The sequence below is a fragment of the Nerophis ophidion genome, linkage group LG25 (assembly GCF_033978795.1).
Source record: "Nerophis ophidion isolate RoL-2023_Sa linkage group LG25, RoL_Noph_v1.0, whole genome shotgun sequence".
Classification (NCBI taxonomy): Eukaryota; Metazoa; Chordata; class Actinopteri; order Syngnathiformes; family Syngnathidae; genus Nerophis; species Nerophis ophidion.
The window spans coordinates 12,402,042-12,530,524 of record NC_084635.1 but is presented as its reverse complement, the minus strand read 5'-3'; the positions used below and the strand labels follow the sequence as shown (position 1 = coordinate 12,530,524).

General features: G+C 40.1%; 1 protein-coding gene and 1 long non-coding RNA gene across 8 annotated transcripts; both read right to left on the bottom strand.

Moving 5' to 3' along the window:
• Positions 1-16,242: 16,242 nt before the first annotated feature.
• On the bottom strand, positions 16,243-35,546 carry rbpms2a (RNA binding protein, mRNA processing factor 2a). Of its 6 annotated transcripts, none has more exons than XM_061887630.1 (9): positions 35,160-35,374; positions 29,383-29,460; positions 25,614-25,652; positions 25,404-25,466; positions 24,366-24,516; positions 23,860-24,023; positions 21,436-21,508; positions 19,761-19,817; positions 16,243-16,898 (listed from the first exon to the last, which is right to left on the bottom strand). In XM_061887630.1, the coding sequence occupies exons 1-7, from the start codon at positions 35,217-35,219 to the stop codon at positions 21,443-21,445; spliced, it is 621 nt and encodes a 206-aa protein (XP_061743614.1). In that variant the 5' UTR covers positions 35,220-35,374; the 3' UTR covers positions 16,243-16,898; positions 19,761-19,817; positions 21,436-21,442. The 6 variants fall into 6 exon arrangements, with proteins under 6 accessions (XP_061743614.1, XP_061743616.1, XP_061743618.1 ...); XM_061887632.1 differs by having other exon boundaries at positions 23,875-24,023; XM_061887634.1 differs by lacking the exon at positions 19,761-19,817 and having other exon boundaries at positions 35,160-35,546.
• A 6,517-nt stretch (positions 35,547-42,063) lies between these two features.
• On the bottom strand, positions 42,064-127,528 carry LOC133543112 (uncharacterized). 2 transcript variants are annotated; one of them, XR_009804302.1, is made up of 4 exons: positions 127,453-127,528; positions 105,480-105,582; positions 102,129-102,204; positions 42,064-42,516 (listed from the first exon to the last, which is right to left on the bottom strand). It is a non-coding gene; the product is annotated as an uncharacterized LOC133543112 (long non-coding RNA). The 2 variants fall into 2 exon arrangements; XR_009804303.1 differs by lacking the exon at positions 42,064-42,516 and adding an exon at positions 42,927-43,210.
• Positions 127,529-128,483: the final 955 nt, after the last annotated feature.

The following is a 128,483-nucleotide window of genomic DNA, read 5'->3' as shown; positions in this document are numbered from 1 at the left end:
CTTGCTACTTTTTTTTATATGAGGTTTTTTATCGGTGTAAAACAATTTCCATCCATCCATCCATCTATTTTCTACCGCTTATTCCCTTTAGGGTTGAGAGGGCGCTGGTGCCTATCTCAGCTACAATCGGGCGGAAGGCGTGTACACCCTGGACAAGTTGCAACCTCATCGCAGGGCCAACACAGATAGACAGACAACATTCACACTCACATTCACACACTTGGGCCAATTTAGTAATTGACTCAAACATAAATTTATTTGGATGTATGTTTTAAAATGTTAGGAATTTGTGATAAAGAATTTATTTCGAGAACAAAATAATACAAGGATCAGTCTTTTTGTAGACTAGGGGCCACATGGAGTAAAAATCTACTCCCAAGTGGGCCGGACTGGTCAAATCACGGCACGATAACTTTAAAATGAAGACAACTTTAGATTGTTTTCTTTGTTTGAAAATACAAAAAGCACATTGATGAGGTAGCGACTTGTCCAGGGTGTACCCCGCCTTCTGCCCGATTCTAGCTGAGATTGGCACCAGCGCCCCCGCGACCCCAAAGGGAGTAAGCGGTAGAAGATGGATGGATGGGCATTCTGAAAATGTACAAATCATAATGTTGTTGTGGTTTTACACTAACATGTTGCGGTTAATAGTATTCCGCCTTTAATTCTTGTTATTTATACTTTCTGAAGAATTTATGTGATAATGTCATTGGTGTTCATTTTTAATCCATCAAGATAAAAAAATAATACCAAAATCAAATTAAAGGATGTTATTTATTTATGTAGTTTGCTAATTTTCCTCGACTGGTGCACTATCATCAGGTGGTGTATTATTTTTACATACGTAGCATCATCTACAACATGGGTGTAAAACTCTGGCCCGCGGGCCAAATTTGGCCCGCCGTGTAATTTCATTTGGCCCTTGAGGCAATATCACATTAAACATTAGAGCTGGCCTGCCGGTATTATACAGCGGCGGTGCCGCTCTAACACCGTTAATACTCATACTTGCCAACCCTCCCGAGACTCCCGAAGTTCAGTGCCCCTCCCAAAAATCTCCCGGGGGAACCATTCTCCCAAATTTCTCCCGATTTCCACCCTGACGACAAAATTGGTGGCGTGTTTTAATGGCACTTCCTTTAGCGTTCTCTACAACCTTGCATCACGTCCGCTTTTCCTACATACAAACATTGTGCTGTGCTACTCCCACAATGTAAGCGGATTTTACACACACATAAGTTAATGCAAGGATACTTGATTAGGTCACACTCAGGGTGGCTGAATAAACAACTTTAACGCTGTTACAAATATGCGCCACACCGTGAACCCACACCAAACAAGACTGACAAACACATTTCGGGAGAACATCCGCACCGTAACATGACATAAACACAACAGAAAAAATACTTAGAACCCCTTGCAGCACTAACACTTCTAGGACACTATATTATATAATTTGATATGCCATTGATATTTTTTAATTATTATTATTATGTTTATTTGAAACTCTATTTTGCATGTCACTATACAGTTATATAAACCTTGCTTGTTCAATATTCAATGCAAAACTTGTTTGGGTCCCTATTAAAAGGTTGATTTGTTCAACCTTGATTGTTCAGTTGAAAATTTTGGCCCTCTCTGTATTTGTGTTTGACACCCCTGATCTACAAAGACACAAATAATTGCTATGGTGACACCCAGTGGACACATTTAGAACAGCAGTTTTTTTCATTCCACAATTTCAGGTTCATTTTTATACTTGGCAAACTCATCCCGCTAGCCCGATAACACCTGTTTGTGGGCCTGATCCGGCCCACGGACCGCACGGTTGACACCCCTGCTCTACCCACTAGTGCGGGGTCAGCAACCCGCGGCTCTTTAGCGGCCTCTTAGTGGTTCCCTGGACCTCTTTCTCCATGGAAAAAGATGAAGAAAAAAAAACATATTTTTTGTTTTGGTATATTTTTTGTAGGAGAACAAACATGACACAAACCTTCCGAATTGCTAGACCTCTCACTGTTTATGATATACATGCTTCACTGATAAGAGTATTTGGCAAGCATCGTTTTTTCCTACTAATTTCAGCGATCCTTGAACTCATCACAGTTTGTTTACATGTACAATTTTCTCCAATGCTGCCACAGAAAGACATGTTTTATGCCACTCGTTCTTTGTCTCGTTTTGTCCACCAAACATGTTATGTTGTGCCCAAATGCCCAAAGATGAGCTTTGTAGATGTTATTGACTTTTTGGAGTGCTAATCAGGCACATTTGGTCAAGAAGCTAATCGATGTTAACATGCTATTTTGGCTAGCATTGTGTACATATTGCATCATCATGCCTCGAGCTCATTTAATTTCCTTTACTTATGTCATCTGTGTAGTTACCGTATTTCCTTGAATTACCGCCGGGCGTATAGTATGCGCCTGCCTTGAATTACTGCCAGGTCAAATTCGCTTTGCGAAATAATTAGCGCATGCCTAGTATTACCGCCTGGTCAAACTCTTGACGTCACGAGTGACACTTCCCCTGTCATCATTTTCAAAATGGAGGAGGTTGATTTCAATACCGGTAATTTGAAATCGCTTAAAGGGAAGAAGACTAAGAGCTATTCAGTAGGATTTAAGGTCCAAGCTATTGAATACCGGTATGCTAAAAGGAACAGTAAGCAGCTATGTTTTATTAGTATACCTGCGGAGCCGACGGTCCGACAGACAGGCAGGGCACGCTGGAGCCCGGCCTAAGATGGCGGCAAGGAGACGGCGAGCGAGTGGAGAGGAGGAGCGGAAAGGCGACCTGGACTGAGGTTGTAATGAAAAATAAACAAAGTCAAACTGCTCAAGCCATGTCCTTCCTTGGTGGTCCTGGGAACCCGCAAGACGACGGCTTGAGACCATCACAATATTGTAGCTGCGTCTGTCAAATATGAGTCATTAAATGACTCCCGCCTCCTGGTGGTAGAGGGCGCTAGTGATCCTTCTTGCGACTACTCGGCTGCAGAAGAAGTGAAATGAGTGACGTGATATGTGCTGGAGGAGGTAATAAAGGAAGAACTCAATCGAGACAGAGAGACTTTTAAAACTGAAGAAAGATAAGGAAGACTTTTATAAACAAGTTAACGATGCTTTTGATCAGAAGGAGCTGGCATGGACTATATTTATAAGTAAAGATAAGACCATAAAAACGTTTTGTTTTTTTTAATCAAATGTGCTTTTCATGATGGTATCCTTACATCACACACAATTTTTTACTGCATGCCTTTGGTAAGTGACGGAGTGAGAAGAGGTTTTAAAATAATTAGCGCATGCTTACTTTTACGGCATGCCTTTGGTAAGCGCAGGAGTGAGAAGAGGTTTTCAATTAATTAGTGCCCCAGCGGCAATTCAAGGAAATACGGTAATTTACATATTCATGTCTCATGACACATTGAATGTAATATTGGCTGCATTTCTGATAGTTGTTTGCGTGCCATGTTGTTGTTCCAGACCACAGCAAACGTTACCCAGCTTGCAAAGATTGTAGTGAATCCGTTAGAAGAAGACAGCCTGCCGTTACCTTAAACTTGGACACACACATCTATACCTTTGACCGTTATAAGCCAGTAATTTCCAGGAGTGATCTCATTCTGTGAGAAGTCTCCATTTTACTAATGATTTCCAATGTTGCAAAAATGTGTAGAATAAGAATATAAATACAACATTTCTGTCAACGAAGATTTGCATCAACTTTTGATAATAGGTTTATATAGCTATTATAGACACTTAGATGTGTTGCCTTCATTATAACACTTATATAAGGCTTTTAATTTTTTGCCGGGCCAGACAGTTTTTCTTTTTTTTTTTTAAGTCCAATATTGTCAGAGTTATTTGTTGACGAACCCCAAGATGCAGGGATGGAGGCAGGCATTGAATATGAAGACATTATTTAATATAAATAATAGAACAAGAACAAACAAAAAGCACGCCTGTGGGCGGAATAACAAACTAAGGGAGCTAGCACTGGTAGCTAGAAAACAAAAAGGAAGTTTAGCATGGAAGCTAGTGGATAGCAAACAGAAAAACTGGAGATAACTAACGGCTAACATGAACAGCTTACCGCTACGACGACCAGGACAAAATGTAGCATGACAGGTAATAGCTGAAACAAAACGACACGACAGATAGCACGACAAGAGTGATATGTGGCAACGACAATTCAGTACAATACAATGATCCAGCCACTGACACAAGACAAAGGAGGTACAAATAGGAGCCGGCTGATTGGCAACAGGTGTGGCCAGATGGCAATCAGCCGCAGCTGAATGGGAACACAGCACTCAGGGAACAAGACAGGAAGCTGACAAAATAAGAGCATTAGACAGGAACTAAGGACAGGAAATACTAAACACACTGAGGAAACAAAGACAAATGCAGAGGAAAAAACTAAAACATGGACAAACATAGACAACATAGACATAGACAACATAGACAACATAGACAAGGTTCTCATAGTCATCATTGTCACCGACGTCCCACTGGGTGTGAGTTTTCCTTGCCCTTATGTGGGCCTAACGAGGATGTCGTAGTGGTTTGTGTTGTGGTTTGTGCAGCCCTTTGAGACACTAGTGATTTAGGGCTATACAAGTAAACATTGATTGACAAACAAATATGGCTCTTTTAACATTTTGGGTTGCCAACCCCTGCATTAGTGCTATGCCAGTGTTGCTTAACCATAGGGGTGGGGCCCATTGTTGGTTTTGGAGCGCCCCCTTTTGGGGAGTCGCCAAAAATATCTTTGTTTCTCAACTGTGGTCTCCGCAACAGAGTAATGTGGCACTAATGACAATACCAAATAAACAGAAGAAGACTGGAGCTGAAGTGGTATACATTTCATCCATCCATCTATCTTCTACTGCTTGTTCTCGGGGTCGCGTGGGGGGAGCCTATCCCAGGGTACACTCTCGACAAGTCGCCACCTCATCATAGGGTCAACACAATTCACACTTACATTTACACTCTTAAGCGCAAAAAATATGACTGAAGTGGTGAAGCTGTATTTTCATTTGCATTTTAACTTTGACAGTTTACTTAAAAGACACAGCCAATATTATTAAAGTGGATTTATTTGAACACAACATATTGGTATGTGAATTTATTTTCCGACAGTTATTTAAGTCCCTTCCTATACAGTTTATTTAGTTAGTGATTATATTTCACATCAGCCTGATCTAAGGCCAAGGTTTATGTGTTTAATAAATACTAATATTTGTGATTAACACATGATTTAATATCATTTGACAAGGTTTTAAACTGTAAGTAGGTTTGATATAATTATTGAATATGATAAAAATCAAGAGTAGGATTACTAATTCTGTGTTAATATTTGAGTGGGTCCTGGGCCCCTCTGTAGTGGAAAAATTGGACCCCGAGGTTCAATCAATGAATCAATGTTTATTTATATAGCCCTAAATCACAAATGTCTCAAAGGACTGCACAAACCATTACGACTACAACATCCTCGGAAGAACCCAAATAAGGGCAAGGAAAACTCACACCCAGTGGGCAGGGAGAATTCACACCCAGTGGGACGCCAGTGACAATGCTGACTATGAGAAACCTTGGAGAGGACCTCAAATGTGAGCAACCCCCCCCCCCCCTCTAGGGGACCGAAAGCAATGGATGTCGAGCGGGTTTAACATGACCCCGAGGTTCTATGATAAATTCCTGACTAAATTTATAAATACTCGGGGCAGGTATCTCTGGTAAAGTGAGTGGGTTTGGTATTACCGTAAATTTCAAATAAAGCACCCTGCCCTTAATCAATTGACCTTTCACAAGTTGTCTCACTCGTTGGCATGTAGAGTTAAAAAAAACTCTGGATAATTACGATGACTTGCTCTCTTCAATGGTCCGACGTATGTTCATGTAAAAAGCTTTTGAAAAAGTTTATGTTCTCACTCTCCATTTTAACAGCAACCATTTTCAAAATCATTTTTTTCTCATAAATATCTCTCTCCTGTGATTGATTGTGACTCTCTCTTACTTACATCTGACTGCGCATTGGTAAACTGGCAAGGAGGCAGCCCTAGAAAGCCAATCATTGAGCTTGTGGGCGGTCTGAAGGTGAACTTCTGAGCAATGGTTTCGCACCTGGTACAAGTGTTTGACTTGCTTCCATTGAATGGCGTTACTTTATTTTTGAACTTTAAAATGTGCAGGGGACAAAAACTGCCTTTTGAAAAATTCAAGTCAATATGTCAGAATAATTCCAACCAAAGGAGCGTAAATTGGTGTAAATGATAATGTTTCTGATCCACATTATTTTCTAAAACTGCTACCAGTGATTGTTTCTCTAATAAACCACAAAACAAATAAAGAACTATAAAAATGAGCAACTCTTTTGAACAGCTCTTTGAAAGGAATGGTGCTACGCAGTAGGGGGCCACTCAAATATTAACACGGAATCTTACTCTTGATTTTACTCGTAATCAATAATTCTATCTAACCTACTTACAGTTTAACAGGTGTAAACCTTGTCGAATGATGTAAACCCAAGTGTTAATCACAAAAATTATACATTATTTTAAACATAAACCAGCACATACAATAACATGCCAAATCTTTTTTATTTTATCCTGGATGAATAAAGGTAAAAAAAAAAAATAAAAAAAAAATATATATATATATATATATATATATATATATATATATATATATACAGTATATACAATATATATATATACATACATAAACACATACATTTTCTACCGCTTATTCCCTTTTGGGGTTGCGGGGGGCGCTGGCGCCTATCTCAGCCACAATCGGGCGGAAGGCGGTGTACACCCTTGACAAGTTGCCACCTCATCGCAGGGCCAACACAGATGGACAGACAACATTCACACTCACACTCACACTCACACACTAGGGCCAATTTAGTGTTGCCATTCAAACTATCCCCAGATGCATGTCTTTGGAAGTGGGAGTACCCGGAGGGAACCCACGCATTCACGGGGAGAACATGCAAACTCCACACAGAAAGATCCCGAGCCTGGGATTGAACCCAAGACTGCAGGACCTTCATATTGTGAGGCAGACGCACTAACCCCTCTGCCACATATATATATATGTTGTGACACTCTTAAACAGGACAATACTGCCATCTACTGTACATGCATATGGTTAGAAAAACAAGGATGGACTATTCAACCCTTAACTCAACAATGAGTAGATGAGTGTTATGTGTGTGTAAATGTGTAAATAAATGAACCCTGAAATTCAAGTATTTATTATATATATATATATACATATATATATATATATATATATATGTATATATATATATATATATACATATATATATATATATATATATATATATATATATATATATATATATATATATATATATATATGAATATATAAATATATATACACACAAGAACTCGGAAACACTGGTGTTTTTCTAAATATTATTAGAAGGCTTAGCGTGTCAAACTCATTTTAGCTCAGGGGCCAAATGGAGGAAAATCTGTGCACACGCGTGCCGGATTATAAAAATCATGGCATTAAAAATTAAAAAATAAAGACAACTTTAGATTGTTTTCTTTGTCTAACTTTGGCCAAAAATAGAACAAACACATTCTGAAAATAGTACAATAAAAATATATAAAAAAAATACCGGCAGCGGTAAAGTTTAGATCCATGAAGGAAAGAAGAAAGTGAATGAACGTTTATAACCGAATACATTGAAATAAACATAAAAATGTTTTCTTTTGCATTATTTTTTTAAATGAATTAAGTAACATTTATGACAACCTTTTTTCCAAAACACAATATGGAATGTGAGACATAACAGGATAATGCATACATTTATCATTTGTTTCAAAAACGTGGGACAACAAAAATTTACTGTGGGACCCCATTTTTAGGACTTAATGGGGTACCTGGGACCCCATTTTGAAAATTCCTAGCGCCAACACTGATGGCGTATTGATGCGTGGAAAATAGAAGAAGGGGGCTGTGGCCTGCGGGCCGTTTCTAATACTAATCAAATATGATCCCAGGGGCCATAGATAATTTATTTGCGGGCCAAATCTGACCAACGGGCCTTGACTTTGACACTTAGGGTTTAGCAGGAACAGGAAGAAGGTCTGCGCTACTTGGGAGTATGACAATTGTGCTGTTTGATCCATAAAGAGTTGTTCCACATTGTTGTCCCCACTTCTTCTACATAAGAAACAAACGCAAGTTTGGATTAGACAGTTGACGTGAGCGTTTGAGTGAGCAGACACAAATTCGATTGGCAAAACTGACGCCGAATGGCTAAAATGTGCGGGGAAGTTGCAGCAATTGGACAAAGTTGTATGGCAGTGCATAATTTGCCTGAACTGGTTGAATTTGCGTAAGGGACTGGTCATTTACATTGGCTTATATATAGGCAATTTTTAAACATAGCTTATTACCATATTAACAAACTTTTTTTTAATACAATTTTTATTTAATTTTTTCTGCTTGCATTTCTTTTATTTGTTTTTATCAATGTTTTTATTCGGTGATATGGATCCCCCTCGGTCTGAAATAAATAAATACAAAATAAATACAAATAAATCAATAAATACAAAAAAAATATAGATATATTTTTATATATATTAGGGGTGTGGGAAAAAATCGATTCGAATACAAATCAAATCGTTTATGTTGTGCAATCCAGAATCAATTCTAATTTTCAAAAAAAAGATTTATTTTTTAATTAAAAAAAAAAAAAAAAAATTAAAAAAAAAAAATATATATATATATGTATATATATATATATATATATATATATATTTGTAAATCAATCCAACAAACCACTACACAGCAATTCCATAACAATGCAATCCAATTCCAAAACCAAACCTGACCCAGCAACACTCAGAACTGCAATAAACAGAGCAATTGAGAGGAGACACAAACATGACACAGAACAAACCAAAAGTATTGAAACAAAAATTAATATTATCAACAACAGTATCAATATTAGTTATAATTTCAGCATAGCAGTGATTAAAAATCCCTCATTGACATTATCATTAGACATTTATAAATATTAAAAAAAAGTGTCACAGCGGCTTACAATTGCATCGCATCTCATAAGCTTGACAACACATATATATATAGGATTCTTAGGATTCTGGGACCATCCCAGTATCCTAAGATTTTTTATTTTTTTTGTATATTATGTTGCACTCAGTGGAAACATTTTGGACACGCCATACTTTAGAACAGGGGTGCCCACACTTTTTCTGCAGGCGAGCTACTTTTCAATTGACCAACTCGAGGGGATCTACCTCATTTATATATATCATTTATATTTATTTATTTATGAAGGAGACATTTTTGTAAACAAGTTAAATGTGTTTAATGATAATACAAGCATGTGTAACACATATAGATGTCTTTCTTTCACAAAGACAAGAATATAAGTTGGTGTATTACCTGATTCTGATGACTTGCATTGATTGGAATCAGACAGTAATGATGATAACGCCCACATTTTCAAATGGAGGAGAAAAAAAGTTGTCCTTTCTGTACAATACCACATGAAAGTGGTTGGTTTTTGGCATCTAATTCATCCAGCTTCCATACACTTTACAAGAAAAACATTGGCGGCAAATTCCGTAGCTTGCTTGATTGACATTCACGGCACCCGAGGGTCTTGTGAGATGACGCTGGCTGCTGCCAGTTCATTATTATGAAAAAATGACAGAGAGGAAGGCGAGAAACACTTTTTATTTCAACAGACTTTCGCGCCGTCCCTTCCGTCAAAACTCTAAAGGCCGACTGCACATTTCCTATCTTCACAATAAAAGCCCTGCTTCATGCTGCCTGCGCTAACAAAATAAGAGTCTCGGAAAGCTGGCGTGCACAAGTGATGTGCACGCCAGCTTTCTGAGGGATCGCTTGCGCACGCCAGTTTTCCGAGACTCTGTATTTAGTTAGCGCAGGCAGCATGAAGCAGGGCTTTTATTGTGAAGATAGGAAATGTGCAGTCGGCCTTTAGAGTTTTGACGGAAGGTACGGCGCAAGAGTCTGTTGAAATAAAAAGTGTTTTTCGCCTTCCTCTCGGTCATATTTTCATAATAATGATCTTGCAGCAGCCAGCGTCATCTCACAAGACCCTCCGGTACCGTGAATGTCATTTAAGTGACGTCTTGGTGAAGATTGATGATCACTAATTTTTAGGTCTATTTTTTTTAAAAGCCTGGCTGGAGATCGACTGACACACCCCCCGCGGTCGACTGGTAGCTCGCGATCGACGTAATGGGCACCCCTGATTTAGAATGTACATTTTGATATGATTAGCACAAGAGAAACCCTGAACAATGTAACTTTTTAATAATATATTTGCATGGTTACCTCATTCTAATCTCCATGCTCATCCAATAAAGTCCAGCAGGAGTCCTTCCAGTCCCTCCAAAAATATGACCCCTGATGGTCATGCAAGGATTATTCCAAGAGAGGGCAACAGTGTTCCACACTCAAACATGGACAACAAATTTCCAGCAAACAATTGCATTATTTTCCCTGTAACGTTTACAGTATTTATTTTTTCTTTTTTCTTTTACAGTTAAATAATTGTATAATAATAGTTTGATTGCTGTGACTTATAAGGGTATTGCCGTTGCAACAGTTATTTTTTCATTGTGGAGTACATTTTGAGTACAGTATTGTACTGTGAAAAATACATTGTTATATGTTGGGAAATCCACTCACATTTTATTTAATGTATTCCAATTTGTTTTTAAACCATTTCACACGCAGCTGTTGCAAATCACCATTATGTTCCTTGAAACACTGTGTATGTTTTGTTTTAAATGTATTTACTTTGATGTACTCTTACTTTGCTGTTTATTAAAAATAACCTTCCAAACTATAACTTTTTTTTTTTTTTTTTTTAAATACCAAGGAGCGCAATATAGTTCATACTTGCCAACCTTGAGACCTCCGATTTCGGGAGGTGGGGTGGGGTGTGTGGTCGGGGGCGGGGCGGGGCGTGGTTGGGAGCGTGGTTAAGAGGGGAGGAGTACATTTATATAATTCATATATTATATATATTATATATCATGTAGGTGTGGGAAAAATCACAAGACTACTTAATCTCTATAGAACTGTTTCATGAGGGGTTCCCTCAATCATTAAGGAGATATTATATATTATATTATTTATTATTATCGTTGTTTATTGTGAGCGAACTGTGGTGCTGAATATCCCCCGGGATCAATAAAGTAAATTCTATTCTATTCTATTCTATTCTATGTTTACCGCTAGATTCACCAAGTCAAGTATATATATATATATATATACTTGACTTTCAGTGAATTCTAGGTATATATATATATATATATATATATATATATATATATATATATATCTACATATATGTACATATATATATATATATGTATATACATCCATCCATCCATCCATTTTCTACCGCTTATTCCCTTTCGGGGTCGCGGGGGGCGCTGGCGCCTATCCCAGCTACAATCGGGCGGAAGGCGGGGTACACCCTGGACAAGTCGCCACCTCATCGCAGGGCCAACACAGATTGACGGACAACATTCACATAAAATAAGTACTTGAATTTCAGTGTTCATTTATTTACACACACATAACACTCATCTACTCATTGTTGAGTTAAGGGTTGAATTGTCCATCCTTGTTTTTCTAACCATATCCATGTACAGTAGATGGGAGTATTGTCCTTTTTAAGAGTGTCACAACATTGCTGTTAATGGCAGACAAACTGCTTTACGGTAGACGAAAACGGACTGCTGTTGTTGTGTGTTGTTGCCGCGCTGGGAGGACGGTAATGAAACTGCCTAACAATAAACCCACATAAGAAACCAAGAACTCGCCCTCGATCATTCCACACTTATAACGTCATTGGGCAGATACGCTCTTTATACACGTCACTCAGGTGACGTGTATAAAGAGGCATGGAGCTGGAGGGGGTGTGGCGTCCAGCTCCGCCTGAATTTCGGGAGATTTTCGGGAGAAAATTTGTTCCGGGAGGTTTTCGGGAGAGGCGCTGAATTTCGTGAGTCTCACAGAAAATCCGGGAGGGTTGGCAAGTATGCGTGAGTTCAAATCCCGGCCGAGTCATACCAAAGACTATAAAAATGGGACACGTTACCTTCCTGCTTGGCACTCAGCATCAAGGGTTGGAATTTGGGGTTAAATCACCAAATAGATACCCGAACGCGGCCACCACTGCTGCTCACTGCTCCCCTCACCTCCAAGGGGGTGAGGGTGATGGGTCAAATGCAGAGGATAATCTCACCACACCAAGTGTGTGTGTGACAATCCTTGGTACTTTAACTTGAACTTAATATGCATTTGTTGGATGTACATGAATGAAATGTATTGCATTATTTCAGAATGAATGAAAACAGAGACCATTTTTATTGTATTCAAAATAACAATGCAAGGAAATACACTATATTGCTAACTATCTTTTCAAATTCAAATGTGATTCAAAGGGCTGGACTATTTTCTCCTATTTACCTGGATTTAGGTTTAAATATGATACTACAGGTTGTATTGGCAAAATAGAAATGGTCTTCATAGTCTTTCCCGTCTTTACACGCTGTATTGATTTTGAGTCAATCCACATATGTGTCAAAGTTAAATGAACCACTTCTCCGTCAACCGGCAGCACACACACCGTGTTTCTCTGTTGGGGACAAATGCTTTCTTGGCACTGCCTGATGTTCATTTTGTTTTCAAATATTTTCATTTCAAATCCAGCCCAGTTATAGCAGTGGATCTCACTGCATCGGGTCTAGAGTTCCAAAGCTTGTGCTTGTGTCTTTGAAGATTGCTTGTTCTCTAAGTGCTTGTGTGCATGGCACCTCCAGCTTGCTCCCACTCGCCAAACACATGAATGTTAGTTGTGTTCATATTGGCAGATCCATCCATATTTTGATAAAGGCGCACGTGATGAGCAGTGGCAGTTTAAGACATGGGGCACATAAGCCACCGTTGAAACAACGTTGAGAACTTGTGTCCTGACATTGAGCAAATTAAACTTAACGTAAAAATGCTTTTTGACGTTTAGTCAATGTCGGGTTCTGACGTTGATTAGACCATTGCATTTTTGTAAATAACCCTATACTACTTAAATTGGCCCGTTGTGTAAATGGTAAATAAAAACAGAATACAATGATTTACAAATCCTTTTCAACCTATATTCAATTGAATAGATTGCAAAGACAAGATACTTAACGTTCGAACTGGAAATCTTTGTTATTTTTTGCAAATACTAGCTCATTTGCAATGTGATGCCTGCAATATGTTTAAAAATAGCTGGAACCCCTCCATCCATCCATTTTCTACCGCTTATTCCCTTTCGGGGTCGCGGGGGGCGCTGGCGCCTATCTCAGCTACAATCGGGCGGAAGGCGGGGTGCACCCTGGACAAGTCGCCAGCTCATCGCAGGGCCAACACAGATAGACAGACAACATTCACACTCACATTCACACACTAGGGCCAATTTAGTGTTGCCAATCAACCTATCCCCAGGTGCATGTCTTTGGAAGTGGGAGGAAGCCGGAGTACCCGGAGGGAACCCACGCATTCACGGGGAGAACATGCAAACTCCACACAGAAAGATCCCGAGCCTGGATTTGAACCCAGGACTGCAGGACCTTCGTATTGTGAGGCAGACGCACTAACCCCTCTCCCACCGTGAAGCCCAATAGCTGGAACAAGTGGCAAAAAAGGCTGAGAAAGTTGAGGCATGCTCATCAAACACTTATTTGGAACATACCACAGGTGAACAGGCTAATTGTTAACAGGTGGGTGCCATGATTGGGTATAAAAGCAGCGTCCATGAAATGCTCGGTCATTCACAAGCAAGGATTGGGTTAGAGTCACCACTTTGTGAACAGATGCGTGAGCAAATTGTCAAACAGCTTAAGAACATTTCTCAACGAGTTATTGCAAGACATTTAGGGATTTCACCATCTACGGTCTGTAATATCATCAAAATGTTCTGGAGGAATCACTGTACGTAAGCGATGATATTATGGAAGTTCGATACCTCAGGCAGTACTGCATCAAAAACCGACATCAGTGTGTAAAGGTTATTTACAATCTGGGGAGATGGGATGTGAATGGAGGAGAATATTAGTAAAGGGTTGAAGTTGCCTGGAGGTGTCGTGGTGCATGTAGAGCAGGGGCGCTCACACTTTTTCTGCAGGCGAGCTACTTTTCAATTGACCAAGTCGAGGAGATCTACCTCATTCCTATTTATAATTTATATTCATTTATTTATGAAAGAGACATTTTTGTTAACAAGTTAATGGTGTTTAATGATAATACAAGCATGTTTAACACACATAGATTCCTTTCTTTCATAAAGACAAGAATATAAGTTGGTGTATTTGATTCTGATGACTTGCATTGATTGGAATTAGACAGTGGTGCTGATAACGTCCGCATTTTCAAATGGAGGAAAAAAAAAGTCCTCCTTTCTGTCCAATACCACATGAAAGTGGTTGGATTTGGCATCTCATTTGTCCAACTTGCATACTGGTTTTTAAACACTTTGTTATGAGAGTAGCATATGTGTGTGGCCCTTTAATGTCCGGCAGCAGGTGAGTGACGTCAGTGAGTGTGCGGGTGGGCAAGCAAGTGAGAAAGCGGTCGCTGAGGGCGGGGGAGAAATACATTGGCATCAAACTCCGTAGCTTGCTAGCTTGTGCACGCTAGCTTTCTGAGACTCTTATTTTGTTAGCACAGGCAGGATGAAATAGGTCTTTTATGGTGAAGACAGGAACTGTGCAGTCGGTCTTTAGAGTTTTGACTGTAGGTACGGAGTCTCTAGAAATAAAATGTGTTTCTCTGCGTCCGAACTGTTAGTGTTTTTTTTCTTAAATATGAGCTCGCAGCAGCCAGCTGTCATCTCACAAGATCCTCGGGTGCCGAGAATGTCAAACAACTGACGAAAGTGAAGTCTTGGTATGATTGATGATTGCTCATTTTTATGTATATTTTTTAATGCCTGGCTTGAGATCGACCAGTCGATCGCGATCGACGTAATGCCCACCCCTGATGTAGAGCAAATGACAGTATTGTCCTGTTTAAGAGTGTCACAACATTGCTGTTTACGGCAGACAAAATGTGACTGCCGTTGTGTCTTGTTACCGCGCTGGGAGGACGTTAATGAAACCGCCTAACAATAAACCCTCATAAGAAACCAAGAAGTCGCCCTCGATCATTCTACAGTTATAACGTCATTGGACAGACACGCTGTTTATATTGTGGGAAAGCGGACATGAAAACAGGCTGTCCTCACTCAGGTCCGCATGGAGCTGGAGGGGGCGTGGCCTCCAGCTCCGCCTGAATTTCGGGAGAGGCGCTGATTTTCAGGAGTCTCCTGGATAATCCGGGAGGGCTGGCAAGTATGTCAATACCTAACATGCTCACCCCTAATGTAACCCTCCACCTTCATAGATTGGGCAAGTGTAGCTAATTTTGTGGCCAGTGCTATATGTTGAATGTGGCTTGAGCGTCCCGCCTGTATACGTTACATGGGCACAGCAAGGAAGTGTTTATAGTTGGGGACGACAATTACAGGCAGCTGCCACATTGAGAACGGTCCACAGAGTCCCTCGAGGATCCTTCATGGTTGGTTGAACAGTGCCTTCCTCACCAGCCTAAGAGACCAGAAGTGTGGAGGTCAACTCTACACATGATGCAGAGAGACACTAATGCATCCGTGCATTACAAATGAATAGTTGGGATGCATTATTGACGTGAACATCTGCAGACCATAGACTCCATTTCTTTGTGTTAGTATGCATTCATTTTATTTTTTTAAAAGCTTTTGCTATATTTCAACCAGAGAAGAAACCACAAGAAAAATGCATTCACATTTCTTTTTTTTTTTATTCATAAGATGGGACTTTTGTTTTTACATCTTATGCGCAGCAGATACAAAGACAAACTTGTTTCTAAACCACAAATTAAATTCCTCCATCACTCAAATACTGTTTCCATTTCAAAATGGCACTCAAAAAGCAACCCTTTGTTAGTCCAGTTTCACATTCTGAAAGATCGTTTTACAGCAATCATTTTTAGCAGAATGGCACACGCCACGTTTTTTTTTTTTTTTGACAGACACCTACTTCCCATTTAAACAAATTGCACTTTTCTTCCTCTAAAACTATTTAAACAGGATTATAGGATCAAAACTTAACACCAAAATATGAGACACGACTGAACATCCAACTCATACAAGTTCATTTAATTGCACAAAAAGACAAATACACATTACGCAAAAAAACAAAAGTACAAAAATACTTAAGTACTTTATTTTGCTCAAACATTGATATGAGAGTAGGGATTGTCATGAACATGGCGACACCTTCACAAGGTCCATGCGAGATAAGCCATCGACTGAACAACCAAGCTTTAACAGAAGGTAAGACCAAGGCGCTACAAGAAAAACAAACAAAAAAAACATTTCGCTGTCTTCACCAAAAAGGTTAAGAGGCAACACAGGTACTAGGGGAAAACAAGATACACAGAATTCTGTTCTAAATTCATGCCAGAAAGACTTGAACATGCAACATCACACATCTAAACCTTACGCGGCCACAGACTACAGCTGTACAAGGACTTCTGGGTGTTGGTTTTCCTCAGCAACGACGGTCCAAGGAGCTTTGAAGAGCCTAACACGAGTTTATCGAGTGCTGAGATGGTACCACGATGGGTGATTGTCGACAGCAAGATGGTTTAACTCCCCCCAGACACAATTGGGAAGACATAAATACTGTTCCTAATGCACATTTGTCCATTAAATAAACCTGATTAAATTAACAAAGAGCTTGGCAAACCTCACTTTAACTGGACAAAAGTGTGGTTTCCAGAGACCTGCAGAAAACAAGGAACATCGTTATTCCAATGACAAAGACGACAATCAAACTTATACAAACACACTGATAAGAAATTGATTAGTTTACACTATTTGTATAGCTGGACGATTATGGAAAAAAATCACGATCATTTTGAGGATGAAATTATGATACGATTATTCATTAATTTGAAAACAGTAGCACCAAAACGCAACTTTAAATATAATTCAAAACAAAGATTAAATTTGTAAAGAATAAACCACAACATGTAAAATAACAGTAGCACTATATAAAAACTAAGTTTTTCCTGTTTTAATTTGGAATTACATTTATCTTTTACACTTTCTTCACCACCGTAGTGTGTTTGTGTCATTAACATTAACATTTTAAATGCGAAAATGCCTTTTAATGGTACAATACATTACTGAAATGATATTTTATCTAAAACGGGGAAGTCAGGTCCATTCTATGTGTCATACTTGATCATTTCGCGATATTGCCATATTTTTGCTGAAAGGATTTAGTAGAGAACATAGACAATAAAGTTTGCAACTTTAGGTCAATAATAAAAAAGCCTTGCCTTTACCGGAAGTAGCAGACGATGTGCGCGTGACGTCACTGGTTGTAGGGCTCCTCATATCCTCACATTGTTTACAATCATAGCCAGCAGCTAGAGCTATTCGGACTGAGAAAGCGACAATTTCCCCATTAATTTGAGCGAGGATGAAAGATTCGTGGATGAGGTAATTTAGAGTGAAGGACTAGAGAACAAAAAAAAAAAAGGCGATTGCAGTGAGAGCAATTCAGATGTTCTTAGACATTTCCTAGGATAACTCTGGAAAATCCCTTATCTGCCTATTGCGTTGCTAGTGTTTTAGAGAGTTAAATAGTACCATGAATTGATTAACGTGGACCCCGACTTAAACAAGTTGAAAAACTTATTCGGGTGTTACCATTTAGTGGTCAATTGTACGGAATATGTACTGTACTGTGCAATCTACTAATAAAAGTATCAATCAATCAAAAAACCTTAAAGTCGAAAGGGTGTGGCCACGTGTGTTTTGACGCCAGAGTCTCTGAGATAAGTCACGGCAGCTGAAGGTCGCTGGCTCCGCTGATCTCCGGCAAGAGGAGACTTATTTCCACAATTTTCTCACCAAAAACTGCCGGTTGACATGTAGTCGGGATCCATGTTCGCTTGACCGCTCTGATCCATAGTAAAGCTTCACTTCCGGGAATTTTAAACAAGGAAATACCGTGTGTTTGTGTGGCTAAAGGCTTCCCATCTATATCTTTCTACTTTGACTTCATTATTAATTGAACAAATTGCAAAAGATTCAGCAACACAGATGTCCAAAATACTGTAATTGCACGATGAAAAGAGACGACTTTTAGCCGTAATATGTCCCCTCCAACCAATAACGTCACAAACACACGTCATCATTCTGTGACGTTTTCAACAGGAAACTCCGCTGGAAATTTAAAATTGTAATTTAATAAACTAAACCGACCGTATTGGCATGTGTTGCAATGTTAATATTTCATCATTGATATATAAACTATCAGACTGCGTGGTCGGTAGTAGTGGGTTTCAGTAGGCCTTTAAGTCAAAGCATAACAATTGTGTAAAGGTATCAAGTATTTTAAGTAAATTATGCTTGTGTAAGGTGCTTTATGAAACCTTTTAACAGATGTTTTGTACAGCGCTTTTATTGTGAAGAGGTGTGGGTGCTGTTCTGAGCTTAATGAGTAAATGGTAAATGGGTTATACTTTTATAGCGCTTTTCTACCCTCAAGGTTCTCGAAGCGCTTTATCACTACTTCCACAGTCACACACTGATGGCGGGAGCTGCCTTACAAGGTGCTAATCACAACCCCTCTGGAGCAAGGTCTTGCTCAAACACAACAGATATGATGTGGATGATAGAATGTGGGGATCGAACCAGGAACCCTCAGGTTGCTGGCACGGCCACTCTCCCAACAGCACCACGCCGTCTCCAGTAAGGAGACTACTTGAGGCTGTTTAAAAAAGAGAAACCCTCAAGTTGTGAATACTGTCCGATTTGTACATTGATTGGTTACGATGTCGTTCACCACAGCACAAGCAGATGAGATGTATTGTGAGTATGAATTACTCTTGCTAGCTTTAGCTTCCTGATTTAGTGGTTTCAAGTGGCCATCTCGAGCAGACTGTTTAGGGTGGCGGTTGAGTGTTTCAGGGATGAATGACCGGTGCCGGACACATTTTCCCCAAACAAGTGTTCAATCTGAATGACATTTCACTCACATTTGTACTGACTTATTTATTTTGCGTTTAACAGCGTATTCCATTTTATTGGGCATTTCTGTGATTCTGTCTGCGGTTACGTGAACGCGGAAATCCTACGCTCAGTTTTGTCAAGTTCAGGGATTACTGATTAGGCGCTGTAAGAAAGAGGCAACTGCGGTAATCTCAAACTTTCGGAAAACTTGGTCTTTCCCCATTTCATTGTCACAAGCTCCGAAATTTACATGCGTGGCACAAGAATCGTTTTTTCGATGACCGTGGGAAGCCATCATCGAAGTCAAAATTTGATTAAGTTTTCCAGCTTTATCTGTAAGATATAATCCATCCTATCCGTACTAAAGACGCAAACATCACCGGCCCTACAGAGTGACACCTCTTTTTCGCTGTGACTACAGAGTTTCATTGCCCTTAGTCAAGCACAAGGGGACAAAACAACTCGCTGGCATACAGTAACAGTAAAGTTGGATATTAAAGAATTAGATTAATGTAATTAAAAACTAGCTAAATATGATAATTTGACACCTAATTTAAACAGTCTTGTCCATCATGCTGGTGACATGAGATTAAGATGACACCCAACAATTGATACAGTACCTTGCCATTGTTCAGATTTTAAATAGGATGTTCTCAGAGGTGGCCAATGAGCTTATGCTATCAGCAGGTTTCAGAAGATAGAGAAAAAAAAGTTTTCTGTAAAAATCCAGTCATGTTCTATGACAGCAAATTAGTGGAACATTGAACATCTGCATTTAAAATCTTAGAAAAGTTCAAATCTAGATCACCTATGAAAGTATAATCATCCTGAAATTTCAGTTGAACGTCCAATAGACTTAAAGGCCTACTGAAACCCACTACTATCGATCACGCAGTCTGATAGTTTATATATCAATGATGAAATATTAGCATTGCAACACATGCCAATACGGCCTTTTTAGTTTACTAAATTGCAATTTTAAATTTCCCGCGAAGTGTTGTGTTGAAAACGTCGCGGTATGACGCATGCGTTTCACGTCTCAGGTTGTAGCAGAATTTAATTTCCAGCCCGATCCAAGCTATAATTAGTCTGCTTTAATCGCATAATTACACAGTATTCCGGACATCTGTGTTGCTGAATCTTTTGCAATTTGTTCAATTAATAATGGAGAAGTCAAAGTACAAAGATGGAGGTGGGAAGCTTTAGCCACACAAACACAGCCGGTGTTTCCTTGTTTAAAATTCCCGGAGGTGAAGCTTTACTATGGATCAGAGCAGTCAAGCGAACATGGATCTCGACTACATGTCTACCGGCAGTTTTCGGTGAGAAAATTGTGGTATAAAGTCGCCTCTTACCGGAGATCAGCGGAGCTTGCGCCGTCCATGCAGCTGCGTGACTTCCCTCAGAGACTCTGGCGTCAACACACCCGTGGACACACCCCTCCGACTTCAGGTACTATTTAATCTCACTAAAACACTAACACAATAGCAGATAAGGGATCTTCCACAATTATCTTAGTAAATGTGTCTAAACACATCAAATCACTCTCACTTGCCCTCGCCTGTTTTTTTTTTTTCTTCTAGTCCTTCACTATCAATATCCTCATCCACAAATCTTTCATCCTTGCTCAAATTAACGGGGAAATTGTCGCTTTCTCGGTCCGAATTGCTCTTACTATTGGTGGCTCACATTGTAAACAATGTTCAGATGTGAGGAGCCCTACAACCAATGACTGTCACGAGTACATCGTCTGCGACTTCCGGTAAAGGCAAGGCTTTATTAGCGACCAAAAGTTACGAACTTTATCGTCGATGTTCTCTACTAAATCCTTTCAGCAAAAAATATGGCAATATCGCGAAATGATCAAGTATGACACAAAGAATGGACCTGCTATCGCTGTTTAAATTAGAAAATCTAATTTCAGTAGGCCTTTAAATATTTGTAGCTAGTGTCTTAAACTGTCCTTTGACAGCCTACCTTTTGTTCTTGATGGCATCTACTGTACCATGGGTCAATTGGCCAGAAAGGCATCATTTTTAAATACAATACAAGACTAGCCTTGTGGGAAAACATTCAGTGAGAGACCAAGCTTATGTACAAAAATAAATATAAATGTGATACGGTAGAGACAAATTCTTCAAAGTTCTGCAAATAGTCGCCCTCATTTTGATTTGTGTTGACATTTTTGCAGGTAAACATTGCAATGTTTTATAAAGTTTACATTTTCACAAGATCAAGGTAGGATTGAGCGGGAGGTGGATGATCTAAACACTCATTGGATTAAAGATTACTCACTAAATATTTAACAAAACTGCCGGGACTTCCATCCAGGCTGGGAAGTCTCAGAAGGAGTAGGGTACCAGCGCATCTACAGAAACACAAAGAGTCATGACCAAAATGAGGTTTCAGAGCTTAAACACTTAGTTTTGGGTATTTTCTCTATTTACATCTACTTTGGAACTTCTGCAACAATGTACGAGTTTCCAAACCCATGACAGAATGAGGCCATCTTCCACAAAAAAAAAAACAAAAAAAAAACAAAAAGGCAGAAGCCATGACATAGCCAGACAACTTAATGTAGCCAAAATGTTATCAGCATTTTGGTGGAGGATGTCAGATTCTAATTAAAAAGCCCGTCCCCGCCCAGCACAGTTTTTGGCTACATCAGGCCAGGAGCATTTCTCCGAGCAAATACTTTGCATTCCTGTGCCACAGGTCCCAGGCAAAAAGGCCTATGTCAAAGTGCTTTGTGATCTAGCATTCTTGTGCTCTTACAAGATAATGAACTCAAAATGACCTAATGAGATATTTCCTATGGCCATTGTTCCCTAAAGTCTGCCCATGACTAACGTTTTTAAAAGAATTCACACAGCTCTCTGTACAATTCAGAAGGTTTGTGTTTTTTTTTTTTGGCACAAAGTCATTTTAAAACTGGACTACAGAGTGCACCAGCTATTCCCTAGGATTCTATGCACACAATATTTCTATGTTTAAACTTTAGACCGATTTTTAATTCCGTATATAGGTAATGTTTTGACCCCTGGCATAGGACTTTCAATCTGAATATAGGCTCATGTAAATATGGCATTTGAAAATGCTCGCCACCAGAATATTAAATAGGTATTGTGCAAACTCACTGCCAGGTTACAGTAGTTTTTCGGGAATAGAATAAATGGAAACTAAATAACTGGAAGATAATAGCTTACAAAATGTAAGCACTATTTTTTTTTTTTTTACTGTGCCCTTGTGGATACCAAATTGATTAGTCACAAAAAACTAAATCTGCAAGTTCGTATACAACTATGGTCAAATACAAAATGAACCAAGAGCCAGCATTCCATTCTCAAGGTCTAATTTTTGGTGGACTTTGAGTTTTGATTTAATGAAGTCACCAACACGAAATATTCGAATTGCTTGTGGATGCAAGTTTTCAGGACAGAGTGGATTATTGCAAATTTGGATTTTGTTATTTTTCCTATGAAAATAGATTTTCCTGCAGAAATCTTAATCGCCATAAGTCAGCAATTTATAAATATGTTATGTGATAATTTGCAAGGCGAACCCAAATTAATGATTGTACATCATAATGTTGACATGGATTATATAACATGACCTAGCGTTAAGTGTACCCCCCACTCGCAGCTTTAGAGGGAGATGGAGGCAGGCCCACTACAGATTGATTGTATTGCTTGTTTGCAGGGGGTTGCTTTGCGGTGGCCGTGATCTGGTGACCTAGTGGTGTAGACGCTCTGTGATTGTGTTCCCTCACCTGACTCCTCTGTACTCAGTCATGCATTATTTGTGTGTGTTTGAGCATGTCTGGTGATAGGGTGAAGTGGGTCATTGGGGCATTGTTTGTGAAGCACTGTTCATTTATTTTATGTACGAAAAGTGCTTTATGAATAACACTTGATTTCATTTAGTGCTAACTTGTTGACCAGGAAAAAAGCTAGACAGTTATTTAATAATTTATTGATTAGTGAACATTTATACACTTTTAAAATGTAATTGCATTTAAGATGTTTAATGAATATTAAGGGCTTAAATCGGGATTCTAAGGCATTTTGTTCCCTTCATTACAAGTGAACAATGGCAATTAAAGAGTGTTCTGGAGCTTAATCTAATTATTTTTTTTGCAAGTAATACTAAATTGGATGAAACCGTCAATGTCTAGTTGGTATAATTAAAGTACCACTGATAGTCACACACACACTAGGTGTGGTGAAATTACCCTCTGCATTTGACCCATCCCTTGTTCCACCCACTGGGAGGTGAGGGGAGCAGTGAGCAGCAGCGGTGGCTGCACTCGGGAATAATTTTGGTGATTAAACCCCCAATTCCAACTCTTGATGCTGAGTGCCAAGCAGGGAGGTAATGGGTCCCGTTTTTATAGTCTTCGGTATGACTCGGCCGGGGTTTGAACTCACGACGTAATAGGGTTTGGAAGAGCGAACCGTGATTCAAGACATTTGAGTCTCAATTATTCATGTTTTTCTGCCATTGGTAGTCTCTGAATTGACCCATGTCAATTATGGCTACGTAGTATTCCGCTTATTACAGTAATATTGTGCGCACATAAACTTAGTCATAGTCCAAAACAGAAAAAGCTCAGATCATTAAAAAAACAGATGTGGTTCTATACTGTATGTTCGCCAGTTAGGAAAACAAGCAAACAGTAAATGTAGGAAAAAGGAAACATGTAAGAGAAAAGAGACACACCGGTTGGTCCCTCACCTGGGCGTGGAGGGCTGCGGCAGCGGCTGCAGCCGCCGGATACGTGAAGGCCGCGTGAGGAAGGCCGGGGGTCAACTCGGTTGTGTAGAGTGGGTAAGGGGTCCAGGCATCTGGGGAGGCTGGGATCAGTGCCGCCCCTGTCAGGTCATCTGGGAATTATAGGGCATGTGGAAAGAAAGCTGACCAAGTTCTATTCTTGATGTTTGCACTTTCAATAAGTAATCTTGTTGAATACTTCATGTAAACCCATTTGACCAAATGCATAACCCCTATCATGTAAATGTGTCAACACCAAGTTAAATCCCCCCCTGGAAGGAAGCAAAGCGGCTGAAGAATCGAGATGATGCATGCATGTGCGGGGTGGGTTAGATTTTTGTTAGATACACTTTGACCTCAGTCAGTAAATCCAGAACATACAAAACTGATTTGTTCGGCACTGCCCAAGTGAGGGTGAATGAGAGAGCCTAGAGTGGTGCAGCCGTACAACTTACATGGGTCCCGTGCAATGAAGTGTGCTCCTAGAGCGGGGTGGATATTTGTGGGGTTCGGTGTGGCCATCAGCTTACTCTTTGCCATCTTCGTGTTGGCTTTAGCAAACTCTAAGCGCAGGGTCTGTGGGCTTTCGGGGTCAAAACGGATGCCCTGAAGGAGAGACGGAGGGGAGGACATTGGATGGTAAAAGGAGGTGGGCTAAGTTTAAGGGGATGTACTGCTTAGTCTTGCACCGTGTCCTTTCCTACAGCCATGTTTCAATACTCAGGATGTACCCTTTGAGCCTGTCTGTCTGTCCTGTGGATTGGAAGAATACACCCACTTCCTCTCGACTGCCTCCATTCCAGCAAAACAGTTTGGGGGGGGTGAAAGGATGTATATCTCAAGTATTTCAACATGGCTTCATCTCTTCTTCCTCAATGAAATCATAAGCTCATACGATCGAAGGACTTTATCCTACCGCAACAAGCCAGGAGGAGAGCGAGACGAGGAAAAGGGCCGATGACAAGACTTTAGTAGCATTTTTTTTGGAGTGGTTTTACACTGCTCGTGTTCTTGTGCCCTAAGCGCTGTGCCCACATGCAAGTGAGAAGTATTTCGGAGTCTGTGTATTTGTGTGTGCTGCTGGTGTGTCTACAGAAGTGATGCTCATAAGGAAGTCTAGGCTATAAGAGTGTGTTAGGCCTACTGGTGGAAAAAAATAGGGTTACACTACTGGAGACGTGTCCAAAAACACTAAAACGTGGCTTTAGCACAAGTATCATAGTAAAGCAGTGGTATGCAAAATGAGGAAAGCTACACCAGACTAAAAAAATGGATGTGTATCAAGGTCAAAGTAAACTACCGTAATGCTACAGGATTGTCGTCGTTTTCCAAAAAAGTCCCTGCCATTGAATTATGAGAAGACAGAAAGAGTTGACTTGGTAATTGACGGAAGAGGAATTTTTTCCCGCCCAGAAAACAAACACTTCCAATGTTTGTTAGAGCACACAAAAGGGATAGCAAAACATGTGCGCATCAATCAGAAATGTGCTTACATTTAGAGCATTTTTTGCAGCCTCAGCTCCAGACCGGCTGTCAAAGGTTACAAACCCAACAGGCTGGAAGACAACGGAAAAACCGACAGTCAACCACACATCTTGGAGAGAAAAAAAAAAGTGTGATAATGATATGAAACTACAATGGCATTACGATGAAGAAACAGTGTTTCAGCATCAACAGTTCCTTGCATGGACGGAAGATCTCACCTGTTTTGATGTTAACTTAATCAGTGACCCTTCATAACCCTGTGGAGAAGAAAGACAGCCAATTATATACCGTGGAGTCACATGCAGGAAGTCAGGCATGAACGCTTCTCGCCAAAGGAAGAGAGACCTGCTTCGGTGAGCCATCAGCTGGAGATCAGTCGGCAGCCAGCATGGCTCCTGCTGCATTTGTTACACTAAAATCAAGTAAAAGATTTTCCCCACCCACAAATTACTGTGCCAAAAATGATGCAGGGTCTTAAAGGGGACTTATATAAAACCAACCTTACACATTGGTACCGGTTTGTGTATTTGGGATCTCCATAAGTCCCCAATATTTCAAATGAAACCACAGAGGCATGCCAGAGATATTTATAAAAATTTTTTGTCTTTTTTCATACTTCCTTCAAACGAGCTGTTTGGAATTTGCTTAACTTGACGTTTTTCCACATTAGGGACATCAACGGATATCTCCATAAAAAGGTAAAATTGTAACCAAAAGCTTTTTGCAAGTCTGTCACTGTAGTCTATAAGTTTCTTCTTTTTCCTCTATCCTCTTGTGGGGCGGACTGGCCCGTACGTGCACATGCATTTTATGTTGCCATTTCTAAAACACAGTAGCGTACAGTTTTAACTTATCGGTCAGACTTGATATGGAAAACCAAAAACTACAACATGGATGATGGAGAAAACAGTTGAAGTGGAGCAAAACATAAGACGGCCCCCAAAACAAAAATTCTTGAAGGGAGGGCCAGAAAGCAGTTTGAAGATGTTTGTAAAACAATATATGCAAAATTGACCAGAGGACCACCATTGGTTTTAAATTCAGCTGGAATCAAACAATCCGCCTGTTAAAGAGTCTGAATATTTGCATATGGAAATGAGGCCACATTGCTCATCCAAGGAAGTGTTTTAAATGTAGGAAAAAAAAAAAGTGATACTTTTAGATTTAAGGATCTACCAGATAACGAACCAAATGTATTAGTAAGTTCAGACGACAATTTTTTCCCCCGTATAAATAAAAAGTAATCCGTTTAATATACCTAAATATTTACCATTTTACAGTGAGTTGTTTCACTATCATTTATTTCGAACATGCATTGATTTACAATGCATAACATTTCCAGTTTATCGTGACAAAAGAAAAAAGAAAAAAAGCAGATTTTATTCAATCAGACCCCTTTTCCGGCACATTTTTTTTTACACATTTGTTTACTTCCTGTGCTCAATTTATAACAAATTAAATAATGAAGGTTCATAAATAACAAAATTCTGATTCACATGAGATTGAAACTTAGAAGTACAAAGAAAACAATCCTGATAAACTGAGTTTGAACAGTTTCCTTAACTGAATCATTTTAGAATTTCGACTTCCCTGCTTAATCCATTCCACATACGGATGAAACACTGAAAAGGCTTTTAGTGTTGCCCGTGCATATGCATGCATTTTTTTTTCCAGGGTGAAGTGAATTATATCTATAGCCCTTGTCCTATAGAGACAAAGCGCTTTACATAGTGATAACCATTATCTACAGCTTTACACTACTTTTAAACAAGTGTGGGTGGCACTGAAAGCAGGTGGGTAAAAGGTCTTGCCCAAAAACAGGGACTAAGATGGCAGAAGCTGGAACCCTAATATTGCTGGCATAGCGGTTTTACCAAATGAGCCATACCGCCCTAAGGTTATATTTCTCTTGTTAATAGTCGTACAAACTGTTGGATAGCAGGTTATAGTTCACTTCGTACATAATTTTAGGTGTTTGCAAATGCTCCAAATCATTAAAATTTTATTGCATTAAGGATTTGGATGTTCTGGTATATATTATGCTAGCTCAGTAATTCTTGAACTTTGGTACATTAAAGAATCACTTGATTCAAGTAGTGTTTATTTTCCTATATTCAAACACGTTATTTTACAAACTAATGTAAATGGCAAAAAATATAAAATTTAACTAAAAACTTCTGCCTTATTTTAATGAATACTTAGGCCTACTTAGCAACTGTATTTTAATGTTGGTCATGGTGATACTAAGAGACCCAAGTTTTTCCTGAGGTGGTACTTGGTGAAAAAAAGTTCTCTTCTCACTGCTGTAGCTGACTTTCTGTACCACAGTTAGCGAATGAAGCATACTTTTGCAGTTATATCCCCATATTTCTATACTCAGATACAGTAACGCTAGCGAGCAGTATAGTATATGGACTGATCATATTTAGGTTTGTTCAGGATTTAAATTTCTTGCCACCCTATGTAGTATATTTGAGATATTACACTTTGAAATTAGATTTTTACCTTCTTGATATTTACTTTGCCTGTTTGTGTTTCACCTTCTCTCCTATTTGCATTAACTTGTGTGTGTTCTTTCCTAACAAAATGCTGTTGTGTTATCTGTAAATTCTAACTTTACGTCCTTTGTGACTTCAGATGTCATTTATATAAAGAATGAACAAAATTGGTCCCAGCATTGATGCCTGGGCTACGCCACAAAATACATTTGGATGTGACACAAAAACGAAATGGATATTTGAAATTGGGCTCTTCGCAACCTTTACATTAATATTTAAGGGAGCTAAATCAATGTACTTTAAGCATTATATCGCGCCCTCACGGCTTTCAGCATCTGACTAACTATGCCTGCACTTGACACCTGTATTAGCTTTGTGTGTTAGCCAATAGTGGATTGAATAGCAAAAATTAGCCATTAAAATGACTGCAATTTGTTGCTTTTTTCAGACTGCTTTTGTGAATGTGCACACTCCCTACATGTGTACCAGACAACGATGACACGTTGAAAGCAATTTATTTTGATATAAATGCGGTAGAAAAAATGGATGGATAAGTATTTGAGAAAAATAGACATTAAATATGTTCCATTAAACCCCTACAGGTAACGGAAGCCAGCAAGTGATCTTGTTTGTGCAAAAAAAGGTAACGATCAAGTTGCAAACAGACCATTTCACATTACCTTTACTGCAATTGAAGACTTTTTGGGCCAATGAGTACAAAGTGAAGTTGGTACCGCTTACATATGTTGCTGAAAGTTTTTTTTGTTATTGAGTTCTATAAGTTTCTCACCTTTATTAAGGTGCTGGCACTTACAACTTTCATCTTGCTCCACATGACAGGTTTCCATTAGTTCCGATTCTGTGCTTTTATTAGATGAGTTATGTTTTGTGTTGATAGTGTTAATTTTACTTCTAAGGGCTGTGGTGTGCAAACGTGAAAAAAACAGGCAAGAAACCCGAATAGGTACTTGAAGCACCCTGCACACATCGTTCCTACCAGGCAGCGAGCGCACGGCAACAGTGTCAGCACGGGTAACCAAAAACATTTAAGTCGTTTTACAATGTTTGAACGCTCACTTTAGGAAGGAAAACGATGGGGAAGTTGGGTCACACACACACACACACACACACACACACACACACACACACACACACAGGGTTGGGTGGTCAGTGGCGAGGGCTACTCATTTACACATTCCACACAAGCATCCATGTGCGAGCAATACCACTTCCAATTTGGTTAGTTAGGACACGAGTGGGAGGGGTGTTTATGAACCGTAGAGTCCGCAGCCCTGGACGAACAATGACGTGGCCTCATTTCCATATATGCAAATATTCAGACTCATTAACAGGGGGATTGTTTGATTTCAGCTACAATGTTCAAAAGAGGCTTTATCCTTTGTGGTAGACTTTATGCTGAAATTAAACAGTCAGAAAATGTCTTAGTGCACAAACATTTCCCTTTATGGAGTGCGGTAACATACTATACCTTAAATGGCCTGAAGAGAAGGTACAGCTCCCGTGGTTTGATATCGACTGGTAGGCCACTGACGAACAATGTCCGTACCTGAAATGAACAGTTTACACCGTCAAGCTTTGTTTTCTCCATATGGTGGCGATTTAATATTCACTAGTGACATCTTTTACTAGCCGAATAAGACCTCAATTTTATTTTTGATTACTCTAATTAGAATAAGCACAACATTGGATTTTTCTCACAGCCATTGTAATTTGGTGACCTCTTGGTACTATGTGGGACAAATGGTGATAACCAGGGCCACCCCTGGCTAAAATGGGGCCCCGAGCAGAATTGTGTTTGCATCCACTCCCCCCACCCTCCATTATTAGTTTTCCCACTTTAATAAAGACATGTATCAGAATCTCCGGGAAAATGTGTCATTATATCCCATCAGTGAAGGGTCTAGGAATAAGTTTGCGGTACAATTTTATATGAAGCGCATATTTTACATGCACTTCACACAAAACAGGGCCCACACGATCATCCATGTGCAAGCGATACCACTTAGGGAGGGGCATGGTAACACTATTGTTACAGTAGCAACACAAAAATTATACTGTATGACTTTTTAATATGATTCAAGTCTTATTACCGTCTGTACAATCAACCCGGAATTCAAAAATGAAAAATTTTACTCTGGTGTTTAACATTTTGTGCTTCACTGCTCATTGTGCCATTTTACAATACAAGACTTTAGTCACGTGACGTATGATGAACACTTTAATTCCATTATTGCATTGCCCTATAGTGATTCTTTTGTTGGCAAAACATAACTTTGTAGGTCCCCTCTAATTAGGTACGTCCTGACCTCTAAGTTGGAAAATGTTGAAAAGCAGGTCATCCATTAACAGTAAAGAAAGCCTCCCTAAAATGAGCAAAGAAAAACAAGATCCTGCTGAGGACCCCTGGTTGTGCATGACTCGCTGAATGAGGGCCGACGCCGTGTGCAGCCCAGCGCGGCCGTGGAAACAAACGGAGCAGACCGGGGCCCATTAGTTCTCAGCTGGCGAGGAGGCCGCGGCTACAATGGGGCTGCCAGAGGAACAGCGCTGGACAAGAGCGCACAGCGTGACACTATTTCCTTCCTCTGACAAACGGCCCCGACACTGCCGCCACTAGGCCATTTTTCCTGAACATGGAGAAAAAAAAAAGGCAGAAAAGCTGCAAATACCATACTGCTTCTTTCTTACTATAGCGAGTGATACAATATTCAACCACAAATAAACCATAAACCAGTTAAAAATGTTTTGACAGATTTGCAAAAGCAGCTTAATACCCCCCCCCTTCCTGATCTTTGGCCGAGAGGAAATTAGTCGAGGAGGCGAGCGCGTAGACAAACTTTGATAGAGATAATGAACAAAGGAGCAACAAAAGGGCACAGGACACCCCCCTCACTGGGTCTCCTTCAGGAGTCATCCGTCAGGAAAACTTAACTGGCCACAAAGACAAATTATGGCAGCTGGAAAAAGACAACACTCGAAAAAAAGAGACTTGTCAACATGAAAAAAAAAAAAGGTTTAAAAGTCTTTCAAAACAAATGACCATCCTGAGATGGAAATAGTTGAAAAAAGTCAGTTTTGTTTTATTGTATGTTACTGTTAATATTCTATACCAGGGAGGTTTTTCCGGGACGGGCCCATATCCAGAAATCCAGAAAAACTAAAAGGATATAGTGTGTACATTAAAGATGCAGTTTATCAATATATACTATCTAAACAAAATAACTAAATTGGCATTGTGTAATATGAATTCGGTCTAACCTAGCTCATCAATAAGGAATTTTAAATAAAGGGTTGATGTCCAAAAATGGCCCCTGAGCTGCACTTTGCACACCCCTGTTCTACATATAGCCCTTGTGGAGGGGGTCCGGTCCGATGACCATGGATGAAGTACTGGCTGTCCAGAGTCGAGACCCAGGATGGACCGCTCGTCGGGACCCAGGATGGACCGCTCGCCTGTATCGGTTGGGGACATCTCTACGCTGCTGATCCGCTTGAGATGGTTTCCTGTGGACGGGACTCTCGCTGCTGTCTTGGAGCCACTATGGCTTGAACTTTCACAGTATCATGTTGGACCCACTCGACATCCATTGCTTTCGGTCCCCTAGAGGGGGGGGGTTGCCCACATCTGAGGTCCTCTCCAAGGTTTCTCATAGTCAGCATTGTCACTGGCGTCCCACTGGATGTGATTTCTCCCTGCCCACTGGGTGTGAGTTTTCCTTGCCCTTTTGTGGGTTCTTCCGAGGATGTTGTAGTCGTAATGATTTGTGCAGTCCTTTGAGACATTTGTGATTTGGGGCTATATAAATAAACATTGATTGATTGATTGATTGAAGAACCAGCATCCTCTGCAGTGGACATTTGTGTTTTGAATACCAGTGCTATTTTGCCAACTGACAAATGACATGAACACAAAACGATATGTCCACTGCAGAATCTAAACTCGTCAATAATCCAATTATTTCGTAAAATCAATGTTCCAATGAAAACTATAGTTATCGTGAAACTAGTTTGTGTAGCTAAGAACACTTTATTACTAGTTTATTTTTCTCCCACAGACTGACGCATAAAGGGACTGCTCGGGCCACTTTTGGTACAACAAAGATGCTAAAAACCAATCCAATGTGTGTGAAACATTAGCCATCTGAACATGTTGCCATTTTATTATGGGTAGCATGGGAAATGTGCATAATCTAACTTAGCTCATCGATAATCATTTTTTTAATTAAGGGTTGTCCAAAAATGGCCCCTGGGCTGCACTTTACACACCCCTGTTCTATATATAGCCCTCTAACAACCTCTGCAGTGGACATTTGTGTTTTGAATAACAGTGCTATTTTGCCAACTCTTACGAATGTGAACCAAAAAGAAAAAAAAAAAAAAAAGTCCACCATAGAGGACACAGTTTGTATGAATCTAAACTACTCAATTTCCTAAAATCAATGTTCTACTTAGAAATATAGGTATCATGAAATTTGTTTTATTACAGTATGTGTAGTTAAGAACATTTTTCTATACAGGTTTATTTTTCTCCCACGGACTGAAGAATAAAATGAATGCTGGGGCCACTTGTGGTGCAATAAAGTTGCTAAAAACCAAGCCAATGTATGCAAAATATTAGCAATCTGAACATATTGGCATTTTATTATGGGTAGCAAAAGAAATATGTATTTAACTTAGCTCATTGATAATGAACTTTTTTTAAATACAGGGTTGACGTTCAAAAATGGCCCCTGGGCTGCACTTTGCACACCCTGTTTGTTATATAATATATATATATTATACACACACACATATCCCTTTAAGAACTAGTGTCCTCTGCAGTGGACATTTTTGTTTTGAATAACAGTGCTTTTTTGCCAACTCTGACAAATGATGTGACTAAACAAAATGTCCACTGCAGAGGACACAGTTTGTATGAATCCAAACTAGGCCAACAATTATTTCCTAAAATCAATGTTATAATGAAAACTATGGGTATGATGAAATTAGTTTTATTGCAGTATGTGTAGCTAACAACATTTTTCTCCCACAGAATGATGCACAATGGGAATGCCGGGGCCACTTACAGTACAATAAAGATACTAAAAACTAATCTAATTTATGCAAAATATTAGTCATCTGAACATATCAGCATTTTATTATGAGTGCCATCGGAAATGTCTATTCTCTAACTTAGCTCATCGATAATGAACTCTACTTTTGAAAATAAAAAAAGGCTTGCATTGAAAAATGGCCTTTGTACACCCAACAGTTCTAAAAAACAAAAAAAAACCCTGCATCCTCTGCAGTGGACAATTGTGTTTTGCATTCCGCTCTTGTTTTTGTAACTGACAAATGAAAAAGAAAAAACATCCACTGTCGAGGAAACTGGTACTTAGCAGAATATAGACTACTCAAAAAGTGTGTGGCTATAGGAACATTTTTCCATTCGAGCTTATTTCCCACATACACCCCAGTTCTAGAAAAAAACAACATCATTTGCAGGGGATAATTGTTTTGCATAGTGCTCTTTTTTGTAACAACGTCCACTGTCGAGGACGTTGACTACTCCCAAAAAAAAAAAAAAAAAAAAAAAAAAAAAAGGTGTGGCTATAAGAACATTTTTCTATTAGAGTTTATTTCCCACAGACACCCCCATTCTTGAAAAAACCCAAACAGAGCATCCTTTGCAGTGGACAATTGTTTTGCATACTGCTCTATTACAAATGAAAAATAAACGTCCACTGTAGAAGACGCTGGTACTCAGTAGAATTGGGGTAGGCGTACCCCTGGGAGTACTTGAAGGTATGCCAAGGGGTACGTGAGATCTTTTTTAAAATATTCAAAAATCCTTTATAAATATATTTATTGAATAATACTTCAATAAAATATGAATGTAAGTTCATAAACTGAGAAAAGAAATGCAATAATGCAATATTCAGTGTTGACAGCTAGATTTTTTGTGCACATGTTCCATAAATATTGATGTTAAATATTTCTTTCTTTGTGAAGAAATGTTGAGAATTAAGTTCATGAATCCAGATGGGTCTTTATTACAATCCCCAAAGAGGGCACTTTAAGTTGACGATTACTTTGTGTAGAAATCTTAATTTATAATTGAATCACTTGTTTATTTTTCAACAAGTTTTTGGTTATTTTTATATCTTTTTTGCAAATAGTTCAAGAAAGACCACTACAAATGAGCAATATTTTGCACTGTTTTACAATCTAATAAATCAGAAACTGATGACATAGTGCTGTATTTCACTTTCTTTTTTTCAACCAAAAAGGCTTTGCTCTGATTAGGGGGTACATCGCTGAAAAAAGGTTGAGAACCACTGCCGTAGAACAGTGGTTCTCAACCTATTTTCAGTGATGCAACCCCTGTGAACATGTTTTTAATTCAAGTACTCCCTAATCAGGGCAAAGCATTTTTGGTTGGAAAAAAAGAGATAGAAGTAAAATACAGCAGTATGTCATCAGTTTATGATTCATTAAATTGTATAACAGTGGTGGTCTTTGACCTATTTTGAAAAAAATATATAAAAATAACTAAAAACTTGTTGAAAAATTAACAAGTGATTCAATTATAAATAAAGATTTCTACACGGAAGTAATCATCAACTTAAAGTGCCCTTTTTGGGGATTGTAATAAAGATCCATCTGGATTTATCAACTTAATTCCAAACATTTCTTCACTAAAAAAATAAATCTTTAGCATCAATATTTATGGAACACGTCCACAAAAATGTAGCTGTCAACACTGAATATTGCATTGTTGCGTTTCTTTTCACAGTTTATGAACTTATTCATATTTTGTTGAGATAAATATATTTATAAAGGATGTTTGAATTGTTGCTATTTTTAGAATATTTTAAAAAAGCTCACATACCCCTTGGCATACCTTCAAGTACCCCCAGGGATACGCGTACCCCCATTTGAGAACCACTGCTATAATATAGACTAGTCAAAAAAAAAAAAAAAAAGTGTGGATATTGAAACTTTGCTATTAGAGTTTATTTCCCAAAAACATAAAAATAAAAGAATGCTGTGGCCACTTTTGATATATTTTGCACATTGACAAGGCTAATAAAATTGTGTAATATTATACTGTAAAATATATTACATTTAAATTTTCAGTATATTTCCAAGGGCCAACAAAAAACAAAATGGAACCCTGGGATAAATTGACACTAAAGCAACAATTGTTTGAATTAGAGTTGAAACCTTATTTAAATAATATTTAATGAAAGGGGTGAAGCTGACCTCCTCTTCCATGGAGACGTTGTTGTTGTTGTTGGGCTCCGTGTCCGCTTTGAGGCTCATGTTGACGATGCCGTTTCTGCCGCGGCGCCGAGTGCTTGCGAGCCGGGTGAGAGTGCCCCAAAGTGGGCTGCGGCTGCGGTGACAGTCCGGTGGGGAACCGTTCAACTTGAGGTGGCGAGGTGAGGCGGTGACGGCTTCTCTTTTACTATTTCGGAAGACAATTGGTGCCTCCGGAGAGGAAATGTTTCCCCCCAAAAAAAGAAGGGGCCGTGAGAGAGAAAAAGGAAACGCGGCAAAGGTGAAAAAGTGGATTTGTGCTCCGTGTGTGAGGGTGAAAGATGGGGGGGAAGAAGTGCGAGTAAAACGCTGGACGCCTCTGCGATCACATCAATGCCCTCAGCTGTGGAAGTGTGCGCAGGAGGAACAAGTTAACTTTTCTCCTCCTCTTCTGCTCCTCCTCCCACTCTTCAATTAGGTCATCAATTATGTGGACGTAATCAGGCTGGAGATCCGCCTCAGCTGTGCCAGGAAGACCCGGGCCCTCCCCCGGCCTCACTGCGCACTCGCTGTCCCGATTCGCACACTTCCGCACTTACACTTCTTGTTAGTGCGTAAGTCAACGTGATTGTACTCTACGCACTAACCCTTAGTATGAGTGCGCAAAATGTGTTTTCACGGTCACCTTTGCTTATATTAGTAAAAACAACAAGAATAAATCACTTTTAAGTAAGTTAGGTAAAAACAATGCATTTACGTTCAGTTCAGTTCAGTTCCAGTTTATTTCGAACATGCATACAATACAATTGTATTTTTTGTATATTTTTTTGTATATATATTTGTATAGTATTTTTTTAAATTTTTATTAAATCAATGTGTGAATGTGAGTGTGAATGTTGTCTATCTGTGTTGACCCTGCGATGAGGTGGCGACTTGTCCAGGGTGTACCCTGCCTTCCGCCCGATTGTAGCTGAGATAGGCGCCAGCGCCCCCCGCGACCCCGAAAGGGAATAAGCGGTAGAAAATGGATGGATGGATGGATAAATCAACATAAAAAAACACAAGCTCCACTTACAGTTAGTGCAGTGGTTCTCAAATGGGGGTTTGCGTACCCCTGGGGGTACTTGAAGGTATGCCAAGGGGTACGTGACATTTTTTTTTTAATATTCTGAAAATAGCAACAATTCAAAAAGCCTTTATAAATATATTTATCGAATAATACTTCAACAAAATATGAATGTAAGTTCATAAACTGTGAAAAGAAATGCAACAATGCAATATTTAGTGTTGACAGCTAGATTTTTTGTGGACATGTTCCATTAATAAAGATTTTTTTGTGAAGAAATGTTCAGAATTAAGTTCATGAATCCAGATGGATCTCTATTACAATCCCCAAAGAGGGCACTTTAGGTTGATGATAACTTCTATGTGTAGAAATCTTTATTTATAAATGAGTCAACAAGTTTTTAGTTATTTTTCTATTTATTTTTTTCAAATAGTTCAAGAAAGACCACTACAAATGAGCATTATTTTGCACTGTTATACAATTTATTAAATCAGAAACTGATGACATAGTGCTGTATTTTACTTCTTCTCTTTTTTCAACCAAAAATGATTTGCTCTGATTCAATGTTTATTTATATAGCCCTAAATCACAAATGTCTCAAAGGACTGTACAAACCATTACGACTACGACATCCTCGGAAGAACCCACAAAAGGGCAAGGAAAACTCACACCCAGTGGGCAGGGAGAATTCACATCCAGTGGGACGCCAGCGACAATGCTGACTATGAGAAACCTTGGAGAGGACCTCAGATGTGGGCAATCCCCCCACCCCCATATTTTTGCTGAAAGGATTTAGTAGAGAACATGGATGATAAAGTTCGCAACTTTTGGTCGCTAATAAAAAAGCCATGCCTTTACCGGAAGTAGAAGCCGATGAGCGTGTGACGTCACCGGTGTGAGGGCTCCTCACATCCTCACATTGTTTACAATCATAGCCACCCGCAGCTAGAGCGATTCGGACCCAGAAAGCGACGATTTACCTAATAATTTGAGCGAGGATTAAAGATTCGTGGATGAGGATAGTGAGACTGAAGGAATAGAAGAAAAAAAAAGGCAAAGGCAGTGAGAGCGATTCAGATATTATTAGACACATTTACTAGGACAATTCTGCAAAATCCCTTATCTGCTTATAGTGTTACTAGTGTTGTAGTGAGATTATAAAGTCATACCTGAAAGTCGGAGGGGTGTGGTGACCGCCAGTGTCTCTGATGGAAGCCATGGAGGAGCAAAGAAAGTCGCAGCTGCCTCTTTGACAGCTGCAGGAGGACGCATGCTCCGCTCATGTCTCTGGCAAGAGCGGACTTATTACCACAATTTTCTCACCGAAACCTGCCGGTTGACATGTGGTAGAGGACCATGTTCGCTTTACCGCTCTGTTCCATATTAAAGCTTCACAAGAAACAAAGAAACACCGGCTGTGTTTGTGTTGCAATTTAGTGAACTAAAAAGGCCGTATTGGCATGTGTTGCAATGTTAATATTTCATCATTGATATATAAACTATCAGACTGCGTGGTCGGTAGTAGTGGGTTTCAGTAGGCCTTAAAGTTCAGTTCAGTTCAGTTACAGTTTATTTTGAACATGCATTCAATACAATTGTATTTTTGTATTTTTTGTATATTTTTGTATATTTTTGTATATTTTTTGTATATATATTTGTATTGTATTTTTTAAATTTATTTTTTATTTAGTTTATTATTTTTTTTGGATTGAATCAACATAAAAAACACAAGCTCCACTTACAGTTAGTGCAGTGGTTCTCAAATGGGGGTACTTGAAGGTATGCCAAGGGGTACGTGAGATTTTTAAAAAATATTCTAAAAATAGCAACAATTCAAAAATCCTTTATAAATATATTTATTGAATAATATTTCAACAAAATATGAATGTATGTTCATAAACTGTGAAAAGATACGCAACAATGCAATATTCAGTGTTGACAGCTAGATTTTTTTGTGGACATGTTCCATAAATATTGATGTTAAAGATTTCTTTTTTTGTGAAGAAATGTTTAGAATGAAGTTGATGAATCCAGATGGATCTCTATTACAATCCTCAAAGAGGGCACTTTAAGTTGATGATTACTTCTATGTGTAGAAATCTTTATCTGTAATTGAATCACTTGTTTATTTTTCAACAAGTTTTTAGTTATTTTCTATATCTTTTTTTTCCAAATAGTACAAGAAAGACCACTATAAATGAGCAATATTTTGCACTGTTACACGATTTAATACATCAGAAACTGATGACACAGTGCTGTAATTTACGGGGGGTGCTGGAGACTATCTCAGCTGCATCCGGGCGGAACCTTAACAGTTAGTTTTACTAATTTGCATAAATTACTAGTTTCTATGTAACTGTTTTTATTTTATTTTAATTTATTTTTTGTTCAATATATATATTTTTTATTTATCCATCCATCCATTTACTACTGCTTGTCCCGTTCGGGGTCGCGGGGGTGCTGGTGCCTATCCCAGATACAATCAGGCGGAAGGCGGTGTACACCTTGGACAAATTGCCACCTCATCGCAGATTTTTTATTTTATTTTATTTATTTATTTATTTTTTTTTTTTAAATAAAGGACATTATCTTCACCCGAGCAGGTTGTCAATGAAATTACATTGTTTAAAGAGTTCTTAAAACCAGGTTCAGTCCAGATTATGTCCAGGTCGGGCTCAGCAACACACACCTTCATTTATGTACAGTCAAATTAGGGAACACAACAAAAGATTGCATATAATCTATAAACAAAATTACATTTTCTGAGTTCATTTATTCCTCCCCCATTTTTATACAATAGCAATTTTCCTTTCCTTGTTCACTGTAACATAACAGTGAACAAATAAATAATAAACAAATAATATACCATAGTAAGAAAATAAATATTAAATACATAAATTATCTTTGTGTGTGTAAAGTGTTTGAGAAAAATGGTGGATTGCTTCCCATTGTAAAGTCACGGGTGAAACGTCATCGCTCCGACAGAGAACAATTGAAAGGCGTTTAAATCGCCAAATTCCCCCTTTTAGAGTTTGGAAATCGGTTAAAAAAACATATGGTCTTTTTCCTGCAACATCAAGGTATATATTGACGCTTACATAGGTCTGGTAATAATGTTCCCCTTTAAAGGCACTGCATTTGCGTGCCGGCCCAATCACATAATATGTACGGCTTTTCACACACACAAGTGGATGCAAGCATACTTGGTCAACAGCCATACAGGTCACACTGAGGGTGGCCGTTTAAACAACTTTAACACTGTTACAAATATGCGCCACACTGTGATAACACACCAAACAAGAATGACAAACACATTTCGGAAGAACATCCGCACCGTAACACGATATAAATACAACAGAAAAAATACCCAGAACCCCTTTCAGCACTCACTACAATATACACCTCCGCTACCCCCTACCCCGCCCATCTCAACCTCCTCATGCTCTCTCAGGGAGAGCATGTGCCAAATTCCAAGCTGTTGTTTTGTGGCATGTTAAAAAAATATAATGCACTTTGCGACTTCAATAATAAATATGGCAGTGCCATGTTGGCATTTTTTCCATAACTTGAGTTGATTTCTTTTGGAACATTTTTACATTGTTTAATGCATCCAGCGAAGCATCACAACAAAATTAGGCATAATTCCACGACTGTATATATCGGTATCGGTTGATATCGGAATCGGTAATTAAGAGTTGGACAATATCGGAATATCGGAGATCGGCAAAAAAGCCATTAACGAACATCTCTACATTTAATAATGAGAAAATATATAAAAGTATTATTCTCTCATGTGTGATTATGAATGTTTATTATTGTGTAAACGACAATAATCAACAACAAATGCAAAAAATGGCAATGATAACATCAGACACAGCATAATAATACATATATATTCTCTCTCTCTCTAGATATATGTGAGTATGTAGCCCAGTTAATAATGAGAAAATATAATGTTATTCTATTATGTGTGATTATGAAAGTTTATTATTGTGTAAACAACACTCAACAACAAATGCAAAAAATGGCAATGATAACATCAGACACAGCAGAATAATACATATATATTCTCTCTCTCTCTAGATATGTGTGAGTATGTAGCCCAGTTAATAATGAGAAAATATAATGTTATTCTATTATGTGTGATTATGAAAGTTTATTATTGTGTAAACAACACTCAACAACAAATGCAAAAAATGGACCCAATTAAAAGCGAGTATTAATTTTCCTGAATGAACATTGGACATATTGCACATTATGAACCGTTCTCAAAATCAAAATACATTTAAATAAATTAAAATGATAAAATACATATGTGGCGATTTTGACCAGGGTGTGGGGGCCTTCCGCTCGAATGCAGCTGGGATAGGCTCCAGCCACCCCTGCGACCCAGAGAGGGACAAGCCGAAAAAATGGATGGACGGAAAATAATAAACAAATATAAATAAAGATTATTTAATATTTTATATTCTTGGCAGAAAAAAATATTTAAAAAGTTATTTGCTAAAATTTTGTGTCAACGTCAAGATGAAATATTCTTATAAGATAATTAATTCTCGTTCTCATACATACCATTCATTCATTGCTTATAATGCACTATTATTCGGATTGAGATGCCAGTATTTCACACTGGCACGATAACAATGCTGCCAGTCGTTATGTGTTTTACAGAATGGATGGAGAGCAGGGCCTAAAAGTGAAGTGTGCAGAGTCCCAGGACTTACTGGACGTGTGCCCGGCATGCATGTGTGTTTCCTCACAACAAGCACCTCTCAAAGGCCAGACAGCTTCCTGACTTTGTATAGAAACACAATCAGACGTGCAGGACGAGGAGGGGCTGCAGAAGGGTCCCACATAAAGTCGCAAGCCCTCTGCAGTCATCTTCTCTAAAAATAGGCAAGTCGTCTGTTGAATGTGGAGGAGTGCATATCCACTTCAGTGCAGACAGATCCACTCAGTCTCTCAAGAGATGTGTGCATGTGTCTGGTTCTGTATGATTGAAAATCAAATTGCCTCTTAATCATGTGATTCACATATGGTTTGGGAATGTACCTTAACGAAAAAAAAGAAAAAAATCCCTGAAAATGTCCATTAACCCTCTGCATATTGTAAAGATGAAATTCATTTCATTCATATATTACACCAATTTGCTTTGTCATTGTGACAGTTCCTTGCTGTCGTCGTGCGGGTTCCATGGACCACTCAGGAAGGACATGGCTTTGAGCAGGTTTGACTCTTTTTATTTTTTCCAAATAAAGCTCTCTTGCTGAGTTGCTTTTCAGCTCCTCCTCTGCTGCTCGCTCTTCGGTCGCTTTCGTCGTCGCCGTCTTCTCTCTGTCGCTCTTGCGCTGCATCAGCTGCGGACTCTCCTCTTTCTGCTTCGATCTCTCCTCCTTCTCCCCTTTTATACAGTGTGAGGAGATAAGTTAATCGTCTGCCGGTGAGTGATCCAAGCACCTGAATTAGATTGCGGCATCGCTCCCGGCACGCCCCGCCTCTCCGCTCAGCCGCATTCTCCGCCTCCTTGCCGCCATCTTGGGCAGGGCTTTAGCATGCCCTGCCCCGCCGTCTGACTGTCGGCTCCACCTCTCCACAGTCATCTATAACACAAAGCTAAAATGTTAATATTTTGTTGAGATAATTTAGTATATACTCACCTTAGGGATGGGTACTGAATCCTGTACTTTTTTTTTTTAATTTGATTGAAAATCAAATTGCCTCGTAATCATGTGATTCACATATGGTTTGGGAATGTACCTTAACGAAAAAAAAAAAAAATACCTGAAAATGTCGATTAACCCTCTGCATATTGTAAAGATGAAATTAATTTCATTCATGTATTACACCAATTTGCTTTGTCATTGTGACAGTTCCTTGCTGTCGTCGTGCGGGTTCCATGGACCACTCAGGAAGGACATGGCTTTGAGCAGGTTTGACTCTTTTTATTTTTTCCAAATTAAGCTCTCTTGCCGGGTTGCTTTTCAGCTCCTCCTCTGCTGCTCGCTCTTCGGTCGCTTTTGTCTTCTCTCTGTCGCTCTTGCGCTGCATCAGCTGCGGACTCTCCTCTTTCTGCCTCGATCTCTCCTCCTTCTCCCCTTTTATACAGTGTGAGGAGATAAGTTAATCGTCTGCCGGCGCGTAATCGACGCACCTGAATTAGATTGCGGCGTCGCTCCCGGCACGCCCCGCCTCTCCGCTCAGCCGCATTCTCCGCCTCCTTGCCGCCACCTTGGGCAGGGCTTTAGCATGCCCTGCCCCGCCGTCGGACCGTCGGCTCCACCTCTCCACAGTCATCTATAACACAAAGCTAAAATGTTAATATTTTGTTTGGATAATTTAGAATATACTGACCTTAGGGATGGGTACTGAATCCTGTACTTTTTTTTGTAATTTGATTGAAAATCAAATTGCCTCGTAATCATGTGATTCACATATGGTTTGGGGATGTACCTTAAGGTAAAAAAAAAAAAAATACCTGAAAATTTCGATTAACCCTCTGCATATTGTAAAGATGAAATTAATTTCATTCATGTATTGCACCAATTTGCTTTGTCATTGTGACAGTTCCTTGCTGTCGTTGTGCGGGTTCCATGGACCACTCAGGAAGGACATGGCTTTGAGCAGGTTTGACTCTTTTTATTTTTTCCAAATTAAGCTCTCTTGCCGGGTTGCTTTTCAGCTCCTCCTCTGCTGCTCGCTCTTCGGTCGCTTTTGTCTTCTCTCTGTCGCTCTTGCGCTGCATCAGCTGCGGACTCTCCTCTTTCTGCCTCGATCTCTCCTCCTTCTCCCCTTTTATACAGTGTGAGGAGATAAGTTAATCGTCTGCCGGCGCGTGATCCACACACCTGAATTAGATTGCGGCGTCGCTCCCGGCACGCCCCGCCTCTCCGCTCAGCCGCATTCTCCGCCTCCTTGCCGCCATCTTGGGCAGGGCTCTAGCATGCCCTGCCCCGCCGTCGGACCGTCGGCTCTGCCTCTCCACAGTCATCTATAACACAAAGCTAAAATGTTAATATTTTGTTTAGCTAATTTAGTATATACTGACCTTAGAGATGGGTACTGAATCCTCTACTTTTTTTTGTCACCGACCGAATCCCGCCGGTCCTACCGGGCATCGATTTATGTAAAATCCAACAGGGCCATTTTGCAGTATCTGGGTTGCATGTGACGTCGGACTCGGCTGCCGACTTCGCACGTAGGCACTTGACGATCACTCCAGCAGCACTGAGAGTGGACCAAGCCAAACTACCTCCAGGTAATGTTGCAATTTCAGAGGTATATTACTGTTATTGCTAATTATCAACAGCGCTGTTTCTATTGGTATTTGTAGTGCTCCATTTGTAGTGTAAATATGCTCATTGTCATTTCTGTATTATTATTTATTTCGCTAACTGCTTCTTTGCTATCACTTTTACCATCATTTGTACATATCGCATGTGCTGATGTTGCTCTATTGTTGTTGTTGTTTTTGTCTCTGTCTAATCCGACTTTTGTCCCCACAATTACCCCCTCTGTCTTCCTTTTTTTTTTTGTCTTTCTATCCCCTCCTGCTCCGGCCTGGCTGCACCAAATGATAATATAAATACATTCAATAAAGTCAAATACAAATAAGGCAACAAGAGAAGTATCCTACACTTCTCTTTTGTAAAGTAAATCTGAACAGCCGATATGGGCATCGACATCAACTTTATGATTTGCCTGAGAAACTGGACAAGACCCCCCAAAAAAAATAAAAGTTGCGATTTTCAATGCCAACAAAGTACTTGACTCAAAAACATTGCAATTTAGTAAAGTAAGGCTCAACTTTTCCAAACATGCACTAGGTTGATGCGAATATACATTGGCTTTGCTATTGACATGCTACTCATTAGCATTGGTGACATCCTGTTCTGTCTCGCTGTAATGTTTGTCTGATCTTGAATGGGATTGTGCTGAAAATTTTAATTTCCCCTCGGGGATTAATAAAGTATGTCTGATTCTGCTTCTGATTACATGGCGATTGTATTACCTCAGACTGCAGAGAGTGGCCGGATCAGCCGAACGCAACATAGGAGGTGTGCTCCCTACCATCTGCAACATCTACACCAGGCGGGGTGGATCCAAGGCCAAAAGGATTGTGAGGGACTCTAGCCACTAGAGATGCGTGGATAGGCAATTATATCATCCGCAACCGCATCACCAAAGTCGTCATCCACCCGCCGTCCACCCGAACCAACATTTTATCAGAACCGCAACCGCCCGCTGAAATACATCAGAGGTCGGCCACCTTTACCACTCAGAGAGCTATTTAAATCCGTTTCACAAAGTAATGAAGACAATGGGAGCCGCTAACGTTCTCGCGAACATCGAATGGCGTTCATCCTGATGACAAGAATATGGGCGTGCTGTGAAACCATTGCCTTTGACACCTTCAACAACATGTACTGACCTATTGTTAGTCCGGCAACATGTTGTGTGCAGCTTCCGCAATCACACGTACAAGATTGAAAGGCATACTGGGTAATACAGAGTACACTGATGGTTGTGATATAAACAACTTTAACACTTACTAATATGCGCCACGCTGTGAAGCCACACCAAACAAGATTGACAAACACATTTCGGGAGAACATCCTCACAGTAACACAACATAAACGCAACACAACAAATACCCAGAATTCTTTGTATCCGTGACAAATCCTGAATATATTTTACACCCCCGCACCCCAACTCCGCCCACCTTACCGAAGCACGGGGGTGGGGGGTTTGCTGCTAGCGGGGTGTATAAAATAGTCAGGATGTGTCATGGATACAAAGGATTCTGGGTATTTGTTGTGTTGCGTTTATGTTGTGTTACTGGGAGGATGTTCTCCCGAAATGTGTTTGTCAATCTTGTTTGGTGTGGCTTCACAGCCTGGCGCATATTACTAAGAGTGTTAAAATTGTTTATATCACAACCATTAGTGTACTCTGTGTCACTCAGTATGCCTTGCAGTCGTGTGCGTGTTGCTGAGGAAGCCTCACACAACATGTTGCTGGACTGACAAGCAGATCATAAATGCTTTAGAAGGCGACAAAGCCAATGGCTTCATAGCACGCCCTAATACTTATTAACTGGGTGACTGCCGGCAGACATTTTAGAGAATATTAGCGTCTCCTATTGTCTTCTTCGCTTTGTGACACGGGTCTTAAATGGCTCTTTGAATGGTAAAGGATACCGATCCCAGAAGCATGTATATCAAATATTTCCGAATGGTTCAACCGCCACCCGCCCGAATCTAATTAAAATCAATTTTTTCGTCATGTCACCTGCCCGACCCGCGGTTTATCCGCGGACTCCGTGGATGAGACCGCAAACCGCGCATCTCTACTAGCCACCCAAGCAGCTGCCTCTTCTCACTGCTGCAGTCAGGCAAGCGCTACCGGAATCTCAAGGCCAACACGGAGAGACTTAGGAGGAGCTTCTATCCCCAAGCCATCAGACCGCTCAACTGCATCGCTGATTAACACTTATCACAATTGCACAAACCGCACGCACAAGATCACTTTACTTACCACTGTAATTACCGGACTACAATATTCTTCATTCAATTCAATGACTGTAAATAATAATGTAAAAACACTTTACTTACCACTGTAATTACCGGACTACAATACTTTTCATTCAATGATTGTATCCATCCATCCATCCATTCATTGTGTATCGCTTATTCCCTTTTGGGGTCGCGGGGGGCGCTGGCGCCTAGCTCAGCTACAATCAGGCGGAAGGCGGGGTACACCCTGGACAAGTCGCCACCTCATCGCAGGGCTAACACAGATAGACAGACAACATTCACACTCACATTCACACACTGGGGCCAATTTAGTGTTGCCAATCAACTTATCCCCAGGTGCATGTCTTTGGAAGTGGGAGGAAGCCGGTGTACTTGGAGAAAACCCACGCATTCACGGGGAGAACATGCAAACTCCACACAGAAAGATCCCGAGCTTGGGATTGAACCCAGGACTGCAGGACCTTCGTATTGTGAGGCAGACGCACTAACCCCCAATGATTGTAAATAATGTAAAAATAATGTAAAAACAAGAGTATAAAGAAGTCATACTGTTCCATTACCTTTGTTCATACTACTGTCACTACTCAACTGCTAAAGAACTGTAGACACCTTCATATTTGTTGAAGTGAATTAGTGAAGTGAATTATATTTATATAGCGCTTTTCTCAAGTGACTCAAAGCACTTTACATAGTGACACCCAATATCTAAGTTACATTTAAACCAGTGTGGGTGGCACTGGGAGCAGGTGGGTAAAGTGTCTTGCCCAAGGACACAACGGCAGTGACTAGGATGGCACAAGCGGGAATCGAACCTGCAACCCTCAAGTTGCTGGCACGGCCACTCTACCAACCGAGCTATGCCGCTTGTTCTTTCCTATACTGTATATACTGTTACACTATTTAATCTTGCACTGGTACTGTATTTGACTACTGTACTTCTACTTGTACTGATACTTCTACCATAACTTCTGTGACTTATTGTGCAACTTAATTGTCTTGTAATTAATGTACATCAGAGCTATTCAACTTTTTGTATTTTTTTGTATTTAGTGTATTACATTCTGCAACTAGTGTTTGGATCCCACTGTACGCAATATCTGAAGAGCATGGAAAAAAGCATTTCACTGTGGTATAGTCTGCATGTGACAAATAAACTTCAACCTCCAAATTTGTTAATTAAAACTACAACTAAGATGCATGTTACAATCAAAAAGCTGGTGCATAATAAGTACAACACTTATAGTATTAACACTTTTTAGAGCGCAACAAAAACAAAATGCATACCATAAACTATATACTACTGCCATTAAACTTAACTGCAAATTAATATTAAATAAATGAAACTCAGAAATGTTACAAGTAAACAAGATATACCAACTGGACAGCAACTACCGTAACTAACTAATGTTTTAATGTTTCAATTAAAAAAATATATTTTTTTTACTCACACATAAGTACCAAAAATGGTACAGTTGAGTATTGTAATTGATTACTAGGTACTGGTTCAAATGGTAACGGTACAGCTGGATAAGTAGACGTACTATGATACTATGATGATTAACCTGTGTGATGACTGTATTATGCTGATAGTATATATTCGTACCATGAATTGATTAACGTGGACCCCGACTTAAACAAGTTGAAAAACGTATTTGGGTGTTACCATTTGTCAATTGTACGGAATAATGTACTGAACTGTGCAATCTACTAAAAAAAGTATCAATCAATCAATCAATCAATCAGGGAGACAGTGACGCCGTTAGCTGTCAGCGTGTTTATTGACAGACGAGAATGTACGTGAGGTGTGTGCGTAATCCAAATGAATGAAGTGTGACTATGTGTGGACGGTATATGTGAGTTGTTACCAGAGGGTGTAGAGGGTGCGTGTTGCAATCGAGGCGGAAGTCCAAAGACAGGCGAAATGTCAAGAGCTGGAGCGAGATTTTGTGGTCAAAGGGCAGGCTTGAGGTCAAGAACCAGAGAAGCAGCAGAAAGTCCAAAGGGGGTCCGGGAAGACGAGACACACATCTCGACAACGGGGAAGGAAGACGGGAAGCTGCATGACGACACAACACAGGACAAAATGACGCGGAGAGCGATAAGGCACATGCAAAGACGCTGGAGACGTAATGGGCTTACTGTACTGGTATGAGTAGCTACGTTCGTACGTGGCACTGGACCTTAGGATGCGCTGGCTTATGAAGGCAGGTCTCTCATCAATGGCAGGTGTGTTGATTCTTGATTGTCTGCAGCTGCGCGTAGGCTATACTTGCCAACCCTCCCGATTTTCCCGGCAGACTCCCGAATTTCAGTGCCCCTCCCGAAAATCTCCCCGGGCAACCATTATCCCGATTTTCTCCCAATTTTCCACCCGGACAACAATATTGGGGGCGTGCCTTAAAGGCACTGCCTTTAGCGTCCTCTCTCACCTGAAAAGGAGAATATTATATATGTCTCCGTTATCCATAGCTTTATCTATAACCCATAAAGTAGGCAGGCACGGAGCTATTTCTCAGCCTGTGTTTATTCCAGCCGGCACGTTAATACACTGACACACAACATCCGGATTCCCATCATGCGTTTCTTCAAAACTACGGCAAGTCGTAATGTCCAAAAACATAACAGAGACGAAGCAGAAGAAGGAAGAAGAGACATGGCGACGACGAGTAAGAAGAAGTACGCTTTCAAGTTCTAAAGTGATTGGAAAAAATAATTTCAGTTCAGCCAGGACAGCTCGAAGGGGAAGGGGTATGCTGCCTGCAAATTTTGTAGATCAGACTTCTCCATTGAACATGGTGGCCGAATGGATATACTCATTCATATAGAAAAAATACTTCAAAATATATACACCCCCCCATTTCCAGAATCTGGAGGTCTCAAGGTTGGCAAGCGACTGTAGAGCACACAGCAGACAGAGAGGTGGCAGGAGTGTGATCCGTACCACAAATCTCCCGTCCAAAGGCAAAACCTAGTAACTCACTTCTAGCTGATTTTGAGAAAACAAAGGAAAACCAATCTATCTTGATGCTGTCTTACAAAGATCTACAAAGTCATCAAACGTATAGATGTTTTCTTGAGCTTTCATTTTCTTGCCGATTGAGCCACGGATTGAATCTGCTCTCATGAACGTGTGCCCTTTCTCCAGATATTTTTTATCACAATCTCGGGTGGGCCCCATTCTGCGTTTGCACATTGGGCAAGAGCCGTGTACAGCGTCCAGTTTTTTATTTTAAACCTCCACAGTTATCTGCCCAAAACAGTATGCAAGGGGAAGAATCAAGAACAATATATTTAATGAAGGTGCTTGCAACGTCCTGGGCCAATCTTCCAAATATCCCCTCGTGCCATAATATCACATAATCAGGTTGACCGTCGGCCCCCATTCGTGCAAATGTCTCAATAAGGCGACTGAAAAAGAAGCTCCGATTGGTCCCTCGAGATACTAGGTTTTTCTGTTGTAGCTACGCGGTTATGTGGTAGTTGCTAGGTCCTGCCATGCGCGTAACAGCTTACTTACGGAACAAATTACAATATCGCATACACTAATGTAAAGCATATGACCTAGGAACTCCAAAATTATTATCAGCTCAGTTTTGACCAAAATTGAGTTACTGGGTTTTGCCTTTGGACGGGAGAAATGTGAACAATACCCATCCCTAATCGACCTAAAGTGGCTTGGCTTATAGCATTTTAGTGTCATGCTGTCTCATGACAATTATATTAGTTTGTAGTATTTTATTTCATTTTCTGTGCAGCACTCCTATTTGTGTTTCCATTTCGTGTTTGACTCCATTTGCCACCAACTCCCCTCTGTTCTGAGCGCTGGCTCCCTCCCCTGTCTCTGATTGGCAGTCAGCACCCACCTGTTATTGGTTGCCATTCAGAAAGCCTCCTACTGACGGGGGTGGATCATTTTTGCTTTGTTCCGAAACGTGCAAGGCTTTCCCTATGCTTCCCGTGCCTTCTCTCCAACACCATCCCTGTTTTGTTTCTCCTAATCGAATGATTTGTACTTGCACTTTGCCGTCTGTCTCTGCATCCTGGGGTCTAGACCAACAGTGATCAACACAGAGCATGTGGTTAACAACAGCTGTCTTTGACTGGAGGTACAGCAGGGGGGTCATGACTGATTATACTTTTTTATTGGGTTATCCTTCCTGACTGGTCTGGGACAATACAGTATCGTAGGAAGGTGGAAACCCCTGAAAGATAAACACAGGACTGAAAGTAAATGTAATAACCAAGGACTCTCTTCTTTCATATATTTGATTAAAAATTAATTATGAGTATATATTATTTATTTCAATGCAATCAGGCAGAAAGTAGTGTGAAGCACTTTTTTATTGTAAGTTTGTCTGCTTTTAATCATTGTTTCATTTATTTCTTGTTTATAATATTTTTAGTTTTTTATCTACTTTGGCAAAATAAAGACAAGCCTTTTCTATTATTTTAGGACATCAGTGATATTCGCCTTAGAACTCTGGCATACAGCCAATGTCATTTTTGTCCAGTGTCTTTTTCTATGGTTAAGCATGAACTGAACTTACCTGAGGTTGCCAATCAAGGACAGGTGTGGGAGCCAGTGCACAACGGCAAGACAGAGGAAGTGATTTGAGTGATTGATTGATTGAAACTTTTATTATTAGATTGCACAGTACAGTACATATTCCGTACAATTGACCACTAAATGGTAACACCCGAATAAGTTTTTCAAATTGTTTAAGTCGGGGTCCACGTTAATCAATTCATGGTACCAGGTGATTGTACGGCCTTCAGTATAAGGTTGTATTTTTTTTTTAAATGCATAATTTCAATATTTTTGAGTCAATAAACTAAGTGTTTGAATTTTTTAAAAATCATTATTAATGTATTTTTTTCCTATGTTGTATACTTTTATATGAGATTTTCAGTTCATTTTATCATCAATTATTACACCCAAAAATTGGATTTCATTTACCGTATTTTTCAGATTATAAACTTTCATTTTCTCAAAACTCGACTGTACGACTTTTAACCCGGTGCGCTTAATGTACGGAATCATTTTGGTTGTGCTTACCGACCTCGAAGCCATTTTATTTGGTAATGGTGAAATGATAAGTGTGACCAGTAGATGGGAGTCACATATGCGAGATATGTTTAGACTGCAATATGACTCAACACCCATCCATTCATCCATTTTCTACCGCTTATTCCCTTTGGGATTGCGGGGGACGCTGGTGCCTATCTCAGCTACAATCGGGCGGAAGGCGGCGTACACCCTGGACAAGTTCCCTACTCATCACAGTATGTGTAGAAATCTTTATTTATAATTGAATCACTTGTTTATTTTTCAACAAGGTTTTAGTTATTTTTATATCTTTTTTTCCAAATAGTTCAGGAAAAAACACTACAAATGAGCAATATTTTGCACTGTTATACAATTTAATAAATCAAAAACTGAGGACATAGTGCTGTATTTTCTTGTTTATCTTTTTTTTTCAACCAAAAATGCTTTGCTCTGAATAGGGGGTACTTGAATTAAAAAAAATGTTCACAGGGTGTACATCTCTGAAAAAAGGTTGAGAACCACTGCTCTAAAAAGCCGTAGATGTTATTGTCACATATGCATGCACAGTAGATGACAGTATTTTCCTGTTTAAGAGTGTCACAACATTGCTGTTTACGGCAGACGAACTGCTTTACGGTACCGGGCTGGGAGGACGTTAATAAAACTGCCTAACAATAAACCCACATAAGAAACCAAGAACTCGCCCTCAATCATTCTACAGTTAACGTCATTGGACAGACACTCTGTTTATATTGTGGGAAAGCGAACGTGAAAACAGGCTGTCGACACGTCACTCAGGTCCGCATGGAGCTGGAGGGGGCGTGGCCTCCAGCTACGCCTGAATTTCGGGAGATTTTCGGGAAAAAATTTGTCCCGGGATGTTTTCGGGAGAGGTGCTGAATTTCGGGAGTCTCCCGGAAAATCCGGCAGGGTTGGAAAGTATGACGTAAGAATTTAGGAAGGGGAAAGTACGTTTTTTGCAAAACTTGTTCCTTTACAAAAAACTGTTAAAACACCCAGAAAACCTTTCACAGAGTGGATTAGTAAGGATCAAATAACTTACTTCTTTTCAGAACTTTAGCTTCACATTCCAAACTACTCCAGTCTGAATCCAATTTGAGTTGATATTTGAGAAATAGGAAGAAAATGTAAGGTATGTCTGCGTGCACATGAGAAAACCCAGAGACGACTTGCAGCCGGCCGCTGCTTTATCGGTGAACGAGGGGGAGCGACATATATTACGCTCTGTTTGTCATTTTTGCAACACTTGCGGTGCATGAAAAATTAACTCCGCTGCAGCACAATCATGAATTTATTCAGCGAGACCAACTCGCACGTGGAAGTTTTAATGCGAAGCGAGGCCACAAAGTATAAGACTCACTAACAAAGAGATGGAACTGATGATTTCTACTTTAATATGATCTTGGAGTAGTCCAACACGACACTTGTCTCAGACAACACGTGCACACTTTTCATTGTTTGGCCCTTTCATGACATCACATTCACTCTTTGGGAGCTGAAACCTCTTCCATCGACATGTGTGGTTGCACCCAGCTGGCGTATCGTATATTTTATTTATGTGTCTCCGCACGATTTCAGGGTTTGTTTGACGTCATTGGAAGCATAAGTCAGTCTTCTGTAGTTTGAGATTTGCACGTTCGACACTCCCACATTCTAGGCTATTTTGGGGGTCCTTGGCAGAATTGTGTTTGGAGGCCATCCAACCACATTACAACATTTTTTTCCATGCTCATGTGATTTAAACAATCTTTAAACTTGTTCATTCAAACTTGAATTTAAAAAGGAAGTGCACTATTTGGGGATTTTGCCCACCCTCCACAATGCTTATCTGAGACAAGAAGACACATGTATTTTGAGAAAAACTGCTAGCAAGAGTCAGCTAACAATAGGGAGTCATCTATTCCAAGGGTTCTAAACCTTTTTGACCTCGGGCACAACTTTTTGACTACAGAAAGACCTGGGGCCCACACAGATATTAACCCTGAATTAGTAATCCTACTCTTGATTTTAATCATATTCAATCATTATATCTAATCTACTTACAGTTTAACAGGATACACATTTTAAAATGACATGAAATCATATGTAAATCACAAAGATGATTATTTATTTAGTATATATACCTTAGGCTTGGTTGGCGAGAAGGTCAAGGGTTCGACTCATTCTGTGGGGAGTTTGCTTGTTCTCTTTCTGACTATGTGGCTTCTCTCCGGGTACTCCGGCTTACTTCCACCTCCAAAGTGTCATGTCTGTGTGATTATGTTTTGGTTTTTGGACACTCAGTTCCTGTTTTTGCACTTCCTGGTTTGTTTTATCAGCATGATTACCCATTAGTTTTCACCTGTCCTCATGTCTCACACCTGTTTTCACTAATCACCACAGTATTATTTAAGCCTGTCTGTTTCTGTTGTTCATTCTGGCAACATCACCTTCCATCACCTGCTACGCACCTTGTAATCCATGCCAATGATCCATGTCCCGTTCTCGTTCCGTTGCAAATGAGTTTTCTTGTTATTTATGCCACAGTGCAAGTTTTTGTTTTATGTTCATAGTTTTGCCTTAGTGCAAGTTTTGTTTTCACAGCCAAGTTTTTGTACCGCCATTGTGCACGCCTTTTGTTTGCCTTTTTTTTTTGCAGTTATAGTGTTAAAATAAAAAATGTCTTTATCTTCATGCCATCTCCGGTCCGAGTTCACTTGCATCTCGGGAAAACAACCACCTCAAAGTCCAAGTATTGACACAAAAACATGCACCTGGGTATATCTTGATTGGCGACACTAAATTGGCCCTATTGTGTAAACGTCAGTGTGAATGGTTGTCTATCTGTGTTGGCCCTGTGATGAGTTGGCGACTTCTCCAAAGTATACACGGCCTTCCGCCCAATGAAAAATAGATGGATGGATTGATGGATGTATGGATGGAACATTAGATGATGTAATATGTATACAATAAGTATCAATCAATTATACTGCATATGAAGGACAAGCGGTAGAAAATGGATGGATGAATGAAGGACTCGATGACCTGAATTAATCATTTAGTGCTGAAATAAACTCAATTAATAATATACAAGCCCCAAAACCAGTGAAGTTGGCACGTTGTGTAAATCGTAAATAAAAACAAAATACAATGATTTGCAAATCCTTTACAACCTATATTCAATTGAATAGACTGCAAAGACAAGCTACTTAATGTTCCAACTGGAAAACTCTGTTATTTTTTGCAAATTTTAGCACATTTGGAATTTGATGCCTGCAACATGTTTCAAAAAATCTGGCACAAGTGGCAAAAAAGACTGAGAAAGTTGAGGAATGCTCATTAAACACGTATTTGGAACATCCCACAGGTGAACAGGCTAATAGGGAACAGGTGGGTGCCATGAAAGGGGTATAAAAGCAGATTCCATGAAATGCTTAGTCGTTCACAAACAAGGATGGGGCGAGGGTCACCACTTTGTGAACAAATGTGTGAGCAAATTTTCCAACAGTTCAAGAACAACATTTCTCAACGAACTATTGCAAGATATTTAGGGATTTCACCATCTACGGTCTGCAATATCATCAAAAGGTTCTGGAGAAATCACTGTACGTAAGCGATGATATTACGGAAGTTCGATACCTCAGGCAGTATTGCATCAACAACCGACATCAGTGTGTAAAGGATATCACCACGGTCCGTAATATCATCAAAAGGTTGAGTGAATCTGGAGAAATCACTGCACGTAAGCGATGATTAATTCACCAAAAATTATTCCCAGGCGCGACCACCGCTGCTGCCCACTTCTACCCTCACCTGCCAGGAGGTGATCAAGGGTGATGGGTCAAATGCAGAGGATCATTTCTCCACATATTGTGTGTGTGTGTGTGTGTGTGTGTGTGTGTGTGTGTGTGTGTGTGCGTGCGTGTGTGTGTGTGTGTGTGACAATCATGGTACTTTAACTTTAACCATATCATAAACATGAAACCAGACATTGCCCCGCCTTCTTTGCAGCCAAACACCTGACAGTAGCCAAGAGTGTACAGTCGAGAAGCTCTGAACGAGGTTCATGTTTTATTTGTGAGAAGCGGTCCCATTGTCCCATAAGTCACCTCACACGCCACTCTTCCCTTTCACGCCACACTGAGCTTGTCCCACCGAGTTAGCGTCACCCGCAGCTAAAGCACTTAGCTTGTGTTCCCCGCGCCCTCTGTGATACGAGCAAACATCCATTTGGAGGTCCTGGGAAACTTTGAAGCTTTTCACCCAAACACGGAGCGAGGGAGGCCCGGGATGCATTACTGACGTTTGGCCAATGGTTGGGCCGACGAGTCGCCCTGCGCATGAATACATTAAAGCTGGTCTGAAACTAGAGCGTGATGCTCTGAGCATCAACTATCGGATCTGCTCACAATCACAGATGTCCTCGCGACGGATTCACAGAAAGGCTTCTAATCAATAAGACTGTGATGGTTGTCTTTTAGCAGAGGGGTGCAGGGATAACACTTGTCAGACGCTGTCACACCTCACAAGGGGGACTTCTGTTTCAATCCAGTGGGCTGCACACTGCAAATATTCCAAGTTTCCACCAAGCGGTACAGTTCAGTTCGGTTTGGAACGGTGAACTGTGATATCGGGCTTTCACCACAGGGTGTATGCAGTACGGCAGGCCTGAGCAATTATTTTGACTAAAGAGAAAAAAATGTCTCTGGGGGGCTGGTATATCTGTTTTTAGGAACACTAATACAAAACCTCACAATAATGTCTGATTGAATGCTCAAAATTTTATGACAGACCGCCTGAAAAAAAGGAATGGATGTTTTATTTACTGAAGAGACACCCAGAATGTACATGAAAATAAAGAATGTGGGATTTACAATATTAACTATTAACGATGAAACACTGAATATTGACAACATATGAACGTCACACCCCCTCTCGATTGACATATTTTACATCCATCCATCCATCTTCTTCCGCTTATCCGAGGTCGGGTCGCGGGAGCAACAGCCTAAGCAGGGAAACCCAGACTTCCCTCTCACTAGCCACTTTGTCTAGCTCTTCCCGGGGGATCCCGAGGCGTTCCCAGGCCAGCCGGGAGACATAGTCTTCCCAACGTGTCCTGGGTCTTCCCCGTGGCCTCCTACCGGTTGGACGTGCCCTAAACACCTCCCTAGGGAGGCGTTCGGGTGGCATCCTGACCAGATGCCCGAACCACCTCATCTGGCTCCTCTCGATGTGAAGGAGCAGCGGCTTTACTTTGAGTTCCTCCCGGATGGCAGAGCTTCTCACCCTATCTCTAAGGGAGAGCCCCGCCACACGGCGGAGGAAACTCATTTCGGCCGCTTGTACCCGTGATCTTATCCTTTCGGTCATGACCCAAAGCTCATGACCATAGGTGAGGATGGGAACGTAGATCGACCGGTAAATTGAGAGCTTTGCCTTCCGGCTCAGCTCCTTCTTCACCACAATGGATCGGTACAACGTCCGCATTACTGAAGACGCCGCACCGATCCGCCTGTCGATCTCACGATCCACTCTTCCCTCACACGTGAACAAGACTCCTAGGTACTTGAACTCCTCCACTTGGGGCAGGGTCTCCTCCCCAACCCGGAGATGGCATTCCACCCTTTTCCGGGCGAGAACCATGGACTCGGACTTGGAGGTGCTGATTCTCATTCCGGTCGCTTCACACTCGGCTGCGAACCGATCCAGCGAGAGTTGAAGATCCCGGTCAGATGAAGCCATCAGGACCACATCATCTGCAAAAAGCAGAGACCTAATCCTGCGGTTACCAAACCCCTCAACGCCTTGACTGCGCCTAGAAATTCTGTCCATAAAAGTTATGAACAGAATAGGTGACAAAGGACAGCCTTGGCGGAGTCCAACCCTCACTGGAAATGTGTTCGACTTACTGCCGGCAATGCGGACCAAGCTCTGGCACTGATCGTACAGGGAGCGGATCGCCACAATAAGACAGTCCGATACCCCATACTCTCTGAGCACTCCCCACAGGACTTCCCGAGGGACACGGTCGAATGCCTTCTCCAAGTCTCACATATTTTACAATTAAACAAAAATCCAACAAACACAGCGAAATATGAACACGAAGGGTAAAAAAAAAAAAAACCCACCTACAGTCTGATATAGCTGATATACCACTGAGCTATTATTTTGAAATTTAGAGAAAAAAATGTGTCTAGAGGCCAGTACATCTGATTTTTAAGAACACTAATATAAAACCTCACAATAATGTCTGATTGAATGCTAAAAACGTTATGACAGACCGCCTGAAAAAACAATGGATGTTTTAATTTTTTTACTGAAGAGACACCCAGAATGTACATGAAAATAAACAATGTGGGATTTACAATATAAACTATGAACGATAAAACACTGAATATTGACAACATATGAACGTCACACCCCCTCTCGATCGACATATTTTACAATCAAGCAAAAATCCAACAAACACAGCGAAATATGAACACGAAGGGTAAAACAAAAACAAAAAACACCTACAATCTGATATAGCTGATATATCACTGAGCTATTATTTTGAAATTTAGAAAAAAAAAATGTGTCTAGAGGCCGGTATATCTGATTTTTAAGAATACTAATATAAAACCTCCCTATAATGTCTGATTGAATGCTAAAAACGTTATGACAGACCGCCTGAAAAAACAATGGATGTTTTAATTTTTTTACTGAAGAGACACCCAGAATGTACATGAAAATAAACAATGTGGGATTTACAATATTAACTATGAACGATAAAACTCTGAATATTGACAACATATGAACGTCACACCCCGTCTCGATCGACATATTTTACAATCAAGCAAAAATCCAACAAACACAGCGAAATATGAACACGAAGGGTAAAAAAAACAAAAACAAAAAACACCTACAATCTGATATAGCTGATATACCACTGAGCTATTATTTTGAAATTTAGAGAAAAAAATGTGTCTAGAGGCCGGTATATCTGATTTTTAGGAACACTAATATAAAACCTCACTATAATGTCTGATTGAATGCTAAAAACGTTATGACAGACCGCCTGAAAAAACAATGGATGTTTTAATTTTTTTACTGAAGAGACAACCAGAATGTACATGAAAATAAAGATTGTGGGATTTACAATATTAAATATGAACGATAAATCACCCCCCCCCTCGATCGACATATTTTCCAATCAAGCAAAAATGCAAACGTTTATTGAGTGTTGTTAAAAGAAAAGGTGATGTAACACTTTGGCATGTGCTGCAGCCATGAAATTCTAAGTTAATTATTATTTGCAAAACAAAAATAAAGTTTATGAGTTTGAACATCAAATATCTTGTTTTTGTAGTGCATTCAACTGAATATGGGTTGAAAAGGATTTGCAAATCATTGAATTCCGTTTATATTTACATCTAACACAATTTCCCAACTTAGATGGAAACGGGGTTATCATGCAAAAGCCCAGATTCCAACCATTGAAATACTTTGTACAGTTCAAGACTTAAGGTCATTTGAAAATGCCACTGCACATGATAATGGCAGCTACAGTTTTGATCTTAATGATCTAAAAAAATTGCTCTCCTCAATTCTCAAACGTTCACTTAGTGTTGTTAAAAGGAAAGGCCATGTAACACAGTGGTAAAAATGCCCCTCTGCCAACTTTTTTGCAATGTGTTGCTGCCAATGAATGAAAAAAAATATATAGATTTTTCCCAGTTCGAACATTAAACATCTTGTCTTTGCAGTTTATTCATTGAATATAAGTTGAAAAGGATTTGCAAATAATTGTATTCTGTTTTTATTTTCGAAATACACAATGTGTCTACTTCATTGGTTTTATGCTTTGTGTGTATATATATATATATATATATATATATATATTAGGGCTGGGCAACGATTAAAAATTTTAATCGAAGTTAATCGCAGTATTTCTCTGATTAATCGCGATTAACTGCATTGTATACGCAAAGCCCAATAATGAATTCAAAAGTAGTGTGTAGTGCACCTTTATTGGACTATTCTCCCACATGAACAAAAGCGCCAAAACATTTGTTGTGCAAACACAATTGAAATCAGTCCTTGTTAAACAGTAGCAGTTAAATAGCATATTTTATGAAAATCAACTCAAAAAATGTAAATACAAACATTTAAGCTTATTGCCACTGCCAGGGTATTTAAGTTATCCTGTTTGTTATGGAAAATAAATATAATCTACATACAAATCTCTGAGCCACAATCATAACATCTGAACAGGCAATTTCTGAGGTAACAGCAGAAACATTTTTTTTATCAGGGATCTTATGTTTAAAAAAACTATATTATAGGTAGTGGGCTGTTTTAGGGAATTTTTGATCAAATTATCCGTAGTAGCAATATTAATAATGTTGGGTTTATTCTGCATAGTGCAGTTAAAATAATTATGACCATATCTAGGAATTGATATGATGGGAATTTTCCGATTGTTTGCTTGGTGCTTTGATAAACTGAACGCATATACATGGTACTATATTGTGGTGTTATGAGCCAGGGAAAAAAAGAACTACCCTACCCAGCATGCAACAGGAGTGACGAGCATGCGCGGTAGCCCGGTATAGGTTGTGTCGCCATGACGGCATCTTGTATGTTGTGATATGCACGCTCTGAAAGCAAACGTTAAGAACTCAGCCAACACTCCTCGTCTGCATTATTCATAAATAGACAGACAACACAAATACTCCGCTGCTTCACAGACCGCTGGATGTAGCCGGCAAAGTATTCCCATGCTAGCTAGCCGGTCTAGCAAGCACGCGTCATTCAGTCCAAAACGGCCCGGTCTATCCACATTCAGAATTGTCTGGCGATCGTAAGTGATCCCGGAGTGACCACGCTGTAAGCCAGCCATGAAATTTGCAGAATTGTCCGGTATTTTTGCCAAATGTTCCATCTTTATCAAGAGCCCCTCGACGCCGAAGCCCATCCGGGCGACGCCATCTTGTAAAGAAAAGGCGTTAACAACATAAAAGCATGTAAACAACATACGCAAATGTGCGATAAAATAATTGTCGGCGTTAATAGATTGATGAGTTAACTCGTAATTAGCGCATTAATTTGCCCACCCCTAATATATGTATATATATATATATATATATATATATATATACAGTATATAAGCTGCGAAATTATTAAAATAATATGGGCTGTGAAATTATAAAATATATTTAATATATCTTAATAATATTTAATCATTTCAATATTAATTATATGATCAAATGAGTAAAAAACTAACAATTAAAAGAAAACTGAGGAATATTGATGAAATCCTAAGAATGGATAAAATACAAATATAGTAACAGTGAATAGAACAGGAAACAAACTAATACAAAATTAAACCAGTAAAGATGTTATATACTCGAGTAAAGAATTTTGACAGAAACACACAATTCCCAAATAAATGTTGGATACATCATATGAAGCAGTGATGAAACAAAGAAAAGAACAAAGTACATACCTGATTTAGTACGACTTTGGTAAGCTATGAAGCAACACCGCTTGACGTGCTTCAACATACGAGTATTACTTTGGTGTGTGTATAAAATAAGACATTTTATCTGACGTTTTGTTTCGCAATATTATGCAAAAGCACCTTTTTTTTAATTTCTGGGAGCTGCTGATCTGAATTTGGAATCTGCATAAACCCTGAAAAATTGTCCGCGTCTGCCTTTGTAGTCCATGGCGTTGTCGATAAGCTTCTTGCTATGGGACATTCATACTACGCTGTTGCCATTTCTAATATAACGTAGTGTAAAGTTCTTACTTATATCTGTCAGTAAACTTACCATGAAAGCGCTAAAATATACCGGTGTAGTGAGTTTATATTATTCACCCAAGGAACTTTTGTTATTAGAGAGTTCTGGTCGGACGGTTTTTCACGGGACACATTTCCGGTGTTGTTGTTTCCGGATGAGGAAATGGTGCTGCGTTATTGATTTAAGTAAAGTCTGAATGTCATTAAAACAGTTAGTTCCATCTTTTGACACTTCTTACACTCCCGTCCTTGCACGCTACACCGCTACAACAAAGATGACGAGGCGAAGACGCCGCCGAATAGAGCCACGTAAATAAGACCGCCCGCTAAACGGCGCATCTGGAAGCAACTGTCAGAAAGCGGCTTGAAGATGATCTGTAAAACATAATCTACGCAACATTTTGACCAAAGAACCACCATTTCATGTCATGTAGGAAGTGTTTTACATTTAAGAAAAAATTATAATAATTGAATGTGCCCTATAATCCCGTGTGCCTTGTATATGAAAAAAATATATAAAACACATGGTCCGGAAAATACTGTAAATTGTTTATAAATAGGTTAGTTTTTTGTGAAGATGTGAAAAACATTAAAGCAAATCCTTTCCCAATCTTTTCTCTTTTCTCAGTTCAGGACAATCACTTGTCCTTGATCTCGAGGAACATAATAAACTATTTCCTTTGCTTAGAAACACTCCCATCACGCTGTTATCCAATGCTGGAGGAAAGATCAACCGAGACCTTTTCAATAGAGATTATGATGGGAGAACCTGCAGATGCACTGAGAATTCCCACAGCATGGGAAAAACACCATTGATTCTTGTCTATTTAAGTAAACAAAACAAAAAAAACAGAAACATAATGTCTCATAAAGTTAGCATAACTTAAAGAAAATAAACCCTCTCACTACAGCCTCCTCGTAAGGCCTCCACTTCCTGTTTATGTATGTGAGGACACAGAGGGTTGTGCCGTTTAGACCAAAGGGCAGCAGATTCCCATCTAGCAGACACTGGAGGGATGCAGGACTCGGCTAAAGCTCCTCCAGGGGACACGCAGTGGGTGGGAAAAGCCACAATGAGAGAAAACAACATAATGATGCAAAGGAGGAGGAAAATAGTTGAATTAACTGGGGAAATGGTCGTGCAACACAGGACCAGATTGGATGTCGGAATATACTGATCTATTTTGAACTTGCAGTGGATAACAACAAAACCCGTTTCTATAGGAGTTGGGAAATTGTGTTAGATGTAAATATAAACTGAATACAATGCTTTGCAAATCCTTTTCAACCCATATTCAGTTGAATGCACTACAAAGACAAGATATTTGATGTTCAAACTCATACATTTTATCTGTGTTCTTCTTCTCCTGTAGCTTGAGATTTAGGTCATTGAGATGGGAGGTTATATCAGCCAAAAATGCCACAGCTTCCATTTTCCCAGCATTTTGCAGAAATTCCAGGATCTGTTTTGGTTTTGCGCTATTTTGCTGGGACAGAAACACTTGCAGCTCTTCTCTAATGACCCAAAAACAATCCAGGACCCTGCCTTTGCTCAGCCATCTGACGTTGTTATGCACGAGCAAATCATCAAAAGCAGCATCTACCTCTGTTAGGAATGTGCGCAGTAGAGATGCGCGGATAGGCAATTATATAATCCGCAACCGCATCACCAAAGTCGTCATCCACCCGAACCAACATTTTATCAGAACCGTACCCGCCCGCCAACCGCCCGCTGAAATACATCAGAGGTCGGCCGCCTTTACCACTCACAGAGCTATTTAAACCTGTTTCACAGAGTAATGAAAACAATTGGAGCCGCTAACGTTCTCGCGACTATCCAATAGCGTTCATCCTGATGACAAGAATATGGGCGTGCTGTGAAGCCATTGCCTTTGACACCTTCAACAACATGTACGAACCGATTGTTAGTCCGGCAACATGTTGTGTGCAGCTTCCACAATCACATGTACAAGATTGAAAAGCATACTGGGTGATACAGAGTACACTGATGGTTGTGATATAAACAACTTTAATACTTACTAATATGCGCAATGCTGGGAAGCCACACCAAACAAGATTGACAAACACATTTCGGGAGAACATCCTCACAGTAACACAACATAAATGCAACACAACAAATACCCAGAATCCTTTGTATCCGTGACATTCGTAAATATATTTTACACCCCCGCGCCCCCAACCCCGCCCACCTTACCGACGCACGGGGGAGGGGGGGGGAGTGGCGGGGTTTGCTGCTAGCGGGTTGTATAAAATAGTCAGGAATTGTCACGAATACAAAGGATTCTGGGTATTTGTTGTGTTGCGTTTATGTTGTGTTACTGTGAGGATGTTTTCCCGAAATGTGTTTGTCAATCTTGTATTGTGTGGCTTCACAGCGTGGCGCATATTACTAAGAGTGTTAAAATTGTTTATATCACAACCGTTAGTGTACTCTGTGTCACCCAGTATACCTTGCAGTCGTGTGCGTGTTGCCGCGGAAGCCACACGCAACATGATGCTTGACTGACAAGCAGATCGTACATGTTGTAGAAGGCGGCAAAGCCGATGGTTTCATAGCACGCCCTAATACTTATCTGGGTGAATGCCGGCAGTCATTCAAGAGAATAATAGCGTCTCCTATTGTCTTCTTCGCTTTATGACACGGGTCTTAAATGGCTCTTTGAATGGCAAAGGATACCGATCGCAGAACCATGTATATCAAATATTTCCGGATGGTTCAACCGCCACTCGCCCGAATCAAATTAAACTCTATTTTTTCGTCGTGTCACCCGCCCGACCCGCGGTTTATCCGCGGACTCCGCGGATGAGGCCGCAAACCGCGCATCTCTAGTGCGCAGCAAGCGGTGCTGCAGTGCAGATGATGCTCTCAAAGAGTTTATGAGTTTCATCATTGTTGTCATGATTTCAGAGTACACTTCTCCAAGACTTGCACAAATGACAGACTGGTGGATTATGCAGTGATAAGCTATCAGGCCAGGGTGGTGTTCTCTCAGACGCGGAACCAGTCCCTTCTCTCTCCCCAACATGGCTGGAGCTCCATCAGTAGCAACGGACACAACTATCTTCAGATCTATCCCTTTTTATCAATCAATCAATGTTTATTTATATAGCCCCAAATCACAAATGTCTCAAAGGACTGCACAAATCATTACGACTACAACATTCTCGGAAGAACCCACAAAAGGGCAAGGAAAACTCACACCCAGTGGGCAGGGAGAATTCACATCCAGTGGGACGCCAGTGACAATGCTGACTATGAGAAACCTTTTTATGTCCCACTGTCCCTTGTGGAGGGGGTCCGGTCCGATCCGGTGGCCATGTACTGCTTGCCTGTGTATCGGCTGGGGACATCTCTGCGCTGCTGATCCGCCTCCGCTTGGGATGGTTTCCTGCTGGCTCCGCTGTGAACGGGACTCTCGCTGCTGTGTTGGATCCGCTTTGGACTGGACTCTCACGACTGTGTTGGATCCATTGTGGATTGAACTTTCACAGTATCATGTTAGACCCGCTCGACATCCATTGCTTTCCTCCTCTCCAAGGTTCTCATAGTCATCATTGTAACTGACGTCCCACTGGGTCATTATTGTCACCGATGTCCCACTGGGAGTGAGTTTTCCTTGCCCTTATGTGGGCCTACCGAGGATGTCGTGGTGGTTTGTGCAGCCCTTTGAGACACTAGTGATTTAGGGCTATATAAGTAAACATTGATTGATTGATTGATTTTTCATTCAGCATTTCTGATATTGCTTTAGAGATGTCTTCTCCCCTTGTTTGTCCACTGAGGTTTGCCAGGCCCAAAACATCTTCAATAAACTCCCCCTTTTCCGCATCATAATACCTCACAAACACCAACAACTGAGCATTGTCAGTGATGTCAGTGGACTCATCCACTGCTAGGGATATGCACTCTGCGTTTTTTATTCCACCACAAAGCTGCTTGGACAAATCACCAGCCATTATTTCAGTACGTCTGGTAGCTGTGGCATCAGAAATTGGGATTTGATTTATTTTAGCTGTCATTTCCTCCTTTTTCTTTGCCTTCGAACATGGCACCCGTCACTTCAGTCAAGCATTCTTTAATTATTTCTGCATCAGAGAATGGCTTCTTGTGTTTACCCAAAACCCATGCCACTCTGAGTGAGCACTCTGTTGCTATTTGTTGTTGCGTCATAGATTCAACAAAAATCTTGCTTGATGTTTCATATGACTTTTTCAGACTCGTGATTTCTTTTTTTCTTAGCTCTGAATCATGAGGAAATGTCTCTTCAAATTCGCGGTGCTCTCTCAGATAGTGACGTTTCAGATTTTCACTTTTCACCAGAGCAACAGTACCGTTGCATATTAGACACATTGGTCTGGTACTTGCAGTAGGTAAGATGAAAACATATTGCCCTGTCCATTCTTCCTTGAAACGTCGGTTTTCCCTGTCCACCTTTCTTTTACCAGCCTGAGCCAACTTGGAGCATGCCGTTGTGATTTGATTCACATTCAGTGACTGACGAGTGAACAGTTAGCGAAGTAGCGATACGAGACAACTGTGTGCTTGCAGCGAAAGGTTCCATGCACTGTGCCTGTGGGATGAGCTCTGTATGACCCGGGTGGTAACAGCCTATCAGCGTGTCTTTGTGATAGAGATGACAACCCATACCCCGGAATCTGCCAATCAGAGTGGCGTTCTCTCGCTCTCACTCCGTCTCTCTCTCTCTTTCTTTCTCTGAGAGCGAGAGAAAGAGACAGAGTGAGTGAGACACGGAGAAGTGTAAACGAAACGTGGAGATATTTGACTAAAAACAACAACGAACGTTGACTTGCGCTGGCGATAGCTCAAAGATAAATACAATTATTATATTTTTTTTACTATAATTCGTGCTGGGTCCAGACAGACACATCGCTGGGTCCGGACATGGACCGCGGTCCGCCTGTTGAGGATCACTATACTAGGTCATAAAATCAGTGTCAGTTGAGTCCGTCCATAGGTTGCCTGTAGGGATTTTTAATGTCCAGCAGATGTCAGTATTTAGTGACAAAGTATCGACACAGTATCAATACAGTTTTGCAATGTCTCGAAACGCTTCATGGCGCCTCATCACCCCATCACTAGCATTAGCTTCGAATGCGACCTGTTTTCCGTTTTTAGTACTATTTTGATATTTTGTGGAATAAATAATGTTCCAACCTGCACGCCCTGTCCGGAGTGGTCCGTCTGCATTCGGGAGAACGAACCCCGCAGCAAGCTGCGACCCAAACGTGACAGCTGCTTTTGTCGAATATATATTTTTTACTAAGAAATATTCTTCTGTATATGACAGTGTTGCTAATCAGAATCAGAAATGCTTCAATAATCCTTGAGGGGAAATTAAGATTTTCAGCACGATGCCATTCAAGAGCAGATAAACATTACAGGGAGACAGAACAGGATCAAACATTACAGGGAGACAGAACAGGATCGCTGACGGGGCCGCCAACTTCTGACACACCTTACAATAAAGGTGAGAAACAGGTAAACTCCGGAGGGGTTGAGAAAAAAAAAACCTAAAAAATTACACTTCAGTCTAAGCCTGGGCCCCTGGAGAGGGGGTTCCAGACTGAGGCCAAGGAAAAAAAACCTCACACATCAAAGAACGCAAAGGACATTAAAGACATTAAAAAGAGCAAAGCTGATGCAACCAGCCACTTCTACACACAGCCACAAAGATAATACAACAAACAAAAAAAAACATATACACTGTGGTGGCCTCTGCAGTGTTCCACGCCATCTTGACATATTATAACGTCTGTATTTCTAAAATGATCGTTTTTTTGTTTTTTTTAAATGCCAAAGCAACATAGAATTTTTGAATTGGCTTTAAATTTGGGGAGGATAATTGTTTTTCAAACAAAAAGGCTAATTAGCGTTATGTTTATGTTTTAAAACTGTATTAGAAGCAATGTGTCACGGTGTGGTGGTGACGATCCCCAAGATGCAGAGATGACAGGCTTGGTACATGAAAACATGGTTTTAATGTTTAAAAAAAGGCAAGGAAACCAGGAAATAGCAAACATCTGACCTGGGATCAGTTCTTGTGGCCATGTCCACATCTGACCTGAGATCAGTTCTTGTGGCCATGTCCACATCTGACCTGGGATCAGTTCTTGTGGCCATGTCCACATCTGACCTGGGATCAGTTCTTGTGGCCATGTCCACATCTGACCTGGGATCAGTTATTATGGCCAGGTCCACATCTGACCTCGGATCAGTTAGTATGGGCAGGTGCACATACATGCCCACATCTGACCTGGGATCATTTATTATGGGCAAGTACACATCTGAACTGGGATCAGTTAATATGGGCAGGTGCACATACCTGCCCACATCTGACCTGGGATCTGTTATTATGGCCATGTCCACATCTGACCTGGGATCAGTTAATATGGGCAGGTGCACATACCTTTCCACATCTGACCAGGGATCTGTTATTATGGCCATGTCCACATCTGACCAGGGATCTGTTATTATGGCCATGTCCACATCTGACCTGGGATCTGTTATTATGGCCATGTCCACATCTGACCTCGGATCTGTTATTATGGCCATGTCCACATCTGACCTGGGATCTGTTATTATGGGCAGGAGCACATCTGACCTGGGATCTGTTATTATGGCCATGTCCACATCTGACCCGGGATCTGTTATTATGGCCATGTCCACATCTGACCTGGGATCTGTTATCATGGGCAGGAGCACATCTGACCTGGGATCTGTTATTATGGGCAGGAGCACATCTGACCTGGGATCTGTTATTATGGCCATGTCCACATCTGACCTGGGATCAGTTAATATGGGCAGGTGCACATACCTGCCAACATCTGACCTGGGATCCGTTATTATGGCCATGTCCACATCTGACCTGGGATCTGTTATTATGGCCATGTCCACATCTGACCTAGGATTAGTTAATATGGGCAGGTGCACATCTGACCTGGGATCCGTTATTATGGCCATGTCCACATCTGACCTGGGATCTGTTATTATGGCCATGTCCACATCTGACCTCGGATCTGTTATTATGGCCATGTCCACATCTGACCTGGGATCTGTTATTATGGGCAGGAGCACATCTGACCTGGGATCTGTTATTATGGCCATGTCCACATCTGACCCGGGATCTGTTATTATGGCCATGTCCACATCTGACCTGGGATCTGTTATCATGGGCAGGAGCACATCTGACCTGGGATCTGTTATTATGGGCAGGAGCACATCTGACCTGGGATCTGTTATTATGGCCATGTCCACATCTGACCTGGGATCAGTTAATATGGGCAGGTGCACATACCTGCCAACATCTGACCTGGGATCCGTTATTATGGCCATGTCCACATCTGACCTGGGATCTGTTATTATGGCCATGTCCACATCTGACCTAGGATTAGTTAATATGGGCAGGTGCACATCTGACCTGGGATCCGTTATTATGGCCATGTCCACATCTGACCTGGGATCTGTTATTATGGCCATGTCCACATCTGACCTAGGATTAGTTAATATGGGCAGGTGCACATCTGACCTGGTATCGGTTATTATGGGCAGGTGCACATCTGACCTGGGATCAGTTATTATGGCCATATCCACATCTGACATGGGATCTGTTATCATGGCCATGTCCACATCTGACCTGGGATCTGTTATTATGGCCATGTCCACATCTGACCTGGGATCAGTTATTATGGGCAGGTGCACAGCTGAACTGGAATCAGTTATTATGGACAGGAGAACATCTGACCTGGGATCAGTTCTTTTGGGCAGGTGCGAAAGGTTCCATGCACCGTGCCTGTGGCATAAGCTCTGTATGACCCAGGTGGTAACAGCCTATCAGCGCGTCGTCGTGATAGAGATGACAACCCAGACCCCGAAATCAGCCAATCAGAGTGGCGTTCTCTCGCTCTCACTCCGTCTCTCTCTCTCTTTCTCTCTCTGAGACCAAAAACAACAAATAACGTTGACTTGCGTTAACGATAACTCAAAGATAAATACAATTATTGTATTTTTTTTATAATAATAATAATTATAATTATATATATATATATGGGTCAGGTTTGGTTTTGGAATTTGATTGCATTATTTATTTATTTATTTTTTACTATAATTCGTGCTGGGTCTAGACCAGGGGTGCCCATTACGTCGATCGTGAGCTACCAGTCGACCGCGGGGGGTGTGTCAGTCGATCTTCAGCCAGCCTTTTAAAAAAAATAGACCTAAAAATTAGTGATCATCAATCTTCACCAAGATGTCACTTAAATGACATTCACGGTACCGGAGGGTCTTGTGAGATGACGCTGGCTGCTGCAAGATCATTATTATTAAAAATGACCGAGAGGAAGGCGAGAAACACTTTTTATTTCAACAGACTCTCGCGCCGTACCTTCCGTCAAAACTCTAAAGGCCGACTGCACATTTCCTATCTTCACAATAAAAGCCCTGCTTCATGCTGCCTGCGCTAACTAAATACAGAGTCTCGGAAAACTGGCGTGCACAAGCGATCCCTCAGAAAGCTGGCGTGCACATCACTTGTGCACGCCAGGAGCGGGCTGATGGACACCAGGTGTGGTCAGGCGCCAATCAGCTGCAGCTGAGGGAAGACAGCACATACGGAGACAAACAGGAAGCTGAACCAAAATAAGAGTGCTGACAGGAACGAAGGACACACAAACAAACTGTCAGTGGCAAGGCTGAAAACTTTCTGGCGGAAGTAATGATTTGAAAAAACAAATACTGTACTGAAACTGGAAATGTCAACCTATACAAAGTGGGACCACGCAAACCAGGTCTAGGCAATCACTTTGACTCGAGGGGCAAAATTTAGAGAAAAAAATGTGTCTGAGGGGCCGGTATATCTATTTTTTAGAAACAAATAACTTCCCTGCTTGGCACTCAGCATCAAGGGTTGGAATTGGGGGTTGAATCACCAAAAATTATTCCCGGGCGGGGCCACTGCTGTTGCTCATTGCTCCCCTCACCTCCCAGGGGGTGAGCAAGGGTGATTGGTCAAATGCAGGGAATAATTTCGCCACACCAAGTGTGTGTGTTACAATCATTGGTACTTTAACTTTAACTAAAACAAAACCTCAAAATAATTTCTGACTGAATGCTAAAAACGTTATGACAGAACGCCTCAAAAAAACAGGATGGAATTTTCCTTTTTATCACTGAAAGAGAAACCCAGAAAGTACATGGAAATAAAGAATGTGAGATTTACAATATTAACTATGAACGATAAAACACTGAATATTGACAACATATGAACGTCACTCCACCTCTCCATCGACATATTTTTCAATCAAGGAAACGCAACAAAAATGCAACAAAAACAGCAGAATATGGACGCGAAGGGTAAAATAAAACCCACCTACGATCTGATATATTTGATATATCACTAAGCTTTAGAACTTTGTTGTAAAAAATATACTTCCATGTCTGTACCTGACACCCGCATTTCAGGCTGGGCGCCCTGGAAACACTCTGTGGAAACACTCCCCACCCACACTGCTTGTTGCCTTGTCTGAGCTGCTGTGACTTAGATTACCATAGTAACTAATTAGATTACCATAGTAACTAATTAGATTATCATAGTAAGTAGTAAATCATGCAAAAGCGCAGATTCCAACCATTGAAATACTTTGTATAGTTCAAGACTTTGGTCATTTGAAAACATCACAGCACATCATAATGGCAGCTACAGTTTCCATCTTAAAGATCTAAAAAAATTATTTGGGATTGTCCAGCGAGTCAGATTCAAAAGCTTAACGGGCCGCATTGGGCCCCCGGGCCTTAATTTGCCCAGGTCTGACATAAACGCAAACCTTTAAAGCAGGGGTCACCAACGCAGTGCCCACGGGCACCAGGTGGCCCGTAAGGACCAGATGAGTAGCCCGCTGACCTGTTCTAAAAATAGCTCAAATAGCAGCACTTACCAGTGAGCTGCCGCTATTTTTTAAATTTTATTTATTTACTAGCAAGCTGGTCTCGCTTAGCTCGACATTTTTAATTCTAAAAGAGACAAAACTCAAATAGAATTTGAAAATCCCCAAAAATATTTTAAAGACTTGGTCTTCACTTGTTTAAATACATTCATTTATTTTTTTACTTTGCTTCTTATAACTTTCAGAAAGACAATTTTAGAGAAAAAATACAACCTTAAAAATGATTTTAGGAATTTTAAACACATATGCCTTTATACCATTTAAATTCTTTCCTCTTCTTTCCTGACAATTTAAATCAGTGTTCAAGTAAATTTATTTTTTTATTGTAAAGAATAATAGCCGCCTTAAAGAGCAGGCCTGGCCGACCCGTCTGATAAAGCCTGTAAATGTGTTGGTCATGTATGATGTGTTTTTGTTATTTTTGTTTTGTGATGTGTAATGTCTATATGTTTAAATGTACGGCAGTGAAAATGAATTTCCCCAAGGGGAACAATAAATTTAAATACATTTTAATTTAATTCTTCATTTTAGATTCTGTTTTTTCGACGAAGAATATTTGTGAAATATTTCTTCAAACTTATTATGATTAAAGTTCAAAAAAAATATTCTGGCAAATCTAAAAAATATTTAGAATCAAATTTAAATCTCTTTTCAAAGATTTTTGAATTTCTTTTAAAAATTTTGTTCTGGAAAACCTAGAAGAAATAATGATTTGTCTTTGTTAGAAATATAGCTTGGCCCAATTTGTTATATATTCTATTGTTAGAAATATAGCTTGGGCCAATTTTTTATATATTCTAACAAAAAGCAGATTGGATTTTAACCTATTTAAAACATGTCATCAAAATTCCAAAATTAATCTTAATCAGGAAAAAGTACTAATGATGTTCCATAAATTCTTTTTAAAATGTTTTCAAAAAGATTCAAATTAGCTAGTTTTTCCGTTCTTTTTTTCGGTTGAATTTTGAAATTTAAAGAGTCAAAATTGAAGATAAACTATGGTTCAAAATTTAATTTTCATTTGTTTTTAGTTTTCTCCTCTTTTAAACCGTTCAGTTAAGTGTTTTTTTCATCATTTATTTTCTACAAAAAATCTTCCGTAGTAGGAAAAAAAATGTACGACGGAATGACAGACAAGAAATAACCCATATTTTTTTTTTATATATATATGGATTTGTTTAGTAAAGGTAAATTGAGCAAATTGGCTATTACTGACAATGTATTTAAGTGTGTATCAAACTGGTAGCCTTCGCATTAATCAGTACCCAAGAAGTAGCTCTTGGTTTCAAAAAGGTTGGGGACTCCTGCTTTAAAGAATTACTCAAGGTACATTATGTTCATGTAATAGAAAGGAAAAGTGAATAATATCAGCCCTTGGGGGGAAAAAATATGGCCACCTCGGTTTCAGGTGAATAGAAGGCCAAAACTTTATCCATACTTTTTCTACTGCTTACCCTGCTCTGGGTTATTAGATGGAGTATTTACAACTGACAACAGAGCAGGAAAATGTCAAGAAAATGTGTGATTTATCTATTGTATCTTTGCACTAATGTTATTGTGTTTGCATCCAAAGAGGTGCAGTCATGTATAGAAAGTGGCATTTTGGTGACCAGTATAGACAATTTAGAGATAAACATAAGCGTGTCGGTCACGTACAGTAAATCTTATTTTCCAGCTGTCAGACGTGCACACGTCGTGTTGTTTGGGCAGAAGCTGTGGAATGTAAACTATCCACCACCCACTTGTAAACACAGAGCTTCATAACAACTGTGTAATAGTTTTCAGCCCTAATCAAAATCAGATGAGTACAATGAAAACATGAAACTGCGCATCATTACATAGCAAATACAACTTTGACGTAATGACTTGGATCGAGCTCAAAGATAACATCATCCTACCGCATCATTTTTCCATTATTAAATGAACCACAGTCCATGTATTAGCTCCACGATTTGACGTTGAACGGTTAAGTCAACACACAATTCAAAGGCCTCCAGACCTTCCTAATCTTGTGTTATGAAGATGATGGATACATATAAACGCATTGACAAAAATAAAATAGTTTCTCATTCCGATTGCCTCTTTGTCTCAGGAAGAACAATTTGGATCAACATTGTGACGGCATTTTTTAAATTTATACCTTTGATTAAATAATAACATGATTTGTTTTTAGGTTTATATCCTGAAAATTGCCTCAGAAATTGTGTGAGAATTCTAAAAAAAATGCTATTTTCCAAGCATAAATGTTAGGAAAAAGATCATCCGTGTAACTCTGGGCTCTCGATGGACAGACAGACCGATCAAACCAACAACATATCAACACACAAACACGCAGTGACAGCATACTTGCCAACCCTCCCGGATTTTCCGGGAGACTCCCGAAATTCAGCGCCTCTGCCGAAAACCTCCCGGAAGAAATTTTCTTCCGAAAATCTCCCGAAATTCAGGCGGAGCTGGAGGCCACGCCCCTCCAGCTCCGTGCGGACCTGAGTGACCGTGACGTGTATAAAGAGCGTGTCTGCCCAATGACGTTATAACTGTAGAAATATCGAGGGCGAGTTACTGGTTTCTTACGTGGGTTTATTGTTAGGCAGTTTCATTAACGTCCTCCCAGCGCGGTAACAACACACAACAACAGCGGTCCGTTTTTGTCTACCGTAATGTAATTCGTCTGCCAAACAGCAATATTGTGACACTCTTAAACATGACGATACTGCCATCTACTGTACATGCATATGGTTAGAAAAACAAGGATGGACAATTCAACCCTTAATTCAACAATGAGTAGATGAGTGTGGACCGACAGATTGACCAAAAGACAAACGGACAGACAGGCAGACCAACAGACCAACTGATCCCCCGGCATGAAGAGACAAACTGTAGGGATGTGCGATACCACTCATTTTCTTTCTGTTCCGATATTGAGTAAAATTCAGTCTGGTGTCAGCTATACCGATCTGATACCGATACTTTATGCAATTATACCTAATGTGTCTGGTATATTTGACAAAGTAGTGTATTTCATATAACATTGCTAATTGCATAAAGAATGCAAAACAGAGTTGTTGTTTTTTTTATTATTTAAAACTTACCCGGCTAAACCTAAGCTTTCTTGCCAGTGAGAGATTAGGTGTAGTATTTTATTTTATTTAACAATATCTCATTAATGAAGTTGCTTTCCGGGCTGTTCCTGTCAATGATACAGATAATCGCAAATTTCCAAAGTATCGATATTTTGATTTGAGAATCGATATGAGAGCATAAAGTTTTGGTATTGATGGTATCGATATTTCAGTATCGATCCGCACAGACAGACCAAGTGACCGACTGAGAGACAGACAGAAAGACAGATAGATGGATCATTATTTTTAAAAATTGTGTAAAGTACAGGCCAAAAGTTTGGACAGACCTTCTCATTTAATACATTTTCTTTATTTTCATGACTATTTACATTGTAGATTGTCACTTTAGGCATCAAAACTATGAATGAACACATGTGGAGTTATGTTCTTAACAAAAAAAAGTGAAATAACTGAAAACATGTTTTATATTCTAGTTTCTTCAAAATAGCCACCCTTTGCTCTGATTACTGCTTTGCACACTCTTGGCATTCTCTCGATGAGCTTCAAGCACACCTGTGGAGTGAAAACCATTTCAGGTGACTAACTCTTGAAGCTCATCGAGAGAATACCAAGAGTGTGCAAAGCAGTAATCAGAGCAAAGGGTGGCTCTTTTGGAGAAACTAGAACATAAAACATGTTTTCAGTTATTTCACCTTTTTTCATAACTCCACGTGTTCAGTCATAGTTTTGATGCCTTCGGTGACAATCTAGAAAACGCTTTGAATGAGGTGTGTCCAAACTTTTGGCCTGTACTGTATATATATATTTTTTATTTATTTATCTTTTTATTTATTTGTTTTTTTTAAATATGTTTTTAGGCCCTCTCCATGAAACCAGAAGGTACATGTTTTGAAAAAGTTTCATTATAATTCTTGTATCAAATTGCGCGAATTAGTTTGAATCCAAAATCCATCCATCCAACCATCCATCTTCTTCCGCTTATCCGAGGTCGGGTCGCGGGGGCAACAGCCTAAGCAGGGAAACCCAGACTTCCCTCTCCCCAGCCACTTCGTCTAGCTCTTCCCGGGGGATCCCGAGGCGTTCCCAGGCCAGCCGGGAGACATAGTCTTCCCAACGTGTCCTGGGTCTTCCCCGTGGCCTCCTACCGGTTGGACGTGCCCTAAACACCTCCCTAGGGAGGCGTTCGGGTGGCATCCTGACCAGATGCCCGAACCACCTCATCTGGCTCCTCTCGATGTGAAGGAGCAGCGGCTTTACTTTGAGCTCCTCCCGGATGACAGAGCTTCTCACCCTATCTCTAAGGGAGAGCCCCGCCACACGGTGGAGGAAACTCATTTCGGCCGCTTGTACCCGTGATCTTATCCTTTCGGTCACGACCCAAAGCTCGTGACCATAGGTGAGGATGGGAACGTAGATCGACCGGTAAATTGAGAGCTTTGCCTTCCGGCTCAGCTCCTTCTTCACCACAACGGATCGGTACAACGTCCGCATTACTGAAGACGCCGCACCGATCCGCCTGTCGATCTCACGATCCACTCTTCCCCCACTCGTGAACAAGACTCCTAGGTACTTGAACTCCTCCACTTGGGGCAGGGTCTCCTCCCCAACCCGGAGATGGCATTCCACCCTTTTCCGGGCGAGAACCATGGACTCGGACTTGGAGGTGCTGATTCTCATAGATAGATAGATAGATAGATAGATAGATAGATAGATAGATAGATAGATACCAGACTAACATCCACCATGCAGCTCAGTAAAGGTCAGAGAGCATCAATCAAAAGCCTCCAATCCAAACATGTCTATGGCACATTCTCCTCTTCCATCTTCAGCAGCACGGATCCAAGGCATGGTTCTCGTCCAATGAACAATAACAAGTTAATAGCAGGACGAGGTTCAGCCACTCAGTGACACTAAATCAACCAGCTCCATGTAAACATTTGGTTTTTACTCCGTGAGCACCTCCAGACAGCCCAGTTTGGAGCTTTGAAAGTTTGTTACAATCTACAGAGAAGCAGGAAGGCGATCAACTTGGATTATCACATTCATTAAAATCCAACTGTTGAACTGGTTTCCGCAAATAAGGACTAAAATTAATAATAATCATGAACTTTGAAATAAAGTAAATATGCCATTTTTTCAGACTATAAGGCACACTTAAAGGGGAACATTATCACAATTTCAGAATGGTTAAAACCAATAAAAATTGGTTCCCAGGGGCTTATTTTATTCTTCAAAGTTTTTTTCAAAATTTTACCCATCGTGGAATATGCCGAAAAAAAGGCTTTAAAGTGCCTGATTTTCGCTATCTGTGAAGCCACCGTCCATTTTCCTGTGACGTCATCCAGTGCTATCCAGGCGGATAGCACAGCAAGATATAGCGACATTAGCTCGGATTCAGACTCGAATTTCAGCGGCTTAAGCGATTCAACAGATTACGCATGTATTGAAACGGATGGTTGGAGTATGGAGGCAGATAGCGAAAACGAAATTGAAGAATAAACTGAAGCTATTGAGCAAATAGCTATTGATGCTGTTCGGCCATGTCTGCCTTAGCATCGCCGGTAAAATGTGCAGACCAAACGATCGGGACTTTCGCATCTTGTGACTTAAATCCGTCGATTGGTAAGTGTTTAATTGGCATTAAATGTGGGTGGAGGGAAACGCTGGATGCAAATATAGCTACAAATGTACATACAGCTAGCCTAAATAGCATGTTAGCGTCGATTAACTGGCAGTCATGCCACGACCAAATATGTCTGGTTAGCACACAAGTCAACAACATCAACAAAACTCACCTTTGTAATTTCGTTGACTTTATCGTTGGAAATACATCTGCAGGATATCCATACATCTCTGTGCCATGTCTGCCTTAACATCGCCGGTAAAATGTGCAGATCAAACGATCGTGACTTTCACATCTTGTAACACTGGAGCAACTTAAATATGTCGATTGGTAAGTGTTTGTTTGGCATTAAATGTCGGTGGAGAGAAAATCTGGATGCAAATATAGCTAAAAATGTACATACAGCTAGCATAAATAGCATGTTAGCATCGATTAGCATGCCGTGCTAATCGATGCACATTCTACGTAAATCAACTTGAATCCGTCCCTGATCTTGTTGTTACACCCTCCAACAACACACCGACGAGGCATGATGTCTCCAAGGTACGGAAAACAGTAAAAAAAAAGGAAAATAACAGAACTGATTTGACTCGATGTTTATAATGTGTTTGAGAAAATGGCGGTTGACAACGTGACGTCATCGCTCCGAGAGCAAATAATAGAAAGGCGTTTCATTCACCAAAATTCACCCATTTAGAGTTCAGAAATCGGTTAAAAAAACATATGGTCTTTTTTCTGCAACATCAAGGTATATATCGACGCTTACATAGGTCTGGTGATAATGTTCCCCTTTAAAATCCTTTGATTTTCGGTGCGCCTAATGTACGGACTAAATTTGGTTGTGCTTACCGACCTCAAAGCAGTTAATTTGGTAAATGGTGAAATGAAAAGTGTGACCAGTAGATAGCAGTCAAACATAATATATATGTGTAGACTGCAATATGATGGCAGTCACACATAAGGGATATGTGTAAACTGCAATATGACTCAAGTAAATAACACCAATATTTATATGTTCCATTGAAAATATAGAACATTACACACGGCGCTTAAAAAACGATTAAAATGCTTTAGTAGACTTTGGTAAGCTAGGAAGCCACGCCGCTTGATGGATTGTACTGTGCTTCAACATACGAGTATTATTATGGTGTGTGTATAAGGGAAGACATATTATCTGGCCTTTTGTTTCGCAATATTATGCAAAAGCAACTTTTTTTTACCTTCTGGTACCTGCTGATCTGCATTTGGGATCTGCACAAATCCTAAAATCAATCAATCAATCAATGTTTATTTATATAACCCCAAATTACAAATGTCTCAAAGGACTGCACAAATCATTACGACTACAACATCCTCGGAAGAACTCACAAAAGGGCAAGGAAAACTCACACCCAGTGGGCAGGGAGAATTCACATCCAGTGGGACGCCAGTGACAATGCTGACTATGAGAAACCTTGGAGAGGACCTCAGATGTGGGCAACCCCCCCCCCTCTAGGGGACCGAAAGCAATGGATGTCGAGCGGGTCTAACATGATACTGTGAAAGTTCAATCCATAGTGGCTCCAACACAGCCATGAGAGTTCAGTTCAAGCGGATCCAAGACAGCAGCGAGAGTCCCGTCCACAGGAAACCATCTCAAGCGGAGGCGGATCAGCAGCGTAGAGATGTCCCCAACCGATACACAGGCGAGCGGTCCATCCTGGGTCCCGACGAGCGGTCCATCCTGGGTCTCGACTCTGGACAGCCAGTACTTCATCCATGGTCATCGGACCGAACCCCCTCCACAAGGGAGGGGGGGACATAGGAGAAAGAAAAGAAGTGGCAGATCAACTGGTCTAAAAAGGAGGTCTATTTAAAGGCTAGAGTATACAGATGAGTTTTAAGGTGAGACTTAAATGCTTCTACTGAGGTAGCATCTCGAACTGTTACCGGGAGGGCATTCCAGAGTACTGGAGCCCGAACGGAAAACGCTCTATAGCCCACAGACTTTTTTTGGGCTCTAGGAATCACTAATAAGCCGGAGTCTTTTGAACGCAGATTTCTTGCCGGGACATATGGTACAATACAATCGGCAAGATAGGCTGGAGCTAGACCGTGTAGTATTTTATACGTAAGTAGTAAAACCTTAAAGTCACATCTTAAGTGCACAGGACGCCAGTGCAGGTGAGCCAGTACAGGCGTAATATGATCAAACTTTCTTGTTCTTGTCAAAAGTCTAGCAGCCGCATTTTGTACCAACTGTAATCTTTTAATGCTAGACATGGGGAGACCCGAAAATAATACGTTACAGTAATCAAGACGAGACGTAACAAACGCATGGATAATGATCTCGGCGTCTTTAGTGGACAAAATGGAGCGAATTTTAGCGATATTACGGAGATGAAAGAAGGCCGTTTTAGTAACACTTTTAATGTGTGACTCAAAGGAGAGAGTTGGGTCGAAGATAATACACAGATTTTTTACCGAGTCACCTTGTTTTATTATTTGGTTGTCAAATGTTAGAGTTGTATTATTAAATAGAGGTCGGTGTCTAGCAGGACCGATAATCAGCATTTCCGTTTTTTTGGCGTTAAGTTGCAAAAAGTTAGCGGACATCCATTGTTTAATTTCATTAAGACACGCTTCCAACTGACTACAGTCCGGCGTGTTGGTCAGCTTTAGGGGCATGTAGAGTTGGGTGTCATCAGCATAACAGTGAAAGCTAATACCGTATTTGCGTATGACGTCACCCAGCGGCAGCATGTAGATGCTGAAGAGTACAGGGCCAAGGACCGAACCCTGGGGAACTCCACACGTTACCTTAACATAGTCCGAGGTCACACTGTTATGGGAGACGCACTGCATCCTATCAGTAAGATAAGAGTTAAACCAAGACAGGGCTGAGTCTGACATACCAATTCGTGTTTTGATACGCTCTAATAAAATATTATGATAAAATTGAAAAATGTGTGTGGTTCCGCCTTTGTAGTCCGTGTTGAAACCGTAGTCGATAAGCTTCTTCTTTTTCTCTTTCTTCTTGTTATGGGACATTCATACTCCGCTGTTGCCATTTCTAATATAAAGTACTGTAAAGTTCTTACTTATATCTGGCAGTAAACTTGCCATTAAAGCGCTAAAACATACCGGTGTAGTGAGTTTACATTATTCACTCAAGGAACTTTAGTTATTATCAATCAATCAATCAATGTTTATTTATATAGCCCCAAATCACAAATGTCTCAAAGGACTGCACAAATCATTACGACTACAACATCCTCGGAAGAACCCACAAAAGGGCAAGGAAAACTCACACCCAGTGGGCAGGGAGAATTCACATCCAGTGGGACGCCAGTGACAATGCTGACTATGAGAAACCTTGGAGAGGACCTCAGATGTGGGCAACCCCCCCCCCCCCCCCTCTAGGAGACCGAAAGCAATGGATGTCGAGCGGGTCTAACATGATACTGTGAAAGTTCAATCCATAGTGGCTCCAACACAGCCGCGAGAGTTCAGTTCAAGCGGATCCAAGACAGCAGCGAGAGTCCCGTCCACAGGAGACCATCTCAAGCGGAGGCGGATCAGCAGCGTAGAGATGTCCCCAACCGATACAGGCGAGCGGTCCATCCTGGGTCCCGACGAGCGGTCCATCCTGGGTCTCGACTCTGGACAGCCAGTACTTCATCCATGGTCATCGGACCGGACCCCCTCCACACGGAGGGGGTCCGGTCAGACGGTTTTTCACGGGGCACATTTCCGCCGTTATTGTTGCACTAGTGAGCCACGGAGGAGGAGATTCTGCTCCGTTATTGATTTAAGTAAAGTCTGAATGTCAGTCAAACAGTTAGCTCCAACTTTTGACACTTCTTCCACTCTCATCCTTGCACGCTACACAGCTACAACAAAGATGACAGGGAGAAGACGCTGTCGAAGGTGAGCCACGTAAATAAGACCGCCAACAAAAGGGCGCATCCTGAAACAAATGTAAAAAAGCGTCTTGAAGATGGTCTGTAAAACATAATCTATGCAACATTTTGACCAAACAACCACCATCGCATGTTATGTAGACCACAAGGAAGTGTTTTACATTTAGAAAAAAAAAATATATATATATGACCCCAATGCGCCTTTTGTATGAAAATAGACCTGACTAGACCCGCTCATCGGCAGTGCGCCTTATAATCCGGTGCGTCCTATGGTCCGGAAAATACGGTAATTGAATGTCTTTTTGATGAGCTTTGCATGGGTCTTCTGCATCTTTGATATCGCAGTTGTCAAAAGTATCAATGATTGGGCCGTATCGGTTCTATCCCTGGGCTTTCTGCAGTGCCATCTTGCTGCTGGGGGAAGCAATCCGGTGTGTCTGGAGAGTTTTTCTGTCGCGTCTTATTTTTTATGATTGCCAGCTTAACAGTTCCTGTTTGGACATACATATGACACACAGCGCGTTGACTGTAGAACTCCAATGAAAGATAGTGGCTGAATGTTTCCCTCAGCGGGCGAGTCGCACCACCTGCGCGGGTATGGTGGGAAATGCCGAAACTCGTTCTGTTTGCTAGCACTTGGATCGATGTGTGCTCAAAGCACTTTGGGCCTGATCTACCAAAATACAAATAACAATTGCTAAACAGCGTGTGTAAAGTAATACCATGAATTGATTAACGTGTACTCCGGGTTAAACAAGTTGAAAAACGTATTCGGGTGTTACCATTTAGTGGTCAATTGTACGGAATATGTACTGTATTGTGCAATCTACTGATAAAAATTTCAATCTATCAATCAATCAATCAAACTGTAAATATGCGTGTACTATTAGTGGGTGTGGTGCGGGTGATTTACCAAGACTACCAGGCCTTAATTAAATGAGGATTTTGCCATCACCATGGAGAGGCTCATTTCCCTCCACATTTATAACATTGTATGCTCTGACCTGTGCTGTTGTGTTATGTTTTTTATGTTGTTGACATGCAGCACACAAATAAATAAATATGTATTGCCTTTTCCGGCCAAAATAAAAGCACGGTCAAGACAAGAGAACCGGCGAGAGGCGTTGCTGTGTTGGTGTGTGTGTCTGGAACGGCAATGATGAGATGCAAGAAACTGCATATTGCAAAAGGGTTTTTGTTATATTTTTATCTGTGACAGTCAGAGTAAGTTTGCAACACAGACGAAGGATTCTCCGTTCTTAGTCTGTTTTTGCAACGCAATCGTTTCCTTTCTCCCAGCCATTCGTGCCTAACTGAGCGCCGCAACGCAGGTTAGCAGAAAGGAGCACTGGGTATCATTAGTGTATATACTGAATCTGCTAATGCAGGGGTCGGCAAGCTTTACCACTCAAAGAGCCATTTCGAACCGTTTCACAAAATGAGGAAGACAATGGGAGCCGCAACTATCCTCGCCAATATCTGCTGGTGGTCACCCAGATGACAAGAATAAGGGCATGCTATGAAGCCATTGCCTTTAACACCTACTACAACGTGTACAAACTGCTTGCCAGTCCAGCAACATGTGAGAGGCCTCCGCAGGTGCACGCACACGACTGGAAGGCATACTAGGTGACACAGAGTACACTGACGGTTGTGATATAAACAACTTTAACACTCCTACTAATATGCGCCACATTGTGAACCCACACAAAAGAAGAATGAAAAACACATTTCGGGAGAAAATCCTCACAGTTACACAATGAAAAACACATTTCGGGAGAAAATCCTCACAGTTACACAACATAAACGCAACACAACAAATACCCAGAATCCTTTGCATCCATGACAAGTCCTGACGATGTTATACACCCCGCGAGCACCAAACCCCGCCCACCTCAACCACGCAGGGAGGGGTGGGGCGTTTGGTGCTCGCGGGGTGTATAACATAGTCAGGAATTTTCATGGATGCAAAGGATTCTGGGTATTTGTTGTGTTGTGTTTATGTTGTGTTACTGTGAGGATTTTCTCCCGAAATGTGTTTGTCATTCTTCTTTTGTGTGGGTTCACAATGTGGCGCATATTAGTAGGAGTGTTAAAGTTGTTTATATCACAACCGTCAGTGTACTCTGTGTCACCCAGTATGCCTTGCAATCGCATACATGTGCCGATAGAAGCAGCAAAATGCATGTGTCCGGTCAGCACACAAATAGCATTACGGGAATGGCGGGCGCGATGACGTTCAAGAGGACGCAAATAGCAGTCCGTGAATGGCGGGCGCGATGACGTTCAAGAGGACGTTAAGAGTAATATGATCACGGCACGCCCTTAATATTGTAGTCCGAGTGAAAATTGGAGTGAAAATTGGAGAACGTTGTCTCCGGGTGATGTCCGGGAGAGGCATTGAATTCCGGAATCTCCCCGCAACAATCTGGGGGGTCGGCGATTGTGCAGCTGAGCCGCATCAGAGTTGCCAAAGAGCCGCGGGTTGCCGACCCTTGTGCTAATGTATTTCTGTTGTAGTTGTAAATATCGATGCATGTTGTCCGATACCGATAAAAGAAGCCCGATATCGATAGAAGTTGAATGCCAAATATTGGCACCGATAATCGGCCCTGCCAATAAATGGTCAATCACTATTGTTAAATATAGACACCAAACAACGGCCGCAGCAAAGTTTCAAACTTGATAAATCAAATTATGTGTGCAAAATTATTCTATTTGCATGTTCTCCTCCCAGTATAATGGGGGTTCTAATAATCAGCGTATATTCTGCATATAATTTATTTTCCGGATTGTAAGCTTTTTAAACTTTTTCCCAAGCTTTGAATCCTGTGGCTTATACAAAGGTGCAGCCAATATATTGATTTTATTTTTCCACTAATGGCTAAATTATGGAAAAAAAAAAAAAAGAAAAAAAAAAGGCTAAATTATGGGGGCTTCACGGTGGCAGAGGGGTTAGTGCGTCTGCCTCACAATACGAAGTTCCTGCAGTCCTGGGTTCAAATCCAGGCTCGGGATCTTTCTGTGTGGAGTTTGCATGTTCTCCCCGTGAATGCGTGGGTTCCCTCCGGGTACTCCGGCTTCCTCCCACTTCCAAAGACATGCACCTGGGGATAGGTTGATTGGCAACACTAAATTGGCCCTAGTGTGTGAATGTGAGTGTGAATATTGTCTGTCTATCTGTGTTGGCCCAGCGATGAGGTGGCGACTTGTCCAGGGTGTACCCCGCCTTCCGCCCGATTGTAGCTGAGATAGGCGCCAGTGCCCCCCGCGACCCCAAAAGGGAATAAACGTTAGAAAATGGAAAAAAAAAAAATGGGCTAAATTATGGAGTGGATTCAGCAAAGAAATCAAACAATGTACTAAAATGATCCATTAAAAAAAACAAAATGTTCAAACACAAAGTTTTTACAAAGTACAATGAAGAAGAATCCTGATAAACATCTTGAACTTTATTGAAAAAGGAGAAAATCAGGAAGACTTGGAGGTCAAAAACCCAAGGATAAAAAAAGTAGTAGATAGTAGTTTTGGCCTTTGTTTGGTGTTTGTGTAGTATTGACTTTGTTTTGATCAAACAATTGTATGTAATAAAATAAAATGGGTAACCAGTTTAAAAACTGTGTTGTTAATTGAACTCACCCTAAAAAATGATGTTATTCAAAAGGTTATTGATATCTGAATTGGCAGCATCAAAGCGAACATCTCGAACACATAAACAACAGTAAGAGCTGGGCTCTTACTGGATCGGTTTGCAGCCGAGTGTGAAGCGACCGGAATGAGAATCAGCACCTCCAAGTCCGAGTCCATGGTTCTCGCCCGGAAAAGGGTGGAATGCCATCTCCGGGTTGGGGAGGAGACCCTGCCCCAAGTGGAGGAGTTCAAGTACCTAGGAGTCTTGTGCATGAGTGAGGGAAGAGTGGATCGTGAGATCGACAGGCGGATCGGTGCGGCGTCTTCAGTAATGCAGACGTTGTACCGATCCGTTGTGGTGAAGAAGGAGCTGAGCCGGAAGGCAAAGCTCTCAATTTACCGGTCGATCTACGTTCCCATCCTCACCTATGGTCATGAGCTTTGGGTCATGACCGAAAGGATAAGATCACGGGTACAAGCGGCCGAAATGAGTTTCTTCCGCCGGGTGGCGGGGCTCTCCCTTAGAGATAGGGTGAGAAGCTCTGCCATCCGGGAGGAGCTCAAAGTAAAGCCGCTGCTCCTTCACATCGAGAGGAGCCAGATGAGGTGGTTCGGGCATCTGGTCAGGATGCCACCCGAACGCCTCCCTAGGGAGGTGTTTAGAGCACGTCCAACCGGTAGGAGGCCACGGGGAAGACCCAGGACACGTTAGGAAGACTATGTCTCCCGGCTGGCCTGGGAACGCCTCGGGATCCCCCGGGAAGAGCTAGACGAAGTGGCTGGGGAGAGGGAAGTCTGGGTTTCCCTGCTTAGGCTGTTGCCCCCGCGACCCGACCTCGGATAAGCGGAAGAAGATGGATGGATGGATGGATTTTGGATTCAAACTAATTCGCGCAATTTGTGCTGTTAATTTGCATGCATATTATTATAGAATATATGTTTGATCTATTGCCATAGTATAAATCACATGACAACATCCATCCATTTTCTACCGCTTGTACCGTTCGGGGTCGCTGGAGCCTATCTCAGCTGCTTTCGGGCGTACACCCTGGACAAGTCGCCACCTCATCGCAGGGCCAACACAGATAGACAGACAACATTCACACTCACATTCACACACTAGGGCCAATTTAGTGTTGCCAATCAACCTATCCCCAGGTGCATGTCTTTGGAAGTGGAAGGAAGCCAGAGTATCCGGAGGGAACCCACGCAGTCACGGGGAGGACATGCAAACTCCACACAGAAAGATCCCGAGCATGGGATTGAACCCAGGACAACTCAGGACCTTCGTATTGTGAGGCACATGCACTAACCCCTTTTTACCACCGTGCTGCCCACATGATAACATGCAAAAGCAAATACATTTTGGTCACATAATATCACATTTATTTGAAATGCCTTTAAATTGTCGCTCATTACGCAGGAACGTCACAAACAAACTAAAAAGGGGGAAAAACATTGAGTTGCATTTGCGGGATGGACGCATGAGAGCAGAGGCAGAGAGCAGAAATAATGTCATCAAATATTAAGCTCGGTTAGCGACTCAGCTGAGCGGCACACAGCTCCGCTGGGATTTCCCTGCAGCGCGACTTCACCTAGCAATTCCCACAATTGATGACTCAAATGTAAATAATGCAATTAATTGTTGCGAAGATGTTGTTTTATTCATCGCATGAAATCGTAGATTCAGCTCTCAGGCAAATATTTGCCATGGGAGTCTCTTAAAGTACAAAAGTAAGGCAGCGGCTCTATTATCCCCAACAAAAAATTTATCAAGACTATAATTCCAATGTATTGATTTTAATTACAATATTGGAAAATTGTATTGACATATAGTACAAAAATAAGAAATATTTTATGCGGAATCTTATTTTTTTTGCCATTTTGGACATTTTCTCTTTGTGGTGAAGTGAAGTGAATTATATTTATATAGCGCTTTTCTCTAGTGACTCAAAGCGCTTTACATAGTGAAACCCAATATCTAAGTACATTTAAACCAGTGTGGGTGGCACTGGGAGCAGGTGGGTAAAGAGTCTTGCCCAAGGACACAACGGAAGTGACTAGGATGGCGGAAGCGGGAATCGAACCTGCAACCCTCAAGTTGCTGGCAAGGCCACTCTACAACCGAGCTATACCGCCGAGGTGTGAAGGGTTATGTGTTGAGTAACTTTTAGAGCACCATACATTTACTGTAGTGATCTCTTGTATTTTTTACTTTTCATATCCATAAATACATGTTATTCTTGCTGATTATTTGTGTATATTTTCTATTGTTTAAATGCTCTTTGGGGGGATTTTTTTTTTTCTTTGTCATGTACAACTCATATCTGGGAAGGGGGACGGGGGGTACTAGGATGACAGGGGATGCAAAACATTAACAGTGCAATACGTTTTCATAACATGGTCACTACTGCCTACTTTGTCTTGTTATATTCTTATTTTACTGTTATATTGTTATTCCCATTGTTTTTATTCTTTTTGTAATATTTCTCTATTTTGTTTCCTTTTAAACCCCCTATATTTACTTTTTACTTTTATTTAAATTGATCTCAACTCTGTACACTGCTGCTGGAATTTTAATTTTCCTGAAGGAACTCTCCTGAAGGAATCAATAAAGTACTATCTATCTATCTATCTATCTATCTATCTATCTATCTATCTATCTATCTATCTATCTATCTATCTATCTATCTATCTATGTGGTTTGGGACCACTGCTGTAAGTCATAATCATCAACATTATATTAAAATAAGTATTTTAATATGGCATTTATTAGTTTCACCTTGTAATCTAAATAGTGGCATAAACTAACTTTTGCGCAATATACATTTTTTTTTAATTTGCATCTAAAAGGGACCGTTTTGCAGTCATATTCTGAAAGGTGGATACAATTGTGACTAGAGCAAAATATACATAAAACTTGCACCAAACATATCCAATAATAGAAAGTGTGTTAAACATAAATGACAAAGATGGCAATGTAGTTTTACAGTAAATTAAATTCTACATTTTCTAGGTAGCCAGTGCAGTGAAACAAGTTCAGGAGAAGTATGAGCTCTTCTCCTGGTTCTGGTTAGGACTCACACAGCAGCATTTGGGACCAGCTGGACCATTCGTGCCTACTTTCAAGGCCCCTTGTACCATTATCTGTCCAACAGGAAGTGGTCTGCTAAAGTACACATGGACATGTTGAGTTTTTGACATTATTTATACCCCAGCTGCACAAACGTCACTAATCAAAATCCACATTCTCAAGACGATGGTCATTGTTGCAACAGTGACAAAGTTGCCCTCTTCTCCGACAATCGTCAACAATGTTTGCTGAATCAGAATGTAGAAACGTGTTTGAATAGCATGAACTTGTAATCTTGGCTTTTGTTATCAGTGAGTTGTGCAGGCACGCTACACTCATGCAACATAAAGTGGGTCATGAGGTCATTTCTTTTCCTATTCACGTACATTGTCAGGGAAATTGTTAAATTATGTCTTGCATCAGCTCCCCTACTGGTTTTAATATTATTGTAAGCACACACCTGAACAAAATCTTAAATGGTAATTTTGCCCATCAGTCAAAATCCTCATGTGAGACAAAAACACGTCTTTTAATTTTTCTGTGCATTCTAACTAGTGAAAAAAATGCCAGCAAGAGGCGGCTAACGATGCAGGTAATAGGGACACAATTTATTCCGCCTACAAAAGCCCTCTGAAAATCAAAAACCTCCAACACTGTTTCGTCCAGTATTTTTTAATGTAGTAACTACCACTATCTGGCAGTTCTTTTTGGGGCAGTACTCTACTGACAACTTAAGTTAGAATGCCCAAACTATGTATCCGGCCGGCCAGCGGGAAGTCCCAAGTTAAAAAAACAAAAACATTTTATTATTATATTTTATTCATTATCATTTTTAAAATCTGTCATTTCTAATTGGTGTCTCCTAGCCGCTCAGGCAAATCATATTGTCTAAAAATCATCGCGCTCGGAATATATATATATATATATATATATATATATATATATATATATATATATATATATATATATACAAACCCCGTTTCTATTTGTTAGGAAATTGTGTTAGATGTAAATATAAACGGAATACAATGATTTGCAAATCATTTTCAACCCATATTCAGTTGAATATGCAACAATCATGAAATATTTGATGTTAAAACTGATAAACAATTTTTTTTTGTTGCAAATATTCATTAACTTTAGAATTTGATGCCAGCGACACGTGACAAAGAAGTTGGGAAAGGTGGCAATAAATATTGATTAAGTTGAGAAATGCTCATCAAACACTTATTTGGAACATCCCACAGGTGTGCAGGCTAAATGGAAACAGGTGGGTGCCATGATTGGGTATAAAAGCAGCTTCCATGAAATGTTAAAAAATTCACAAACAAGTATGAGGTGAGGGTCACCACTTTGTAAGCAAATTGTCGAACAGTTTTAGAACAACATTTCTCAACGAGCTATTGCAAGGAATGTAGGGATTTTACCATCTACGGTTCGTAAAATCATCAAAAGGTTCAGAGAATCTGGAGAAATCACTGCACGTAAGCGATGATATAACGCACCTTTGATCCCTCAGGCGGTACTGCATCAAAAAACGACATCAGTGTGTAAGGAATATCACCACATGGGCTCAGGAACACTTCATAAAACCACTGTCAGTAACTACAGTTGGTTGCTACATCTGTAAGTGCAACTTAAAACTCTACGATGCAAAGCGAAAGCCATTTATCAACAACACCCAGGAACGCCGCCGGCTTCGCTGGGCCCGAGCTCATCTAAGATGGACTGATGCAAAGTGGAAAAGTGTTCTGTGGTCTGACGAGTCCACATTTCAAATTATATTTGGAAACTGTGGACGTGGTGTCCTCCGGAACAAAGAGGAAATGAACCATCCAGTTTGTTATAAGCGCGAAGTTCAAAAGCCAGCATCTGTGATGGTATGGGGGTGCATTAATGCCCAAGACATGGGTAACTTACACATCTGTGAAGGCACCATTAATGCTGAATGGTCCATACAGGTTTTGGAGCAACATATGTTGTCATCCAAGCAACGTTATCATGGACGCCCCTGCTTATTTCAGCAAAACAATGCCAAGCTACGTGTTACAACAGCGTGGCTTCGTAGTAAAAGAGTGCGGGTACTATCCTGGCACAGCTGCAGTCCAGACATGTCTCCCATTAAAAATGTGTGGCGCATCATGAAGCGGAAAGTACGACAACTACACCCCGGACTGTTGAACAACTTAAGCTGTACATCAAGCAAGAATGGTAAAGAATTCCACTTTCAAAGCTTCAACAATTTGTTTCCTCAGTTCCCAAAGGTTTATTGAGTGTTGTTAAAAGAAAAGGTGATGTAACACAGTGGTGAACATGCCCTTTCCCAACTACTTTGGCGCGTGTTGCAGCCATGAAATTCTAAGTTATTTATTATTTGCAAAAAAAAAAAAAGTTTATGAGTTTGAACATCAAGTATTTTGTCTTTGTAGTGCATTCAATTGAATATGAGTTGAAAAGGATTTGCAAATCATTGTATTCCGTTTATATTTACATCTAACACAATTTCCCAAGTCATATGGAATTGGGGTTTGTATAAATATAAATATAAATATATATGTGTATATATGTCTTGATTGGATTATCCAGAGAATAGTGCTCGATACCGTGGTAGAGCGCAATATGTAGGTGTGGGAAAAAATCACAAGACTACTTCATCTCTACAGAACTGTTTCATGAGGGGTTCCCTCAATCATCAGGAGATTTAAATGGAAGCATTCACATACAATGGTTTATATAGGGCACAGAGTGGGTGGGTACACATATATATACACATATATATATGTGTATATATATAAATATATATGTGTGTGTGTATATATATATATATATATATATATATATATATATATATATATATATATATATATATAATGATATACATATATACAATATTTATATATATGTATATGTATACATATATATAAATATATGTATATATATATACACACACACACACACATACATACATACATACATACATACATATATATATATATATATATATATATATATATATATATATATATATATATATATATATATATATATATATGTATGTACTTTGTATTACTTTAGTTCTCGCTTTTGGTGTCATAAATCAGATTTAGCTTCAATATAGATGCAACTTGTTTTTCCATGAATTGATTAACGTGGACCCCGACTTAAACAAGTTAAAAATCTTATTGGGGGGTTACCATTTAGTGCTCAATTGTACAGAATATGTACTGTACTGTGCAATCTACTAATAAAAGTATCAATCAATCAATCAAAAATTCCATTGTACTGGTACTTTAAACCTCTGCTGGATAACAATCAGTTTGACTTTAAATGTTTTTTTAATCAAATACAAATGCTAATATATACGAAACTGCTTACTTAACAAATATTATGGCTTTCTTTCTTCATCAATTTATTAATGTTAAAATCAATCAGTGGCCATTCTGCATTCAGCACAGGTGGCTGTGCCTCGACAAATGATCCGTCTTTCAAATATGTGTTTTCTATCTAATACAGAGCAGTGATTCAATATGCAAAAGATTGAAGGGTAAATCAACATCCATAAAAGTGTTGTCTTACACATGTGTGTCTGTCCCACTTCCTGTCTGCTCCCTGTCAGTCAAACGGCACAATGCTGTTAAATGACCAAGCTAATGTCACAATGAAAAACAAACATGAGCAATAAAATGCATCTACGTTGTTGCATCTGCTGCGGCACATGTCAGGGCCCCCTTGTGAATGTTTTATGAACAGCTATTAATAAGTTATTATCTAGGATGATAATGCTTCATGACGATGTAATAAAGCTTAGCTTAGCTTGAAATACTTATAGTAGTTAGAGATGTCCCAATCCTGATTATTGCCTTTTTTAATTAAAGGCCTACTGAAACCCACTACTTCCGACCACGCAGTCTGATAGTTTATATATCAATGATGAAATATTAACATTGCAACACATGCCAATACGGACGGTTTAGTTTACTAAATTACAATTTTAAATTTCCCGCGAAGTACCCTGTTGAAAACGTTGCGGAATGATGACGTGTATGATAACGCGTGCGCGTGACGTCACCGGTGGTAGCGGACATGTTGTTCCAGCACCGATCACGGCTAAAAGTCGTCTGCTTTAATCGCATAATTACACAGTATTCTGGACATCTGTGTTGCTGAATCTTTTGCAATTTGTTCAATTAATAATGGAGACGTCAAAGAAGAAAGATGTTGGTGGAAAGCGGCGTATTGCGGCCGGCTGTAGCAAAACAAACAGCCGGTGTTTCTTTGTTTACATTCACTAAAGATGACGGTGAAGCTTTAATATGGAACAGAGCGGTCAATGAACATGTTTCTCTACCACATGTCAACCGGCAGGTTTCGGCGAGAAAATTGTGGTAATAAGTCGGCTCTTACCGTAAACATGAGCGGAGCTTGTGTCTTTCCTCCTGCAGCTGTCAAAGAGGCAGCTGCGACTCTCTTGGCTCCTCTGTGGCTTCCCTCAGAGACACTGGCGGTCACCACACCCCTCCGACTTTCAGGTATGACTTTATAATCTCACTAAAACACTAGTAACACAATAAGCAGATAAGGGATTTTCCAGAATTATCCTAGTAAATGTGTCTAATAACATCTGAATCGCTACCACTGCCCTTTTTTATTTTTTTATTTTTTAGTCCTTCACTCTCACTTTCCTCATCCACAAATTTTTCATCCTCGCTGAAATTAATGGGGAAATTGTCGCTTTCTCTGTCCGAATTGCTCTAGCTACTGGTGGCCATGATTGTAAACAATGTGAGGATTTGAGGAGCTCTACAACCAGTGGCGTCATGTGCACATCGTGTGCTGCTTCCGGTAAAGGCAAGGCTTTTTTATTAGCAACCAAAAGTTGCAAACTTTATCGTCGATGTTTTCTACTAAATCCTTACAGCAAAAATATGGCAAAATCGCGAAATGATCAAGTATGACACATAGAATGAACTTGCTATCCCCGTTTGAATAAGAAAATCTCATTTGTGGTCACATCACATGTCCGAATCGCTCTAGCTGCTGGTGGCCATGATTGTAAACAATGTGAGGATTTGAGGAGCTCTACAACCAGTGGCGTCATGTGCACATTGTGTGCTACTTCCGGTAAAGGCAAGGCTTTTTTATTAGCAACCAAAAGTTGCAAACTTTATCGTCAATGTTTTCCACTAAATCCTTACAGCAAAAATATGGCAAAATCGCGAAATGATCAAGTATGACACATAGAATGAACCTGCGATCCCCGTTTGAATAAGAAAATCTCATTTCAGTAGGCCTTTAATAGATGATTGACTGATGAGCTCCCAAGCCGATCTTCATCACAGTGCTTACATGGCTAAAGATGGTACTCAAGTGAAGAATTCCTTCAAAAGAGATGCACACAAATACATCTCCATATTCCTCCTTACACACGTGCAGGAGTTGAATTCCAGGAGGATATGTATCTTGCCGAGGTTATCCACAGTGTGACGCAACTTCAAAGATACTAATCCTCACCACCATGCCGGGAACAAAACTTGGTAACACAGTGGTAAAAATACCCCTGTGCCAACTTTTTTGCAATGTGTTGCTGCCATTAAATTATAAGTCAATGATTATTTACAAAAAAAAAGTTTAGTTTATCAATTCATTAAATATCTTGTCTTTGCAGTCTATTCAATTGAATATCAGTTGGAAAGGATTTGCAAATCATTGTATTCTGTTTTTATTTACTATTTACACAACGTGCCAACTTCACAGTTTTTTTTTTTTTTTTAAATTGTATATGTTGAAAAAACTCAATAAACAAATGTAAAAAAAAAAGAAAGAAGTCCACTGGAAAGTATGAGAAAGCATTGGAGTCCTGTTTATGTAGCATGCCTACCATTTTACCCAGATAAAAATTGTCACCAAAAAAAACGGTAGAAAAAAACCTCTTTAGGGTAAATGTCTAAACTCTACCAGGCATGTGATGTGACCACAATGAAAGAGACTGAAAAAATGTCCAGGGGTCTGGGGGACGAAGGCCCCCAGCCAGGTCCAAGCTCTTGGTTTTTCACCAATTCAACATGCTAAAATCAACAAAGACAGCACCATTTGAAGAAAAATATTTTTGTGATTAAAGACATGAAAACATCATTAATAGAACATACATACGCCAATTATCCTAATGAATCACTGTATGTGGTTCAGTCCTAACAGTATTTAGTCACTAATATTTACATCTTGTGTTCATTTCACATCCACAGGTGTCACATTGATCGGTGTTATTGTCTACAGTTTATTTACAGTATTACCACATTACTTCAGTTCACTTCACACATTTACTTGCTTAGTATTGTTTACTCCTATTTGAAAACAGGAAATAATAATAATGTGAGGACACTGACATATTGCATGAAACAAGTGTGAAAATATTTACCTTCAGGATTGTTACACCACTGACAATATTGTTTCACGAGACTACATAAGAACTTAATATTACAAAATAGTATTATATGCATGTTTATTTTAAATATTTTGTTAACTGGAATCAATAATGCGACTGTTTGAATTTCTGTAATTTCATAATATATTTTCACGTGGCTTTTTATTTTTAGAAAAACTCATTTATATTTCGCAAAGCAATAATTGGTTAATATTTAAAACAAACATGAGTATTTCGTAGGGGTGTAACGGTACGTGTATTTGTATTGAACCGATTCGGTACGGGGGTTTCGGTTCGGTTCGGAGGTGTACCGAACCACACGGACATATTAAGTAGCGCACGTTTTGTAAACAATGCACACCGAGGCACTAGTGGTGCAACGGATCAACATTGATCCGTGATCCGTTCGGATCAATATCTTCGGTTCGGCACACACGTGATCTGCGGTCTGATTTATGGAAAAAAAAAAAAAAAAAAAAAGTTGTTCGCACAGCGTGGTAATGGCGAGCGGAGTAAAGGAAGAACTTGAACGCCCCGTGCCATTTAATCGGTGTGTTTCTAGGTGCAGACTCCATTGTGCAAAAGGAGGGTTTTAAACACATGCTGAAAGTGCTTCAGCCACATTACGACATCCCGTCGCGCACCAACTTCAGCAATAAGATTGTGCTAGATTTTTATGAGCAAGAGAAGAAAAAAGTTGTGGACGAACTATCCCAAGCGTCATCTGTTGCGCTCACGACAGAAGGGTGGAGGTCCAGGGGAACTATGTGACCATAAGCAATCATTTCATCACAGCAGAGTGGGAGATGAGAAGACACGCCCCCTCTACCAGAATCACCTTGTGCAGGTGCTGACACAAGCAGTGGAGGAAAGGAGAAATCCCTTTTTATGTGGCACTGTTTTTCATTAATTATGTTAAAAAGAAAATATTATGCCTTCTGCACTTGAACTAGATTTTATATATTTTAATGTAATAATTTAAAAGTGTTACAAAACAAAACGGCAAAACTTCTGTTTATTTGTCTTTACTTTCTTTTTTTTTTTTGCTGATCCGAAAAAAATGAGCGAATCCGTGAGTTTTTTGATCCGTTGCACCCCTACGAGGCATCATTAATTGATTTACGTGGACCCCGACTTAAAACAGGTTGAAATACTTATTGGGGTGTTACCATTTAGTGGTCAATTGTACAGAATATGTGCTGTACTGTGCAATCTACTAATAAAAGTTTCAATCAATCAAAAAAAACAACAGAACATGGCATGCTAGCATTGACTGGGCTACGATAGACTGACCATACCTCCTCTTTTCACCGGACATGTCCTCTTTTGCGGGGCTGTCCGGGTGGAGTTTCTTAAATGCCTCAAATGTCCGGCATTTTAAGTTAGGGTTGCGTGTATTTTCAATGTACGTTCAAGATTAAGAAGGGGTTCAAAACAAGACAATTTGTGCACACAGCAGCATTTGTGAGGGAGGGGCGGAGACAGAGAGAGCGAGAGAGTTATGATAAACGCGCATGTGTCGCCAGGCTCCGATTTAATTTTTTTATATCTATAGCAGGGGTGTCAAAAGTGTGCCCCGGAGGCCATTTGCGCTACACACCTAATGTTTTAAAGGCCCATGGCACATTCTAAAAATACTATTAAAATAAACAAAAACATGAACAAAAGTGAAATAAAAAAGCTTAAAGGCTAAATGTAATTTAGAAAAAGTTGCAACGTTGTCTAATTAACAAAGCTGTTTTTCTCCTTTCAAACTGTCATTGCTCAAAACATAATATTGAATCAAAATCAATGTTATTGTGAATTATTGACCTATCCAAGTTTCCGATTACTTCACATCAAAACATTTTTGGTGGAATATTTTGCCAATTTGTTAAATAAATAATCAAAAAATGTATATTTAGTTTTTTTCTTACTGTACCGAAAATGAACCGAACCGTGACCTCTGAACAGAGGTACGTTCCGAACCGAAATTTTTGTGTACCGTTACACCCGTAGTATTTTGCAAGCAAAATATTTTTAGCTTACCTCATTATTAACTACCCTGTCTGCAACTGAAGTGGGTTGTTTGGGTGGATCTTTCCTCTCCATGTCTACGGCAGTTGTCGATGTAAACTAAGGATGAAGTCGGTAAGGTTTGCTCACTTTCGGTTGACATCCAAAAGTACCAGCTAGTGAAAAGTTTGTTTTCCTTGCTTCAAGTTGTTTCATATGTTTTTGGCGTTTCGCATGTTCTTCCAAAGCCTTGAAACCTCGTGATCCATAGTCGATATTATCATGACACCACGTGCACAAAACTTTTCCGGGACGATCGATTTTCCGAATAAAATCGCCGAACTAAGTCGTAACTTTCTTCTTCCCAACAGTATCAGTGATTTCATCTTTCCATCCAGTCCCATCGAAACTTATTTTTGACATGTTTATTAATTTCTTTTACTCGTGAAGCGTCCTTTCTCTCGAGAACCGACATCGTTTACATTTGGAAAATGGCGCCAATAACGTCATTATTCATTGTCCTGATTTGTAACAAGGAACATATCGACCAATCAACCATGGCGTAATATAACCTACGTCTCGATTACAAAAGACGAATCGGCAAGTAAACGAATCTTGACTTAGGGTCGGGAAAAAAAACGGAAAAACGGAAGATAATTTTTTTGTTTCCCCCCCGAGATTAAAAAAGACGGAATTCCGACTTTAGACGGAAAAATCACATGCCTGCTTGTCTGAGAGTTTCCAGTCTGGTTCTATATTTGTCTTGGGCCATCCTTACAGGCTCTTTCAAATGGCGATGTTACATTTTTAAAGTTGACAACAAAACTAAAATGTGAAGAAAGCACGGAGTGCGGTCTTTTATTAGTCATCTCCAGCACACTGTTGTTGCATAGGTTTTATTTTGGAGAGTGGATGTGGATGTTTTTAGGGGGCTGACAGGCGCTGTGGTGAGAGGCGAGGGCGTGCATGAGGGGGGTGAATTTAATTTTTTTGGGGTGTGTGGGGGGTCGTAAAGTGCATTACCTGCAGGCAGCCAATAGGCTGGTAACCCCACTATCCTCCCTATCGCCTCCCATCAGCTGCTGCATCTGAAGCCAACTTAGCAGCATTCATAATGCATGCCCCCCACTACACCCCCCCCCCCCCCCCCCTCCATCCCCACGTACAGGCCTGTCATGGCCTGTTCCTTCTGACAAGTCAGCCCAACTCTACTTTAGCTCCTAAGAGGATGTGAGCGATTGCATAATTTAGATGCTAGCCGGCGTTTTCAGGGTTCGTCTCTTATCAAAAATGCAGCAGACTGAATTTGACGGGGGAGGGTTTCTCCAAACCATATTGCAGTCGGGACAATGGAAATGGACGGCAGCCAAAAGTTCTTCTCAGAAACTTTTTGTGGGTGACGTCAGTGACGAAGGAGAGTTGGCTCTCTCGTGCAGCATACTGAGAACATGACATTCTGCAGAGGCCGTTTTGATCCTTGTATGTACTTCTTTTAAGGCTAATTAATCCAGATTAATTGAATAATCACAATTAATTGCAGATAGTTGTTTTTTTTATCTTAATATGTATGTAAAACATCCATCCATCCATTTTCTACCGCTTATTCCCTTTTGGGGTCGCGGGGGGCGCTGGCGCCTATCTCAGCTACAATCGGGCGGAAGGCGGGGTACACCCTGGACAAGTCGCCACCTCATCGCAGGGCCAACACAGATAAAAAGACACACACTAGTGCCAATTTAGTGTTGCCAATCAACCTATCCCCAGGTGCATGTCTTTGGAAGTGGGAGGAAGCCGGAGTACCCGGAGGGAACCCACGCATTCACGGGGAGAACATGCAAACTCCACACAGAAAGATCCCGAGCCTGGATTTGAACCCAGGACTGCAGGACCTTCGTATTGTGAGGCAGACGCACTAACCCCTCTGCCACCGTGAAGCCCGTATGTAAAACAAATGTTTTTAATATCATCAACATGAGACTAGACAATATGTTTTTTTAATTAAACATTATGTTTTTATAAACAGCTCAACACACACACACACACACACACACACACACACACACACACACACACACACACACACACGCACACGCACACGCACACGCACACGCACACGCACACACACACACACACACACACACACACACACACACACACACACACACACACACACACACACACACACAATCAGTTAGGAATTTCCCCGTGGGGACCAATACACACTCTGCAGTACCTATATTTGACCACTTGCCATACCCACTTCACACACCAAAGTCATTAAAATTGCCCTTAAGGCAGGTCTAGGCAATTAATTTGACTCGGGGGCCCGGATTTAGAGAAAAAAATGTGTCTGAGGGCCAATATATCTATTTCTATGAACACTAACCTCACAATCATGTATGATTGTATGCTAAAACGTTATGACAGACCGCCTTAAAAACGGAATGGAATTTTAAATTTTTTTACTGAATGAGACACCCAGAATGTAAATGAAAATAAAGAATGTGGGATTTACAATATTAACTATGAATGATAAAACACTGAATATTGACAACATATGAAGGTAAAGACAGTAACAAGCGGTAGAAAATGGAGAATATATATATATATATATATATATATATATATATATATATATATATATATATATTAGGGCTGGGCAACGATTAAACATTTTAATCGAAGTTAATCGCACTATTTCTCTGATTAATTGCGATTAACTGCATTGTATACGCAAGGCCAATAATGAATTCAAAAGTAGTGTGTAGTGCACCTTTATTGGAATATTCTCCCACATGAACAAAAGCGCCATAAATCAGTCCTTGTTAAACAGTAGCAGTTAAATAGCATATTTTATGAAAATCAACTCAAAAAAATGTAAATACAAACATTTAAGCTTATTGCCACTGCCAGGGTATTTAAATTATCCTGTTTGTTATGGAAAATAAATATAATCTACATACAAATCTCTGAGCCACAATCATAACATCTGAACAGGCAATTTCTGAGGTAACAGCAGAAACATTTTTTTTATCAGGGATCTTATGTTTAAAAAACCTATATTATAGGTAGTGGGCTGTTTTAGGGAATTTTTTATCAAATTATCCGTAGTAGCAATATTAATAATGTTGTGTTTATTCTGCGTAGTGCAGTTAAAATAATTATGACCATATCTAGGAATTGATTTGATGGGAATTTTCCGATTGTTTGCTTGGTGCTTTGATAAACTGAACGCACATACATGGTACTATATTGTGATGTTATGAGCCAGGGAAAAAAAGAACTACCATACCCAGCATGCAACAGGAGTGACGAGCATGCATAGGTTGTGTCGCCATGACGGCATCTTGTATGTTGTGATATGCACGCTCTGAAAGCAAACGTTAAGAACTCAGCCAACACTCCTCGTCTGCATTATTCATAAATAGACAGACAACACAAATACTCCGCTGCTTCACAGGCCGCTGGATGTAGCCGGCAAAGTATTCCCATGCTAGCTAGCCGGTCTAGCAAGCACGCGTCATTCAGTCCAAAACGGCCCGATCTCTCCACATTCAGAATTGTCTGGCGGTCGTAAGTGATCCCAGAGTGACCACGCTGTAAGCCAGCCATGAAATCTGCAGAATTGTCCGGTATTTTTGCCAAATGTTCCATCTTTACCAAGAGCCCCTCGACGCCGAAGTACATCCGGGAGATGCCATCTTGTTAAAAAAAGGCGTTAACAAAATTAAAGCATGTAAACAACATACGCAAATGTGCGATAAAATTATTGTCGGCGTTAATAGATTGATGAGTTAACTCGTAATTAACGCATTAATTTGCCCAACCCTAATATATTTATATTAGGGCTGTGAATCTTTGGGTGTCCCACGATTCGATTTAATATCGATTCTTGGGGTCACGATTCGATAGTATATCAATTTTTTCGATTCAATTCTCGATTCAAAAACGATATTTTTCCGATTCAAAACGATTCTGTATTCATTCAATACATAGGATTTCAGCAGGATCTACCCCAGTCTGCTGACATGATAGCAGAGTAGTAGATTTAAAAAAAAAAAAACCTTTATAATTGTAAAGGACAATGTTTTACCAACTGATTGCAATAATGTACATTTGTTTTAACTATTAAACGAACCAAAAATATGACTTATTTTATCTTTGTGAAAACATTGGACACAGTGTGTTGTCAAGCTTATGAGATGCGATGCAAGTGTAAACCACTGTGACACTATTGTTCTTTTTTTTATTTTTATAAATGTCTAATGATAATGTCAATGAGGGATTTTTGATCACTGCTCTGCTGAAATTATAACTAATATTGATACTGTTGTTGATAATATTCATTTTTGTTTCACTACTTTTGGCTTGTTCTGTATCGTGTTTGTGTCTTTATTGCAGTTCTGAGTGTTGCTGGGTCAGGTTTGGTTTTGGAATTGGATTGCATTGTTATGGTATTGCTGTGCATTGTTTTGTTGGATCGATTAAAAAAAATAAATCGATTTTTTAAAAATGAGAATCGATTCTGGATCGCATAACGTATTCGATTCGATTCGTATTTGAATCGATTTTTTCCAACACCCCTAATATATACATATAAACTTTTAAATATTTTTATTTTATTTAATTATCTTTAAACTTGGGACTTTCCGTGGGCCAGATTCTGGACCTTATCCGACGTATCCGGCCCGCGGGCCGTAGTCTGGGGACCCCTGGTATGAAGCATTGCAGAGTCCACCATGATGTATGTTGACATGGTGGTTTTCTTTTGTTTTGTTGTGTATTTTATGTAATATTCATTGCTCATTTTTTTGTTTTTCGTCATGTTATACTTTTGTAGCCGTATGTAGAAATGGCATCTCTGAGGTCGCTGCTGGTTGCCTCAGCTCTGTGATCTTTTAATGCCTTTATGTAAGGGACAAGCGGTAGGAAATGGATGGATGGTTCCCACTTACTTTCATGTGTTATATCTTATTTTTGTGAACTTTTTGAATCTGCACTGCAACCACAGTTTTCCCATTGTTGGATAACTAAAGTCAATCCTATCAATCACATAATAATAATCATAACAATAACATCCAAGAAGATGTAGCCACTTGATTTTTTTTTTATAATAGATCTTTAACTGTCTTCAGAAACATGCACTTCTCCCCACTCATCTTTTTTAAATCCCCTACATGCAGTAAATGGGGAGTTAAGTCCTGTCCTTACAGGGTAAAAAGGAATTTAAATGCCCTGCAAATACCTCCACGAGATCACAGTGTCTGCTCAGCGCTTCACCATACAAGGAGCTGACTCGCAGTGCAAAACAGTAATTACAAGCCTCGCTCATACGCTCTATTATCTGAGGTATATGAAGCTTTTGTTATTGTGGAGCTGCATTATTAGCTTGATGATTATTATTTACTTTTTTCAGTATTGCTTTGATTACATAATCACATGTTGTTACTTGACCCGTTCATTGTGTGTGGTTTTACCGCCGCTATATAAGTGGTTTTCAAATATGGAGACAAAAGTGTGCCTTTTTATGCAACCAAACAACAAAAAAAAGGCAATATACAAGGATTATTTACCCCAAAACTACTTTTAATCACATAGATCAGGGGGGTCAAACGTATGGCCCGCGTGCCGAATCAGGTTTTATCCGGCCTGCGGGATGAGTTGCTACGTATAAAAATGAGCGGAATTTTTGAATGAAAGAAACTGCTGTTCTAAATGTGTCCACTATATGTCACAATAGCTATTATTTGTATTTTTGTAGATCAGGGGTCTCAGACACACGGCCCAATTGCGGCCCACGAGACGTTATTTTGCAGCCCCCACCTTAATATGAAAGTTTAATGCGAGCGCGGCCCGCAAGTTTTATATGAATGGTGTTTCAACGTTCTGGGTTGCCTACCCCTGCATTAGTGGAAAAGCGGCAAATGAATGAAAGCGACAGAGACGTTGCCATGGAGACGAGGGTTTTCTTAAGGGCCTGGCCGCAGTCACACGGCGACACCTGTCCATCAGTAATAACAGTCCCTGATAACCTGGACCAATTCAGACCGTTATTTGTTTTTTTATTGTTTAATTTGCATTGCCTCACACGATGAACACTACATATATTTCTATAAGACGCCGGATAACACTGCGTGAGCCGTCACTTTTTTTGTGCTCACTATCCCGGTACTTCCCCGGCTATTATCCGCCGACCTCCACGTTGCTGTTGGGAGGAATAGCGGAACGACACACAATGCGGAAATAACATTGTTCTCCATGCGTCGGCTAAATACAAATATATTCCACAACCCCAATAACGTCTTTTTCAAAGACTGCCGTGAAAAGAAAGGTTCGTGATGAGTAAAGACGATTCCAGGAAAAGTGGGAGATGCAATATTTCTTTGTTGAGCACATGAGGAACCCCGACGTGTCTTATTTGCAGAGAGAAAAATGCGGTGCACAAGGAAAACAATTTGAAACGTCATTCTACAAGTAGACATGCTGAGGAGTATGAAACATTTTTTTTAAGAAAAACTTTTCTTGCGGCCCAGACTCTGCATCCAGTGGCCCACAGGTAAAGTGAGTTTGAGACGTATGTAAAAAAAATATATAAACCACGTTAGTGCACCATTCGAGGAAAATGAGCGAACTACATTAATAAAATCCTGTAATGTGATTTTGATATACTTTTTTTATCTTGATAGATTGAAAATGAACACCAATGAGTTGACTGATGAACATTGCCACATAATTTATTCAAAAGTATAAATAACGACAAATAAAGATAGAATACTATTAACCACAACATCCATCCATCCGTCCATTCATTTCCTACCGCTTGTCACTTACAGGGTTGCGGGGGGTGCTGGAGCCTGTCTCTGCTGCATTCGGGAGAAAGGCGGGGACACCCTGGATAAGTCGCCACCTCATAACCGCAACATGTAAGTGTAAAAAACAAAACAAAAAAAGAACATTATGATCTGTACATTTTCAGAATGTGCTGGTTCTACAAACCCGGTTTCCATGAGTTGAGAAATTGTGTTAGATGTAAATACAAACGGAATACAATGATTTGCAAATCATTTTCAACCCATATTCAATTGAATATGCTACAAAGACAAGATATTTGATGTTCAAACTCAAACTTTTTTTTTTTGCAAATAATAATTCACTTAGAATTTTGTGGCTGCAACACGTGCCAAAGTAGTTGGGAAAGGGCATGTTCACCACTGTGTTACATCACCTTTTTTTTTTTTAACAACACTCAATAAACATTTGGGAACTGTGAAAACTAAATGTTGAAGCTTTGAAAGTGGAATTCTTTCTCTTTCTTGTTTCATGTAGAGCTTCAGTCGTTCAACAGTCCGGGGTCTCCGCGGTCATATTTTATGCTTCATAATGCGCCACACATTTTCGATGGGTGACAAGTCTAGACTGCAGGCGGGCCAGGAAAGTACCCGCACTCTTTTACTACGAAGCCACGCTGTTGTAACACGTGGCTTGGCATTGTCTTGCTGAAATAAGCAGGGGCGTCCATGATAACGTTGCTTGGAGGACAACATACTGTATGTTGCTCCAAAACCTGTATGGACCTTTCAGCATTAATGGTGCCTTCACAGATGTGTAAGTTACCCATGCCTTGGGCACTAATACACCCCCATACCATCACAGATGCTGGCTTTTGAACTTCGCGTCAATAACAATCAGAATGGTTATTTTCCTCTTTGTTCCGGAGGACACCACGTCTACAGTTTCCAAATATAATTTGAAATGTGGACTCGTTAGACCACAGAACACTTTTCTACTTTGCATCAGTCCATCTTAGATGAGCTCGGGCCCAGCGAAGCCGGCGGCGTTTCTGGGTGTTGTCGATAAATGGCTTTTGCTTTGCATACTACAGTTTTAACTTGCACTTACAGATGTAGCAAACAACTGTAGTTACTGACAGTGGTTTTATGAAGTGTGAGCACATGTGGTGATATCCTTTACACACCGATGTTGCTTTTTGATGCAGCACCGCCTGAGGGATCCAAGGTCATGGGCATTCAATGTTATGTGCAGTGATTTCTCCAGGTTCTCTGAACCTTTTGATGATATTAAAGACCGTAGATAGTGAAATCCCTAAATTCCTTGCAATAGCTCGTTGAGAAATGTTGTTCTTAAACTGTTGGACAATTTGTTCATGCATTTGTTCACAAAGTGGTGACCCTCACCCCATCCTTGTTTGTGAATGACTGAGCATTTCATGTAAGCTGCTTTTATACCCGATCATGGCACCCACCTGTTCCCAATTAGCCTGTTCACCTGTGGGATGTTCCAAATAAGTGTTTGATGAGCATTCTTCAACTTTCTGAGTCTTTTTTGCCACTTGTGCCAGCTTTTTTTAAACAAGTTGCGGACATCAAATTCCAAATTCGCTAATATTTGCAAAAAGTAGCAAAAGTTTTCCAGTTCGAACATTAGAAATCTTGTATTTGCAATCTGTTCAATTGAATATTAGTTGAAAAGGATTTGCAAATCATCGTATTTTGTTGTTATTTACCATTTACACATTGTGCCAACTTCACTGGTTTTGAGATTTGGACAAACCCCGTTTCCATATGAGTTGGGAAATTGTGTTAGATGTAAATATAAACGGAATACAATGATTTGCAAATCCTTTTCAACCCATATTTAGTTGAATGCACTACAAAGACAAAATATTTGATGTTCAAACTCATAAACTTTTTTTTTTTTGCAAATAATAATTAACTTAGAATTTGATGCCTGCAACACGTGCCAAAGTAGTTGGGAAAGGGCATGTTCACCACTGTGTTACATCACATTTTCTTTTAACAACACTCAATAAACGTTTGGGAACTGAGGAAACTAATTGTTGAAGCTTTGAAAGTGTAATTCTTTACCATTCTTGCTTGATGTACAGCTTAAGATCTTCAACAGTCCGGGGTCTTGTTGTCGTATTTTACGCTTCATCATGTGCCACACATTTTCGATGGGAGACATTTCTGGACTGCAGGCGGGCCAGGAAAGTACCCCCACTCTTTTACTACGAAGCCAGGCTGTTGTAACACATGGCTTGGCATTGTTTGGCTGAAATAAGCAGGGGCGTCCATGATAACGTTGCTTGGATGACAACATATGTTGCTCCAAAACCTGTATGGACCTTTCAGCATTAATGGTGCTTTCACAGATGTGTAAGTTACCCATGCCTTGGGCACTAATACACCCCCATACCATCACAGATGCTGGCTTTTGAACTTTGCGCCTATAACAATCCGGATGGTTATTTTCCTCCTTATTCCGGAGGACAACAGGTCCACAGTTTCCAAATATAATTTGAAATGTGGACTCGTCAGACCACAGAAGACTTTTCCACTTTGCATCAGTCCATCTTAGATGAGCTCGGGCCCAGAGAAGCCGGCGGCGTTCCTTGGTGTTGTTGATAAATGGCTTTGGCTTTGCATAGTAAAGTTTTAACTTGCACTTACAGATGTAGCAACCAACTGTAGTTACTGACAGTGGTTGTACGAAGTGTTCCTGAGCCCATGTGGTGATATCCTTTACACACTGATGTCGGTTTTTGATCCAGTTACCGCCGGATCAAAGGCCCGTAATATCATATGTAACGTGCAGTGATTTCTCCAGATCCGCTGAACCTTTTGATGATTTTCTGTACCGTAGATGGTAAAATCCCTACATTCCTTGCAATAGCTCGTTGGGAAATTTTGTTCTAAAACTGTTCGACAATTTGCCCACGAATTGGTGACCCTCGCCCCATCCTTGTTTGTGAATTACTTAGCATTTCATGGAAGCTGCTTTTATACCCAATCATGGCACCCACCTGCTCCCAATTAGCCTGCACACCTGTGGGATGTTCTAAATAAGTGTTTGGTGAACATTCTTCAACTTTATCAGTATTTATTGCCACCTTTTCCAACTTCTTTGTCACGTGTTGCTGGCATCAAATTCTAAAGTTACCGATTATTTGCAAAAAAAAAAAAATATTTATCAGTTTTAACATCAATTATGCTGTCTTTGTAAAGCATTCCATTGAATATGGGTTGAAAATGATTTGCAAAAAAATTGTATTCCGTTTATTTTTACATCTAACACAATTTCCCAACTCATATGGAAACGGCGTTTGTAGATTAAAAATCATAATAAGACCCCTTTGAAAGCAGAGGAACAAATATTTCTTACTGTTGATTTAACACGGCTTTCTCCCTGCAGTCTCCATGCTTGCTGTTCATGCGATGAGGCGTTCAGGTGCACCACGTAACTCTGAGCGTCAGGTGAACTTTAACTGGGCCGAAATAAAGTGCATTATTCTTAAAATATTCCTGACCCATACCTGATATGATACAGTATATAAATACAATAAACAGACACATTACCTTGATTCTTTAGTACTGTATGTGTATTATGGCTAATGTAAGTAAAGTGAGTGGTCAAGATGCATGTATTAGTGAGATACAAGTGGACGTGTCTCATAATATGTAACATGACTCAAGTCTGACGCCATTTGTTTTTCACTTTTCTTGGAACAGAGTGAGCTCATCTTCAGCTGCAGTCTCACAGCAGCTCAAACAAAGAGACTCTTTGAACACATACACAACGCAAGTATATTTATTACACTAGTATTTGTTGACTGGCAATATTTACAAACCCCGTTTCTATATGAGTTGGGAAATTCCGTTAGATGTAAATATAGACGCAATACAATGATTTGCAAATCCTTTTCAACCCATATTCAATGAAATGCACTACAAAGACAAGATATTTGATGTTCAAACTCATAAGGTTTATTTTTTTTTGCAAATAATAATTAACTTAGAATTTCATGGCTGCAACACGTGCCAAAGTAGTTGGGAAAGGGCATGTTCACCACTTTGTTACATCACCTTTTCTTTTAGCAACACTCAATAAATGTTTGGGAACTGAGGAAACTAATTGTTGAAGCTTTGGAAGTGGAATTCTTTCTCATTCTTGTTTTATGTAGAGCTTCGGTCGTTCAACAGTCCGGAGTCTCTGGACTGTCCCAACTTATATGGAAATGGGGTTTGTAGATGCGATGGACAACCTTAAACTGTATCAGATTAATGTACGCAGATTTCCAGTCTTTGTCATCCAAAAACGTTGCCAAATTCTGCTTCCCAGTCTTTTATAATTTTGTCGAGAGATATTTCTTTAAAATGGAAGATTAAGATGGACATTTTAGAAATGATGTCTTTCTGGTCTATGGGAATTTCCAAAATTGAGTCCCTTAGTGATTGAGGTGGACTACTGGCAAAATGTGTGTTAATTTTTTTAACAGTATTTTTGCACAAAACATTAGATATACTACAAGAATATCTTTGTTGAAATTTTTTTTTAATAAGTTGTGGTTGTTGTACAGGTATAGGAGTGTCCAATTTTTCATATTCAAAGAAAGAAATTAGTGTTTTTCTTATGTAACCAACAAAAAAATAAATATTTGCAAATCAAAAAAAATTATTTAAAATAAAGAAAACATTTATTCCACAAGGGAAATTGTTCCACACAGTAATACAGTTATAAAGGATGGAAAGGGTAAGGATGGAAAGGATAATGCACACAAGGGCACAAAAAGAAGGCGAAAACAAAAAGGTATAGAGTAGACTAAAAATGTACCATAACAGCAATATAAAATATAACATATAAGTAATTTTTACATGTTGTATATACAGTATATAATATATACTGTATATACCATATGAGTTGTGAAATTGTGTTAGATGCAAAAGATTCAGCAACACAGTTGTCCATATTACTGTGGAATTATGCGATGAAAATATTATGTTGTTATTTTATAATAATAAGGAAAAAAAAGTGTTGATTGAAAATTATTTTCTTTTACGACTCAACTTCAATGATGTGGACGTGGCCCTCTTTGAATGAATATGAACGATATATGTTAAAAGCCTTTTTATTGGCCAGTCTCGGAGAATGGCACGATCACATGGGCGTGACTGCTGATTATTGGAAAGAAAATACCAAACACGATAGGTGGGAGAAACAGACGAATAAAAGGGCTCGTAACAATTGTCCGGAGGCCCCACCCAAAAAATGCGTTCTAACTCATAAATAACTGTAAATAAAAATCCGCTTACAGCGAAGCTAGTGGGAGGTCCTCTATTTTGCCCCTAAAATCCAATAAATAACCATTCAAAAAGTGGCAACTATACTCTATTTACATTTGGTGACTTGAATATTAACCAACTATTAGTGATATTGTTATTACAAGCGCTGACATAGACAAATTCTTTACAACAGCGACGTAATCACTACCGTGTGTGCCTATGAATTGATTAACGAGGACCCCGACTTAAAGGCCTACTGAAATTAGATTTTCTTATTTAAACGGGGATAGCAGGTCCATTCTATGTCATACTTGATCAATTCGCGATATTGCCATATTTTTGCTGAAATGATTTAGTAGAGAACATCGACGATAAAGTTCGCAACTTTTGGTCGCTAATAAAAAAGCCTTGCCAGTACCGGAAGTAGCAGACGATGTGCACGTGACGTCACGGGTTGTAGAGCTCCTCACATCTGATTATTGTTTACAATCATGGCCACCAGCAGCGGGAGCCAATCGGACCGAGAAAGCGACGATTTCCCTATTAATTTGAACGAGGATGAAAGATTTTTGGATGAGGAAAGTGAGAGTGAAGGACTAGAAAAAAAAAAAAAAAACTAGACGGGAGAGCGAATCAGATGTTATTAGACACATTTACTAGGATAATACTGGAAAATCCCTTATCTGCTTATTGTGTTACTAGTGTTTTAGTGAGATTATATGGTCGTACCTGTAAAACCTGAAAGTCGGAGGGGTGTGGCCACGGGTGTGGTGACCGCCAGTGTCTCCGAGGGAAGCCACGTTTCTCGATGAGGCGAAGGCAGCCAATGCTACCTCCACGTTGGAAGCATCCGACGGTTGGGGGCAGCCGGTGGGAGGAGGCAAGAGAGTCCGCAGCTGCCTCTTCGACAGGTGCACGAGGAACGACGCAAACTCTCCGCTCATGTCTACGGCAAGAGCCGACTTATTACCACCATTTTATCACCCAAACCTCCCGGTAAACATGTGGTAGAGAACCATATTCGCTTGACCGCTCTGTTCCATAGTAAAGCTTCACCGTCATCTTTCGGGAATGTAAACAAGGAAACAAGGTGTTTGTGTTGCTAAAGGCGGACGCAATACACCGTTTCCCACCTACATCTTTCTTCTTTGACGTCTCCATTATTAATTGAACAAATTGCAAAAGATTCAGCAACACAGATGTCCATGATATTGTGGAATTATGCGATGAAAAGAGACGACTTATAGCTGTAAACGGTGCTGGACCAAAATGTCCTCTACAATGCGTGATGTCACGCTCACGCGTCATCATACCGCGACGTTTTAGCATGGTACTTCCGCACGAAATTTAAAATTGCAATTTAGTAAACTAAAAAGGCCGTATTGGCATGTGTTGCAATGTTTTAATCAACTAACTGGAGTAATTAGGAAAAGATGGAAACAAATAATTTAATTATGGAACCACTAAATTACTAGTTTGTAAACCTCTAATAAGAAATTCTAGTTGGCAAAAAGGAACTAAAATTAATAAAAAATATATATAATTTTTATTTAATAAAGAAATCTTTGAAGGCTGTCCCATATAACACATATGGAAAATGGGAGGACTTTTCTGACTGCCCGTTGCCGTGGGATGCCATATTCAAACTAATCTACAAAACTACTATCGATGTGCAAAACTGTTATTTTCAAATTAAAATTATTTATAACTTCTTACCCACGGGGAAAATGTTAAAACTATGTAATATGACTGAGTCAGATGATTGCCGCTTTTGCTGTCAGGAATCTGAATCCACCCTGCATTTGTTTTGGTATTGTCATATTGTGTCTTCTTTTTGGGTGGAAGTTGAAAAAACGTGTTCAAGGATTGGTTTGTTTATGAAGCTTGATGTAGTTTCTGTTATTTTAGGAGAATTTATTGACAAGCATGACTTAGTCAATTTAATTATAGTACTTGGTAAAAGGTTTATTTTTAAGGCCAAAAATAAATATTCACTTAGTATTACTTTGTTTAAAACATTTATTCAGTATTTTTTAACTTTAGAAAGATACATGATTGACAACGATAATGATGCCAAAAAACATGAAAAAAGATGGGAAATCCTTAAAGGCTTATTATGAAAATGTAATAATGTTTATAGATATGCAACAACAGCAACATACAAAATGAAGGTGTGTGTTGAATCTGACTTGGACATAATATGGACTATACACAAAAGCTTTTTATGAAAATGTCATTTTGTTTATAACTTATATGCGATCTGTTGTTTCCCTAATTTTTGTTGTTGTACATGGATGACCCACTTTGACATTGTCTGGACTGGACCTGGTTTTAAAAACCTTTTAGACAAGTCTAATTCCATTAACAACCTGGTCTGATGAAGATAAGGTTATTTTTTTTATTTTTTTAATAAAATAAAATGAGATTTTAAAAAAAAAGGAAAACAATTACATTTTTTTGGGATAAAAAAGAAAGTAAAATCATATAAAACAATTACATAAAAAATAGTAATTAATGATAGTGTTAGTGGACCGGCGACACACACAATCATGTGTGTTTCAGGGACTGTGTCCCTTGCAGACTGTGTTATATATGTTGTGGGAACCAGCATTTTGGTAGCAGAAAGAAACAACCCTTTTTTGTGTGAGTGGGTGTGGATGGGTGTGAGTGGGGGAGGGAGAGGTTTTCTTTTGGGGGGTTGATGCACTGATGGAAAGTGTATCGTGTGTGTTTTTGTGTTGATTTAATAAAAAAATAAAAAATAAAATAAAATAAAAAAATAAAAAATATTTCATCATTGATATATAAACTATGAGACTGCGTGGTCGGTAGTAGTGGGTTTCAGTAGGCCTTTAAACAAGTTGAAAAACTTATTCGGGTGTTACCATTTAGTGGTCAATTGTACGGAATATGTACCGAACTGTGCAATCTACTAATAAAAGTTTCAATCAATCAATCACTACGTTTACATCATTGAGTGGTCTGCTGTTTCTTCGCTTCCTGTATGTTTTTTCTAGATCATAAATCATGCATCTCACTTGGACAGAAGAAGTCTGAGGAGGTAATCCGACAAGTTGGGACACTTTGACAGCCATATCGGGCCCGGAAATGGCGAGAAAGACAAGAAAATATGTTTGGTCCCCCCCGCCCCCAAACCCTCCGCTCTCTTTCTTTGTGAGTCATTCTTCATCTAAATGGGTATGTATGAACATCCTTTCAGTCGGCATCCCAACGACAGCAGACATTGTACAGTAAGTGATGTTTTATTATGTTGGTTGTCTCTCATAAAGTCTGCAGTGAGTAATAATCAGTGATGAAGAAAAAAAAAAAGCAAATGTTATGATGCGCCGCATATGCTTAAAGGCCTACTGAAACCCACTACTACCGACCACACAGTCTGATAGTTTATATATCAATGATGAAATCTCAACATTGCAACACATGCCAATACGGCCTTTTTAGTTTACTAAATTGCAATTTTAAATTTCCCGACGAAGTATCCTGTTGAAAGCGTCGTGGAATGATGATGCGTATGATGACGCGCGCGCGTGACGTGACCGCTTGTAGCGGACATGTTCTCCAGCCCGATCCACGCTATAAGTAGTCTGCATTAATCACATAATTACACAGATTTCCGGACATCTGTGTTGCTGAATCTTTTGCAATTTGTTCAAATAATAATGGAGACTACAAAGAAGAAAGATGTTGGTGGAAAGCGGTGTATTGCGGGCGGCTGTAGCAAAACAAACACAGCTGGTGTTTCTTTGTGTACATTCCCTAAAGATGGCGGTGAAGCTTTAATATGAAACAGAGCGGTCAAGCGAACATGATTCTCTACTACATGTCAACCGGCAGGTTTCGGTGAGAAAATTGTGGTAGTAAGTCGGCTCTTACCGTAGACATGAGCGGAGCTTGTGTCTTTCTTCCTCCTGCAGCTGTCAAAGAGGCAGCTGCAACACTCTTGGCTCCTTCGTGGCTTCCCTCAGAGACACTGGCGGTCACCACACCAGGCCGACTTTCAGGTGTAACTATATAATCTCCCTAAAACACTAGTAACACAATAAGCAGATATGGGATTTTCTAGAAATATCCTAGTAAATGTGTCTAATAACATCTGAATCGCTCCCACTGACCTCGTCATATTTTTTTTTTTCCTTCAAGTCCTTCACTCTCACTATCCTCATCCACGAATCTTTCATCCACGCTCAAATTAATGGAGAAATTGTCGCTCTCTCGGTCCGAATTGCTCTAGCTGCTGGTGGTCATGATTGTAAACAATGTGAGGATGTGAGGAGCCCTACGACCCGTGACGTCACGCGCACATCGTCTGCTACTTCCGGTACTGGCAAGGCTTTTTTATTAGCGACCAAAAGTTGTGAACTTTATCGTCAATGTTCTCTACTAAATCCTTTCAGCAAAAATATGGCAATATCGCGAAATAATCAAGTATGACACATAGAATGGACCTGCTATCCCCGTTTAAATAAGAAAATCTCATTTCAGTAGGCCTTTAAAATGATCAAAATATGGAACTATTATTATTAATGTGCCGGTTACTACATTACATACATACTTACATGTATGTCTAACCTTATGGTAGCTGTTTGGACGTTTTTTATGGACTTTATAGGTGGAATCGCACTGTAAGCGGACATTCGATTGCATTTTTTAATAGATGGATAGATAGTACTTTATTCATTCCTTCATAATATTTACAATGCAAAAAAAAAAAAAAAACATCCTTCGTCATGTCTTTCATAATGATTGTGAATGAAACATTCCCAAAAAAGTGCAGTTCCCTTTTAATGATGATCGATTTGACGTTTTTATGTATTGAGTTCATATAATCATATAATTGTGTTTTTCGGTATTAGTCATTTAACGTTTTTTATAGTCAAAATAAGGATAAAAAAATGTTTTTGAAGGTCAAGCAAATTGATGCACTTTAAATATTTCCTGTTAGATACTAAAAGGCAATGTTAATAAAGTTATTACTTTTTTGTAAGTTGATTTATATTTCTTTCTTTGTTGTTGTTTTCTCCAATGTTAAAGGCCTACCGAAACCCACTACTACCGACCACGCAGTCTGATAGTTTATATATCAATGATGAAATATTAACATTGCAACACATGCCAATACGGCCTTTTTAGTTGATTAAATTGCAATTTTCAATTTCCCGGGAGTTTCTTGTTGAAAACGTCGCGGAATGATGACGTGTATGCATGACGTCACGGACTGTTGGGAAATATTAGCGCTGCGTACACACACACCGTATAATTACAAAGTATTTTGGACATCTGTGTTGCTGAATCTTTTGCAATTTGTTCAATTAATAATGGAGAAGTCAAAGTAGAAAGATGGAGTTGGGAAGCTTTAGCCTTTAGCCACACAAACACACGGTGATTCCTTGTTTAAAATTCCCGGAGGTGAAGCTTTCCTACGGATCAAAGCGGTCAAGCGAACATGGATCCCGACCACATGTCAACCAGCATTTTTCGGTGAGAAAATTGTGGTAAAAAGTCGCCGCTTACCGGAGATCAGCTGAGCTTGTGCCATCCATACAGCTAGCGTCGACTTCCCTCAGACACTGGCGTCAAAAACACCCGTGGACACACCCCTCCGACTATCAGGTGCTATTAAACTCACTAAAACACTAGCAACACAATAGAAAGATAAAGGATTTCCCAGAATTATCCTAGTAAATGTGTCTAAAAACATCTGAATCCATCCCAATGCAACCGCCTTTTTTTTTTTAACTTATTATTATTTTTTCTGTAGTCCATCGCTCTCAATATCCTCACACGAATATTTCATCTTCGCTCAAGTTAATGGGGAAATTGTCGTTTTCTCGGTCCGAATAGCTTTTTTTATTGGAGGCTCCCATTAAAAACAATGTGAGGATGTGAGGAGCCATCAACGGGTGACGTCATCGTCTGCGACTTCCTTTCAGCAAAAATATGGCAATATCGCGAAATGATCAAGTATTACACATAGAATGCACCTGCTATCCCCGTTTAAATAAAAAAATCTCATTTCAGTAGGCCTTTAAGGATACAATGTTATGCAGAGGTGTGGACAAATTATACAACTTAATAGTCACAGCGGAGAGGAGGGGTGCGCAAAATGTTTTCTTTTCGCCAATATTTGAGAATAACTGCAATAAATGAAGGGCAGGACGGTGGAAAAAGGGGTGAGTGCTGGTGCTTCACAATAAGAAGATCCTGGGTTCGATTCCCGGGCTCGGGATCTTTCTGTGTGGAGTTTGCATGTTCTCCCCGTGACTGCTTGGGTTCCCTCCAGGTACTCCGGCTTCCTCCCACCTCCAAAGACATGCACCTGGGGATAGGTTGATTGGCAACACTAAATGGTCCCTAGTGTGTGAATGCGAGTGTGAATGTTGTCCGTCTATCTGTGTTGGCCCTGCGATGAGGTGGCGACTTGTCCAGGGTGTACTCCACCTTCCCCCCGGATGCAGCTGAGATAGGCTTCAGCATCCCCCGCGACCCCAAAAGAGACAAGCGGTAGAAAATGGATGGATGAATATATCTCGCTATGGAAGCACTAAAAACTACCGGTGTAGTGAGTTTACATAATTCACCCAAGGAACTTTAGTTATTAGAGAGTTCCGGTCGGACGGGTTTTCACGGGACACATTTCCAGTGTTGTTGTTGCACTAGTGAGCCACAGATGAGGAGATTCTGCTCTGTTATTGATTTCAGTAAAGTTTATAATCGGGTGCGCCCTATGGTCCGGAAAATACGGTAATCATTGTATGAAACCGATAGAAAACACTGTTGCGCTCTGTGATGAGGTGGCGACATGTCCAGGTTGTACACTTCCTTCCGCCCAAATGCAGCTGAGATAGGGTCCAGCGCCCCCTGCAATCCCGAAAGGGACAAGCGGTAGAAATGGATGGATGGATGGATATATCTCGCTATGGAAGCACTAAAAACTACCGGTGTAGTGGGTTTACATAATTCACACAAGGAACTTCAGTTATTAGAGAGTTCTGGTCTGACGGGTTTTCACGGGACACATTTCCAGTGTTGTTGTTGCACTAGTGAGCCACAGATGAGGAGATTCTGCTCTGTTATTGATTTAAGTAAAGTTTACAATCCGGTGAGCCCTAAGGTCCGGAAAATATGGTCATCAGGGTATGAAATAGATAGAAAACACTGTTGCGCTCTGTGATGAGGTGGCGACTTGTCCAGGGTGTACGCCGCCTTCCGCCTGAATGCAATTGAGATAGGCTCCCGCATCCTCCACGAACCCAAAAGGAACAAGCGGTAGAAAATGGATGGATGGCACTGTTGCGCTAGTTTTTAGACATGCACAAATCGACTTGAACAAATCAAGCATTGTTTTGTGCAGGTGTGAGTCTTGATGTGAACCTTCTTTCTTCACTGTGTGACTCGGTCACCTCGACCTGCCCAGAAGCAGTTGTACCCAGCGGCTGTTTCAGCTCCTATCAGCCACAGTCAGCGGGCCTTTTTCCTGCATTTACTCACTCCACTCTTTTAAACGGTTCCCTGACTGTCATGTTCATCCTCCAACCACATTTACAAATGGACTCAGAGTCAGTGTTCTGAGGGGGGGTGCATGTTTCATGTTGAAGTTTCTATATAGAACAACAGCCTTTGTTCATATAACTTAAAGGCCTACTGAAATGAGATTTTCTTATTTAAACGGGGATAGCAGGTCCATTCTATGTGTCATACTTGATCATTTCGCGATATTGCCATATTTTTGCTGAAAGGATTTAGTAGACAACATCGACAATAAAGTTCACAACTTTTGGTCGCTAATAAAAAAGCCTTGCCTTTACCGGAAGTATGTGCGCGTGACGTCACCGGTATGAGGGCTCCTCACATCTTCACATTGTTTATAACGTGAGCCACTAGCAGTAAGAGCAATTCGGACCGAGAAAGCGACAATTTCCCCATTAATTTGAGCGAGGATGAAAGATTCGTGGATGAAGAAAGTTAGAGTCAAGGACTAGAAAAAAAAATAAAAATATAAAAAGCGGCGGCTCCGAGGGGATGCAGTGTGAGCGTTTCAGATGTAATTAGATACATTTACTAGGATAATTCTGGAAGATCCCTTATCTGCTTTTTGTTTTAATAGTGTTGTAGTGAGATTGTAAAGACATACCTCAAAGTCTGATGGCTAGGTTCCGTTCTAGAGGCTAATCTTTCCTGTGATAAAATGGCAACCAAGGTGATCAAAAAGGTCAACCAAAGAACGAGATTCCTCTACAGAATCTCCTCTCTGGTCAACAAAAGCACCTTGAGGATTCTAGCGGGAACTCTCATTCAACCCTTCTTCGATTACGCTTGCACCTCCTGGTACCCCAGCACCTCCAAAACCCTCAAATCTAGACTCATAACATCCCAGAATAAGCTAATCCGGTTACTTTTAAACCTCCACCCCAGATCACACCTCAATCCAACCCACTTCTCCAAAGTGGGCTGGCTCAGGGTGGAGGACAGAGTAAAACAACTTGCACTGAGCCTGGTCTATAAAATCCGCTACACCTCCTTGATACCGAAGTACATGTCAAATTACTTCCTTAACGTAAATGACCGCCATAACCACAACACCAGGGGGAGCTCCACAAACCACGTTAAACCCAGATTTCGATCTAACAAAGGTCTTAACTCATTCTCTTTCTATGCCACATCAATGTGGAATGCACTCCCAACAGGTGTAAAAGTAAGTGCATCTCTATATTCCTTCAAAACCGCTCTAAAACAACACCTCCAGGCACCTTCAACACTTTACTAATACCCTCCTCCATTCACATCCCATCTCCCCGGATTATAAACAACTCAAATGTACTTCTAATGTATATACTTGTTCTTATGCTATCTGAACTCACTATGTTCTCTGCTGGCTGTACATATCCTACTAAGTAAGACCTACGCTGTTTCAATGTCCACATTTCTCTGTTGATGCAATTGTTGATGACTGAAGTTCTGATATCAACCAAAGCTCCTCATCCCAACCCCCGGATTGTAAATAATGTAAATAATTCAATGTACATACTATGATGATTAACTTGTGTGATGACTGTATTATGTTGATAGTATATATTTGTACCATGAATTGATTAACGTGGACCCCGACTTAAACAAGTTGAAAAACTTATTCGGGTGTTACCATTTAGTGGTCAATTGTACGGAATATGTACTGTACTGTGCAATCTACTAATAAAAGTATCAATCAATCAAAATGCGGTGAACACGACAGTGTCTCAGAGAGAAGCCGAGGAGCCAAGCTCACAGCTGCCTTTTTTGACCACTACTGCAGGAGGGTGCATATTCCACTCAAGTCTCCGGTAAGAGCTGACTTAATATCACAATTTTCCCATCCAAAAACATGCTGGTTGACGTAGAGAAACATGTTCGCTTGACCGCTCTGTGTTAAAGCTTCACAACTAACAAAGAAACACCGGCTGTGTCTCGGTGCTAAAGACAGCTGCAATCCACCGCTTTCCACCAACAGCATTCTTATTTATAGTCTCCATTATTAATTGAACAAATTGCAAAAGATTCAGCAACACAGATGTCCAAATTACTGTGTAATTATACGATGAAAAGAGACTACTTTTAGCCGTGAGTGGTGCTGAGCTAATATGTCCCCTCCAACCAATAACGTCACAAACACACGTCATCATTCCGCGACGTTTTCAACAAAAAAATTCCGCAGGAAATTTAAAATTGCAATTTAGTAAACTAAAAAGGCCGTATTGGCATGTGTTGCGATGTTAATATTTCATCATTGATATCGAAACTATCAGACTACGTGGTCGGTAGTAGTGGCTTTCAGTAGGCCTTTAAGGCCCAGGAGCCGCATGCAGCCCTTAAACTTTTCAATCTGGCCCGCCGGACATTCCCAAATATTTTTTTTAGATCTTTAAGATGGAAAGTGTAGCTGCCATTCTGATGTGCTGTGATGTTTTCTAATGACCGTAAGTCTTGAACCATACAAAGTATTTCAATCGTATGAATCGGCACTTTTTTGCATGATAGGCAGACAGTACTTTATTGATTCCTTCAGGAGAGTTCCCTCGGGAAAATACTGATAATGATATACTAATTACTATGGTAATCTACTTAGTTATCTTACTGATAGGGTGCAGTGCGTCTCCCATAACAATGTGACCTCGGACTACGTTAAAGTAACGTGTGGAGTTCCCCAGGGTTCGGTCCTTGGCCCTGCACTCTTCAGCATCTACATGCTGCCGCTAGGTGACATCATACGCAAATACGGTATTAGCTTTCACTGTTATGCTGATGACACCCAACTCTACATGCCCCTAAAGCTGACCAACACGCCGGATTGTAGTCAGCTGGAGGCGTGTCTTAATGAAATTAAACAATGGATGTCCGCTAACTCAACGCCCCAAAAACGGAAATGCTGATTATCGGTCCTGCTAGACACCGACCTCTATTTAATGATACAACTCTAACATTTGACAACCAAACAATTAAACAAGGCGACACGGTAAAGAATCTGGGTATTATCTTCGACCCAACTCTCTCCTTTGAGTCACACATTAAAAGCGTTACTAAAACGGCCTTCTTTCATCTCCATAATATCGCTAAAATTCGCTCCATTCTGTCCACTAAAGACGCTGAGATCATTATCCATGCGTTTGTTACGTCTCGTCTCGATTACTGTAACGTATTATTTTCGGGTCTCCCCATGTCTAGCATTAAAAGATTACAGTTGGTACAAAATGCGGCTGCTAGACTTTTGACAAGAACAAGAAAGTTTGATCACATTACGCCTGTACTGGCTCACCTGCACTGGCTTCCTGTGCACTTAAGATGTGACTTTAAGGTTTTACTAATTACGTATAAAATACTACACGGTCTAGCTCCATCCTATCTTGCCGATTGTATTGTACCATATGTCCCGGCAAGAAATCTGCGTTCAAAGGACTCCGGCTTATTAGTGATTCCCAAAGCCCAAAAAAAGTCTGCGGGCTATAGAGCGTTTTCATTTCGGGCTCCAGTACTCTGGAATGCCCTCCCGGTAACAGTTCGAGATGCCACCTCAGTAGAAGCATTTAAGTCTCACCTTAAAACTCATTTGTATACTCTAGCCTTTAAATAGACTCCCTTTTTAGACCAGTTGATCTGCCGTTTCTTTTCTTTTTCTCCTATGTCCCACTCTCCCTTGAGGAGGGGGTCCGATCCGGTGGCCATGTACTGCTCGCCTGTGTATCGGCTGGGGACATCTCTGCGCTGCTGATCCGCCTCCGCTTGGGATGGTTTCCTGCTGGCTCCGCTGTGAACGGGACTCTCGCTGCTGTGTTGGATCCGCTTTGGACTGGACTCTCGCGACTGTGTTGGATCCATTATGGATTGAACTTTCACAGTATTATGTTAGACTTGCTCGACATCCATTGCTTTCCTCCTCTCCAAGGTTCTCATAGTCATCATTGTCACCGACGTCCCACTGGGTGTGAGTTTTCCTTGCCCTTATGTGGGCCTACCGAGGATGTCGTAGTGGTTTGTGCAGCCCTTTGAGACAATAGTGATTTAGGGCTATATAAGTAAACATTGATTGATTACTATGGTAATCTATTTAGTTACTATGGTAATCTAATTAGTTACCATGGTAATCTACGTCACAGCTGCTCAGACGAGGCACCAAGCAGTGTGGGTGGGGAGCGTTTCCACAGAGTTTTTCCAGAGCGGCCAGCCTGAAATGCGGGTGTCAGGAACAGACGTGGAAGTAGATTTTTACAACAAAGTTCCAAAGCTTAGTGATATATCAGATATATCAGATTGTACGTGGGGTTGTTTTTACCCTTCGCGTTCATATTTCGCTGTTTGTGGCATTTTTGTTGCGTTTCGCTTGATTGTAAAATATGTTGATATAGAGGGGGAGTGACGTTCATATGTTGTCAATATTCCATGTTTTATCATTCATAGTTATTAATATTGTAAATCCCACATTCTTTATGTTCATGTAAATTCTGTTTGTATAATTCAGTAAAATAAATGGAAAATTCCATTTCGTCTTTTTAAAGCGGGCTGTTATCATGTTTTTAGCATTCAATCAGACATTATTGTGAGGTTATGTAGTAGTGTTCCTAAAAATAGATATACCGGCCCCCAGACACGTTTTTTTTTTCTCTAAATTTGCCCCCCCCCCGAGTCAAAATAATTGCCCAGGCCTGTGCTAGAACAACGGATATGCACCACATGCCTTCAGACCTGCCATTGTTCTCTGTTTTACTGTTGGTCAAACCTTTTCTAACAATCCACAGTACAAAATAATAAAAGTACAGTGGGGCAAAAAAGTATTTAGTCAGCCACCGTTTGTGCAAGTTCTCCCACTTAAAATGATGACAGAGGTCCGTAATTTTCATCATAGGTACACTTCAACTGTGAGATACAGAATGTGAAAAAAAATCCAGGAATTCACATTGTAGGAATTTCAAATAAATTATTTGTAAATTACGGTGGAAAATAAGTATTTGGTCAACCATTCAAAGCTCTCACTGATGGAAGGAGGTTTTGGCTCAAAATCTCACGATACATGGCCCCATTCATTCTTTCCTTAACACGGATCAATCGTCTTGTGCCCTTAGCAGAAAAACAGCCCCAAAGCATGATGTTTCCACCCCCATGCTTCACAGTAGGTATGGTGTTCTTGGGATGCAACTCAGTATTCTTCTTCCTCCAAACACGACGAGTTGAGTTTATACCAAAATGGATACATGGATGATACAGCAGAAGATTGGGAGAATGTCATGTGGTCGGATGAAACCAAAATAGAACTTTTTGGAGGAAGAATAATACTGAGTTGCATCCCAAGAACACCATACCTACTGTGAAGCATGGGGGTGGAAACATCATGCTTTGGGGCTGTTTTTCTGCTAAGGTGACAGGACGATTGATCCGTGTTAAGGAAAGAATGAATGAGGCCATGTATCGTAAGTTTTAGAGCCAAAACCTCCTTCCATCAGTGAGAGCTTTGAATGGTTGACCAAATACTTATTTTCCACCATAATTTACAAATAAATTATTTAAAATTCCTTCAATGTGAATTCCTGGATTTTTTTTTTCACATTCTGTCTCTCACAGTTGAAGTGTACCTATGATGAAAATTACAGACCTCTGTCATCATTTTAAGGGGGAGAACTTGCACAATCGGTGGCTGACTAAATACTTTTTTGCCCCACTGTATGTATCATTTGAGCTGATATTGTATCGGGTTGATATCGGTATTGGCTAACACTCAAGCTCCATTATCGATATTGCATAAGAATAGAAATGTAACTCATTACACAAAGCTGACACAAAAGTATATTTTAAAATATGTATAACTTCTGTTTTTAGTATTTTTACAGAATGAAAAAATATCAAAATTGCCTAATATAGCAGAGGTTTACTGATTTATGTAGTGTTTCAAAATGTCCGTCAGGGTCATGTCGAGTCCACTAAATGTCTTTCTCCTGATGACAAGATGATGGCTTTGCGTTGAGGGGGGGACACTCCCACTCGTTCCTGTCCGTCCCGCGTCCAAAATCCTCCCCCCAACCCTTTACGGGTTCCTCTTAGTGCCAGCGAGACAACACACGGCTTGTTTGGATAAGTTAATGCTGAGATGTCAGCCTTGATTCTGATGTATACCACCTGTCTTGGCCTCGGCCTGACCCCGCTCTCCCCGCTCGCAGCGCTCAGACATTCCAGCCCTTTTCTAGAAGCTGTGTTTACGACTGCCGCGCTCCGCCACCTGCGAGACGAGCGCGAGGCGAGAGGAGCCCGTCAGGAGACGGTGCGGTGGAACGTCTTCAAGAGTCCGCTACCAATAAGAGTTACATTCGTGCGTGATCCGTCTGGGGTAGAATAGGACGGGGGAGGAGGGGACGGGCGGTCCATGTCCCGAGCAGACGCCAGGATCCTCCCCCTCACGCTCATGTGAACACCGTGACCTCTGACCTTTCCATGAATTACCCCCGCTGCTCCATGCAAGACCTTCGAGCAACAAGGATGATGTAACGGTTCAGGTGGTGGGCGATGCTGCATTTAGGGAAGGGGTCTCAGACACGCGGGCCGCAATTGGCCGTTATTTTCCGGCCCCCACCTTAATATGGTAGTTGAATGTTTTATATGAATAGTGCTTGAGAGCGTTGTGTTATTTAGGTCCGAAATGGCTCTTCCAACGTTCTGGGTTGCCTACCCCTGCATTAGTGGAAAAGCGGCAAATGAGTGAAAGCGACAGAGACGTTGCCATGGAGACGAGGGTTTTTTTACGTGCCTGGCTGTAGTCACACGGCGACACCTGTTCATCAGTAATATCCATCCATCCATTTTCTACCGCTTATTCCCTTTCGGGGTCGCGGGGGGCGCTGGCGCCTATCTCAGCTCCAATCGGGCGGAAGGCAGGGTACACCCTGGACAAGTCGCCACCTCATCGCAGGGCCAACACAGATAGACAGACAACATTCACACTCACATTCACACACTAGGGCCAATTTAGTGTTGCCAATCAACCTATCCCCAGGTGCATGTCTTTGGAAGTGGGAGGAAGCCGGAGTACCCGGAAAGAACCCACGCATTCACGGGGAGAACATGCAAACTCCACACAGAAAGATCCCGAGCCTGGATTTGAACCCAGGACTGCAGGAACTTCGTATTGTGAGGCAGACGCACTAACCCCTCTGCCACCGTGACCCGGACCAATTCAAACCGTAATTTGTTTTTTATTGTTTAATTTGCATTGCCTCACACGATGAACACTACATATATTTCTATATGACGCCCGATAACACTCCGGGAGCCGTCACTTTTTTGTGCTCGCTATCCCGGTACTTTCCCGGTATTATTACCCGCCGACCGCCGCGTTGCTGTAGGGAGGAAAAGCGGAACGACACACATTGCGGAAATAACATTATTCTCCGTGCGTCGGTTGAATACAAATATATTCCACAACCCCAATCATGTCTTTTTCAAACTCTGCAGTGAAAAGAAAGGTTTGTGATGAGCAAAGACAATCCCGGGAAAAGTGGGAGATGCAATATTTCTTTGTTGAGTACAGGGGCACCCCGACGTGTCTTATTTGCACAAAGAAAGTTGTGGTGCACAAGGAAAACAATCGTCATTATACAACTAAACTTTTCTCGCGGCCCAGCCTCACCCAGAGTCTGCATACAGTGGCCCCCAGGTAGAGTGAGTTTGAGACACCTGATTTAGGGTTTCCATTCTTTTATATCCTGTTTTTAAATAAAATAAAGTGTTACGCCGGTTCGGCATTGTGATGCCGGGTTCGATTCCCTCGAGGATGCGTCAAGTGAACACAGCTAAGGTAAGATATACACAATTTATTTAAATAACAAAAAGAGCTATATAACAAAAATGCTAGAGCTAGTAGAATGAAACAAACAAAGGACGCTAGCATAAAAGCTAGGATATACAACAATGAGAAATAAACTGGCACGTAGGCACATAAAACAGTAAAACAAAAACTTCAGTATGAGAACTGGAATGAACAATGAATGGCTAGCGTGAAAAGCTTAGCGAGAATATACATATTTGAGAGTATTGCAGGCGTAACTTGTTGCGTGAAAAGCAAATCATGAACCCAGGCTGAACAAACAAAAGAGGACGGCTTATAAAGTGACGGTGATTATTTGTAGCAGGTGTGCGGGGCGTGAGCAGCAGGTGAACTGATGTGTAACCATAGTGATGGACAAAAACAGGAAATAAACGGGTCAGACTGAGAATGAAAAAACAAACATGTGAAGATCTGAGCAGCAGATCGCAACATAAAGCCTATTTCACAATTTTTTGGTCCTAAATCAGCGGTGTCAAACGTACGACCCGCGGGCCTTATTGGGCCTGCAGGCCGAAGGTTTGAACATGTTTTATCCGGCCCGTGGGATGAAATTGCTAAGTATAAATATTATGGCTGTGAATCTTTGGGTGTCCCACGATTCCATTCAATATCGATTCTTGGGTCACGATTCGATTCAAAATCGATTTTTTTTTTTCCAATTCAACATGATTCTCGAGTCAAAAACGATTTTTTTTCCCGATTCAAAAGGATTCTCTATTCATTCAATACGTAGAATTTCAGCAGGATCTACCCCAGTCTGCTGACATGCAAGCAGAGTAGAGATGCACGGTTTGCGGTCACAACCGCAGAGTCCGCGGATAAACCGCAGGTCGGGCGGGTGACATGACGAAAAAATAGATTTTAAATAGATTCGGGCGGGTGGCGGTTGAACCAATTCGGAAATATATATTGTAATAATCCCAGGAATGTAGGCTCATAAAACTTCTTTGTTGTCTTGTCTTTATTGCACAAGATGTAATACAACCACACAACAGCTCTCATGTCTCTAACGCTTTTCCCGGAACAACTCGAACTCTCACTTCCTGTCGATAACGTCACTTCCCTATCTCTCCCGGAAGTCCCGCCCCCCAGCCAAAGTCATTGGCTAACACCCCGTAGCCAGCCGCTACATTATACATAGTTAAATGTTATGTTGAAGAGGTTCATTTAGCCTACTGACGTGTATTTATAAATGGTTGATTTATACAGGCTAGTAGGTAAAGTGTTGTAGCTGACAACTCTTGATGGTACAATCCATATATCACGTCACAGACAACGTCACGCTAACATCACGTGACACCTCTGATGAAGGCTGCAGAAGCAAGGTAGCCCAAACTTGTCAGCTACAACACTTTACCTTACTAGCCTATAGAAATCAACCATTTATAAATAGTTAATGTTGTTACCCACATACGAAAAACGAGCAGCACTCTTTGAAACAGTATGTGGGCATACTTTTATTTTGAAGTGTCTCGTTTGGTCTGTCGACGGATGTAAGGAAGCTACTTCCGGTTATGGCCAACGAGGTATTTGTCATTTGTTGGTATTTTGCTTGGTAAAATGTTTGATCCACATGCTGTGCATGTTATTATTTTTACGTTTGTAACGTGCTTTATTTATTACAGTTTTCAAGGTGAATTTGAAGGGAAAGGAAGCCTTCAAATAAATCAGTTCAAGAAAGCCATCGTGTCTGTGCTATTTGGAGGGAGTTACACTTTCTAACCTCACTAATGCCTTGCATTGTCTATATTAGATATATAACAACGGGCGGGTGGTGGGCGGGTGTGGTTTCGATGAATTGTTGGTTCGGGTGGGTGGCGGGTGGATGACGACTTTTGTGATGCGGTTTCGGATCATATAATTGCCTATCCGCGCATCTCTAAAGCAGAGTAGAAGATTTTTGTAAAAACCTTCGATAATTGTAAAGGACAATGTTTTATCAACTGATTGCAATAATGTAAATTTGTTTTAACTATTAAACGAACCAAAGATATGACTTATTTTATCTTTGTGAAAACATTGGACACAGTGTGTTGTCAAGCTTATGAGATGCGATGCAAGTGTAAGCCACTGTGACACCATTGTTCTTTTATTTGTATCTTTATAAATGTCTAATGATAATGTCAATGAGGGATATTTAATCACTGCTATGTTGAAATTATAACTAATATTGATACAGTTGTTGATAATATTCATTTTTGTTTCACTACTTTTGGTTTGTTCTGTGTCGTGTTTGTGTCTCCTCTCAAGTGCTCTGTTTATTGCCGTTCTGAGTGTTGCTGGGTCAGGTTTGGTTTTGGAATTGGATTGCATTGTTATGGTATTGCTGTGTAGTGGTTTGTTGGATTGATTATAAAAAATAAAAAAAAATCGATTTTTTAAAAAATGAGAATTGATTCTGAATCGCACAACGTGAAAATCGCTATTGGAATTCTAATCGATTTTTTCCCACACCCCTAATAAATATAAGCGGAATTTTTTGATTGAAATAAACTGCTGTTCTAAATGTGTCCACTAGATGTCGCAATAGAAATTCTTTGTATCTTTGTACATTATTCTACATATTTTAGTGCACTACTCAAGGAAAATTTATATTTTTATATTATTTTTTTTTATCTTGATAGATTGAAAATGAACACCAATGAGTTGACTGATGAACATTATCAAATCATTTAGTCAGAAAGTAAAAATAACGTCAAATAAGGATAGAATACTATCAACCGCAACATACAGGTATATAAAAAACATTATGATTTGCACATTTTTAAAATGTGTTTTGTTCTATTTTTAAACAAAGAAAACAATCTGAAGTTGTCTTTATTTCTAAGCTATCGTGTCGTGAAGATCTAAAATGAGTTTGCCATCCCTGTCCTATATAAAACATTTTCAAAAATAAAAATGGCTAAATGGACTAAAAAGTACCAACAGTACATTAGTATCGGCCAATAGATGAGACCACACCTATTGGATCAGGCTGTTCAGTATCGTGGCCACTGATTGGCTTAGCCTCAAGCCAGCATTACTCGCTTGGAATAGGAGTGTATTCCATGTCGAGAGGGCTTTAATAATGTAAAAAAAAAACATATTTGGAAGGTCGTAAACAGGATTTAATGCTCTAGCAATGGAAATAATAAATGTATGATTGGTAATTACCACTACACGGTTTTAGTGTTTTCATAGGACGTGTAGAAATGCCGACTCAACTAAAGTCAAACCGGAGTCAATAAAGAGAACGTTGTTGTAAGCTTGACCATTTAGTTGTGACATTTCTTCATAGACATGAAAAAAAATAAAGAGATAAAAACATACTTATTGCCTCTGTACATATATGTATGGCCGGGGTCACCAACACGGTGCCCGCGGGCACCAGTTGGCCCGTGAGGACCAGATGAGTAGCCCGCTGGCCTGTTCTAAAAATAGATCAAATAGCAGCACTTACCAGTGAGCTGCCTCTATTTTTTAAATTTTACTTATTTACTAGCAAGTTGGTCTCGCTTCGCTCGACATTTTTAATGCTAAGAGAGACAAAACTCAAATATAAATTGAAAATCCAAGAAAATAATTTGAAAGACTTGGTCTTCACTTGTTTAAATAAATTCATTTATTTTTTTACTTTGCTTCTTAGAACTTTCAAAAAGACAATTTTAGACCAAAAAATACAACCGTAAAAATGATTTTAGGATTTTTACACACTTATACCTTTTAAATTCCTTCCTCTTCTTTCCTGACAATTTAAATCAATGTTCAAGTAAATTTATTTTTTTTATTGTAAAGAATGATAAATACATTTTAATTTAATTCTTCATTTTAGCTTCTGTTTTTTCGATGAAGAATATTTTTGAAATATTTTTTCAAACTTATTATGATTAAAATTCAAAAACATTATTCTGGCAAATCTAAAAAATCTTTAAAATCAAATTTAAATCTTATTTCAAAGTCTTTTGAATTTCTTTTTAAATTTTTGTGCTGGAAAATCTAAAACAAATAATGATTTGTCTTTGTTAAAAATATACCTTGGTCCAATTTGTTATATATTCTAACAAAGTGCAGATTTGATTTTAACCTATTTAAAACATGTCATCAAAATTCTAAAATTGAAATTAATCAGGAATAATTACTAATAATGTTCCATAAATTATTTTTCAAATTTTTTCAAAAAGATTCGAATTAGCTAGTTTTTGTTTTCTTTTTTTCGGTTGAATTTTAATTTTAAAGAGTCGAAATTGAAGATAAACTATGTTTCAAAATTAAATTTTCATTTTTTTCCTGTTTTCTCCTCTTTTAAACCGTTCAATTAAGTGTTTTTTTCATCATTTATTCTCTTCAAAAAAAACTTCCGTAAAAGGAAAAAAAATGTACGACGGAATGACAGACAGAAATACCCTTTTTTATATATATATATATATGGAGATTTATTTATTAAAGGTAAATTGAGCAAATTGGCTATTTCTGTCAATTTATTTAAGTATGTATCAAACTGGTAGCCCTTCACATTAATCAGTACCCAAGAAGTAGCTCTTGGTTTCAAAAAGGTTGGTGACCCCTGATGTATGGCATACAAAATGTAACTGTAATGTCTCAAATGTCCAGCAGAGGGAGACTGTCTGAATTGACTTGAACACGTTGTATCTAATTTGACAATTATATTAAAAATATCGTCACTTTTACACTTTTTTGCCATGTCTGAAATGTTCTCAACTTGTTAAAGACAACTTACGGCATTGCTTCGAGGCTGCTTTGTGTAGGACGGCAACATGTGCGACTTGCTTTCGGACGAATACCGGAAGTCAACCGACAGGAAGTAATTTAGCGGTAGTGACATCACCCACCTGCAATTTACCGATTATAGCATATTAGAAATAATAACTCTAGCTCCAAATTAAAACATTGCAGTCACTATATATGTGTTTTCACATTGTGTGAACAATACAAAAGTATTATCAAGTAATTATGTCAAGAATATTAACAATTGACTTCATGTCTGTCGAGCCCTGTGATGAGGTTGCGACTTGTCCAGGGTGTAATCCGCCTTCCGCCTGATTGTATCTGAGATAGGCACCAGCGCCACCCCCGACCCAAAGGGAATAAGCAGTAGAAAATGGATGGATGGATGTACTGCAATTAGGGATGTGAGTATCGATGCTGTGGTGGCCTCCGATTGGCTCAGCCTCGGCCAATATTAGTAGATCTGATTAAAAGAGTATAAAGGTGACTATAGGGTGTTATTTATTGCCTTTAGAGGGCTTTAAAAGCCTACTGAAATGAGATTTTCTTATTTAAACGGGGATAGCAGGTCCATTCTATGTGTCATACTTGATCATTTCGAGATATTGCCATATTTTTGCTGAAAGGATTTAGTAGAGAACATCGACAATAAAGTTTGCAACTTTTGGTCGCTAATAAAAAAGCCTTGCCTGTTCCGGAAGTCGCAGACGATGACGTCACCTGTGTGAGGTCTCCTCACATCCACACATTGTTTATAATGGGAGCCTCCAACAAAAAGAGCTATTCGGACCGAGAAAGCAACAATTTCCTCATTAATTTGAGCAAGGATGAAAGATTTGGGGCTGAGGGTATTGATAGCGCAGGACTAGAAAGAAAATAATTAAACAAATAAAGTTGAAAAAAAAAAAGGTGTTGCATTGTGAGCAATTCAGATGTTTTTAGACACATTTACTAAGATAATTCTGGAAGATCCCTTATCTGCTTATTGTTTTAATAGTGTTTTAGTGAGATTTTAAAGATTGT

Excerpts from the sequence above, each read along its gene's own strand:
- rbpms2a (XM_061887634.1), bottom strand. The coding sequence starts at position 35,219 with ATGAGCCTCAAAGCGGACACGGAGCCCAACAACAACAACAACGTCTCC. Across the intron at positions 25,467-25,613 it reads TTAAGTTAACATCAAAACAG|CCTGTTGGGTTTGTAACCTT; the intron begins GTGAGATCTTCC and ends GTTGTCTTCCAG. Across the intron at positions 24,517-25,403 it reads CTGCAAAAAATGCTCTAAAT|GGCATCCGTTTTGACCCCGA; the intron begins GTAAGCACATTT and ends TCTCTCCTTCAG.